The sequence below is a fragment of the Musa acuminata genome, chromosome BXJ1-3 (genome assembly GCF_036884655.1).
Source record: "Musa acuminata AAA Group cultivar baxijiao chromosome BXJ1-3, Cavendish_Baxijiao_AAA, whole genome shotgun sequence".
NCBI classification, from domain to species: Eukaryota; Viridiplantae; Streptophyta; class Magnoliopsida; order Zingiberales; family Musaceae; genus Musa; species Musa acuminata.
The window spans coordinates 10,543,453-10,682,100 of NC_088329.1; the positions used below are offsets into that span (position 1 = coordinate 10,543,453).

At 42.1% G+C, this 138,648-nt stretch overlaps 17 protein-coding genes across 41 annotated transcripts in view; 7 read left to right on the top strand and 10 right to left on the bottom strand.

Annotated features, from left to right (window-relative positions):
• The window catches only part of LOC103973112 (putative 4-coumarate--CoA ligase-like 8), a 3,861-nt gene extending 2,047 nt beyond the window's left edge, over window positions 1-1,814 (bottom strand). For 2 of the 4 annotated variants that reach the window (XM_018821309.2, XM_018821308.2), the window contains exon 1: window positions 612-1,814. In XM_018821309.2, coding sequence (XP_018676854.2) covers window positions 612-1,604 — 993 coding nt within the window. In that variant the 5' untranslated portion in view covers window positions 1,605-1,814. The remainder of the gene's footprint in view (window positions 1-611) is intronic. The other 2 variants (XM_009387590.3, XM_018821310.2) reach the window with 1 other exon arrangement.
• Window positions 1,815-2,923: 1,109 nt separating this feature from the next.
• LOC103973110 (uncharacterized) lies at window positions 2,924-6,635 on the bottom strand. The gene is made up of 4 exons (XM_009387588.3): window positions 6,448-6,635; window positions 6,185-6,364; window positions 3,905-4,092; window positions 2,924-3,336 (listed from the first exon to the last, which is right to left on the bottom strand). Exons 1-4 carry the CDS (start codon window positions 6,618-6,620, stop codon window positions 3,146-3,148), a joined length of 732 nt encoding a protein of 243 aa, XP_009385863.3. The 5' UTR covers window positions 6,621-6,635; the 3' UTR covers window positions 2,924-3,145.
• A 1,116-nt stretch (window positions 6,636-7,751) lies between these two features.
• LOC103973109 (uncharacterized) lies at window positions 7,752-13,041 on the top strand. Of its 4 annotated transcripts, none has more exons than XM_009387585.3 (4): window positions 7,752-7,784; window positions 8,256-8,293; window positions 10,743-11,883; window positions 12,751-13,041. In XM_009387585.3, the coding sequence occupies exon 3, from the start codon at window positions 10,753-10,755 to the stop codon at window positions 11,842-11,844; it is 1,092 nt and encodes a 363-aa protein (XP_009385860.2). In that variant the 5' UTR covers window positions 7,752-7,784; window positions 8,256-8,293; window positions 10,743-10,752; the 3' UTR covers window positions 11,845-11,883; window positions 12,751-13,041. The 4 variants fall into 4 exon arrangements, with proteins under 4 accessions (XP_009385860.2, XP_018676863.2, XP_018676862.2 ...); XM_018821318.2 differs by lacking the exon at window positions 7,752-7,784 and adding an exon at window positions 7,799-8,076; XM_018821317.2 differs by lacking the exon at window positions 7,752-7,784 and adding an exon at window positions 7,799-8,064.
• A 4,785-nt stretch (window positions 13,042-17,826) lies between these two features.
• On the top strand, window positions 17,827-20,210 carry LOC103973108 (probable indole-3-pyruvate monooxygenase YUCCA3). Its single transcript, XM_009387583.3, has 3 exons — window positions 17,827-19,173; window positions 19,238-19,609; window positions 19,858-20,210. Exons 1-3 carry the CDS (start codon window positions 18,502-18,504, stop codon window positions 20,080-20,082), a joined length of 1,269 nt encoding a protein of 422 aa, XP_009385858.3. The 5' UTR covers window positions 17,827-18,501; the 3' UTR covers window positions 20,083-20,210.
• Window positions 20,211-22,515: 2,305 nt separating this feature from the next.
• Window positions 22,516-27,670, top strand: LOC135622939 (uncharacterized). The gene is made up of 4 exons (XM_065125298.1): window positions 22,516-23,626; window positions 25,843-25,913; window positions 26,076-26,208; window positions 27,331-27,670. Exons 1-4 carry the CDS (start codon window positions 23,473-23,475, stop codon window positions 27,408-27,410), a joined length of 438 nt encoding a protein of 145 aa, XP_064981370.1. The 5' UTR covers window positions 22,516-23,472; the 3' UTR covers window positions 27,411-27,670.
• Window positions 27,671-28,290: 620 nt separating this feature from the next.
• On the top strand, window positions 28,291-42,535 carry LOC135622944 (beta-adaptin-like protein C). Its single transcript, XM_065125309.1, has 15 exons — window positions 28,291-28,600; window positions 29,799-29,996; window positions 30,919-31,032; window positions 31,230-31,480; window positions 33,381-33,516; window positions 34,632-34,811; window positions 34,913-35,005; window positions 35,293-35,504; window positions 35,621-35,684; window positions 35,759-35,938; window positions 37,537-37,629; window positions 37,709-38,118; window positions 38,239-38,428; window positions 38,580-38,783; window positions 42,001-42,535. The coding sequence occupies exons 1-15, from the start codon at window positions 28,514-28,516 to the stop codon at window positions 42,295-42,297; spliced, it is 2,709 nt and encodes a 902-aa protein (XP_064981381.1). The 5' UTR covers window positions 28,291-28,513; the 3' UTR covers window positions 42,298-42,535.
• A 10,105-nt stretch (window positions 42,536-52,640) lies between these two features.
• On the bottom strand, window positions 52,641-53,564 carry LOC135636207 (uncharacterized). Its single transcript, XM_065147833.1, has one exon. It carries the CDS (start codon window positions 53,562-53,564, stop codon window positions 52,641-52,643), a length of 924 nt encoding a protein of 307 aa, XP_065003905.1.
• A 3,309-nt stretch (window positions 53,565-56,873) lies between these two features.
• LOC135622945 (F-box/kelch-repeat protein At3g24760-like) lies at window positions 56,874-58,435 on the top strand. Its single transcript, XM_065125318.1, has one exon. It carries the CDS (start codon window positions 56,923-56,925, stop codon window positions 58,225-58,227), a length of 1,305 nt encoding a protein of 434 aa, XP_064981390.1. The 5' UTR covers window positions 56,874-56,922; the 3' UTR covers window positions 58,228-58,435.
• A 2,666-nt stretch (window positions 58,436-61,101) lies between these two features.
• On the bottom strand, window positions 61,102-71,355 carry LOC135622950 (protein transport protein SEC16A homolog). Of its 3 annotated transcripts, none has more exons than XM_065125329.1 (14): window positions 71,166-71,355; window positions 69,055-71,069; window positions 68,625-68,948; window positions 66,656-66,784; window positions 66,451-66,573; window positions 66,151-66,294; window positions 65,121-65,246; window positions 64,883-65,017; window positions 63,320-63,447; window positions 63,138-63,249; window positions 62,735-63,046; window positions 62,418-62,537; window positions 61,970-62,298; window positions 61,102-61,881 (listed from the first exon to the last, which is right to left on the bottom strand). In XM_065125329.1, exons 2-14 carry the CDS (start codon window positions 70,762-70,764, stop codon window positions 61,368-61,370), a joined length of 4,206 nt encoding a protein of 1,401 aa, XP_064981401.1. In that variant the 5' UTR covers window positions 70,765-71,069; window positions 71,166-71,355; the 3' UTR covers window positions 61,102-61,367. The 3 variants fall into 3 exon arrangements, with proteins under 3 accessions (XP_064981401.1, XP_064981410.1, XP_064981395.1); XM_065125338.1 differs by having other exon boundaries at window positions 71,157-71,355; XM_065125323.1 differs by having other exon boundaries at window positions 69,055-71,355.
• A 2,150-nt stretch (window positions 71,356-73,505) lies between these two features.
• LOC103973102 (zinc finger protein ZAT1-like) lies at window positions 73,506-75,041 on the bottom strand. The gene has a single exon (XM_009387575.3). The coding sequence runs from the start codon at window positions 74,782-74,784 to the stop codon at window positions 73,786-73,788; it is 999 nt and encodes a 332-aa protein (XP_009385850.2). The 5' UTR covers window positions 74,785-75,041; the 3' UTR covers window positions 73,506-73,785.
• A 182-nt stretch (window positions 75,042-75,223) lies between these two features.
• LOC135622961 (RGS1-HXK1-interacting protein 1-like) lies at window positions 75,224-80,636 on the top strand. The gene is made up of 9 exons (XM_065125356.1): window positions 75,224-75,602; window positions 75,687-75,753; window positions 75,844-75,921; window positions 76,213-76,265; window positions 77,707-77,790; window positions 79,387-79,439; window positions 79,531-79,595; window positions 79,693-79,751; window positions 80,329-80,636. The coding sequence occupies exons 1-9, from the start codon at window positions 75,306-75,308 to the stop codon at window positions 80,416-80,418; spliced, it is 846 nt and encodes a 281-aa protein (XP_064981428.1). The 5' UTR covers window positions 75,224-75,305; the 3' UTR covers window positions 80,419-80,636.
• A 2,007-nt stretch (window positions 80,637-82,643) lies between these two features.
• Window positions 82,644-85,569, bottom strand: LOC135622965 (trihelix transcription factor DF1-like). The gene is made up of 2 exons (XM_065125361.1): window positions 84,720-85,569; window positions 82,644-84,387 (listed from the first exon to the last, which is right to left on the bottom strand). The coding sequence occupies exons 1-2, from the start codon at window positions 85,331-85,333 to the stop codon at window positions 82,809-82,811; spliced, it is 2,193 nt and encodes a 730-aa protein (XP_064981433.1). The 5' UTR covers window positions 85,334-85,569; the 3' UTR covers window positions 82,644-82,808.
• On the bottom strand, window positions 85,463-101,449 carry LOC135586641 (meiotic recombination protein SPO11-2-like). 16 transcript variants are annotated; one of them, XR_010491214.1, is made up of 17 exons: window positions 101,172-101,449; window positions 99,808-101,069; window positions 99,485-99,723; window positions 98,425-98,640; window positions 96,603-96,727; window positions 96,371-96,508; window positions 96,208-96,296; window positions 96,081-96,140; window positions 95,879-96,007; window positions 95,704-95,798; window positions 92,396-92,458; window positions 92,240-92,316; window positions 92,034-92,161; window positions 91,084-91,220; window positions 90,910-90,990; window positions 87,846-88,041; window positions 85,463-85,572 (listed from the first exon to the last, which is right to left on the bottom strand). XR_010491214.1 is itself a non-coding variant. In XM_065125378.1 (13 exons), exons 1-12 carry the CDS (start codon window positions 97,253-97,255, stop codon window positions 91,086-91,088), a joined length of 1,209 nt encoding a protein of 402 aa, XP_064981450.1. In that variant the 5' UTR covers window positions 97,256-97,565; the 3' UTR covers window positions 90,693-90,990; window positions 91,084-91,085. The 16 variants fall into 16 exon arrangements, 4 of the variants coding, with proteins under 4 accessions (XP_064981450.1, XP_064981443.1, XP_064981470.1 ...); XR_010491222.1 differs by having other exon boundaries at window positions 96,603-96,732; XR_010491206.1 differs by lacking the exons at window positions 98,425-98,640; window positions 99,485-99,723; window positions 99,808-101,069; window positions 101,172-101,449 and adding exons at window positions 97,003-97,086; window positions 97,175-97,565 and having other exon boundaries at window positions 96,603-96,732.
• A 105-nt stretch (window positions 101,450-101,554) lies between these two features.
• On the bottom strand, window positions 101,555-105,260 carry LOC135622992 (mitochondrial import inner membrane translocase subunit Tim13-like). The gene is made up of 2 exons (XM_065125429.1): window positions 105,055-105,260; window positions 101,555-101,927 (listed from the first exon to the last, which is right to left on the bottom strand). Exons 1-2 carry the CDS (start codon window positions 105,172-105,174, stop codon window positions 101,778-101,780), a joined length of 270 nt encoding a protein of 89 aa, XP_064981501.1. The 5' UTR covers window positions 105,175-105,260; the 3' UTR covers window positions 101,555-101,777.
• Window positions 105,261-107,264: 2,004 nt separating this feature from the next.
• LOC103973094 (B3 domain-containing transcription factor NGA1-like) lies at window positions 107,265-111,344 on the top strand. The gene is made up of 2 exons (XM_009387565.3): window positions 107,265-108,957; window positions 111,004-111,344. Exon 1 carries the CDS (start codon window positions 107,735-107,737, stop codon window positions 108,563-108,565), a length of 831 nt encoding a protein of 276 aa, XP_009385840.2. The 5' UTR covers window positions 107,265-107,734; the 3' UTR covers window positions 108,566-108,957; window positions 111,004-111,344.
• Window positions 111,345-112,513: 1,169 nt separating this feature from the next.
• LOC135622999 (protein NTM1-like 9) lies at window positions 112,514-115,930 on the bottom strand. Of its 2 annotated transcripts, none has more exons than XM_065125453.1 (7): window positions 115,494-115,930; window positions 115,089-115,375; window positions 114,337-114,690; window positions 113,898-114,254; window positions 113,158-113,814; window positions 112,986-113,076; window positions 112,514-112,874 (listed from the first exon to the last, which is right to left on the bottom strand). In XM_065125453.1, exons 1-7 carry the CDS (start codon window positions 115,660-115,662, stop codon window positions 112,642-112,644), a joined length of 2,148 nt encoding a protein of 715 aa, XP_064981525.1. In that variant the 5' UTR covers window positions 115,663-115,930; the 3' UTR covers window positions 112,514-112,641. The 2 variants fall into 2 exon arrangements, with proteins under 2 accessions (XP_064981525.1, XP_064981519.1); XM_065125447.1 differs by having other exon boundaries at window positions 112,514-112,880.
• Window positions 115,931-117,032: 1,102 nt separating this feature from the next.
• Window positions 117,033-118,537, bottom strand: LOC135637053 (peroxidase 60-like). Its single transcript, XM_065149405.1, has 4 exons — window positions 118,286-118,537; window positions 118,030-118,209; window positions 117,787-117,958; window positions 117,033-117,705 (listed from the first exon to the last, which is right to left on the bottom strand). Exons 1-4 carry the CDS (start codon window positions 118,502-118,504, stop codon window positions 117,296-117,298), a joined length of 981 nt encoding a protein of 326 aa, XP_065005477.1. The 5' UTR covers window positions 118,505-118,537; the 3' UTR covers window positions 117,033-117,295.
• Window positions 118,538-138,648: the final 20,111 nt, after the last annotated feature.

The window sequence follows — 138,648 nt, forward strand, 5'->3', positions numbered from 1 at the left end:
CTAAGAAGAACCTCCTCCCCATGCGCATGCCAAGCAAATGTGCATAGCAGTAGTAATGTAGCTGATTTGAGCAAATGACTGTTAAAAGAAAAGGGGTACTCGATAAGCTTAATAATCTATCTACATGTGTTCATGGCAAAACCATTAACATCTGAAGCACAATAATAATAATAATAATAATAATAATAATAATGATCCCACGATTGAGGACTCGGCTTTGCAAATGTTGACTTCTTGGCTTTCGATTTGGACTATGGAGCAGAGACAGGCATTTAAATCACAAAGCGAAGTAGAGAAAGTGGTCAAATTAATTCTTGCCAGCTTCTGGTCATTAAGTTTGGGCCTGACACACCAAATAAGATCCGTCGGATCTTATTTGAACGGCCACCGTTCACCAAAACCCGATTGTAAGAGCACACGCAGTGGAGCGGCTCGTATTGCGTTCCATGTGAGAATTTAATTCCTTTTTCGGATGGGTGACGTCGGATGTAATCCCAGTCGTCCATCTCGAGAACACGCCGTTTTTTAGTTGTTGTAATTTGAGGAGACCATTCGATCGTGATCCGACGGTCAGCATAGGAGCAATGCGTAAGGAAGGACGTGTGACTCACCTGAGAGACAGTGGTGCCGGGGAAGCACTCGACGAAGCGCTCCAACTGCTCCCTGGCGATGGGCGCGCCGGAGCAGATGACCTCCTTCAGCGACCGCAGACCACGTCCGCCGGCCAAACCCGCGCGGCACGACCGCGCCATCTGCACCACCACAGGGGGCACCGCGGGGAGCCGCGTCACTCGGTGTTGCTCCACCGCCGTCAGCAGCTCCCCCACCGAGTACCGCCGGAGCACCACCGTGGTGGCCCCCGACGCCAGTGTCCCGCACACCAGCACCGAGAACCCGAACATGTGCGACAGCGGCACCACGCACGCGTACACATCATCGCGCCGCGCTTCGCCCCCCCACACGTGCCGCAGCAGGCTCGCCGTGGCAGTCAGGTTCCCGTGGGTGCTCACCACCCCCTTGCTCTTCCCCGTCGTCCCCGACGAGTACATCACCGTCGCCGGGTGGCCGAGGCCCACGTCCACTTCGGGCAAGGGCGGGTCAACTTCGCGGGGCAGGGAGGCGAGGAAGGGCTCGATCGGGATCAGGGGGCGACCGGGGAGGATGCCGTCGAGCTTGGGGAGTAGCTCGACGGCGGCGATGATGAGGACGGGCTCGGAGTCGCGGACCTGCGTCTGGAGCTCTAAGTGGGTGAGGAGGGGGTTGGCGGTGGAGAGGACGGCGCCGAGGGAGAGGACGGCGAGGGCGAGGACGGGGTAGTGGATGGAGTTAGGGGAGACGAGGAGGGCGAGGTCCCAGCGGCGTAGGCCAGCGGAGGAGAGTGCGGAGGCGGCGGCGGCGGTGAGTGAGTGGAGCTCGGCGTAGGAGAGGGAGTCGCCGGAGACGGCGTCGACGAAGGCCGGCTTGGTGGGGGGAGCCGGGGTGGAGAGGAGGAGGAAGTGGGGGAGGGAAACGCATGGGAGATGAAGAGGAGGAGGGGGAACCAAAGGACTGCGATAGATGCCGGTGGTAGAGCAGTAGCCGCTCTCACCTGAAACGGAGTCCATCTCCTTCCTTGGTCTTTATCTCAATACGTGAGAGAGAGAGAGAGAGAGAGAGAGAGAGAGAGAGGTCTGAGCTAATTGTGCACAGGGATATTGAAGAGGAGGGAAGGGTGACAATTAATAGCCGGTGCTGCTTCTGCCGCCCGTGACGCACTCGCGACCTCCCCGCGGAGGTCGCAACACCGAGTCGGCCGCTACTTACCCGAAGAAAACACTTGCAATGCATGAATGCATGCATGAATGGTGTGTAAATTAATGGTCGACCATGTGATGATACATGTATTTGATCTTTCTGGTCTCTCATAAACACGAATAAGAAGAAAGCTTCCGTTCCCAATTGAGCAACCGTAAAAGAAACATATATTTCCCGTTTCGGTTCCAACAGCTCACATTGGTGTCAAATGGTCGGATGGGATCCAAAATTTCTGGGCATCAATTGGGAAGACGCACAAGCATGCATCTCTAAACATTGACCGACCCAATTAAGCACCGCCTTTGGCATCAATCAATTATTTCTTTATTATGTCCCCAATAAACTTTGTATCGCCATCATAATAAACTTGTAATTTTCCCTCGGAAGGGAAAACACATATATTTCCCATTCATCTCCCTCTGTTAGCAGTGAGTGGTGCATATTCTTGAATGCATGATTAAATGTTAATAATGTATTACTTACTACCTGTCGGCCCTCTGAAGTGGAAAGTAGATAGCTGCAGTAAGGTGATGGCGCCATTACTGATGACAGAGGCGAAACCGGTGAAGCTCCCTCCCTCCCTCCGTTTACCACCCAGCAGAGCATTAATAACGAAGCCTGGCCTTCACGATACGATAAACAATGACCACAGTGAGATTATTTGGGATGACCGACTAGAACAAAGTCTACGTACCAAATAACAACTGATGCCAACGTGCACAACAATGCAAAATATACAGAGCACTGAACTCGAGTCCTTATAAAAAGGGGGGGAAAAAAGAACACACAATTTAGCATCTATACCTGGCAAAGAGGCCCTCACTGGCACCTGATATACATTCTACAGAATAGCCATCCATCAATAATTAAACAGCATTTCTTATAGATCATGACAATCGAGCATTGACCTCTATTTATCCTCAATTGCCGATATTCTTATGGCAAACAAGAATTCCGGCATGCTCTTATTCCACATTCTACGAGTTTCCAAAATTTAGTAAAAGGAAAGAAACTAATTGCTCCTCAAAAAAGGATTTTGTAGTTGTTCTTGCCTGCACACACTATTCATCCCTTTGACCATAGCGAAGGGGTGACATAATGCAATCTTGTTTTTCAAATACATGTAAGATTAAATAAGAAAAAAAATTAACTAAATTAATTGTGTAGAGTTACAATTAAAGCTCCATCCGCATCTTATGACACTAACTAACACATAGGATGATATTGACAAATGTTTTTCATAAAAAAAAATGGCATCATACCAGCACTTTTATTAGCTAAGTAGGTGTCAAAATATTCTCTACAGGATTGGTGTATCATTTGCAGGCAGAACCCACACAAAATAGACATCTCATTTTTCAGGCATTGCGGATTCTGAAAGTCTGCACTCCTTGCACTCCGTGGATGGCAACGGGGAATTATTCTCGGAAAGACTTATTCGTACAGTCTGGTGCTTCTCATCATTGGAGGGAACATGAAGGAGAGCATCCATTATCAGTATATCCCAGTCATGATGCCTTAAAAACGAAAAGTTTGTCTCGTCTGCAGTGCGCAAAGAGATGATGATCAAAATCCAGTATCTTAATAAGGAATTTTATCAGACTAAAATTACACATATCAAACTTTATTTGAGTTGGAGACATCAATCACTAGTTTCCGTAGATGCTATGTTTTCATTATCTATTCGGGTTGTGTTTTCACAAGTTCTATTTATGGATTCTTGACCCTGATAACCCCAAGCGCAACACATGTAGCAGTTGTGGAATAAAATTGAAAAGGAGTGTCGATAAGGTAATGAAGCATAGCAAACTAAAATTACGGTTAAAGAATAAATATTTCATATTAAGGTAATGTTGGGTTTATCCAGATCAAGCCGCATAAACAAGACTTGGAATGATAGCTTCAATGGAAACAAATTTCTAATATGGTAAAATTTAACAAATTCTATAACAGAACACCAGAAACAAAAATTGTATTTCTGATATGCAGTATAAACTCTTAATCGTCGATACTATTTCCCAAATGTAAAGATATAAACAAAGTGAACAGCAGAAACATATAATGACAAGACAAAACCAACGAATCTATATCAGAAATGCATAGACAAAACCTCCTTGGCGAATAGCCTTCAACTGAAATATGCCAGATCCTTGTGGTCCAGAAACAGGAAATGTGCAGGATACAGAATGCCTCTTGTGACCAACGGCAAGAGATGCATCATACCATGGGCCCCTTACTATTGGCAGGCCAAGAGACTCTACTATTTGCTGATTCTGGCTAGCCTTTTCGATGGCTTTACTGAAACAGGTCAAAGTAAGATGGTAAGCATGAGATTCTCATTGTGTGACCATAACACGACTTATCAAAATCTTTTTTCTAGATGAAATACAATAACGCATATGAATTATACAACATTTAGCACAAAAAAAAATTGACCAAGCAGCAAGACCCAGCCATGAAATAAGAAGTTACAATTTCGTAACCCGTAATCTCCACCATTTACAAAATCCAAAAGCTATAAAACCTGATACCGCAAGTTAAACTTGTGCAGAGGCCCCATAAAAGCATTGTATCACACAGAATGAATGCTAAACGCTAAGGTTACATATAGCAATGAAATACTAATTGATTTCCTAAACTGATTTAGCCAAATGGAACGGATCTGCATGTAAGCAAGAAAACTATAAATCTGGGAAGGATTAAGTATCTTAAATGATTGCAAGAAAAAAAAAATCTGACAGAAGTCAATTATTTTATGTGATCAGATGAACTATAAGGATCCTCTGATTAATTTATTATGATGCCTATGGTCATTTAGAAGGGGATATGACAGTGAACTAAAAAGTCTAAAACACCTTAGATTCACATAGTCAAACCACATTATAGTCAGCAAGTTTGCATGCTTCTAAAACTCCTCTAATCATGGAGAAGAAGAAGAAGAAGAAATATCTTATTGGAAGAATACCAAATACTTGGCACACTATGTAAATAACTCTTACGATTCATATGAATGGCAACTAAATAATTGCACCTAAAAATTTCAAAGAATAAGAAAAATCAACTTGAATACCTACACCACACAAACTAGATCTGATTGTAATTTAAGCCTGGCTGCATTATTCCACTGTAGCCACTTTGTAATATGCCGTTGCTAGAGACAGGGTCAAGATCTTTAGCCACAGGGCACTATGCCTATAGTTTGTGATTCATAACTTGGACCTCAGCTATATAAGCTATAAAGTTACATTTGATTCTTTGGACCAAAATTCTACAATGCAATTTAATTCATGTGACATGCTTCTGTCACAATAAAAGCTAACACAACTACGATTTATTAGAATCAAAATTAACCTCTCACATTATTAAAACGCCAAACAACTTAGGAAAATGAACAAAAATTCATTTTAGCAAAATAGATAGCAAGCATCTTATCTTCTTTCCAAAAAGTTCTTGAAAATCATTATTTAAAGGGTCTAAGAGCAGCATAAATCACAAATAAAAACAGCAATTCAGATCATATCCAAAATATGAAAGGAAAGCACATAGAAGACATGGGATTGTGATAAACTATTAGTTTAGTTGTCAAAGGGGTTCCTCTCCACTTGAGCTGGTTGTTTTTGTTTTTCTTGATAACACTATGTCGATATAACCTTTCTGTGCAAAAAGGGGGCTTCATTGTAACTCATTCTACAGCTCATCAAATGAAGTATACTTTGCTGTATGAAACTTTCCTACACAACATAATAGAATAGAACAAGGACAGAGACAAGAGAAGAAGGATGGACTAGAACCTACAACCGAGAATCTACCATAACTAAGATAAGTTAACCGAACACCATTCCTGATCTAGTCGGCACTCATGGTCACTCAAGAGGGAAAACGACTAAAAATCACTTTCAAGTTTCCTTAATCTGTTCCTTCTCTAGCCATAATTTTGAATCTTATTGTGACACTATTGATCCTAAACAAGGAGCTGATGAACAAAGACCTCAGATTTCTACCTCACTAATACAGACTAGTTATAACTGTCCTGAAAACTGCTACTAAGATAGCAAGTACCCATCCTAGGAGTGCAAACCATCTACTTGGACCATATGATTCAACCCCACGCCCAAACTTGAAATAGAACAAAACCTGAACCCTATATAGACCTCGGGAATTGGGGCTCAGGTGACAGAACAAAAGCAGATCAAGTTAGCAATCGACAGGGAAAAAGAACCTTAGAGATTAATTAACGCTTTCTTTCACAACTTGATGTGATCCAAGGGCGAAAAAGGCAGCAATCCCGCTAATTTGTCATGCAATTGCAGTAATTGGCATTGGTAAACCCAAGTTCAAGTAACAGAAATCGACAGGAAAGAACAATAACCACCAGGACAGGAACCCGCACCTGCTACAGCCATGGAAGATAGCGAGATCGTTGAGCCCACTGAGAAAAACCCCTCCCGTAAGGCTAATCAAGCCGATCTGGAAGAGCTTCCGGCCAAAGGACCTCTTCCCCCTCTTACCCGTGTCACTACCGGTGCTCGCGGCCGGTTCCGCGGAGGAGGAAGCAGCAGCAAAGAAGGAACTGCACCAAGAATGTGCATCATCTAACCACAACGAACCAACAAACAACAACAAGATCGAGATGGCGGAAATCGAATGGATTACAGGCAGGAACGGGGATGGCGAGACGGAGAGATCCTCGAACTCGGGGTGGAATTGATGAGGCTGGAAGCGAGGGAAGCCAGAGAAGTCACACGCCGCCGGAACATCTCTTGCCCTGTGTTCGTGCGTCGGTCCGCCGAAGGAACCGATTCGACTCGCCAAGAATATAGACGCATCTGGGACAGGCGATTCCACTGGGTCGACTCGGTTCGAAGAGAAGATGGGCCCGGTGTACCGCATATGACTCGCTCGGGTCCTGAGTTGGACTGGATTGAACGAGTCAGACCAGTGATGGGATGTGATGATGATGAGGATGTAAAAATGGAGTTCAGATATTACGTGCAAAAATTATTATTATTATTATTATTATTATGAATAAAATGTAATCTTTAATGTTCGAAAGGAAAAAATATAACTAATAAGAAGACTGTTTTACATGTGATCATTTTTTGTAACTATCAATTTAATAAAAATATATATATTTTAAATACTTTACTAACAACAAGTAATCTTTTAAGAAATTATTCATTTTGGACAAACCCCCCACCATATTATCGTTTAGAGATATATCCCAAAAGATAAATTGAGGATGATTTGATGATAGTAAGATATTGATTCATCCTCCTTAATAGATATTGACCATAAGTACATTTAATCTCATATTCTACTCTTTAAATAAATATTTTAGCAAATATCTTGAAAGGATAAAATCATATTTATCCATCCAAAATGAATATTTTCTTATATTGAATAGATTTTAAATATCTAATTCTATTGATCGAAAATAATAATAATAATCGTATCGTATTATTAGAGGGAGAATGGACCCTCTTTGTGTTTGATCTTACAAATTTGCCGAGAATCGAACCGGTTTAAAGCGAAAAGATCGAACCGTCTCACACAATTGTCGGTCGACTCAGATTCAACACGCCGTTCGTGCGATCGAGGTTTCCGACACCTACCCTCGTCACCGCGTGCAGACCCATAGGAAAGAGCAGCACTGTGGGACCCGCCACTGGCCACGGCATCCACCACACCGAAAGCCGGGTCGGTAAGTTGTTGATTCCGAAACGGGTGGAAAAAGATCGTGCACGGTCCAAATGGGTACAGAATTTTCCCGTGTTCCTCATGTAACAGGGAACAACCATGCCCCAGAACGCATAAAAGTGGGTCCCATGCCCGTCATGCATTTCTAAGAGAAAAAATGGTGTTTCGTGCTTGATCATTCACAGGAGATGCGAACCAAGGCTGACCCAAGCACCGCGAAGCCTCGGCCGCCGGCCTTTCGTGGGTTCGGTCTGGGGCGCCGATGGGTTGCGGCGGTTCGCTGAATAGAGTCGGTGAGCGACGTCCTCCGCCTTCCTTCTCTTCGCCCACGCTACTCCTGTCAATAAAACCCTTGGTCTCGTTCTTGTCTCTTCAGCGATAAAGATCACGAGAGCAAGACGAAGTAGAAGAGTTCAATCTCTCTCGTTTTTTAGATTTTTATGACGGTAAAAGAAGAAGTCGAAAGAATAATCGAAGAAGAGATAAAAAATCTTTCTTTTTTGGGATAAAAAGACGATAAAGAAGAAGAAGAAGAAGAAGAAGAAGAAGAAGAAGAAGAAGAGGAACTATTCGGTGGAGCTTCTTGTACAATTTTTGCGTTCTTTTCTACCAAGAACAGTTTTTTTCTTGTGTGCTCTTCCTTTTCCCTTTTTTTTGGGTTTAGATCCGGTCGTTGGCCAGCGATCTGTTCCAATTTTGGGCTGATTATGAACTTAGGTTAGCTGTATTATTTACTCCAGCTTCTGTGGATCTTTGTTTTACAGGTCGCGGCGTAGGACTTGCGTGCTTTTCGGTAACTAAGGTTAGATTCTTCTTCTTTTGGGTTTGGAAAATCTTCGATTCGTTCGACCTGCCTATTGCCCGATTCGTGGACAAAGTTCTTTTTTTTTTTTTTTTTTCCTTTTTTCTGTTAATTATGAACATATTAAACAATCTACATATTGATGTCAAAGGACCGGCTTTTGACTTCGGATCGTGATAGGGAACTGACAGAAGAAACTTATTATTTTGTTCTCTTCTATGTCTATCTTTATTATTTTTGTTGTTATCGTGACCTTTTTCTGTGTGCATGTTAGGAGTTGTTAGATCTGAAGGCAATAGTTTTTCTCTTACTAAAAAGAGAGAAGATGCTTCTTTATGGTGGTGAATGTCTTTTTGGTTAAATTTAATCTCGGTCAAATATTTAATTTGTCTATCATCAAATTTCTGTGATACTAAGGTGTTCTTTCCAGCAATATTTTATGTGGTTATTTTAACTTGGAGACGTCTGCTTCTGCATCCGGGCTTCAATTGATGTTAAAAGGGCTATTGTGATCCTCCCTGTTTGAGTTGACTAAAGGCTGCATTTCTAGGGCAAAGTTTGGATAGATTCAAACCTATAAGCAGGAGAAAAGAATAAGGTTGTTTCTTTTTTCCCCTTGATGAGTTTGGTGACCTCCAAATATATAAATTACAACTTTGGAGGTCATAAGTTTCTTAAACCCTCCCCCCAAGGTGCAGAACTGGGAGTGTATTGCAACTCTATTACTGTAATACACCTGTTCATTTTTGTAGAAGAAAAATAATTGCCAACTAAGACTATCTCAAATGCCAATGGAGTAAAACGAGTTCATGCTTTTGTATGAAATTGATTCTATACAAATCTGATGTTTGAGGTGCTTATGTTAGGACCAGATGCGCATGTTAAATGGTGAATTTGTAAAAGCTGGAGATACCTATTTGTAGAGTTGTAGGATTAATAGAATGAGAATCGTCAGAGAGGTATCTCCAGCATGGAGAGGGAGAGGCAGGCGTTGGAGGATGGTAAACGTTGCACGCATGGAGAGTGAGAAGTCACAAGCAGAGAGGGAGAAGTCGCAAGCCTTAAATCATTTATGTGATTGCTATTTTGTCTTGCTTATGTTTTACTTGTTAAACTTATGTATTATATTTCTATGAATGTTTCAAATTGTTTGCTCAAGGCATAATAGCAGCAACCAAATGATGTGTTTCTCTAGGAAATGAACTTCGAGGTTAATACAGTAGATCATAAAGATATTGGGAGTTGATTATTAACTATTCTTTGTTCAAAAATGTCTCTTGACCCTGAACTTCATCCAACTTGCTAATACTGTTACCTAAGTCTGGAGGCACCTCACCTGTGGCATAAAACTGCTGGAAGATTTACTTGAGATTGTGTTGGTAGCAGAAGAAAAAGAGAAGGAAAATTTGGTATTGGAAAGGGCAAAAGGAAAGGATAGTTTGGACAATACATATCCCAAATATAAAGGGATTCGGTATATATTTTCTTTGCCTCAGTTATGGGTGTGATGTTGCTTATTCCTACACTTTGACCTGAACAGTTTTAGATGTTCAAAGCTACAAAGTCAATATCGTTTGCGTCATTTGAGTTTTCGATATGAGGTGGTTCTAGAACTTAATGTTACTATTTAAATTCACATTTAAAGTTTCAAGAATGATATGTTGTGCCTCTTAAATAAATTTGAGAGTGAAATCCATGTTTTCTTAATTATTTCAACTTGATTGTAGCAGGTGACTACAATATAAGCTTAATCATTCTAGTAGCAGCAATCTTCACAAACGTTAGCGTGTTGTATGTCATTTAATATAATAGATTTTTTTTTATTTTTCTATTAAAAAATCACTGTAGCAGTAATTTTTTAAAAGAAATTTCTTCTAATATCTTCTGCCAGTAGTGAACGAGGGATAAGATGGTGTAGCGAAGAAACTAATCTTGTATAAAAGAAACTACTGCAGAATACCCAAACCTCATTCTTCACCGTAGCTGTGTATCCATGAAACCATTAAATAAATCTCATTATCCAACGATGTTGACCTCATTTTATGGTCCAAATTTTGGCATTACAAATTTCCTTGCCTTTTGATACTTCAGTGAACTTAAATGTATGATAAGAAATGATCATCTGCATTTGTATAAGATGCTTCCTAGGTCGAAGTTGTGTTGTTTGATTCATCGATTGCATTTGTTCGTGCAACCATTTTGCCCACTATCATCTTTTATCAAGTATACATGTCCACCATCATTCTTTATCAAGTGTAGATGTACTAGATGTTTTTTTCAGTTCGAAGTTCATGATATGTTTTATACTTTTATTTGGTCTTGCTTTTTTCTTAAAATTGTTAGAGAACTTATTGCTTTTACAAATTTGGTAGCTCTTAAATGTAGTTGGTGATGATTAATCCATGTATGCATTTGTCATCAATATAATACTCCAAACAACTTGTGGCAGTGTGATCAAGATGACAGATAAAAAAGAAAGCACCTCCAATGATGCAGATATATATGCTTTACAAAAGCAATGGGATGAAGTTCTTTGCCCTATCTGCATGGATCATCCTCACAACGCTGTGGTTCTTTTATGCACTTCATATGAAAAAGGTTGCAGATCTTACATTTGTGATACGAGTTATAGGCATTCAAATTGCCTTGATAGATTCAGAAATTTGAGAATGAACTCTAGCGACAACCCCTCTGGTTCCAGCTCTACCATCTTTGAGAGTGTTGATGCAGAGAGACCTCGCTTGAGCTCTTCTTATCCGTCAGAAACTGCTTCCTTTCCGGGTGCACCAAGGACAGGAACAAACTTGGAACCCCAGGACAGTTACGGTACTAATGGTAGAATTTCTGCTGGTTTAGCTGAATATTTAGGCAACAATGCAGATAGACAAGCACAAGATAGACATTTAGCATCTCAGGCAGAAGCAAATTCTAGTTTTGATGGATCCGGTGGTGGTAATGCACCAGAGGACAACTCCTTGAAGTGCCCTCTCTGCCGGGGTACTATACTAGGTTGGATGATTGTTAAGGAAGCCAGAGAATATATGGACCAGAAGCTAAGAAGCTGCTCTAGGGAATCATGCTCTTTTTCTGGCAACTATAAGGAGCTTCGTAAGCATGCCAGGAGGGTCCATCCCATGACAAGGCCAGCTGAGGTTGATCCATCAAGGCAACGTGCTTGGCGTCGGCTAGAAAACCAGCAGGAGCATAGTGATATCCTCAGTGCCATCAGATCAGCGATGCCAGGTGCAATAGTCTTTGGGGATTATGTCGTTGATGATGCAGATAGCCTGTCAGGTGATGGGAGTGGGCCATGGTGGCCTACGCTCTTTCTGCTTCATATGATCGGCAGTCCGATAGGTTCACTTGATGAACAGAGGAGATCGTCAAGGGCTTGGAGGACCCGTCGGCGCTCATCCACACACCGCCATCTATGGGGTGAGAACCTATTAGGCCTGCAAGATGATGATGACTGGAACTCAGACAATGACATTCAGGCACCAAGGAGGCGCAGGAGGCTAATGAGATCGAGACGAGATGAGGAGCAGCCATGAGCTTAGGAAAATAATTTCCCTTCATTGCTTCATCTCCAGGTGAGAATTGACTTTGCAATACTGATCCAGATCTTTACACTGCATTGAGCTGGCACTGATGCTACTCAGAGCATGGTACATTGGAGGTCTTTGGTTGCAGTCTCGCAAAAGCATATGATGTGGTCAAGGTGGCCTTTGTCCTTGAACATTATGATCAAACTTAAAGATGTCAATAATTTTGATGCCTTCATAGCATGTAGAAATTGGTCGGAAGTTGAAATTGTTTCTTGGGTCAGAAATGCTTTTCTTAGCATTATTGTCATGTGTAGCGAAACTTGGTTTTGTAATGCATAACTAATGCAATTCCAAACTTGCAGCAATGTAGGTTCTTCTTGACACTTATGATCTGCACACCGACAATATTTTCCTTAACCTTCAATTTTTAAAACATTGTTATTTCTTCATCAAGACAACCCGGAATATCTAAAGAACAAATAATTGCTTTACAAGTCACTTGGATTAGATGTGGAGCTAACCGATGACTGATGTGTTAGGTGGCTCCATACTGCTCAGAAATAGATCAACTTTGTTTTCTTTTGACATGATCTACGTGCTGATGTGAAGTTATTACCATTACAGCCACAGATTGGTGTAGGCAAATACTTGATAGCCTCTGGATTCCAGTCATGCTTTTGATAGGAGTTTGCAATGCCATTGAATGCTATGCTAAGATTAATTGTTTCTCAATGTTGATGTTCTTTTGTATGTCGCTGATCAAACACTAATGAACACGATATGGATGTCTAAACCAACTGTTCTTTCTCAGATGTAAATATGTTCTATATGTTCTTTGAGATGTTCTCATTCAATCCATTTGTTGGAGAAGTGGTTGGGATTTTGGAATAACTCCGTTCTTTTTTGTGGCAGCGATGATTCCTTTCGACTGCAGAGAGGAGACTATGCTTGCCTATTACTCAGGCAAAGGATGATGGCTTCTTGACCTGTTGATATTAAGATTTTTCAACTTGCTCTGATGGATTCCTGACTGTGTCCTTGTTGGAGTATCAAATGAATTTAGTGGATGAATAGTTTGTATTCAAATGCATTATTGGTTGTACTGTCCAGCCTCTGAAATCTAAAACCTGTTCAGTGGGGCTGCTGATGCTGGTGACATTATCCATTGCTTCAATTTCTTGGCCAAATTTGTTTTTTTCTCAATCTTCTTTTTTCACTCTCTGGTGGATAATATCAGTCAGCTACCTAAAAGCAACACTATCAACATTTGGCAACTAGAGAACTAACTAACAGGTCCTTGATTGCGAATTTTGGCATCTGATGGATGTTCTTTTCTCTCTGAGATTGGAAGATGGTTCATTGACAGAGTTCATAGAGATCTATATGTGAAACTGTAGATTGACACAAAAAATGACATATAGGATGAAACTTGGTGAACTCAGTAAGAGAAATGGAGATTTGAGGCTTCATGTAGCCACATGCTCTGCCTGAATCCCAGGGTTTATTATATTTATGTACCATCATGTCTAGACACCTTCACTTGAACTTATTTGTGGATTTAAGTTAATCATTCAAGCATCCATTGGAAACCTTAGCACATCTCAGGATGAAGAAGTTCTTGTAGTTTCCACAAACATTAAATATGATCTCACAGGTTAGGATGGTTCTGTGACTAGTTTGGTACTTATTCACTAATCTCTTTCTTTTTTTTCTTGCTTAATCTTGTATAAATCTGAGCATGGATTAGTGTTCACCTACTCAAGCCTGACCAGAAGTGATTAACAAAAGAATTGAACTTTCTCCATGGAAGTCATCAATCATAATACTGTTATGCTGCTTCTGATGTTTGTGAGCTAAAACAAATCCCCCAACTAATGACATACTCAAAATTTCCTCCCTCAAATGCAATCTTCTGTTTTGTTATGTTCATGTTCTTGTGATGTACTCATGCCATTTGGCTGCTACCTGTTTCTCATGTTCATGGTGAGGCAGCATGCTCTTTAATGATTGATGATGATTAGTTCATGTGAAGTGGATCATCTGAATTTGGACTTGGCAGCCAATGGACAAATAAGAAAGTGTTTCCAGAGGGGCCTGCATTTGCCAATCAAAGCACCAAATCACCTGCAAACAACCAAATGGGATCAAAGCCATGTATGGACTGGTCAATCATTACAAAGAACAATTATCTTGTCAAAGATCATTGTCTAGACTGTTCTCATCACATGTGAGCCCTCAAAGTGATAGATTGGGCTTTCCATGTGACAGTCATGTGTGACACTGTTCCAATGTTGCAGGTGACACAGGAGAGAAAGGAAAAGGCTCTTAATCCTATACAGGATTGCATGGACTAGTGATGTGAATTCCTAGTGCTATACTCCTGCATTTTATTATTATTATTATTTGTTGGATAATTGGCATGAATATGGTATCTAACACATTGCTAATGATTTATGGAACTTCATTTCACTAGCAGCATTGCTTTTCTAATGGACATGTTTAGGGGTTTTTTTGTCTATCTGACAAGGTTGTAGGAAACCATGAACCTGAGAATTATAGTTTGAAGCATGCAGGTGCTTTTGTGTAGTAACATGCATGAGGGGACATCCACAATAAGATAATATGATGCTTATTTGCATGCCACATAAATGCATGTTCCCCAGAATTATCTGACAATGTCTCATCTCAGTGCATGAATTGTGCCTTCTATTACAATACAACCATCACATCTTTCAAAAGAAATAATAATAACAATAACAGGTTTCATTAGTTTATGCATTGGATCCTAATTTGACAAAACCTTCACCCTTAACAATCAGAACCAATTTGATATGTTGTTATTACAATGATCTACAAGTATATATATATACATATATATATATAGTGACCTAATTAGATCTATCTTCTTGTTATTATTATTGGATGCAGATGCTAATTCTCTCCATTATTGTTGCTAATCGATCATGAGCTACTTAAACAAGGGTTCGTACTGGTTATAATCCACTTGCCAATTGCCATCATGTGATGTATCTGATCAAGATGACTCGAGTGTTGACCACATCTGCGGCACACGTCCCGAGAACCTTCAAAGAATCCAGTGGAGGTGCATGGACTGCGCCGCCACCTCCTGCGTGCGGAGCATACGATGGACTAAAGAAAGGCTCCATGCCACGGCCACATGAGAGCCTGTCAACCCAACGAACCTTGTCCTCGGGAGGTGGCCAAGTTAACGCTGGGGATGGATTCAGAGGAGGAGGAAGAAGAAGAGGAGGGCCTCTCCCCCACACCCACTGTGCTGCTGTGCTTGTTCGTTTCCGTGGGTGGGAGACGAGCGTGGTGGCCCAAAGTGATCTCCGAGAAGGTGTGCCATCAACATGATTACTCTCATCATGCACTGTGTTGTCCCATGTGACTCCTCATTAGATTCTGATTTGACCAACATCATATGAAAACCAGCTAACATTTTCCTGTTTATTTATTTAGATGAGAACCATCCAAAAGCAATAAGATTCTTTCTCTTCTCTCTCTCTCTCTCTCTCTCTCTCTCTCTGAGTTTAATCGACTGCTTAATAGTTCAAAGCCATTAGTTAACGGGATATCAGTCGGTCAAAACTGTTGACTTTGACGCTTGAGTTCGTTGCGAAGGTAGTTTGCTTCTGTGTTGACTAAACTAATAGGGTGCAATTAGCAAAAGACTATTTTAATCTGAAGTCACATGCCTTTCTCAATAAACTATGTTTCCAAGCTAGCGATGAATGTGCATGGATTCTTGCACCACAATTGGATTTGGAAGCCATAACACAAACCTTGCAATTGCAATGATATGCAAAGCGTATACAGTTTGTATTTTGACCAAATTACAGTTGGTCAGAGCTCGCGCCATGAGTCCTTCCAGAGGCAGACACTGGCCACCACGAGAGGTGTTGGGATGCAGTGAAAGACTCAAGGCAACGAAGGTGGCGATGTGATGCGACATCCCTATCCACCACCACCGAGCCTTCGTGCGCCCATCATTTCTATCACCTGTGTATGTTGCTTTTGGAGGGATCTTGTTGTTTTAGGTTTCTGCTCAGCAGGTGGCCATGGATCCGAGGTGGCAGCACGCACTCCCATGATCCTCGAACCGAGGGTGATCCATGTCAATCACGTTCTTTCATCTCCCAACACATTCTAACCCTAACCCTAGACACCAACACCAGCATAAGTTGGTATGTTCTTTGTCGTTCAGGCCCCACCGTTTGCAACCAAGCCGTCGGATTCGACTCCATCACCTGCTGCATGCTTCAGAGTTCTGAACTGTGTGCATGTCTTCTTCTTCTCTGATCATAAGATGGATGTATTCCCTCAAAAAGACATAAATACAAGAAACATCTACTTCAAATCGAGGCTGTAGTTCCTGGGATAGTGATAGTTGAGACAGTGGAAGTCTCACCTGTGTGTGACATGCGGTGTTGTAGCTGCAGCATGTATCATCTTGGGATTCACATACTAGGTAAAATGTTAGAATTCCCAGATGAGATGAGATGATCACATTGCACTGTAATGCAGCTAAACCACCCAAGTCCCAAAAAGTTGTGATGATTTCTGGATCATGAAGTCAACTTTTCTCCTGAGCATGATTTTGACGTCTTTATGGGCACATCTTTTTGTTTTTTCTTACTTTTTCTTTGCTACTAATTCATGATCAGGAAAAGACATGGAGAACTCATGTTTGATATCTGATTATAAAGATGGAAAGACAATAAGAAAAAGTGAGGTAGTAAGGCCATGGATGATTGACTTTCTCTGACATTCTCTTTGGGACAGGTATGATTACAAATCCCTTCTCCCTTCTCCCTTGTCACCATCTCTTCTCCTATTGACTTTCGTTTTCCTATTAGCCCCCCAATCATTTTGACCTCAGGACTCATCATACATCGCTCTCAAACTATTCGTTCATGTGGCTTAGAAGATTCCTCCAATCTCTCATGATTTATGGAGGAGGAGAAAATGCATGGGGAACAACATGGCGTTTTCCAACTATCTATAGGAGACTTTCCAGCCATTTTTTACTGGTGCAGACTTTGAGATGCTTAATGCATTAACATGAATGCAACTTGTTGCTCATGCATGCACATCAATTTGGCAACCAACTCATTGTCTCCTCATTTCAAGGACAAATTTAATGTCTTCAAGCTCGAAGATATCCTTGTAATACTTCATGTTGTCGAAATTGCTACAAATGCTAGGAAAGTGCAGTTTCTTCCAAGAAAAGATCCTGACTCGGTCCCTATTAGAGAACTTGACAGAAGAAGAAAACTCAAACATGGGTTTGGTGATCCATTTTTCATGATTTCGGCTGTGAAAATGTGGTATGCTGTCAGCTGATCATGGTGTCACATTATGTAACACAATATTTCTTGGTAATTTAGCACCTTGACAAGAGGTCAATCGAAACATCCATTTAATCTTGCAAAAAGTCAGACATGAACTTGCTGCCATAGAGTGAAGTAATGTGACAAAAGTCATCGGCCAAAGCAGGAACATCAGAAACATAAATCAGAACATGTATTACCACCAACAGATAAGCTCAAACATAAAGCACATCATTGTGATGTCGCCAATACTCCAGCGAGCACTGAGGTGGCCTCATCAAATCTGCAGTGGAACAAACGATATCATGTTATCATAAATGTGGACTTAGTGCACTAAAACTGCAGTCTATGAACCGAGTAACAGCAAGTAATAGTGGGATCAAATAGTTTCAGACCAGATTTAGTGTGTCAGGCTTTGACTTTGCTGAATGAGAAGATGGAGGGAGGAAAGTTAAGATGCTGTTTGATGCCAGCTAAAAGTTTGGAGAAACCTTTTAATCTGAAGACAATGACCCATTCCTGGTTGTAGGATATTGGTTCTGGAATTCTTTCTCTTGCAACTGTGGAGGATGTACAAATACAGAGTATATACAGAGTAGATACAAACTGAACTGCATAAATCTTTGTTGTTCTCGACTCAGTAAAAGTGAAACTTCTAAGTCTGCCTTTCTCTTCTCCCTACCACCTCTTTCTATTCTGGAACATGTCATTTCAATTCAGCCCTACTCGTTTCGTATCTCATGAAGTGAATGTGTGGACTCTTTCCATCCTTTTGATGAATTGCATCAGTTCTCTGATCATCTCAGTGCTCAGAGTGGCTGAATAGCCACCAAGATTAATCTGCTCAGCAGGTGGAATATCCACATTGAGAACCAAAATGCTTCAACGTTTCAGCAAGTAATGCGCCATAGGCTTGTGACTATGATGAACATGGGAACATGCTTCCACGGTTCTACCACAGTAAGGAAATGGAGGAGACTGTGAAAGAGTATCATTAAGGGAACCCAACATGCCATCCTCCACTATAGCTCTTGCTGCGAACCCCAACTATTTATAGACCCCCCAAGGCTCTCGATCTTGCACGCTTCAACCACGACAAGCTCCATCGCCTCTTCCTTCTCACTCGCTCGATCTTGTTCTTCCTTCTCCTTCCCGATATCCTTAACCACGCAGCTCCATAGACTGTCCTTTTCGCTTGTGGCTCAGCTCAAGACTCGAGCACAAGATAACACTCTCTTAGAAGAGTCTTCTAATAGATTCTTTAGGAAGCTTTACCAGGTAGCATCGAGCTCCCTCAACCTTTTTGGTCATGGCCCAGATGTCTGGCCATCGTGAGATCCTCAAGAGAAGGTGCAGGTTGGTGAACGGACCTCTCATCGTAGGAGCTGGTCCTTCAGGTCTGGCTGTGGGTGCGTGCCTCAAGGAGCTCGGCGTCCCCTTCGTGATCCTCGAGAGATCCAACAGCATTGCTTCCCTCTGGCGAAACCGCACCTATGATCGCTTAAAGCTCCATCTCCCCAAGCAGTTCTGCCAGCTTCCCAAGCTCCCTTTCCCTGACGACTTCCCCGAGTACCCCACCAGGAACCAGTTCATAGGCTACTTAGAGTCCTACGCTGCGCACTTCGAGCTGAGCCCACGATTCAATGAGACGGTACAGTCGGCGAAGTACGATGACACATGCGGTATGTGGCGCGTGAGGACCACCGCGTCAGGCCCTGAGACCGCGAACAGGAGCGCCGAGGTGGAGTACATTTGCCAGTGGCTGGCGGTGTCCACGGGGGAGAATGCGGAGCCTGTGATCCCGGAGATGGAAGGACTGCGGAAGTTCGGGGGGCAGGTCATACATGCGAGCGACTACAGATCCGGTGAGACGTACCAGGGGAAGCAGGTGCTCGTGGTGGGCTGCGGCAACTCCGGCATGGAAGTCTGTCTCGATCTCTGCCACCACAAATCCTTCCCTGTCATGGTTGTTCGCGACTCGGTAAGCCGTAAGCGAGCTTATTCTCCGTTTGCTCTGCGAACTCATCGCTGTATTTGCTCCTCAGGTCCATGTTTTACCGAGAGAGATTTTTCGGAAATCCACATTCGAGCTGGCTGTCTTCTTGATGAAATGGTTTCCGGTGAAGGTGGTCGATAAGATCCTGTTGGCCCTGTCCAGGATGATACTCGGGAACACCGAGAGGTATGGCCTGAAACGACCTTCTCTTGGTCCCTTGGAGCTCAAGCACATGCAGGGGAAGACCCCTGTTCTCGACATAGGTGCGCTCAGAAAGATCAAATCTGGCGACATAAAGGTAGTTCCTGGCGTAAAGGGGTTCTTGCATGGCTCTGTAGAGTTGGTCGACGGTCGGGTCATCGATGTGGATTCGGTCATTTTGGCGACTGGCTACTGCAGCAATGTTCCTTCATGGCTGCAGGTAAAACCTGCGTCTTCTTCTCTTCCATAGCAGCAAAATGTCCTTTGCTTTCTGCATGCAGTTCCCATGTTAGTTTTGTAGTTGAGGCAGTTGGTGTCAGACACACACTGATCATTGGATTTCAGATGCATCGAACACTAATATGTCACATGCACTGTTAAGAAGGCAGAATAAAATAAGGCTTCTGTAATGATATAGATCTTTTGACTGCATCAGAAGTTAAAAGATTCATGGTGGAATATTTGCAGGACACTGACTTGTTCAACAAAGATGGGTTTCCAAAGCAGCCATTCCCTAGCGGGTGGAAAGGGAAGTCAGGGCTTTATGCTGTTGGGTTCACGAGGAGAGGGCTCTCTGGTGCATCCCATGATGCTGTGCAGGTGGCAGAGGATATCAGCAGGGTGTGGAAGGAGGAGACCAGGCAGGCAAAGCATATTGTTGCCTGCCACAGAAGATGCATCTCACAGATCTGATCAAGAACTTTGTAGCTCCTGCTAATCTGCTGTCGCAGTGACAGCACAATTGTATAAGAATCAGAACAGGAGAGCCTCTCTGAATGCAGTCCAAGTTTTTCGGATTCATGCACCTTTCTCTAATTCATCTCTGCTTTGCTTTTCTATGTTACAACCAATATATCAATCTGGGATTCTAACCTTCCTTGTTATAGCTAGATGACAAGCACCTATTTTTATGTGGTTTGGCCACTACTACCCTGGAAGATACTGCAATCAGTCTGCATATTTCTCAGAGATTAGAAACCTGCCACTTTTGCAGGCTGTGAAACAAATCGAACACTGTGTGTGTCCCCAGGTCACATGCTAAAGGCTCATCCAAGCAGGTGAAACAAATAATTCACAGCTGGATGTACTTATTTTCCTTAGTGTTTAAGTAAGAAAGAGCTGAGCCTCGGGGAGCCGCTCGTAGTGTCTACCAGCTGGTAACAGCTGGATGCATTTTACTTTCCTTAGAGATTAAGCAAAACGAGCTGAGCCTCGGGGAGCCGCTCAGTTCGAAAGCTGGCAACAGCTGGACAAAGGAATATAAAAGGAATGGATGTAAGTGCGATGGGGCCCAATGAGCACCCGACTTTATCCTTCCTTTCTATATAAACCCTCGCCCAGACTCTTGCAAGGCATCGGTCGAAAAAAACCAGAGAATTATTTCCTGTGGAATAATTATTTGTTTCATATCATGCGTTTCTTTCCGAAGAGAGCTTGGCTTCATATCATGCGTTTCTTTCTTCTGTGAATTATTTGTTTCACCTCTTCATTGTCTCGATTTTGGCTCACTTAACATCTTCAACTAAATCTCCAAGGAAGATACAGTGGAAAGCTTGCTTTCTGTGAAGTTGCATGACCATCACATAGCAGTGGCAGCTGATGCTTCCATTTTGATCTTGCTGTGGTAGTGTGATTTCTGTGCCAGGACCATAAGACTAATTCTTCCAAGGACTTCAAGTCATCCATCCCTCTCCCTTGGGGCTTTCTGATATTGCTTGCTAAGAGGATTCAGAAGATCCATTTCTAGCTGTGTTCATCAAACCTGCAACTCCTCACAAGTTGATATCACTTCAGCTGAAGATCCAGGTGGCTATAGAAGGAACTCAGCACATGAACAACTCTCTCATGAAACTTCAGTAACTAAAGCCTCAGTATAAGCCGTGCTGGATCACCGCATTGTCTCTTCTTTCGGAACGGAAGGCTGCGAACGCACTGGATGACCAACTTTCTCTCTCTCTCTCTCTCTCTCTCTCTCTCTCTCTGTGCATGCCCTTCGTGATGGCACATGTTACTCTGTTCAGCCGTGATTTAATGTGGCATATACTTGTACCTGTGCAGCCGAACCTATGCACAGGAAGCACGAACGGGTCATCAATTAATACCCCCATCGCCCATGTCCAGACTTGATCGTTGCCAACCTCGTCAGGTGCGTGATGTCGAGCACAGTTGCATCGGGAGTTGCAAGTGTTCAAACCCCTCTCAAACTGCAATAGCGCTCGAGTAAGTGAACTGCCAGTGAAACAGCCATTGCCATCATTTCATCAAGCACCAAAAGGGCAGCAAACTGTGCATTGCTTGGAAAGTTGCTGGTGGTGATTGATTGCCCTGGAGCTTTAGCACCTCATTCATTCCTTGTCCAAAGAATCAATCTTGGAGCAAGCTCTCTGGAAACTCTGGCGACCTTGATGCTCGCTGTGATCTTTGAGGAGCACACCTAGTGGCATTACCAGTAACTGTAGTGATACCGAACAGGATCTGCATTCTGCGGGCTCCGAGCTCTTGTAGCTTGATGCTTTCGTCTTCGTCGGATGATATTTTGATCCAGAGATTTGCTTCCCAACAATTTGTCAGATGCCTGTCAGCCTACGGAGTCCATAGGCAGCAGAAAGATAACAGTCATCACGGTGGTACGACGATGGTGATGATGATCAGAACAATAGTAAGTACGGATTTAAGAAAACCAGGAAAAATAATTTTTTTTTACATATATCAAAGCTTATAGAAATCTTTAATATTAAAAGACTTTTCAAGAAAATACTTTTTTTTATTTTTTTATTTTCTCATGTGAACATAGAAAATTTCTATGAGATATCTATAATCCACCAAATAACCTTCTTTTTTTGGAAAATAACTTTTCTCTTTTTGTTTCTATTATCCACCACCTCATCAAATTTGAATTGCTAAATTATACCTTCTTGCTTTACTAAATCATCACTTGCTTTACTAAATTGATTCCAATCGAATCAAATCAATTTTAATTTAAAAGATATTAATTCGATTGATTTCATTGTCGTAAACCTTTAATCGGTTCAAATCGATCAAAAAGACTTTAATTTATTTAAATATATAATTTAAAATTATAAAATCAATTAATCAGTTAATTGAATCAGATTAAATGATTTTGAGTCAATTCGATAATATATATTACCATCATTTTATTTTATTTTTTATCATGACTCTCTAAAATTACTATATGCAACATTCATCTTTTTCTTTATTTTTTGATGCAAAATTAAATATACAGATGAGTAGCTTTTTTTGTTTCTACGTTGGTTGAGAAATAAACTTGTTATGCCTCACAACACTATCATAGGCTATAAGCAGCCCATTAGATCTAATTCATCTATCCTAGACAGAGGAGCCCATGAAGGAGAATTATCCATCACAACAAAAGAAATTACCCATTGCAAATGAAGAAAAATATTCAGCTTAATCATATGATAGACCTTTTATATTTTAAATATATGTTATTCTTTTTTTGTTATAACCTATTCACATCTAGACGGATTGAAGAACATTTTTTTGAAAATTTATATTATATTTCTTTCACTTTTTGACGTCATATATAATAACAATTAATTCCTATAAATGGTTAATAAAGAAATATAAATATATTTTTTTATTTTCCCACATGGCATCCCGGTCGATACGTAGATCCATGTGGCATATCATATAGCATCTTCCTTTATCTGCGCTCAATCTCAACCGTTGATCTTGCTATGTCATCGCATATGATGCTACGTGGACGGTCAGTTTTTAACATCAAGAAATTAAGACGTATCTAACGTTAAAGCATGATTAGTATACATAAAGCACAAACAAGAGACTAATTCGTCAGCTCAAAAGCCTCAGCGGAAGCCGCTTCTCTCCCTATCCTTGACCAACCATCGGAATCACCTACCACATTGCGTCGGACGGAGGAGAAGCCGCCGGCGATCTCTCGTAGCTTCTCTCCGGAAGCATCCTCCGCCTGCTAGCTTATCGCCTGCGGGCATCTGCTTCTCACAGGTCGACTCGCTTGGCTTAGGGTTAGGGGTTTGGTCAACCGAGTCGGTCCCCTATTCATCGCCCCTTCCTCTGACGATGGAGAGCCAGCAGGGCTGGAAGATGAGATTCTCCTTCAAGAACGCCACTATCCTCGTCTGCTTCCTTAATCTCGTCGCCGTACTACTGCTTCTCCACGGATTTTTCGCTGCCCCCAAGCGGAGAGCCACCGCCGGCCACCAAACTGATCCGAGTGAGCGTTCTGCATCCCTCCCTCCTCGTCCTTGTTGTCTTTTCTAATTCGTTTACAATTGGGAATTTGGAGTTCCGATCCAGAAGTTGTTGAATATGCCAACGAATTCTTGTAAGAAAGATCCAGTTGGGGATAAAAAGAATTTGATTAACACTTCCCGCCTACACAGTAACCTAGGCCATATCCACAACAAATTAAATACGAGAGAAAGAATATAATTTGATCTTACGAGGGGATCGAACCATGTAATTAATATTTTTCTGCTTTTCAAGAGATGTTTATAGGCTTCGATTAGATACGATTGTTGTAGAGTTTGGGTGTCTGAAATATGCGGTACCATGCTTCTGAATCTAGGAGTGATTAAACTTTGAGGTATTAAATCTCCTGGACATCTGTCTACCCTCTGAAAAGTAATCAAATATCGAACATGATGTCAAGATTAAAATTTGAAACCTATCGATCTGGAAAAATGGGTAAGTGATGATGCTATTTGGATTTAGTAATATTAGAATGCCAACTGACAGAAGACTCTTGTGCTTGCATGAAAATTTTATTTAATTTTAGGCTATTATGGGACATTATAGTCAAGGAGTCTCGGTGCAAACTTCAAATTGATTTACTATTTATGGATATCATGGCATGTTCCATAGCCTTTTTCTATTGTCTTTGCTTTATACTTGTAGTATATGGTAAGCTCTATGATCTTGTAGAATTAATGGTTGATTGGTTAACAAGAGTTGCACATTTGATGTAATTTTAGCTTGTGCAAGATGATCAAAACACAGATTTTGTGAGATTAAGAGATTGGTCATGTCAAATTAATGATACATAAGCATTTGATGCAGCAAACCTTCCGTTTAGGCATTTGAATGGTAACTGGTTTCATGTCACATATCTACTTGACTTTTGTATTGTAACTCTTGGCTGGGATATTAATTGATAAGATTATAAGGTCTGCTTTTGGCGATCATGATATTCTTTGTAGCTTGTTATGAACACAACTAAGTGTCACAATCACATGATTATCGTATATGTGGTCCAAATTATTTAGCACAAAGAATCAACGAATTATATATTGGAAAAAAGGTATGGGATATGAAGAAGAAAATAGCTAGCCTATGCATTAGAATAGAAGTGCCTGAATGATGAAATGAATAATCTTTGGATCCTTTGTGGAGAATCTGCACCATATTCACTATTTGGTTTTGTAGATATTATAATAGATCGTAGGAATTTTTCTCCATGGTTGGTTTGTTGGATTCATTAGTGTTGATGTTCAAAGTTGAAGAATGCAGAACTGTCTTCTTGCCTTTGACTAAAAGAAGTATTGAACCTCATGTCAAACTTGGACCCAAAAATATCATGTTGAAGTTTGTTCTACATGAAGTATTATTTTCGTGAAGTTGGTGCTTTAAAACACTTCCATGTTAATGTGGTCAAATGTCAGTTAGAGCGTCGCCTAACAAATGATGATTTTGTAAAGTAACTGATATAAAAAGTGAAAAATTGTGAATTGGAGTGGTGCAGAGTCTGCAGATGCAAGAAGAGATTAAGAGTGCCTCATAGTAGCACCTACAGATCTAAGGACCTGCTGGATGACTGCCAAACGTGAAACTTAAGCATCAGCGAGAATCAAGAGCCCATCAATTGCTTATGATCTCTCTTGTCACTCATAGCCTAATGTTTCTTCAAACATGTGATTCTTTTTACATATTATGAGGCTGAGCCTTGGCGCCTGCTCAGAAGTTAGTCCTTTACTACATGTTAGACAATATACGAGTCACAAAAAGAGCCTTTATGCTTGCATGGGTATGGCTGCAAGCATTGGCCTTCCTTAGATCCTGCACTGGTGGTAGTTATTGTGAATCCGCTGAGCACAACAGAGTGAAGAAGAATTTATTTCACTTTAAAGACTTCTTATTAATAATGGAATGAGAAAAAACAAAATTCTAAGTTTCAAGCCCATAATTTATATGTAATTTGAAACATTAGTGTTTGTGCAATATTTTCTTTTGGTTGGATCTAGCCTACAATGGAAAATTTTATATGTAGCACCATAGGAGCTTGGTGATGCTGTCCCTATCAGAGATCTTTGTCTTTGTCTTTTCTACCAAAATTAAAGTCTTTTTTCTTACATATTCAATTATTCATGTCCTTTATTTTTGTTTGGATACTGAAATTTGCAAACGAAGACATGAAAACACTTTCTATTGCAGCACAACTAAGGTACATTTTGGAGTCTGAAGAGATTCGCCATGCTATGGAGCCATTGGAATTAATCAAGAGGGTATGCGAATGTGTAATAGCAACTTGGTTTTTCAATTGTGAACTGTTTATCAGGCAGACTGTTATTCAGTATGGTAGCAAACTTTTCGTGATTAATTAACTTTTATAAATGTTCATTGCTTGTTATACCAAGCTGAGACACTGTTTTTGGCAAATGACTTAGATTAAGGAAATCGAGCAAGAAGCATACACTGAACCAGAGAGAGAGATACAGCAAGTTCCAAAGCAGACTGCAGCAGTTGATTTGTCGAAAAGGTTAAAAGATAGGGCTATGAATGATGTCAACAGCCAGAAAGGTAATAAATCTAAGTTCTAATCTCTTACATCCTTGATTCATTTTTACCTCAGCTGCTTTCTTAGCTACTCTCTGTACATTTTATTTTTTCCTAAACTTGTTTATGCTGATTGTTATGTATAAAATCATCACACAAGCTTTTTCAGGATTTAGGGGGATATGCATGTCAGTCAGTCGTGCAAAATACAAATAAGATTTCTGTAAATTTTCTGTGGATCAAGTAAAGAGCCACAAGCTTAAAGGCAGTTTGATATCTAAGATAATTTGTAATAAGCTTTGTCGGTCTTATGAGAATCTTTTTTTTATTTTATTTTTACAAAGACACAAATCCAGATGCTATCCATGTAAATAAACCTGTTGGTAGATTTATTTAGTTACAGATCCACAATTTCATGGGATGAGGTAATCAAATTTGCAGAAAGACATCCATAGTGCTGTTCATGAATAGAGCTGACAATTTATTAATAGTGTTTAATCCAACTGTTGTTCAACACATAAGGCCTGGGCAAAACATCATATAACATGGATTACAATTATGACATGTTATGCATCATATATGGACAAGTATCAAGCCAGAAAGCATTCAGCCCTGACCAGATATGAGAATAAAAATATGCTAGAAAATGTTCCATGTCCAAACATATTCAAATTGCAGTTTACTCGGTCTAGATTTTGTCTGTAATAAGCATATCCTACTTTTTCACGTTTACTATACAAGTGAATCATGAATACTAGTGCAAATAATGATTTGTCTGTTCCATCAGTGATCTCACAAATTTAGTCTAACGGATCTGTTGATATGAAGATAAACTGTTTCATAAAATAAAATTTCTGGGGTTTCATCCCACAGTAGCTGTTTCTCAAAGTCTACATTATCGTGAACATGGTAGTTTAGTATTGGCCTTGTTATCACCATAGCTTTGCTGTCTGCATACAGAACAATGAAATGCTTTCAATTATGAGACGAAACGACCCTGTGCCTTGGGTCTATAGAAACCACATGATCATTGGTTGGTTGGTCATTCTCTTGATTGGATTATTCCTTTAGTAGTTGGTACGACCTCATGATTTTTTTCTAATTCGATTTGGGCAAGAAGACTATACTACTTTTGTGTACTTTCAGCTCTGGAAGAGTGGCGGATGCGGAAGATGGAACGAGCAAGACAACGGGAAATTGAGAAAAATGGAACATTGACATCTTAGTTTGGTGGTTGCATTTGAGATCTAAGAAGAATGCTGCTAAAATGTATACGTATGTGCATCAAAGCAGCGGCAGCTCTTTGAAGTTTATTTATATTTACTGTCGGTCTGTCTGTATTGGTAATTTGAGTGAACACAAATCAAGCTGTTATTGTAAATCTAAAGATAAGGGACTTTATATGTAGTATATGTTCAACAGGACTTTATATAATTGTGCTGTAATTTCTTTTGACTGCTAAAAATTATAAATAATTGTTTTTATAGTTTTGATTAGATTAAGGATATCGTTTTGTACAGAACTCTAAGTATTGTTTATTTTCTCTGTAATTTTTCTTTCTTTATCTTATCGCATGTAATGGTGAAATAAAATAAAATAAAATCAATCTCCAAAGCATGGTTATCATTACCCAATCGGGAAGTGATATGGTCAAGTCTTGGGTTATTTATCGATATAATTTTTTAAAATATATTATATAATTTTAAAAAAATTATGTTTAAGAATATAAAAATATTTAAACTAATGATGAAATAGTATACAAATGATTAAAAAAAGATGATATCAACCAATGTTATAAACATAAACACATGTGATATGGTAATCACACCAAACTAGATCGATATAATTTCTTTCCTAATAATTTCATGATTGATTGGTGCAAATATCTTCTTAAATAAATAATAAAAATATTTAATTTATGAAAAAATAAATAATCTTTCATTATAGTATAAAACCGGATTAGTTCTATGTAACCCGATTGATTATTATGTGGGTTATCCAAAAACTGATTGGATCAATCGATTCATTCTCGTTTTCCAACACATTCAACGATAACAAGTTTTGTCATATCATCTAATAATTGTCGTACTTGCGATCCTCTTCTACGCTGAAGGATCGACAATCCGAGATGAACTCGTCGGCTCAGAGTTGAACCCCGTTCACGGTCTGCTCTGTCGACCTGACCCACGACCGCTCACGCGAAGGCCAACTCCTCTCCCACGCAGACCAAAAGCCAGCCGTTCGCCTCTCTCTCCTCTCTTCTATTTCCTCCGCCTTCCCTCCCTGTCGAGAAGAGAAAGAAAGGAAGGCAGGCAGCGGGGCGGAAGCGATGAGCGGCCACGATTCGAAGTACTTCTCAACCACCAAGAAGGGAGAAATCCCCGAGCTCAAGGAGGAGCTCAATTCCCAGTACAAGGTATGCTCCTTCCCTCGATCTGATCCACTTCGGGTTTGAATGACCACGGATCAAGCCAGATGCCTTTAGATCTCCGTTCCCTTCTTTGCATCTGATGGATTTTCTTGCTGGATTTCGCGACCCTGAAGAGCTTTGGTCCATTTCTTTGATTGATGAGCTGAAAAGAACCTATTTGATCGTGAAATTATTCGTTCCTCCCTCTCTGATCTGCCGCTTGATTTAGAAAGATCGTGAGATGAGAAAAGTGTTTTAATGCTTCACTCCTAGATTTGTCTCTGCAATGTACTTTATGTTAGGGAAAAGATGCAAACATGTCACATGGGAACAAGATCTTTGCTTCTTTCTTTGTTTCATCAAAACACTGGCGTAGATGCTCGCAAGAAAATGGAGGCGTTAAGAAGAATTGACCCTTTTTATATAGATTTCTCTAGGTACACAAGGACAGAGGAGAAGAATTGAATGTTTGGCTCCAGATAAGATTCTGAGGACGTTATAGTTGAATTCGCTATGTATTCATTATGATATGGTTGCTTTTCTTTTTCTGGTTTCTCAAGGCTCTAGTATACACAGAATGGGATTGCCAATTTGTTTGTACTGAAGTCACCTGCGACGGTAACGTGATATTGTACTCACATATTTTGGTTGCTTTAGCGCATCTTAAAGAAATTATTAACTTTCCAGTTTTATCATGGTTCCTTACTGATAGAGAGTTGTCATTCGCTAACTTCAGTTTTTAAAATGGATGAGTTTAAAAGGCTAAATTTGAGGAGACTTCATAAGCAACAATTTTAGTTATGTGACAAAAACTAAAGTGCACTTGGTGGATAGGCAAATGCCTATGTCCTTTTTCTCCTTTCTTGCAAGCCCCTCTGGATAGACGAATGCACTATGGTGGGCATGGTGAACAAGCTATAAGTAAATTACTTAATCGGAACACCATGATCCTATGAGGAGTTCTTTTCTTTTTCTAGCAGTAATTTACGAATTTTCATGATCGACTACTTCACTACGAAAAAGTTAGTATGGATCTGTTGTTTCCAGTTGTTCTTCGCTATTAGATATGGCATGTTAACATGATTCCATGATATACAAAGAGGACATTATCTGTTCATTCAGGAACTTTTCTTTTATAAATCTTTTGTTTGTTTATTTGGTTTTATTCGGTTGAAATAATGATTTGTGCTAACCTATTCTGTAGGATAAGAGGAAAGATGCTGTGAAGAAGGTTATAGCTGCAATGACTGTTGGAAAAGATGTTTCATCATTGTTCACAGATGTGGTAAACTGCATGCAAACGGAAAATTTGGAGCTGAAAAAACTCGTCTATTTGTATCTCATAAACTATGCCAAAAGTCAACCAGATCTTGCCATACTTGCTGTGAATACATTTGTGAAGGTAGGAAATTGTGCACTTCCTATTTCTATATTCACGAGTCGGGTGAAGTTGTCTCATCTGGCAATTGATCGAAGTTGATCTTTTGGTTTTAAAGGATGGTTGTTTTTTAACTTTTAAATACTGAATTTTGTACTTTATGTATTCACTGTTTCTTTATGCAATTTCCAACTTCTGTTTAAATGGTTTATTAACCAAGTAATTGTAACATTGAAGCACATTAATGGTTTACAAATGAAGGTGGAAAATGGAATCTTGGAATAATTTATAGAATCTGGACTAGGTCTGATATTAATAACAATTTGGATCTGCCATATGTTTGAACGAATCATTAGTGATGCATATGTATAAATCTCACTGTTTAACTTGTTGTACTTTCATGTGACAAACAAGCAGTCATTGCTTCAGAAAATTTACAGGATTTGTTCAGTATATCATAGAGAAGATTTTAGTCAAAATTTATTTCTTTATTTTAATTTTTAATCTAGATTATCTCCAAATTTAGGGAAAGGAGCTTATGATGATTGACTTCAATATTTTAGCTTCATTTAGCAATATGTGTTAAGGACTGGCTAAAATATCAAACTATGGGCAGCTACATAGATTACAAACCTGATAAACATTACAATGGAACTAATTTATTTGGACCTAGTTCTCTTTTTTACAGTAAAAATATATGTTGTCTAAATTGCAAGATGATTATCTTGGACGAAGGAAGAACCATTTTGCGTCCATGATGTTTTGAAAGGTTTCAGAAGTTTGGATTGTTCATCAATAGCCAAACTTTTGACTAACTGTTCCAGATAGACTTGCATGGCGGCTTATTGTTGATTTGTTGGTGTTTTTAATGCATTTCTGTACTAGTCATCGGATAAAAATTATAAATATTGTAGTTGTTGGTTGTGAATTTCATTGACTTTTGCAGGATTCTCAAGATCCTAATCCGCTAATTCGAGCTTTAGCTGTGAGGACAATGGGTTGCATTCGTGTTGACAAAATAACAGAGTATCTGTGTGATCCCCTTCAGAGATGCCTCAAGGTCCTCATCTATTTCTCCATTTTATAACCTTTCCAGTGTCTGTCTCTACTCCCTTTGTATCTTTGGTTTTGTGTTGTACCTACATATTTGTTTCTCTACAACTTCTATAACTTTTCAGCACATTCCATCATTTTTTTAGTCACAACATCTAAATTTTTCATTATGAGATGTAAGTCCTTGCAAATCCATTTGTACAGGATGACGATCCTTATGTCCGAAAGACAGCAGCTATTTGTGTATCTAAACTATATGATATAAATGCTGAGCTGGTGGAAGATAGGGGTTTCTTGGAGACTCTCAAGGATTTGATATCTGACAATAATCCAATGGTAGTGGCAAACGCAGTTGCTGCACTTGCAGAGATCCATGAAAATAGTAGTCGACCAATTTTTGAGATTACTAGTCATACACTTTCGAAGCTTCTGACTGCCTTGAACGAATGCACTGAGTAAGTCCGTCACCAGAATAGTTTTTGATTCTCTTTTACTAGTTCCAAGATATTCATGGAGCATATTTTGGCCAATATGCCTGTTTGCTACATGCTTCTTACGATTTTTTCCATCATACGCGTGAATCTTGGGTATAGTCTAGATGACACGTATGAATCCATTGATCCTGGATATTCACCACCTTTAAACCAAACTGAATTCAACTGACTGGACAAATACACCTATATATTCAATACTTCTGAATGAACTGATATTAGTAAGCATCAATATGTTGGCATTATAGCACAAAGTGTCTATGCCATTAAGTTTATAATTAATGGTATCACATGAATTAGTATGTTGACTAATCTGGTTGTATGGTTCCCTTTGTTGAAACTGATGTTGCTATATGGAAGTACCACCACTATATTCAATTAACATAGTTTTTACTATAGATGCTTCTCTGTCTGCCCTTCACCGTCTGTAATGTGCAAACTTTGGATTTATACTAAAAAAAGTTGTGTGCATTTGTGCTAGTTCTTGATTTGTGATTGCGCCTGTTATCTACTCTGACTTTATAAATTCCTTCCGGGTTATCAGGGGAGATTGGTTTGATGTGTCACATTGGAATAAGATATGTAGACTATGATTCGATCTGCCTGGTCACTGAAGCACACCAGTTGTTAACGAATGCCTGCATGCTTCCTAGGGTTTATAAATAAATCCTGAAGTTGTACATTTGTCCTTTGCGATTACTCAGATTTGGCAAGTAGATGCTCATGTCTGCTTTGTTCTGAGTTAATGCTCTGGGCACCTATGGTCTTTAATGTATTCGGAATGTTGTGATCTGCTATCACGGGAAGACCGAGAACGATTCATTCTCTTTCTGTACATATATTGTATATTGGGACTGTTTGAACTAAAAAATCTTAGTTTATACTTTATATAGACTTCGTAGCGAAAAAAGTTATATTGATCAAAATGTGTTAGAGGTAACTGTAAGATGTTCCTGTTTCGAGGCAAGTTGCCTCCCTGGATGGTTTTTGCTGCCTATGCAAAGCAATGGCAGCAACGGAGGGGCATAACAACAGCAGAGGAGCAAAAATAGTAGAGGTGCAATGGAGGTCCAGACTGGGTCTACTCCTGTACATAATTGGATTGTCCAGTCTTATTTGATGTAGAAAAATGATGCCTACCTTTTCAAAACAAATTCCTAATAAATAAATATGACTAGATATAGCATCTTCTTGGAGTTTTAATATTGATACGCTTATATATATATATATATATATATATATATATATATATATATATATATGGAATTTAACATTATGTAAAATATTTTGTGCTAGCACTAAAAATATTCACATGACAGTTGTCAAGTCTGGTGAAATATCCGACAAAGTGGAGCAGCATTTCAAACACAAACATTTAGGTTCAAATTTGAGCACGTGATAGCTCCTCTTGTTAAATCACGACATTACTTTCTCTGTCAAATAGTATGTACATCCCTTCTATGTATGATCTCCATCATATTAAAGTTTAGCTCTTTGGTTGTATGGATTTTACATATTGAGACAATCTTCGCTTAGATAAGTTCTATTGAAAATGGTGGTTTCTCCTAGCACTGTGGCTTTTTTTTTTTGCTAATTTAGTAATTATAAGCACTAACTATTCCTAAATGGTATTCCATGTATAATAATTCAGCAATTGTAAGCACCAACTGTTCATAAATTGTAAGCACTAACTACATAAATCGTTCTTTTTTGTTTATTATCTATAATAGTTCAGTAATTGTAAGCACTAACTACATAAATGGTCTTTCATGTATCCATGGGATTAACATGTTATATGGAGGCCTAATTATTCTTTTTAGCAACACATTTTCAGTTCTAATATCTGAATCTAATTGTGGTGCAGATGGGGTCAAGTTTTCATTTTGGATGCTTTATCAAGGTATAAAGCAACTGATGCCCGTGAAGCCGAAAACATAGTAGAGCGAGTAACACCACGCCTCCAACATGCTAATTGTGCAGTTGTGCTTTCTGCTGTAAAGGTAGGTATATGTCTATCCTAATGAAATTATCATTATCATTATCATTCGAACATACAAGCCTTTAGAAATATTATCATTCTAGTCTATTAACCATATTTCTTTTGTAAAATAGGAGTGGTACGCTTATAGCATGAAATTCATTATACTGACTTTTACAATGAAAACATTTGTGTAACAAAGAGATAGTTCCCTAAATTAAATCATTCTATGGTTTTATGGGTCTTGAATAACAATAATGATCCTTATAGCCTTACAATTTGAAATTATACCCACTTCCACCTGAAAGTTCATTGCTAATACCAATTAGGTCAGATAGGATAACAAATTACTGTTATGAGGATTTTGGATATTGTTGTTATGGCATGTCCAGCAAGGGATCAGGGAAATAGATTGTAGTTATATTATCCCTGTGATAAGTTGCCTATGGGAAAATCTATATGTTACCAGATATGGACATGGATATGCAAATTAACTACATCTGCTCTAATTTAGAAGAAAGGGATAAGAAAACTATGCATATTTTTATGATTACATTAGGTTGAGGGGAGCTGGAAATAATCAAAGCTATCACACAATCACAAGAAAAATCATATTTCTCTACTTGTTAGTTGGCTTCACTGGTAAATGATAGGAAGACTGAGAGCAGTTGTATTTGGATGAATATTTAATGGACTCAATGTTTGTCAATTTCTTGGATGTTAAGACAGACTGAATGCTGGATTCCAATTTAAGTTCACATTAAAATGTTTATCCACATTCTCTGCGAGTTAATATGTGTCTTCGAGCAAAATTTTTTTGCTGATCCTCTTGTTTAGTTCTGATAGAAATTGAAATCTGAAAGTAGTGATTGATTTTTTTAAGATAAAAAACTCTCTTTCATATCAAAGTTCTAGCTTTCACCTATAATACACAATGAGAGAATCCAGAAAATCAATTAATTCTTCAAGTACATAATTACATCTGTATTGAAGCTATCTTGACGATGAACTTTGAAATATGAAAAAGGATATGATGGTGAATTTTTCTCCAATATATAAAGACTATGAATGGTTTTAGAGTGTGATGGAGGTATATTTGTTGGCTGGTTTCAATCATAGGCTTAAAATTCTGTGCAGATGATCCTTCAACAGATGGAACTCATCACTAGTACTGATGTAATCCGAAATCTTTGCAAGAAAATGGCGCCACCTCTGGTAACTCTTCTTTCTGCAGAACCTGAAATCCAGTATGTAGCCCTGCGCAACATCAATCTTATTGTACAGAAACGGCCTACGATACTTGCACATGAGATTAAGGTTAGTTCAGATGGGCATTACTTACTGAAGTTTCAGTTATTACATTTACACCTTCATTTTCTCTTGAAGTTATGGATTATTTTCTTACACCTCTTTTATAGGTTTTCTTTTGCAAATATAATGATCCAATATATGTTAAGATGGAGAAATTAGAAATCATGATAAAGCTTGCCTCAGATCGGAACATAGACCAGGTACCGAGTTCATCATATGGTGATGAAGTTCTTTATTTTATATAATTTAGTTGTTATTTTGTCACCCTTTCTAGGTAAAGGCATATAAACTTGGATATTTAGGATGTTGTTGTACAAGTTTTTTGTTATTGTTCTGATTTTGTCTTTTATTTTTTCATTTAAGATAATTTAGTATGGATTTTTTCTATATTCTTTTAGCTTTATCTTTTTTAATATTTTGTTTGGACTCCAAGGAATGAAAATTGAGTGTGATGAACCTCTTTGCAAACTTATGTACTTCACTTCAGGTTCTGTTGGAGTTTAAAGAATATGCTACTGAAGTAGACGTAGACTTTGTTAGAAAGGCTGTGCGTGCAATTGGTCGTTGTGCTATTAAGTTAGACAGAGCTGCTGAGCGGTGCATCAGTGTATTGCTTGAGCTGATAAAGATTAAAGTAAATTATGTTGTGCAAGAAGCTATCATTGTCATAAAGGATATCTTCAGACGTTATCCTAACACGTAAGTTTGATTAGCTTGATGCAAGTTGTTTGCCTTGTGCACTGCCTTCTTAATTTGCAGTACCAGTCTGCACCATCTGCTTGATGCAATCTATATAATTCTATATTATATTGCAGCTATGAGTCTATTATTGCAACACTGTGTGAAAGCTTGGACACTTTAGATGAACCAGAAGCTAAGGTATTTGTTTAACTTGGGAGGTTAGTTTCCAGTTTGTTCTTCCTTGCTATCTCAAAAATGTCCTGCTGCTGCAGGCATCAATGATATGGATAATTGGTGAATATGCTGAAAGAATTGACAATGCTGATGAGCTCCTTGAGAGCTTTCTTGAGACTTTCCCAGAAGAACCTGCACTGGTACAGCTGCAGCTGCTCACTGCAACTGTTAAATTGTTCCTCAAGAAGCCAACTGAAGGCCCACAGCAGATGATTCAGGTTTGTTTTATTTCAGTTTTACCAGTTTCCAATATGAAGGTCTGTCATACCGAATCGTACCGCCCGGTACGGGCGGTACGTACCGGTCCGACAGGTCAGCGGTACGTGAACCATCCGGTACCGATCCGCACTGTAGCACTGCAGCAGTGCACCGTTACAGTGCACTGTAGCAGTACAGTGCACTGTTACAGTAGCAGTACACTGTAGCAGTGCTACAGTGCTAGGTGCACATGGGTGTATCGCTCGGTACATCGTACCGTACCGGTACCGAGCCCAGGTCGAAATACCGGTATGATACGGTATTGCGAACCTTGACCAATATTATTGATATAGATATTACTCAATTCTAACGTCAAAATACATGGATCATTCATTTGGCTATTATTAATCATATGATACTTCCGTAGAATTTCATACTCTTCTTAGATGCTACTGATTGTAACATACAACTGCACATAGGTAAATTGACAATTGCAACTTCGTTTGCTACTAATTTGGAAGGAGACATTCAGTGAAGTCTTTCTTTCCTTTTTATTTGTGAGAATGCTTGGGCTTCATTGATTTGATACATTCAGTTAGTTTGGCAGAGTTGGGGGCAAGCCCAATGCAAAAGCCCCCACCAATATAGGATCTGGGAAGGGTGTAGGCTTACTCTTACATATGGATTAGCTAATTTCATGTCTCAAACCCCTGGTTGCCTGAGATGCAAAGGAGCAATGTGCTAATGTCATCATACCAGTAAGTGTTACCCTCAAGTTTGGCACACTTACTCTTGTTTCTACAATGCAATGTTTCCTTCCTTTTCTATTGGCTGGTGAGAGGGAGGAATGTTGATTGTTGCCTCATTCTTTTTGAAGGAAAAAAAAAAAACTTGTTTAAGTTTTTATGCCATTGCAGTTTCTCACTAAATGTCCAGCATAAGGGGAAATCGCGTTTTATAAATAGAGCATTCTTAAGAAAAGATCTACTCATTGTCTACATGACCATTCATTAGTGGCTGGGACTAGAGTTGAAAGTGATCATTGAAGGATTTAGACAATATTTAAACAAATTGTACATTTGGCATTAGTTTTTATGATTCTCAATTCCTGATATTTGTCTTGTAAAAGAGTATACTACAGAAGTAATAGATTTTGCATGCTTATATGGGAACCTATCCTAATGACCTTAGTTTAAATTTATTCAATCAAGCAATTTAACTATTAGGCTCATCTTGCATGTTGTAAGATGACAAGGATAAGTAACTTTGTTGATACTCTTGCTATGGTGGTTTGATGCTAATGTAATATTTTATTTCATTTATCCAGGAGCTTCCTTTCTTCTACCAAGTTCTCTTATAAAAAAAACACAATCTTTTTTTTTTATAAATTTTTGAATTGGCTAAAACTGAAATCTTTAACTATCTGCCATATATTTATCTTATTTTATTCTGAGTGCTTTTTTATTAAAAAGATGCCCGTTGGTATCTTGTTGTGTTAAATTCGTTTTTTTTTGCATGACACGTGAGAGTGGGGGACTTTGTGACTTCATTATGTAACTTTCAGATGTTATTGTTAGTCTCATTTATGACTCTAATTTAGATCCACTGTATGTGATAGGCTGTTCTTAATAATGCTACGATGGAAACAGACAATCCTGATTTGCGAGATCGTGCATACATCTATTGGCGTCTTCTTTCTACGGATCCTGAGGTATTAGAAACAAATTTAAGATATTCAGTTCATAAGATGCCATATGGTTTGGTAATCATGATCAATTTCTTTCTTTCAGGCTGCTAAGGATGTTGTTCTAGCTGAAAAACCAGTAATAAGTGATGATTCAAACCAACTTGATCCTTCACTTCTTGATGAACTTCTTGCAAACATTGCTACCCTTTCTTCTGTTTATCATAAGATACCTGATGCTTTTGTAAGCCGTGCAAAGTCAGCTACACCTAGACCAGATGATGATGATTATGCTGATGGAGGTGAAACAGGGTATTCTGAGTCACCCTCTCATGCAGTTGATGGTGCAGCTGCTCCTTCTGGTGCAGCTGCTGTTTCACCTGCTCAATCAAGGCAGCAGCCACCGGCAACAACAGCAATCTCTGCACCTGCTCCACCTGTGCCAGATTTGCTTGGAGATTTGATTGGTCTTGACAATGCTATAGTTCCTGTAGACCAGCCAATGACGCCTTCAGAGTAAGGATGTACAGATTTAGAATTCTAAGTTCAGCCCATTCTTTTGGTATATACATAATATTTAGTATCTTGGATACCTTGATGTGCTTATTTTTGGAAATGTTCTGATTGTCTCTGCAGAGCCCCCTTACCTGTATTACTACCTTCATCTACTGGGCAAGGTCTACAGATTAGTGCACAGCTTATATGTCATGATGGCCAGATATTTTACTCTTTGCTGTTTGAGAACAATACGCAACTTGTGTTAGATGGATTCATGATACAGTTCAACAAAAATACATTTGGTCTTGCAGCTGCGGGACCTTTGCAGGTGATTGTTTTGTAAAGCTATAGAAGTAGCGATATTAATGGGCTAACTAGCCACGCTGATACTATTTCAGCCTCTTGACATCCATTTCCTATGCTCTAAAGGAGCTTATTGCTCAAAATATCTTCTTGCATTTTATTTTGTTGATGATTAGGTCCCGCCTTTGCAACCTGAAGCTTCAGCAAGGACACTTCTTCCTATGGTTTTATTCCAGAATGTTTCACCTGGACCTCCAAGCACGCTATTGCAGGTCGCAATTAAAAATAATCAGCAGCCAGTCTGGTACTTCAATGACAAGATATCGTTGCATGTTTTCTTTGGTGAGGATGGTAGAATGGAGCGTGCAAATTTTCTGGAAGTAAGTTATTCTTGTTGAAATTATTCAAGTTTCCTTTAATTATCAAGGAAAGATGCTAAGTGAAAACATGATCTCGACCTGGTTCATTAATTGTAGTTCTGCATCATTCTGGGCCTTGATTCTGCAAGCAGGTCACTTTGTTTGATTTTTCCCCTTTTTTTCTTAGTTCATAATTGATTGATCGACATTTAATGTTAGCTTCCCCTTTCTAATAACCCTTGATCTTTCTTATGTGGTTGGTTTTGTTTATCCTCTGGTTCAACATAAATAAAATAAGATGTTATATGGAGAATCTGTCAATGCAAACATCATTAGAGCATGATACTACTGCTTTATATATCTTTTCTAAGGTGGATTTTGTTGCCCAGATTTGTTTGTTTCAGTATACCAAGCATCTCTACTACGGAATGAGTACGAGCAAATCCACATCATAGAATTTATATACTATACAACACTTGTGGCTTATGCTGATGGTTCACTCTGTCTGCAGAAACTTTGGTTTCTTCAGAATCAAGCCTCGTAGCTCGAAAGTATTGTTCCATGTCGAACAGGAAATTCTCGAGCTCTTTGGCATCTCGGGCACCTCCATAACAATGCGGCTCGGGTGCTCTCAAGTTTTGTGCCGGTGCAACGCGGGTGTTGCTTCCTCCCGCATTCAGTGCCCTCGTGAGCATGGTCACCCTAGAAGTGAGTTCCGCCGCGACTTCCTGCAGGTGTTGCATGGAGTCTTTGGTGTCATCTGATAATCGGTCGACTAGAGCCTCAACCTTGTTGATCCGGGACTCAGCTTTTTCTTGCGAGCTCTCTACCCCAACAAACCTTCGTTGGCCATAGTAGAGTTCCTCCAAGCTCGCTTCAAGAACATCCAAGCGAGTTTCCGCCGTTGTGAGTCTCTCCTTATGGCTCTTCTTCCCGGTTGGCGCTCCAGATTGCGCCTCCTCTACTCGCGGAGAGTAGCCAACTTCTCGCTCATCATGTTCGCTGTCGCGCTCCTCTTGAGCGGCTCCAACAATATGAGAGCGAGTATGCACTTGCAGCCCACCTGCGGCTGCTTGGGGCAAGGGTCCGGCTTTCCCCGTCTTGCTTGATTCGCAATGATGCTTTGCCATGGCGAAAATGCGAAGTTCCTTCGTTGCTTGCTCGAATTGCTTGCCCGCTCTAATACTACAATGTCACAGACTTAGCTGGAATTGCCTAAGTCGTGAGGCACCCTTGCGGCAAAGACGCGAACTTAGCTTGCGTTGCCTAAGTCACGCCTCGCCCTTGCGATATGTGTCCGCAAAGATCAGCCCACTTGCAACCTCTTGCAGGTCCCGAAGGACCTGTAAAAGAGAAAGTTGATTAGTTCGAAGAATGAGCGACGGACAAGTCCCGACGTCTCGTGAAAAGGGGAAGCTTTACAAGCAATTCAGCAAGCACCTTGTGTGCACAAGAGAAAAGAGGGAGGAGGAAAACAAGGACTTTAGAAGGTTGAATGAACAGCTGCAAATCCATAAACAACTGCTCACCGGGTGCCGGGCATGACAACAAGTTCCCGTCAAGGTAACGTGCGAACTTGCGAAAGATTGTTCAGCGCCCGACACTATACCGAAGCCCCATCCCCCATGGTGCCACCCTGGTGGTTCCAGGGTGCTGAGATGGCTGACGTTTCGCGTGCAGCAGCGGGCTGCAAAAAACAGCCCGTGGCACGCAAAAACGAAGCTGTTTTGTGCTGTTTTGCTTGGTTCGGTGAGCGGTCGCATTGTAGCGCTGTAACTTGTTTGAACTTACATTTTTACAAGCAAAAGGACATAAAATCAAGCCAAAACATGCTGTCACGCAGCTGTACATGTAAACACAAACGACGAACGGTTCATTGAACAGAGTCGTTGCGGGCGCGCGATGATTGTTCGTGACAAAATGGAGGGAGATTCAACATCTATACATCGAGGAAGAATACATTTAGTTCTTTAAGGGACTAAATCAATCAGTAGTTGTTGTTGAGTTTGAAAAAATGGCGACAAAATATTGCTATTAAATTTATATTGTGAGAAAACTGATTAATATGAGAAGTTCTTATGCTCCTCTGTGAAGACCAGATTATCAGATCAAATGAGAACATTTGGAAATTTAGATAGATTATTTAAGGTCTTTTAAAGAGTCCTACGGGGAGGAATATGAAGAATCTAAAGGGATGTGTGAAGACCATGGACATGGAGGAAAGATGATAAGGGAGGTATGGTGTTAAACGTTTTTTCATATTATATGATCTTGTAACAGTTGATATATGATTTTATGAAACTAGATGAGTATATGATTACTATAGAAGTCAATGCAATTATAGCTAAACAAAATTGTCCAATTGTGGAGGATAGATAGAGTTCCAAGCAAGACCCGGAATTGCACCTGGAAAAGCTTAATTATCCTTCATCGATTGATGATTTTGGTTGTGTTATGAAACAGATGACAAAAAGGTTAGTGGTTTTGTTAGAATCAAGGATGCAATTTAAAAAATGTTTCAACATGTTGATGGAAGACCTATAAATGTGTTGGTTAAAGCTTAAGTTATTACAATTTGTGGTGTCAAAAGAGGTGGAGAATCGCATCCCTATAGACTGCTAGAAACAATAAAGAAGCATTGACAGGTTCATGATTCAACTACTGATATTGCCTTTTCATTGGCAAGAAAAAACCATGCAGCGAGCCCAAAATAGCCTGGGAACTAACAGTTCCATTGACATGTGGCGCGCCCACAGTTGTGAATGGTTTGCTAGCAACAGTAACTCAAACAGATGAGTGGTAGTTTGCTGGGAATGGGTGTCACTTTTGCGATTTGTTGTACTTTAATGGAACTTGTTTCTTGGTTAACCAATGTAGAATAGTGAGCTGGAGAATTTCAACACTCCTCCCAATTTGTTTTTGTTTTCTCCTTATGCTAGTTGCCTCTGTAGGTTTCAACTTATTTTGAAATCTTGGGAGTTTTTAAACATGTTAAGCAGATTCTCTATCTACTTCTTTTAGATATGTCCACCTGAATGAGATTCCAAGGACTTCATAAATTTACACTTCTGACATCTTCCTGGTCGATGTTGCATTTGGAGGAACAGTAAAAGTGGATAGCCTCTGTATTATTACCTTTTTAATCTATTTCGGTTTGTACTATGGTTCTGTTTCAAGAGTCATGTTATTAGCTTTTGTAAAGTTGCTAGTCATGATTCTCTCACCCGTCCAAATGCAGACTTGGAAATCCCTGCCAGAGTCGAACGAAGTCGGGACGGACTTGTCAAACTCCATTATCCATAGCGTTGATGCTACCATTGAACATTTGACTGCATCCAACGTATTCTTTGTAGCAAAACGAAGGAATGCAGACAAAGAGCTTCTGTATTTGTCGGCCAAGATCCCACGAGGTATTCCATTCCTGATAGAGCTGACGGCTGTTCTTGGTGTCCCAGGCGTGAAATGTGCAGTTAAGGCACAGAGTCCCGAGATGGCACCACTCCTCTTTGAAGCCATGGAGACTTTGCTGAAGTGAGGTCTGTTCGTATGTTACCTTTGTAAAATTTTCATCGTCTGTCTTCTCTGTGGTAGGGTATTCTTTGGTGTTCCTGTGAGACGGCAGCATGGTTTTGACTGAATTCTATAGTACATTTGTAGTGGACGATTCATCCTGCTGCTTTTGTTAGAAACTTTCAATCCAAAACCTCTTGGGCGCATTTTGTTATCAAACATATAAAGAGTAATCGACCATGTCAAGTCTGTTTCTTTTATTATTTGAAATTTCATGTCCCTTCTCAGAACCAAACCAGTAAAAGAGCAGAGAAAGAGGAAACAACTCGAGCATATCCTTTTTTGTGGTTTATTTAAACTAGTCTGTCCTGTTTATAAATTCTGAAAGCTGATGTCCGCAGATGTGTTGCTTGGGTTACTTAACAAGTCGAGCATCAGTTCTCCGTATGGCGCGGCGCCGCGTCACATCGGTGAAGCCCTCACCATATCTGCATAACGCCATATCGATTCAAGTTGTTCTTGCAGAAACAAACATGCAGTCAAGGACCAAGAGCAAGTGCATTGTTCTGTTCCCGGGAGAAGAAGAGACCTGAGGAGCTTCCTTCCATACTATGGCAGTACATCATGAACGCAGGTAATGATGAGTTTTGACGCCACATAAATTGTTTAGCTTATGTATTGCTAGCGATCATGATCTGCTTCGTGTTTTCCTTTGCATCTTTTTTTTACTTCATCATCTCTCCTTGCCACCCAATGAGCATTCTCTCAGGGAGAAAACGATGCGTGCCTTGCATCTCCCATGCGAGGATCAGACAAAAAGCTATTGAAATTTTTAGTGCAAGTTGATGGCCAGCTTATACGCAGTCTAATCGACTTGCCAGTGGCTGGGATCACCGTGAGGTGTAAAGAAAGCCACAGCTTCGAATTCGAAAGATAAAGAGGTAGAACATTTGACCCATAGGATACCGACTGCTTGAATCCGCCGATGATCAGAGGTAAGAAAAGAATGAAGAATATGACTGGACAATGAATGACATAATTATTTTCTTTTGTGTAGCCTTTATTCGCAAGTGGACAGATGATAGTGCCGATGACTGAGTGATGGGTGGGTGTGTCAACCAAAAGATGGACTGATTCCTGTGCTCGTCACACTTTGTAACCTGAGCACCACCAGGTTTCAGTATTTGTGGATCATAGCAGAGTTCTTTTAAGGTAGCTGTTAACCATATGAGATTATTCTACTTAATCAAGATGAACATAGGAGTCCCCAGGATGAGAGATGAGGCTTAGAGAAAAAAAGATGAGGGATTATTAGTAACATATTTTTCGAGTTATTCTTGATTTGGTAAAATATTTTGGCATCACCATCAGATAAGATTTTTTGTCATCGCCCGTTAGGTGAATTTTCATGTGTCCAGGTTTCGATGCCCCCATAGAAATGGACTAAATTTTGCAAGGATATGATGAATGAATACATTCTTATTAATTTGGATTTAAATATTTTAATTTTAAATTTAATAAGACTAACCGATCGGTTATCCTATCAGATTGATAGAGTCGTCGTCGACCTTATTTCTCAACACACGAGGAGAGAAACCTCGGCCGAAGAAGAACATGGCAAAGAGAGAGATATGAATTTTCTTTTTCTTTTCTTCTTTCATGTCTTGTTCGAAGGCTACCAAACGTTTTGAGGTGGGGCAAGTGAGTGACTCAGACATCCACCACCACCCTTCGCCTCTCCTCTCTTTTAATTGATGCATGCTTCCATTAGTCGTAGCTCTTCGAACCAGTTCTGTCTCGTCCTGGGGACAAAGAAAGCATGGCCGTTCGCCTTTCCTACTCCTAATATCTTTTGTCCCAGCGACGGAAGAAGAATCCACAAAAGAAAGATTAAAGAAAACTAGCACACAAGATGGGCTGCAGGAGTTAGTTGTGCCCGTCGGAGGGGAAACGCCACTCCTGATGGAGTTGCACTGCTGCGACCGCCACCCTCCACCACTCACCCTCTCTGGAAGCCAAGCCATGTGCGAAGCTGAGAACCGAGGAATAAAGACGGACAGGCGTCCGTCTCCCGTGCGTCGGACATATTCCTCTTTTCCCCATCGCTCCCCCGTCAACTCCTTACTTCTCTTTTTGAAAGGGCAAAAGGGGGTGGTTCGGTAATTTTATCACACTATATATCTCTTTTTTTTATTATATATATATATATATATATATATATATAATATTATATATTATAATATAAAATTTTCGTATCTGCCACTTGTTAGTGAACAAAAGTACTGTGACTGATGAGTCAGCACGGTTAGGTTCGCGGGTCGAGAGCTTCTTACGGGGTGAGTAGGATGATGAGGTGGCTGCACCCTCAAGAAGGAATGTTGGCTGACGTTGATCGAGATCTGGGCCGGCTCCCTGCTCTCTTTTGTGCGATGGAAGGAGCCTCCTGGGCCGAGACGTTCACCGGTCAGGAGTGGTCGTTTCGGAGTAACTCGGACAAGAGTCGGGCTGGCGAGGTTGACTGGGCCCTTGTGAGAGGATGTTGATCCGAGTTTCTCGGTTTGCCGACTCGGGCGCTGTTTGTGGTGGAATGCATCTCTCCGACTCTGGGATGAATGGCAGCGCGTCCTTGTATACTAGATGGCAATTCCCGGATTGATGCGTTTGCCGCTCGGGGTGTCCGCCTTCCTGCAAAATGGCCTTCGTCGGGTGCTTCCCGACTTTGGCCCCTCCGATGAGCAAGTCAATGGAGTATTTGATATTGAGTTTTTTTCTCTCCCCCTGGCTGGGCGTCAGCCAAGGGTTTATATACTATTATGTGAGGATTGGTTGCGCCTAGGTTCGGTGTGGTCGTTGACCCTTGCGGGATGGAATGGCTTTTCTGACGAGTTGGCGTCTTGGGGGATACTTGAGCGGTGTCAAACGGTACCGCCCCGAGCCCTCGGGACAGTCGTGTGGCATAGTGTCTTGGTACGGAACTTGGCTTGACGTGCGTCATGGGGTTTTGATGGCGTGAGACGTTGGATTCTGATATTGGTTGGGACGTGACGTGTGACGTCGGTGATGACTCATCTAGGGGCCAATATATTCCATATCACTTCTCCCCCCCCTCCAAGGCGTGCCTCTAGGTCCCTAATGGGCCGGGAGGCATGCCTAGGGGTGAAGGACACGATTGTGCTGGTTGCCTACGTGGGGAAGTCGAATTGACTCATCGGGGAGCGATTTTTAGAGGGGCGGTGCCCTGTGATTTGGACAGGATTAATCCTGTCGATCGAACGGTGGGGGCCTGATGAGGCGATACCTAAACGTCGAAATCGGCCAGATAAGACCTGCGGAGCGAACCCAACGTGTCTCAGTTCAGATGATGGGTTTCGCCTGGCTCGGAGCTACGGCTATCGAGTTTGCAAGTTGGCCAGCCAATCAAGGCGGCTCGATTTAAAGACTTGTCGGGGGCAATCTAGAGCGACCCGGGCAGGAATCGAACCTGGGGGCTGAGTGATTAAGCTCGGCTCCGGTTTGAACTTGGGGACCGAGCGAGTGAGCTCGGCTCTGGATTGAATCTGGGGACCGAGCGAGTAAGCTCGGCTCCAAATTGAACCTAGGGATCGAGTGAGTAAGCTCGGCTTCAGATTTGAATCTGGGGACCAAGTGAGTAAGCTCGGTTCTGGTTTTGGTGTCGGCGGGTCGCTAGCCGGGGGCGTTCTGGATTGACTCGGGCAGGAATTGAACATGGGGGTCGAGTGATTAAGCTCGGCTCCGGTTTGAACTTGGGGACTGAGCGAGTGAGCTCGGCTCCGGATTGAATCTGGGGACCGAGAGAGTAAGCTCGGCTCTGGATTTGAATATTGGGACCGAGTGAGTAAGCTCAGCTCTAGATTTGAATCTGGGGATCGAGTGAGTAAGTTCGGCTTCGGATTTGAATCTAGGGATCGAGTGAGTAAGCTCAGTTCCGGTTTTGGTGCCGACGAGTCGCCAGTCGGGGGCGATCTGGAGTGACCCAGGCAGGAATCAAACCTGGGGGCCGAGTGATTAAGCCCGGCTCCGGTTTGAACTTGGGGACCGAGTGAGTGAGCTCAGCTCTGGATTAAATCTGGGGATCGAGCGAGTAAGCTCGGCTCCGAATTGAACCTAGGGATCGAGCGAGTAGGCTCGGCTTTGAATTTGAATCTGGGGACCGAGTGAGTAAGCTCGGCTCCAGATTTGAATTTGGGGACCGAATGAATACGCTCGGCTCCAGTTTTGGTGCCGGCGGGTCGCCAGTTGGGGGCGATCTGGAGCAACCCGGGCAGGAATCGAACCTGGGGGCCGATTCATACCTGAGTGTTGAATGTCATCGCACCAAGTGGCGAGTCGGGCGGAGCGTCGTAGGGCCTAGAGGGAAACTTCATTTTGAGCGGCCTTTCGGCGGGAGGTCTCGGGTGATGGGATGCCTCTGGTAGGAGCTCCGAGGTGGGCGAATCTGGCGGATCCGAGGGGACGCGATGGGTCTTCAATTCTGCGACTGTTCCTCTCCTCGGGAAGCTCTAATCGCCGCCTTGCCGCGGGTTACTTGCCTTTTATAATCCCCATTCAGGGCGGTTGCCAACACCTTCGCCATCAGTCTTTCATCCTGCACTTCGGCTCTTTCTTGTAACTCTGCCGTCCTCCTTGCTTCAATCCCTCGCCCCGGACCCCGGGCTTCTTCCTCGCAACTCTGAGGTCGGGATGTCACCGTCTTCATCTTCATCCTTATCTTCGTTTTCGTCCCCTTCTCCCTCTCCTCCTTCCCCTTTTGCAAATTCTCGGGATGAGCTAGTGAGCGTGTCTTCGAGTAGCGCTTCCTCGGAGGCTTCAAAGGGTTTAGTCGCGCTTGAGGCGCTCAAGTCATGGCATGATGTGGACTCGGTGGTGACCGAGGATCTTTTGAAAGTGCTCCGAGATCGCTACCACATCCCGAAATGTTATGGTCGACATGCCCCTCGGCCTGGGTAGCAACCGTATGACCGGTTTCCCAGTGGGTTTGGGTTAACCGTAGGGTCACTCAAGGCGGGGCTGCGGTTCCCAGTGCACCTTGTTATTGGGGACTATCTTCACGTTTGGGGGATCTCCCCTTCCCAGGTGTCGCCAAACTCCTGACGCTACTTGGTGGCTTTCATCTTGGAGTGTCGGGGGGCTGGGATCGAACTGTCTCGACCCCTCTTTCTTGCTTGTTTCTACCTTAGCAAGGGACTAGGCGGGTACTACCTGACCGCCCGTAGCAGTTTTAAGATCAATGGTGTGCCCTCCAACAACAAAGGTTGGAAGAGGCGTTTCTTCTACATTAGTTGTGATCAAGAGTGGGGCTTCAGCACCGGGTGGGTTTTTTGTACCATTGATAACGCCCCCCGTCGCCTTCTGCTGGAGACGCAGCAACCGTGGATCGTCTAAGGGGTATCCTGTCCTCTTCTCGGGCAATTAAGGAAATGACCGAGGAGTGGATGGTCGAAGCGGAGCTGAGCCCCGCCACCGGGGGTATGGCCATTCATATATAATGGATTGTTCGCTTGTCCCAAACCATCTAACCGTTGCCTATTTTGCAAAAATGGTGGATCTGAGATCGGTGAAGAAGACGGCTAGCATCAAGGTCGTCGAGCCCCCATCTCGGGATGGGGAGGGCTTTGGAGGCGGGGTTGTCCTACTGAAGGGCACGCCGAAGAGGGCGCCGACATCACCGGCATCGAAGCGCCCTCTTAAGAAGACGAAGACGGTGGCTCGGAAGATGCCCGCGAGCCAGGCCACCCGTTCGAGCGCCTCCCTGGAATCGCTCGGGGCTACTGCCCAAGGGGAGGGCTCGGGAAGTGTGAAGGGGAAAGGGTCGGTCGGGTCGTCCGGCAGCGACCCTTCCAAGAGGGCGGCGACGTGCCCTTTGTCGATACAGGAACTGTGTCGCATCTACTCCTGGGCCAAGGGTGGGCAATACCAAGCCCAGCGTATGATCGATCTTCTAGCCGGGGAGCCCGGGGCCCCCTACGCCGCTCGGTGGCCGACTCTCAAGGTCGACAGTCGTCTCTAGGGCGATGGGCTAACCGCTCAGGAGTTCATCCGAGGGGTGTTGCACCCAGGGCTGGCCAAGGACCTCTACAGCTCCACTTCTAAAGTGTTGGTAGAGCGGGCGACCAAGTCGCTCGTCTAGGTAAGTGATGGCTTCCTTCCCCTACCCGATCCCCTCTTTCTTGGGTGTCGACATCGATCCTCATACAAAGCCAGCACTATGGTATGGCATTGATCGATCGGGTCCACGACACCGAGTGGGTGATCGGGCGGCAGTTGGAGATCGACGCCACCCTTCGGTTGGAGAACTTGGAGCCGCAGGCCAAGGGGGGTCCAGAGGTCGTTGCCGCGACTGAGGAGCGCGCCACGGCAGTGGGTGAGGAGGTGGCTCGTTTGAAGACCGAGCTGGAAGAAAGCCGGTCACACATCCGTTTACTGGATGACAAGCTGCTGACCCTCTCCCAAGACGTCGAGTCCGCTAGGGTGACGACCTGGGCCGCCGAGGAGGCCTTGAAGGAGCAGCTGGGGTTGCCCAAAAGGGTTGAGGAGGCCTTGAAGGAGCAGCTGGGGTTGCCCAAAAGGGTTGAGGAGGCGATCACCGGGTATAAAGCGTCCCTCGGGTTCGAGCGTGGCCTGGTGAGGTCGAGCCGGGTCACGTACGAGTATGGGTACCAGGTGGCTTGCGCTCGCTTCCGGGTGAAGTACCCGGACTTGAAGCTGGAGTCGGACCCGTTTGTCGACAACCCGACGGATCATGATGTCAACATGCCGGCAAACGTCCACTTCAATGATGGGCCCGCGACTCCTCCCTTGAGCTAGGGGCTGCACCCCCTCCCTTTTTGTCTTTTGCTCCGGTTGGGCTCGGGGCCGTGCCGCCCGACCGCCATGTGTATCTCCTTTGTCATTAAGAAGCACTTTTTATTTTGTAATTCTGACTTGCTACTTTCCCCAACCGTGGGTGTGTGGGCCCCGTATATCTTTTCTGCATCCCGACCAGCCTCCTTTATGGGTAGAATTTCTTCAGGTTTGCCGTATTCCACGTTCTCGGCAAGGGCCTTCCCTCCATAGTCTTGAATCGGTAGATTCCCTCTCGAACCATGTCATAGACTCGATAGGGGCCTTCCCAGTTAGGCGCGAGCTTTCCCCTTGCCCGGGTCGGGTCGCTCACTTCTGCTCTTCGGAGGACGAGGTCCCTGATCTTGATCGGGCGCGGGCGGACCCGTCGGTTGTAAATTCAAGCTGCTGCCTTCTTATATGATAAGATACGTAGATGTGCCTTGGCTCTCCCTTCCTCAAGGAGATCCAGGTTTGCTCGAAGCCCTCCTCGGAGTCTCCTTGCTGGTAGTTAGAGGTGCGCAGGGTCGGGAATAACATTTCGGGCCGTAGGACTGCCTCAGTCCTGAATGCCAGGTTAAACAGAGACTCCCCCGATGCGGTTTTGGGAGTCGTTCGCATTGCCCACAGGATGCTGGGAAGCTGGTCCACCCAGGCACCTCGGTTCATCACCTCTTGAGGCCTTCCAGGATCGCCCGATTCATCACCTCGGTTTGGCCATTGGTTTGGGGGTGCGCGACCGAGCTAAACTTCAACTAGATCCCATATGACTGGCAATAGACCTTGAACTTAGTGTTGTTGAATTGAGTTCCGTTGTCGGCGATGATAGCCTTTGAGATCCCGAACCGGGTGATGATATTCTTCCACGTAAAGCTCTGGACTTGTTTCTCGGTAATGGAGGCCAAGGGTTCGGCTTCCACCCACTTTGTGAAGTAGTCGACCCCGACTATGAGAAAGCGTCGTTGACCCGATGCTGGAGGGAAGGGTCCAAGGAGGTCGAGCCCCCATTAGGCAAAGGGCTAGGCCATGTCCATCGGAGCAAGGGGAACGATTGGTTGGTGCGGCAGTCGGGCGTGCCGCTGGCATTGTGGGCACTGCTGCACGTATGACATGGCGTCTTGACGCATGGTTGGCCAGTAGTATCCTTGCCGGAGGGTTTTGAAAGCCAAGGTTTGTCCCCCGGTGTCCTCACTACAAATCCCCTCAAGAAACTCGGCGAGGACCACCTCAGCTTCTGACGGTGCGAGGCAACGCAGGAGGGGTTGAGAGAAGGCCCTTCGGTATAACTTTCTGTCGATGATACAATTCCAGGCTTGAGTTCGCCTTAGCCGTCTGGCAGTCACCGGGTCGTCGGGCTCCTTTCCACCCACTTTATATCGGAGGATCTCCTCCATCCAACTCTGTGATGAACTTATTTCGGTGACCTCGTGAGTCGCTATTGTCGGTGCTGCTACGGACTCGGTGGTTGGGGCCGACCTAGGGCCACGGGCGGAGGCTGATCTAGCCAACGCATTGGCCCACGTGTTCTGCGCCCGAGGTATTCTGGTGACTGAAAGGCGACAGAATCGATGGGCGAGTCGTTTTGCCTCCATTAGATATAACACCATCGTTGGGTCTCAGGTTTCGTAGCTTCTATTGACGTGTCCCATTACCAGCTAGGAGTCGCTGAAGACTTCAAGGTTGTCTACATGCATCTATAGAGTGAAGCGCAGGCCATGGAGCAGCGCTTCGTACTTGACCTCGTTGTTAGTGGCTCAGAATTGCAAGTGGAGTGACCTCTCGTAGGCTTCTCTCGACGGGTCTTTGAGGATATGCTCGACCCGGCCGCTTCGGAAGTGGACGAGCCATCCACGTGCAGGGTCCACGTGTTCTATTTGTTCTCTCCCCCCACAGCATAGACCTAAGGGGCTAGCTCAGAAATAAAATCAGCCAGTGCTTGAGCTTTGATGGTGGTCCTGGGGGAGTACTGAATGTCGAATTCGTTGAGCTTGACCGACCATCGCAGCATGCGACCTGATGCGTCAAAGTTGGAGAGGATCTATCGTAGTGGTTGGTCGTTGATCACTTTGATCATATGGGCTTGAAAGTAGGGCCGCAACTTTCGGTCCGTCTTGATAAGAGCAAGAGCTAGCTTCTCGATCGGGGAGTATCGCACCTCGGGCCCCCCGAGGATATGACTGATGTAATGTATGGGTAGCTACGCTGGTGGTACCTCCTGAACTAGCACCGAGCTGACGGCTTGTGCCGAGGTCGCCAAGTAGAGACCGAGGGTTTCACCCGGCTCGGGCGAGGCGAGTTGGGGCAAGCGGGCGAGGCACGCCTTCAACTTTTCAAAGGCTTCCTCGCACTCCGAGGTCCAGGTAAAGTTGTCGACCTGTCGCAGATCCCAGAAAAAGGGGAGGCATTTGTCACCTGAACGTGACACGAACTTGTTGAGCGCTGCTAGCCTCCCGGCAAGTCGCTGCACCTCTTTGGCCGAGCGGGGGGAGTGCATCTTGGTAACAGCCTGTACCTTTTTCGGGTTGGCGTATATCCCTCGCTGGTGAATGACAAAGCCGAGGAACCTCCCTGAGCTGACCCCGAAGACGCACTTCGCAGGGTTCATACGCATGTTGAACCGCCTGAGTGTTTGGAATGTTTTCGCCAAGTCCGCCAGGTCGGCTAGGTGTGTTCTTGCAACCTTGCTCTTCACAATCATGTCATCTACATACACCTCCATATTCCTCCCGAGCTGGTGTTTGAAAAGTTTGTCGACCATCCTTTAGTAAGTCGCCCCAGCATTCTTTAGGTCGAAGGGCATCACCTTGTAACAATATGCCCCTCGATTGGTGACGAAGGTAGTGTCTTCTTGGTTTGGGGTCGCCATCCGGATTTGGTTGTAGCCCGAGAATGCATCCATGAACGTAAGGCGTTCATGACCCGCGGTGGCGTCGACTAACTGGTCTATCTTGGGGAGCATATAGCAGTCCTTGGGGCATACCCGGTTGAGATCGGTGTAATCAACACACATCCTCCAGCTTCCATTAGGTTTTTTAACGAGGACTACATTCGACAGCCACTGGGGGTATTTAACCTCAGTAATGAATCCAGCCTTTATAAGGCGATCGACCTCGTCCCCGATCGCCTTTTGTCGGTCGAGGGCGAACCTCCTTAGTCTTTGTTTTATCGGCCGTTCCTCGGGGTCGATGTTGAGCCACTTCTGGGTTGATCCCGGGCATCTCCTCAGGGGACCACGCGAATATGTCGGCGTTCTTCCTCAGGAAGTCAATGAGGTGGAGCTGATCCGCTTCGTAGAGCGTGGCTCCGACCTTAACGGTCTGGTCGAGGCGGGTCCTCTTCAGAGGTACCTCAATGAGTGGCTCGGGAGGCTCCAGCGACATTTGTGGTACGGGTTCTTCCTGGGGATCGGGAACTGGAGTTGGGTGCGGCTTTCTTGGGAGAGTAACCGCGGCAAGGTAGCATCGCCTTGACTCCCCTGTGTCACTTTGGGCCTCCCCGATTCCTGCCGAGGTCGGAAACTTGATAGTCCTATGATAGGTGGAGACCCACCGCCTTTATCTTGTTGAGCGTTGGGCGGCCGAGGATGACGTTGTAGGCCAAGGGCAGGTCGACTACCATGAAGGTGGTTATTATCGTCTTCGCCCTCGCCTCCTCCCCAATGCTAATGGAGAGGACCATGGTCTCGAGGGGGGAAACAGAGTCCCCTGTGAATCCTGTGAGGGTTGACGTCATAGGGGTAAGGTCTCCCTCGGTCAAGCCAAGCTTCTCGAAGGCGTCGAAGTAAAGAAGAACGTCGATGGAGCTCCCGGTGTCAACCATCACCCTCTTAACTCGGGCGTTGGCGATCTGGATGGAGATCACCAGAGCGTCGTCATGGTGGGAGCGCTCGGCCTCCCCGGCCCCGAAGGTGATTTCGGGATCAAGCTCGGGCCAGGGACGTTTCTCGACAGTGCTGCGGGCGTAGGCCTTTCTCGCTGTAGAGTTGCTGCCATCGGCCGCTGGTTCCTCAGAGATGATGTCAATTTGTCTCTCGACGGGTCCCTTCGGGCGTGGAGTCGCCTCCGAGGAATTGAGGTAACGTCCGAGGTGATCTCTCTGGATTAGTGCCTCTATTTGATTCTGGAGGTCACGGTAGTCCTCCATGTCATGACCGTAGTCCCGATGGAACCTGCAATATTTAGATCGATCTTTATGAGTGGCCTTCATAGGACGAGGTTGTTGCAAGAGACCTTTCTCCTTGATTTGGAGGAAGATCTCGGTGTGGGATGTATTTAGGGGGAGAGGCGGGGGCCTCGGGAGCGATAGCTCTTGTCGACTGAGCCCGCGGTGGGGTGTCGCCGAGGCTGCTGAGGTCGTTCCCCGGGACAATTCTGCCCATGGCCTCTTGCCTTCCACGCACCTCCTCGCCACCAGTGCCTCGATGGCGACGTACTGGTTGGCGCGTTGCAGCATTTTAGAGATGGTCGTTGGCGGCTTCTCGATCAGCGACTAGAAGAACCTCGAAGGCTTCAAACCCATCAGAAAGGCCCGCAAGATTAGAGAGGGGTGAACGTCCGGAAACCCCCTAATCTCGATGGCAAAACGTGCCACGAATTGAGAGAGCGGCTCATCCTCGCGCTGGGATAGCGCGAGTAGGGTGGTCATGGAAAGCCTGGGTCGCGCACTAGCGAGGAAGTTTTGCTCGAACTCCTCGGCAAGTTGGTCGAAGGATGAGACTGAGGATTGATGTAGCCGGCTGAACCACGTTCGTGCTGGCCCCCTCAAAGTGGTTGGAAATTCCCAGCACATCAGTGCATCAAAGGTGTCGTAGAGGGCCATCTGGGCCCGGAATGCGGAGACGTGCTCCATGGGATCGGAGCTGCCGTCATATGTCTCTAATGTTGGTAGCCTGAAGTTGAGGGGTACTGGCTTGTCCTGTACTTCCTGAGTGAAAGGGGACCCACCCGAGCTGCCTTCGCTGGACTCATTCTGCGATTTTCGAAACTCATGCTGGAACGTGTCCAGGCGTTGGTTGACACGAGACAGTTGGGCCCTAAGTGAGCTGCTCGTCGAGTCGGGCGATATGGTGTCAGGATCAAGATGAGGTTGCGCGGCACAGCAAGGTGTGGGTATGTTCTGCCCAGGAGGACCTCTCGGGTCCATCGCTTGCTCACGGGCTTCTCCGATCTTGACCTGCTCCCCGCTCGGGAGCTGCCGGGTCGGGTCAGTCGGGGGCATCGCTAGTCACACGATTTGGGGAATAATTGGAGCGAGTGTCTGCATCATGCTTGCCATGGCCTGCACTTGCTTGGTCAGGCTAAGGAATGCCTCGGGTGTCACGACTGAGGGCCTTGTGGTGAGCCCTGGGGGCGACAATCCCGGGTTGTTGAACAGATGCCAATAGCGATCTGGCATCGAAGCCGGGATTCCCCCGTCTCCGGGGGCGGGGAGGGCCTGACTTTCTGGCTCGACGGAAGAGAGGTCGGTCGGTAGCCCCCTCCCGGGGAGAACTCCTGTCGGCTGCTCCTGCGACATGTTCCTCCTTCTAGCGCCAAAATGTTAGTGAACAAAAGTACCGTGGCTGATGAGGTGGCCGCGCCCTCGGGAAGGAATGTTGGCTGACGTTGATCGGGATCCGGGCCGGCTCACTACTCTCCTTTGTGCGATGGAAGGAGCCTCCTGGGTCGAGACGATCATCGGTCGGGAGTGACCGTTTTGGAGTAACTCGGACAAGAGTCGGGCTAGCGGGGTCGACTGGGCCCTTGTGAGAGGATGTTGATCCGAGTTTCTCGGTTTGCCGACTCAGGCACTGTTTGTGGTGGAATGCGTCTCTCCGACTCCGGGATGAATGGCAGCGCGTCCTTATATATTGGATGGCAATTCCCAGATTGAGGCATTCGTTGCTCGGGGTGTTCGCCTTCCTGCAAAATGGCCTTCGTCGGGTGCATCCTGACTTTGGCTCCTCCGACGAATAAGTCAGTGGAGTATTTGATATTAAGTTTTTTCTCTCCCCCTGGTCGGGCGTCGGCCAGGGGTTTATGTACTATTGTGTGAAGATTGGTTGTGCCTAAGTTCGGTGTGGTCGTTGACCCTTGTGGGATGGGATGGCTTTTCTGATGAGCTAACGTCTTGGGGGATGCCTGAGCGGCGTCAGACGGTATCGCCCCGAGCCCTCGGGACAATCATGTCGCATAGTATTTTGGTACGGAACCTGGCTTGACGTGTGTCACGGGATTCCGATGGCGTGCGGCATTGGATTCTGATAGTGATTTGGACGTGACGTGTGACGTTCATGATGACTCATATGGGGCCAAAATTGCCATATCACATGTATCCATTTGATAAACTCAAGTCAACTACCGTTTGAACGAGACATAATTATCGATTTAAGTTTCAACATATTAATTTTCGAGTTTGCCAAGAATACATGTTGTACATCATTAACTTTGTAGGTATGTATGTATACACATATGTATACTTACAACATGTAATATATAAAATTTTATAATGACTAATTGAAGTCATTCTAGTTAGGGTGAACATACTACATTACATACACACTAAAAAATAAATTTAAACTATGTCAAGATACCAATGCAACCTAAAAACTTACACTTGTAGGTTACAAGTTAAACCTATTATATATAACCTAACTCTTTTAATGATATTCATTTTCATCTCAGCGTACATGAATATTTTTAATTCTTAATTAATAAATTTATTTTTTAATAAATGATAAATGACAAATGTAAGATTTTTTGTTTAGGACCACGTGATGAACTGTCAAAATCCTTTATTAGCTACCCTTCTTAAAAATGAGATTTTAAGCTAGTTAGTTAATCTATCATCCAAGACTAATATTTAAGATGCAAAACAAAATATATTAGATAAGATTTAGAATCCTTTTATTTTATTCCTATGTATGTATGTATGTATGTATGTATGTATGTATGTATGTATGTTATGGTAATTAAATTTTTGATAATTTTTATTAATAAAAAAAAAGAAGAAACTATACATTAGTTACAAACACCGAATCCAAGTAGTCCTCGTAACGCGTACAACATCCAAAATCTCTGTTGACGAAACATCATCGTATGCATGCATCAATGGATCTAATAAAATTCATTTATCGCTCTGTTTCCTTCGTATGCATCATCGTATAGTATGATTACTGCTGAAGTGGGTGGCCGAAACTGATGTCACACTTTATTCCCTCTCACTATCTAAAGAAGACATTCGCATTACAGAAAACTTAACGTCCCATGAGGTCAGTCAGATTCTAAAACATAAAAAGGAAATTACCGTTGACTAAGTTCAGAATAAACCTAAAGATTTAAAACGTCCCACGAGGTCGGAATTCCGCAGCGCCCCTCCGGTACGGTATGGCTACTGCATCGGGAGCAGATCAATTCCTTAGGGTACCTGCAACCAAACGTACGGCCAAAATAATTTACATCGATTGTTTGTTTGGTGATCATCCACTACCAGTTAGTTCGTTAGTTAATTTTGATCCACCCATGCCAACAATAATTGACCTCAGCAAACAGATTCCCATATTCCACCTTTTTCAATAAAGGCAAATAAAAACCTTCCCTTGGATGGATGTCAAACAAACCGTCATTTCCGGCCTGCCATTCCAATGACGATACCGCTCTTAGATTATTGATTTATTTATTTATATTATTATTATTATTATTATTATTATTATATGTATGTATATATATATATATATATATAGAGGAGTCCCCAAGTCATATCTTCCGTCAGGGTTCTTCGGCACCCGGCGCACGACTTGTAAAGTACGCGTGTCGTTCACAGTTTGTACCCAATGGCAGAAGCTGACGCCACCCCTCCCACCCAAAGCCTTGAACCTCTCTCGGCCTCTGCTGCCGCTGCGACAGAAGCTCTGGACCCTGTGATGGAGGGGGAGATCAAGACAGCGGCGGGGGCGCGGGCGACGCCGTGGTCGCGGCTGAGCTGCGACCTCGTCGAGCTCATCTTTTCCAACCTGCCACTACGGTCGGTCGTCGTTGCCGGAGCCGTCTGTAGGCAGTGGCGCGCCTTGGTCTCGGACCCCGCCTTCGCCGCTGGCGCCGCAGCGTACCGTCGGAGGAGGCCCTGGTTCTTCCTCTACGGCCAGAACAACGTCGTCCTCAGCAAGAACCAGGCGTTCGGCTTCGACCCGGACGACGGTGAGTGGATCGCCCTCCCGTCGTCGCCCTCCGCCCTCCACGTGGACTGCTTCGCTGGCGCCGGCGGGTTCTTCTTCGCCACCACCTCCTCCACCCGCTTCTGCTACGCGCCGCTCCTCCGCGGGCCCTGGCGCGAGACCTCCCCGCTCTTCTTCTCCCGCTGCAACCCCCTCGTCGGCGTCTTCTTCGCCGCCGGAGGCCACCGGCGGTTCGTCGTCGTCGGGGGAGCGCGATTCATTGGTGGGCTTGTCGACATCGAGGACCCCCTCGCCGTGGAGATCTACGACCCGGCGACCGACTCGTGGGAGCTCTGCCCCCCTCTCCCGCCGGAGTTCCGCATCGGAAACTCGTCGCAGTGGCTCTCCGCGGCGCTCCTGGGTGGCCGCTTCTTCTTCGTGTTCGGGATCTACTCCTGCTCCATCGCGGCCTTCGATCTAAGTCGCCACGCCTGGACGGGAGTCCGGGTCCTGCGGCCGCCGGGGGTGCTCTTCTCCTTCCTCCTCGCTTGCGGCGACAGGCTCATCCTCGCCGGGCTCTGCAACACCCCCGTGGGGCCCCCCTGTTTCGCCCTGTGGGCCGTCGACCACTGCTCCATGGACTTCGCGGAGATCGGCGTGATGCCAAGGGACCTCCTTTCGTGCCTCTTCGACACCGACGACGACGACAACAAGTTCGCCAGCCTCAAGTGCGTCGGCCTCGACGGCCTCGTCTATGTATTCAACGAAGACCACCACAAGGCCTACCCGGCCTGCGTCTGCGAGATCTCCGACGGCTCCGCCGCGAAGCGTGCCGACTCCACCTCGGGGCAGAACCTGAGCTGTTCTTGGAGAAAGGTGCCACCTTTACCTGGTCCTGTGGATCGATTCCACAAGGTGATAGCTTTCAGCTCCCCTGTTCCGGCAGACTCTGTGCTCGGCGGCGGTGTGGATAGAGAGCCGTGACGCTTCATACGCAGGTTGTTTGGGATAGTTCTCTGTTGTCGTCTCTCTCAAAGCAGCAGGATTGTTCTGTGTCGATGGATAATCTTGCTGTAGTCTCGAGCAATTCCAGTTGTTGATTGGAAGTGTGATTTCTGCGGTCGTCTGCTCCGACAGGATTGTAACCGATCGATAGTTCCTTTTGGAACAGATAAGATGTCTATTTCACATACATACCGATGTTGCTACTGAGTAGTTCAAAGAATGGGGTGGCAGAGACTTACGTCTTCCTTGCACGAATCTTGTCATCTTCCATGGCATCTACTATTCCTCTTCTCCTCCTTTGCTCGAGTCCATCAGACTCCGCCGCGATTTCTTTTTTTATCGCTTGTCTATGGAGAAAGCTTAAAGCTTTGCAACCGCTCATAAACTTCAATCCAAAAAATGTATCCGTCTGAAATCCTCCATATGTCTGATTCTGACATGTTCCATTGGGAATGCATCCATCCCCTGAGCAAAAAGCATTCGAGCAGCCGCAGAAGGTAAATCAATGGCCGTGTACATCGATCACCAGAGTCGGCATCCTTCTTCCATGCCGGTACGGGCAGCAGTCGAGATGCAGGGTAAAGATGAGTTGACCTGCCTTGCCATTCTTCCAGATAAATCCATCCTCATCGTGTCACTTCCCATCGTCCGTATGATCTTTGGAGATGGAAAGTAACTTCTACCCTCTCGCATTTAAACTCGGATATGTTCTCACGTCAGATGGTGGATTACTGCCAACCATGTGATTCAGCATCCAACTGTACGCTTTGACTGCAAATTCTACCATCGAATGGTCCAAGAAACATTACTCTGTAGATGGAAACTGGCAACCGGCCATGTCGCTGGCATATAAAGCACAACCTTCTTGACTGCTGGCAACCACCAGCAAAGAGCTGCAAGAGCAAATATCAAGAAGATGCAGCTTGATAGTGGCGAAAATGGAGAAACCTGCGAGTCCCAATGCCTCCTTCAAACTAACAAGTCAACTGAGAACCCGCAGCAGATGGTGATCCCATGTACGTATGTAATACCTGAGGAGATGAATCCGTGCATAACATTCTTACTTGATGAAAGCCGTGGAACTGTAGCACATCATGCAGCGCAAATGTCTTCTATCAGTTATGGGCTTGCAGTGGTCCTCGGTTCTTTGTGAACCATACACAAAGAACAAGATAAGGCTGTGGCTCTGATACGAGAGAGACGTCGATCATGTGCATCCACAAGGAATCTGGGCCCTTCGCCACCTCCGTTCCCAGCTCATCTCCTGCCGAGCCAATCTGTAACAGAGCAGCAATGAGAACAATTGTGACAGCACAACCTCTCGCTGTAGTCTTCTGCATCGTGGCAACTCCATCCTGTGCAGGTATCAGAAATCAGCGGCACGAGATGCTGCAACAATGGTACCATTGCTTTGTGCCAGTGGCTAGGCAGATTCCACGGCAAATCTCAGACTCATAACTCGTAAGAGCCGTCCACGTCCTGCTTAATGATATTTTCAGAAATGAATGGTTTAGAAAGCAGCATCAGCTATTTATTATGGAAGTAACAGTTCTGAATCAGCAATTAATATATATATATATATATATATATATATATATATATATATAAAGTTGAATTCTAGAAGAAATAGTGTTCATGGCTGCCTAGTTTTGTTCTAGACATTTGAAGTGGAGCCAAGAAAACATTATTAGAACCTAATTCAAACAATGTAGCTGAGATTTATTTACACATGATTGCATGACACTCGCTTCCAGCTTCTGTCCAATATACAATTATTTGAAGTAGAAAGAGAAACAGTTGCATGCAATCATGTCTCTGATCTTTTCCTGGAACTTGGGTCAACTTGTGGAAGTTCTTATCAAGCATAGATGGCTTGAACTCTTAGGAACATCTTGAAGAACAGCAACACAGCTAGTTCGGTAAGAGAGAGAAGAGGAAGAGAGACGATTGAAAATAAAGCAAACACAAGACTTCAACACAGCCAAGAAGCTGCAAAGAAATGAGAACTACACAAGAATGGTGTTGCCCACCATCTCGAGTACTCTGGGGTTTGAGTGAAAACAAGAAACAGCAAGTATAGATTCCAAGGATTAAATCATCTGCAAAGAGAATAAACTCCACAACTAAGTGATAATAGGAAGTTCAAAGTTTCTAATTTTATGTCTAGGCATGGGCATGGGCATGAACCATATATAATGACTCCTGTAGCACAAGAATGAGCTAAATGCAATAAAGAACTATATCCTTTCCTATTTCCAGAACTATACTTGGGAACAAATAACAATACATGAAAATATAAAGAAAACATAAATTTTAGACATCCTAGTGGTTAATTCATTTTTGCAAATATGACAGATGTCATGTTTAAGTATCTTTGTATGTCGTTCAATTAAGAGTAGAAAAAACAAACCTAAATTTTAGCCTCTGGGCTACCAATGCTTTTGACTTCCCAGTTTTTTTTTTTTTTTTATCCTCAATGATGAATTCATCTCTTTCACTGTTGAAATTTCTTGTAATCCACCTGCAAGATTGACCCACCAATAATTGGCAAGGGCATTATCATCCTCGAGACACAGACCTTTCTGCATATTTCATAGATATCATAAATATAAGAACAGGTAAAGGTAGAGAGCTTTACTTTGGAATTTGCGCATGCCGAGGAGGGGAATGATGCACCGTCCAAGCGCCACGCTGCTGCTTCTGAAGTGTGACGGTAACAATGAGGACGAGGAGATTAGGATAAAATGGCAGTGGAATAATAATGACCATTTTAATCTTCAGATCATCCCTTACAATAAATAGAAACATTTAAATCACTCCGTATCACCAGGTGGTAGAGCCAGAAAAGAACAATAGAGACAATAATACTATGCCGAATTTGATCTTTTTCTCGTATGACAAACGGCATGGGGATCAATAAATCAACAAATTATCTGTACACGTAAAAAGGACACCATGACATGACCTCAGGCACCCATAATCACAACAGTTACAGGGGGGGGAAACACTTGTCGCCCGTGCTTCCAACACGGCCACAGATTTCTCGGAATTCCTACCCAATCTGGTTTTCCGGTGGAGTTGAAGACCAGGTGGAACCCGTCTACTAACATGGCGATGCATCAGAGTTCAACCTCGTGCAGGTCGTCGTCCCCCAGGGAACTACCATTCCGCTGCAGGGATGAGCTGCTGAATGCACCAGCTTGTGTGGTGGTGGTGCTGCCCATGGGATTCATCCCAGTCATCTTTTGATTGACTGATTCTGGGTAACCACCACTCCAAGATGCTGCTCTCGTTCTGGACAAGGGACCATTGCCAGTCCATGATGCTGCTGCAGACCCTTTGTTTCCAACAGGGGCTGCTATGTGATCCATGCTTGGGAACCGTTGCATGGATGATGAAGATGGTGATGGCGATGAAAAGGATGCTCCTCTGATCACTGATTTAGGTGGTTCTTCACCAGTGGAGACATCTTGGTTGTTCTTCCCTGCTGCATCAGTTTCCCGTTCGTCCACTGTTGCAGGTGTGTTGGGCACAAAAAATTTTGCTCCAACCAGTGGCTTCACAGATGGAACTGCAGGTGACTGGAAAGTGTTTGTCAAAGAGCCACCGCCCTTGTTGAATGTATCAACATATCTGAAAGGTGACAATGGAATATTAACATCCCTGCAAACCAGATTTATATTGAGAAGAAAGACCAATGGTAAATGATGAGAAGGTCTACCTTGAACGAACTCCCATTCTACCACGAGCAGAAAACTGGTTTTGACTGGGTGGAATGGGTGGAATTCCAGAATTATGTTCCAATGGAACTGAAGGTGTTGTCACTGGCCCCAACTTATCTGTGTGGCTTTCACGCTGGAAAGCATCTTTGATGTTGTTCTCGCTCTTAAAAGCATTACTTGCATTGTAATCAGGCATACCATTCTGAAATGGTATTGTTGTTGGAGGTGGTGGTATGGCAGGTTCCTCAGCAGGAGGATCAGCACCTTCCTCCACCCATCTCTTAAGTTTTTCATCATAATAGAACTTGTTGCTTTCACCCAGTTTTGCCTTCGCATTACCAGGAACATGATATATATATATATATATATATATATGTAAGTAAAATAGGGAGGATGTAGGGGTTGAGAAACCTAAAAGTTGCACAAACCAATTATGTCAGACAGTACCTGGCGATGCGACCTTGACACCCACCCCATGGTCTTCTGAAGAAGTTGTGAGCCAATACGTCCAAAGCGTGACCCACCAGATACTGTTGCTTTGCTTTGTGCACCATCTGAGCTTGAATCCTTCCATAATATTTTGTTGAAGTCAGTAAACAACCATAAAGGTTTTCTTTTTCTCATAAACTCAAAATTCACTGAATCTATATAGCTCATCGTGGTCGATGGAAAAAGCAAAATGAAAAAAGATAAAAGAGAACCAAAATATGGTAAACAAGTTGAACTGGATGAATTCAAATTTTATCTAAAAGAGAAAAATCCACCTGCTTTGGGCTTCGACCAAAATCAGGCTCTGAAACGCTTCTGTTGTGCCTACTCTTTCTACTATTATCACCAGTCCACTCAGAAATGGTTTCTCCTGATGTTGATGGAACTAAAGAGGACATGGCCATTGTAGATTGACTATTTGCCACTCTTGGGAAAATAGTGTGGGTTTCTTTATCAGTAACACTCCTCTGAGGCATCGGCGGCAGAGGTGCTGGTGGTGCACCAATCATGCGATGAATGGATCTGTCAAAGGAGGTGAACAATTTTCCAACTAGATTTGCAGGAGCCAAGCTTGTACCATAGCCACCCTGGATAAATACAGTCGAAAAAGATCAGAACACTTCAAGAGTCTATGCAGCGATGATACAAGACAATCATAGGCACCTCCTACTGAATTACCTGCTGGTGGGCACGCAGTCTCTCCTCAAGGGATGATAACATTGATCTCCACATTTCAACCTCAGAAGTACGACCAGAGTTCTTCAGCAACTTTGAAGATGCTTGACAGTACCTATATTAGATCTGATATATAAGTCAAGAGACAGGGCAAAAACAATTAGAAAGAAAACTCTACTGCTCACTTCAGCGAATCTGAGATCTTCCCCACTTCAGCCAGCATGTGGGCATAAATTAGCTTGTATGGCTGGAAAGGCAGTAGGATGAACTGAGAATTTCCAAGCACCTTTGAATATTCATATAGCTCTGTTCGCTGTACAGAGTTTGCACAAAATCAGCTTTGGTTGGCTTTTCAACATATATAGGCCTTGAGCACCAAGATTTTCCAAAACAAAGAACAAATAATGTTGACATTTAAGTCAACAAAAATGTCTTTCATCAAAAGGTTATAAAAGAAATTGATGACAACTATCTACAGGTGAATCTATTTTCCCATTCTTCAACTATATGCTTTCTTTTTAGCTTCAAATGATTTGAAGATTCATCATCACTACAAAATCAAAAGTCGATTCCACCACATCAAAAGTGCAATATTCACTAGTAAAAGACACAAAGCGGACACTCCTTTGATTAACAAAGGCAAAAACATTAAAAGATTGATCCCAATTCCTTTAAAACCACTGTAAGTGATCTTTAAATGAAAGTGAGCAACATCCTAGCAAGGCTTGCAGCCAAAACAATAAGAACCAGAATATAACAGAGGGAACCACAATATAATAAACAAGAAGATGGGCATTTGAAAGCATCTAATGTGTTTTCCCTATGTACATGTCACGTGGTGATATTTTATGCAGCACCACTTCCAAAATATAAACTAAAACAACAGCAAACAGTGAAAACACATGAAATTTTTTATACAATCGTATAATTTTGTATCAAGAGTTTGAAAGATCATATACTTGTTCCCTTGATGATTTCACCACAAGTGGAAAAAATATAAACAAACTACTGTGGGATCTTTGAATATGTCTCTAGTAGGCAGGGCAATAGGTAGGCATCCATATGCAGAAGTACGCAAGTATACAAACAAATGCAACTGGACAAGGTTGGACAATCATCACACAGAAACACAAATGTGTCAGCCAACATGTTTCAACAGAATAAGCACACATCCATGCTTGAGTATATGCATGTTGTTGACTCGTAGGATTATCTACATGGGAAAAAAACATGACAACTATTCAATGGACGCCACAGTAAGGTTGCTTCATGATTGAGTTCAGATGGCCAAAATATTCTTTCCGCAAGCATGGGCCTTCCGCTGGACTGCCCTCTTTTAGAGGGTGGGCCTTGGCACAACTTTATGATGGCTTCAATTTGACCTAAGCATCAAGCACATATTATGGGACAATCTTGGCACTTTCTAAATTGTACAGTGATAAAAGCCCCGTACATGGGGCTGTCTTTATGATAACTAATCAACATATTAGAACAACTTAACAGACAAAAGCCTGTAATATTTTTTTAGCACAGCAGTTGGAAGGAGCATTCTCAAAATGTGACCCTATTCATATTTCAGAACAAACAGATACAAAATCAAAACCAGCAAGCAACTAAAATGACAACTAACTTTTTTATCAATATCTTTCTGAATTTGTAAAGCAACTCTAACCAACAAAACAAGATCAATAATTAGCGTAAAAATTCTGTTATGTTAACATAAAAGGTGTCAAATTAAAGGACAAAACCTGAATAGAATCAGGTGTGGCATATGTTCTGGGATATTTCCAGTGGTCCGCACCAATAAGACAGAGTCTTGCACTGTCAGAATATGGCTCAATATTGGCTTCAGCAATCAAGTAGCATGTGTGTGCAGCACTTATCTGCAGAATATGACATAGAGACAATGTAGCATAAAGTATAACAAGGAAAACAACATAAATGATAAGGTAAAAGGATGAATACAACACAAAGTGTCAAAAAAACCTCTTCTCTCTCTTTCCATAGGCAATCTCCAAGATGAGTCATTACAAGTTCATCATCCTTTGTTCTGTTTGCAGTTATAATGGCCAAATTCTCTTCCCACTCATCCAACATCCCACTGGCGTGGATCTGCCAGTCATTAGAAAAGGCAAATAAGCCTATAAGTATGAGGCACATACTAAAGATTAGATTCCAGAAGAACCATGAACTGAGTTTCTAGAACTAGTCAGTTAATGATGTCAGACGAGCATGATGGGATTCTGGCAGTATTTTTTTTCTAGAATTAGTAATATGGTGAGGAAAGAGAAAATAATATTGGGACCCAGTTTGATTTCTAGATGTCATGCTTTGGTGTTTGATCTCACATTTATCGAATGCATTGATGATTGAAACACACCATTGGATGATGACTACCGAACTCACTCTATAATAAATCACTCATAGGGATGAAAGCCTTAAACCTCACACAATGTTAAAAAGAGAAATTCCATTCGTCTTGTGATTTTCTAAACTTTGACCATTACATTTCTTATAGACCCTGAAATATGACAATTTATTATATTTGCAGAAGAACATCTTTCATATAGATTTATCAAGCCCGCGGCCTAAATTAGTAAAATTATATCGAGACAGACAAATGAAAATGTTTCCACAACTCGAACTCTGGTCATATAATGCACAGAGCAAACTTATCAAATACACCAAAGCCCACCCTCTACTCCACAAGTAACTATCAATTGTTTTGTAACTTAAAATAGAAAATAACAAATGTACTATTCCAAAGCGGCAGAATTAACAGGTGCCCTTTCCTACATCAACAGTACCAATTTGATTCAACAGACATTAGCCTTCAGAAAGACTAATAGAAATATAAATGAAAAAGACAACCTCATACATTGAGCACAAGGGATGAGTAACTGAGAACATCCAACTGAAAGTCTAACTAACAAGTGATTATATAGAAGCAACTAGCACGTGTTTAAATCACCTCTGCAGAAATTGATTATCTAGAAGTAGCGAGTGTTTAAATCACCTCTGCAGGCTGTTTAGATGAAGCTATGTTGTCCATAGAGAATATATCTGCAGGTTGCCCAGCAATAAGTAGGCACAGTGTTCGTAAAGGTGATCCAAATCTAAACTGATGGCGTGCCATCTTCTTCACCGTGTCAACATAAAACTGTACTCAAAGTAATGAAAGACATATCAGAGCTAGTGAAGAATCAACCAGTTCTAATCAATCAAATGAATTGTCGATCCTGTAATAGTCTATGACCACATCAAAATCATCCAAATGTTTTTGTAACTGCATAAATAAGCAAAAAGTTGCACGAACCTTGTCGCCGAGCTGTGCAGCAAGAACAAGTGCAGGACCCCACAACTGACCTTCCTGTGCACATTGGAGAGCCTCTTTCCTTCTACCAGAAACAAGAAGGCTTTGTACCTTGGCAGCAATAGCCTGAAATAACCGCCACACAGTATAGACATCTAAAGGCCATTCATCAGTCTATTTGTGTTAAGCTTAGATGAATTGAAAATACCTGTAGTTGTCCTTCTGATGGAATATTATTCAAACAATGAGTATACCAACCATATTCTCCTAAAGGAGCATTGATCTCTTTAGATGAAGCGAACAGCTTAGTTACTGCCATTTCTGGGCCATTTACATCCTGCCAAGAGAAAAATACTATCAAAATCAAAAGGACACATGCTAAAAATTAAGCAGTCCAAGAGCAAAGTTAATGTATGTTTGACCCTAAAGATCAAGTATTCTTTTTCTGAAGCTACTATTTACTTTTTAAACACCAAGATGAACAATGGCAAGGTTAGCAGCTGTGTTTGCTAGTTTCAATGTGTTAACATACTTTTTGATCATAAGCTTGATTAGAAGTGACTCCTGTGGTGGAAATAAAGACCTCAAAACAGTTAACCTTGGAAGTTAGCCATCAGGGGATAACTCACTCAAAAAATTAGGCAAGCAGTACCAAAGAATCTGGAGATACTGACTTAAACCACTAAGAACATAACTACCCAAGGCTGTATCCATTAGCCCACTCCAAGGAATATGCATATTATGAGACAAGAATCTCATAATTTTTTTCAAGCATCATATAACTTGTGGAAAGCTTTCTATTTTTTTTCATATTAGAAATATTAAGAGGAATGGTGTATTTACCTGACCAGGGTTATCCAATTTCGCCTGAGCTTATAGAAACAAATGGGCCATCGAATATTTATTCAAGATAGAACTAGACTTGCAAAGATCAGCAATAGTACCCACTATTATAGCACCATAAAGACTGCAATTGTATGCCAGTAGAGCCTTAATCTGCAAATGCTACCCCTCACACATGACAGGTTTCCTGAATAAATTTTTCATATATTTAATACATCTTACAAGAAGACAACAAAGAAACCTAAGTCGGTGACCAAAGATGGTCTTGCTTCAAATTGACTCACAAGAAGACAACAAAGAAAATTAAAATCTCCTCAAAAATCTCCTCCAGAAATCTTTATTATGGATATAAATGCTTATCCATCCTAAATATAAATGCTCCCATTATTTGATTTCCTCCAATTATTTGATTTCTGGTCATATTTTCTTTCAAGTCTCTTGATCCAAAAAATTTCATTGGTAATTTAGCTAGTCTTCAAATATATATTGGTAACATGTCATCCATATCAACATTCAAACAATTCTGATCTTTAACTACTGACAACTTATTAAAAGCCATATATAATTGCAAGATTCACCATATCCAAATTCAATGAGTTCAAACAGAATATAGTTAGTGCCTACGGAGAAAAATAATAATAATAAGGTTTATAGTTGAATAAATAAATGGAGTCTAGTAAGTTATCACAAGTCAAGTTCCCTCGAATATAAGATGTTCAAAACAAACCATCAAAGAATCAAAATGGTAAGACCTACAGGTATATATGCAAGTTCCATAAGAGGTTCCGAATCTTATAAACTTAAACTTTATTTATAACCTAAAGAGAATGATCCCTTTGAAAAGCAATTCAATGCTCCTTTATGTTATAGCCACCATCACCACCATCACACCACCATGATTATAACCCTCAAACCAACACCGCCTTCAGATATGGTTATCATTTGCCACAATCTCATCCTATTTAGTGAACAGATACATGCTATAGTAAATGTCGCACAAGATTTGCAATACTTTGAGATTGTGACTCAACAAGACAATGGGGAAAAAAAAATCTAAGGATGTGGGAACAGCCTGTGAACCAAGATTACTAAGGTATGAAAAAAGAGTAGTTGCATTATTTGAGAATAGCAAGTCCAATAACAGCCAGATACAGTAATATGAAATCCCAAGGTTAAGAGACTTCAGCACATGTTCATAACATTAAACAGGAAAGTAAAGTGTTAGCAGGTAAAATATTTCAGACAAGGACTGTAAAGAATTAAAAGTTAGAAAACTGCAACAAGCAAAAAGAACATAGAAATAGTTAGTTACTATGAAACAAATGTTATAAAACCTCTAATGATGGGTCAGATCCAAAAGGAGATCGGAGTTTTCCATAATGTTGCAATGATATTTTGAGCAATGAAAGAAGCAGCTTCAAAAGTTTTCCTTTCTGAAACTCCATGACAGGAGACTCGTAGCTCAAGATTCTCTCATCTATCCATTTGTTTATTTCCTTTGTAGCAGCACTCCCACCAACAAGTGGACCAGGAAAACTTTGACGACACAGGGAACAGAAGTAATCCAAGACACTGCCAGAAACAGTGCTAGATGCATCAACTTTGTTCATCACAACTTCCGATAAGCTAAGGATTGAGATTGCACCATCAACAGTTCCCTTTCAGATGAAAGCCAATTTTAGTCGCAAAACAATTGAAATACAACCAAAACAAGATGTCAAGTACTCTCTTTGTTAAAATAAAGTTAGAAAATTTTGAACCCACCTGGCTTCCATAGTCCAAAATTGTTCCAGAAGAGCTGGAATTTTTCATGACTATGAGTTTTCCACCAAATCCAAAACTAACCAAAGCATGTACAGGACGCCCAGCTGATGATCTTCCTTCATGAGAAACGTAAGAGAACTGAGTATAAGAAGCATTTGTATCTTGATACAAATGCTGAGAGTAGTCAACTGAGTTCTGAATCTGATTGCCTGTGTAGCTGCTGGATAAATTATCGTGTGCATTTGGGGCCATCTTTTGATGATTCATCTGATACATGCTTTCCCCCTGGATAGAGTTCTGAGGCCTAATGGTGTCATTATTGCTCCCAAAATTATGCTTCACAACAGGTTGAAATGTCCTGAAACCTACATTTTGATCTGCATAACTTCCACCGGGGATGGTTGAACTGTAAAAGCTCCCTATCTGCTGGTTTCCAGATAAAACTCCAGACTGCCTACTTTCGTCCATTTGTTCAACCTGGAGCATGTTCTTCTGAGCATAGCTATTTGTTGTATGATTCCAACACTCTCCAGACACTTGGCCGGCTAGGACACCATCAGTGCTTTGTTCAGATTGGCCAACATCATCACATATGTGGTAGTTCCCTTTGGAGTAGTCAGCCAAAGCACCCACCTCATTCTGAGCTACAGTTGGCACCATCTCTTTAGTCTGAGTGTATGACTCAACAGTGTACCACTGTTGGGTGTTTGTGTCATAGTACCATCCTGGATATTGAGGATCAAATATCATATTAGGTGGGTAATCCATGCTACCCTGATAACCAAGATTCCAACTAGAAGTAGTATTTAATGTACTTTCCTCTGCTATGGTCTCCAAGACTGATGGTGAAGTCTGCTGCAAAAATAACACATCTGAACTCCCCAAATTGGAATCCAAATCAGCATCTTGAGCACTGTCCATGAAATCCCCCTGTGAATTCACAATAGTCGTTTCATAGCTATTTAACTGTGTATTTGTGGTTGCATCATAACCACCCAGTTGATACCACTGCCCAGTGGTTGCATCATACTTCCAACCAGGGTAGAGACTTTCCCAGTATTGTGCATCAACTCCATCCCAATTCTGCTCAGTGGCTGAACCAACAAGTTGCACACCCTGGTCATTTGAGGAATCTGTATATGGTTCGATATTTGCATTTTGGTTTTCTAGAGGAACAAAATTAAGGTCAGCATCAGATTTCAGTTTATCAGCCAATGAATCAGCATTCTGAGCAAAGAAATCAGAAGAGGTTTCCAACCCAGCATTGTCAAACTGCTGTGAGCCAACACTGAATGCACTCCACTGGACCTCCTTTACACTTGTTCCCTTTGATCCATCGTTCTTACCAGTTGACAAACCTTGTGGTTCAATCCCAACAGTGCGCATAGATGAACTTTCTAATGGGACTACCTGATCCACAGAAGATATAGAAGGCATGCTGTGCTTTGAGACCAAAACACCCCTATCTGAAAACTCAGACGACTCTAATGACCCACTTTGCTGCTGACCATTTGATTCAGAAATCAATCCAGCATTGACGGGATCCTCCAGTGAGGTACCAACATCATCAAGGCTGAGGTTAGATAAATCTCTAGCAATTTTTTCGGAATGAGGAGTGGATCCCTCCACTCCAAAATCATCATCCACGAGCTTATCAAAGAAATCCTCATCGGTTTGGTCTTCCACCTGGAGAGGAGACGGAGATCCCATTCGATCACCAACAAAGCGACTCTATCGATACAAAATTCGCCTTCTTTCCCCAAAGGCAAGAACTGCAAAATTTTCTTAATCCACCAGGTGACCTACCTAATAATGGCCAAACCCTCCTTGCGAGATCAAAATTACAAAAGATCCAGCGGCCCAAGCTCGTAATCTCAGCTTAAACTCGACCAAGATTATCCAAAACCCTAGCAGATCTCTAACCTTATCCACAGATTATGGGTCCTCGCTGGGAAAACAGAGTCGCGGGAAGCCGCAGATAGCAGGATCCGGGGATTCTTCCGATATATGCCTATCTGAAACCAAACAAAGATGCAAACGAAGGCAAGCTCGCGGGGATTCCGACAGGGAAGATGAATCGATCTCTAGAAATTAGGACTTACGGAACGGACCACTAGACCCGAAGAGCAGACGAGGATCGGAGCGATCAGAGAGGAGGGGGAACCTTCGCTTGCGATCCAGCTAACATGTCACCACCTTCCTTGAAACCTTCGCGTTTTCTTCCCTCTTTTTTTTTCCCCTTATTTTTCTTCCTCTTTTTCACCCTAATTTTCGGTTTTTCCCCCTCGTTTTAAGTTGGATCACTTGAAACGGGAACCGAAAAATGGGAAACGGGAACTGAAGCGCCAGACGGGGGTCTTATCTCTGAATTGTCAGTCACAGCCAGGAGAAACGCTAAGCGCACTCGTGCGCCCGTGCAGAACTACTACACGCTTTCTGAACCACTCGTCAGGTGGGCCCTGCAATTCTAAGAAACTTGACGACGCGGGCTAATTTGTCCGGCGTCCGCACGCCAGCCGTCGGGTGGGGCGGGACCGAAGTTACGTTATCGTACACTCAATCAGGCGGACTCTCTAGCTGTGTTGGCGGTGGAGGATTGCATTTCCGGGTTTCTTTCTTCATGAGATCAGGTGACTCACATCCCATCTCTTTCCCTTTTGTCTTCTCCGACAGCTCAACATTTTCGATTGGGAATGGTCTTGATCACGTGTCCTCGCCCGAGTGATGTGTCCTCCCTCACTCCTCACTGACATCTCACTCTTGTGATCGATTCGTTTGATCGCTGATGGTGCGCTGTATTGCACGTTCGCATGTGCCATTTACGTCACGAAATTAAGCACGCCGTGTCACGGAGAACAAAAGAGTCATGCATCCATGTGCCATGCAAGTCACGGAAGCCTGACGTGTCATAGACAAGTCACGAGTTAAGACAGAGTTGGTGTGATGCATCCCTGCACGCCAACGATTCAAGTGGCGCATCCACCATGCATGACCGTTTCGTCTAAGAAAAGGGGCACCTGCATGTGCGTGCTTACTACCAAGTAATAGTACGCGACCACAGTGAATCTTACTTGTCTCGCACACAAAGCTTGCATACAAGCGATTTAGCTAAACGTTACGTAACATTTGCTGAGCTCGCGTTGCAGTCGGGCCTCACATGACGCAACAGGTGTCGTTGGAATGTTCTCTGTTCTTAGCGGCACGGCCACCATCCTCGTGTTACTCCGCCAGTCGGCCCTTGTTGGCTGCATGCATGCATGCATGCCTTCCGTCTGTTTCGTGTGCCCCCACGTTACACTCTTACTATTGTGTCGGATATTTATCCTTTTTATATGTCCTCTGGCGTTGACATGTCGAAATATTGGAGGAAGCTTGTCATGCATTGTGTCGCAGAGACAAACTAATCGGAGACCAGCAGATTTTATATACCGCGGCGCGTGCGACCAGCTTGTCGACCAATGGGAAACTCTCGTTCCCTGGCCGGTGGCTCAGCCGACACGGCGTGAGACGGACGCTTGAACCGGTGAAGCCACTGATATCACGATCGCGACCGTCGGATGCCCGCAGAAGATCACGGCCGTCGATCTCGGATCTGACGTACGTCTGGGGACCACCACTGAGAACGAGGCGGGTGGCCCTCCGTTCCGGGAGGTCCAGTTGGCGTGCGACCAGTTCCCGGTGCGGAGAACGTGGACGAGTCCGGTCACCGCGCACCAGCGTACTAACTTATCGCCGCCCTTGCCTGCGAAAGATTCTCGGTTGCTGCAGTGAACGAACGGCCTTAACAAGCCAATCGAACGATCCGCAGATTAAAGTGATTTGTTCTTTTAATTCCATGCTAAATATCACGAAGCTTAGTAGAGCATCGCGAGACAAATAGTAGAGCATTTATTGCAGAATTACCAGACAATCTAGCTTTATTTTATCTGGATGACCTTTTCTGGTTCGGTAAGGCGAAAATGTATTCACTAAACTCCACGAAGCGGTGAGCAGAACCCCGCTGCATGTTTATCTCACATCAGAGCATCTCGCCGGAGAAAAACAGCTCATCCCTGCGGCACTCGCCTCGAACACCCGAGTGGCGGTTTCCGAGGAGGCCTGGGGTCCACACCTGTTCCTCAGGTAGATGAGCGGGTACGAAGAATGCCGTTACAAGCATAGCCGAAACCGACTCGTTTGGCGGAAATGATAGCGCTGTGAGAATGGAGGTCGCGCGAGTCCAAAACAGAGGCGCAAATGGAAGGGAGATTATAAGGGAAGAAACAAAAGTGTCATAATGAGGGACAACAGATGCAGCAAGTGGAGGAAAGAAGAGGAAAGAAGACTAGATAGCTAACAACAGCTGGAAGCATCGCTCTTCCTCTTCCTTCAGCCTCGCACGCTGCTGATCCCACTTCCGGTTCTTCTGTTCTTCTTCGTCAGTGACAGAGAAACCAGCTTTTCTTCAAAGATTGGCCTTTAACTCACATAATTACAGTACAAAGAAGTAGAACAAAGAAGCAAGTTCTTTTTACATTCTTTTCCTCACTCTATGATTCATATCATTCGACTCTAACTGATGACCCAAATCCGACTCGCACAGAACACAATGAAAAATCGATAAGGATGAGGCTCGGATTGCGTTTTCTTCCAGTCTAACCACTGAAAGATTAGATTTTTCGTTATTTATAGCGTCTCCTCTGGATAATTTACCTCGAATTGCCTCCAAAATGGCGTCTTTGAGAAAGGGGATCACTTTGACGCGAACTCCGTTGCGACGGAGAGCGCCGAGAGTTCCGCCTCCTCCTCCAACTGAGCTGGCAGGTTGAGATCTATGAAACCGTCGTTGACCGCGAAGGGATAGTGCGGCGGTGGCGGCGGCGGCGGCAGCGGCGCAGGGCGAGCAGGGGTGGTGGTGGAAAAATGGGATCTTTTGTGCCCGCCGAGAGCCTGGCCGGAGGAGAAGACCCTGTAGCAGTATGGGCACTCGAATACCTTGGGATCGCGATCGGCGGCATTGGCATCAGAGGGATCCTTGCCGCGGTTTCGGATCCCGGCGATCGGAAAGCATTCTACCCCCACCCTCTTGTGGCTCGCGCGGTGGCCGCCGAGAGCTTGATACGATCGGAAGTATTTCTTGCACGTACCGCACTGGTACCTCGTCCTCTTCCGCCACGATCTAGCGGTGGCCTGCGGCTGCGTCTCCTCCTCCTCCTCCTCGTAATAGAGTTCGTCCTCGTTGGCGTTGTCACAGCCGTTGGATTGGCGTGCTTCTGCTTCGCACCTGGACCAGGCGTCGCGGGAGAGCAGCATGAGGCAGCGGGCGACGTCCTCGTCGGGGGATGCGTCAGAGACGGAGCTGAGTGGCTCGGCGTCGGCGGACGGATCCTCTAGGCGGCGAGGGCGGGTGAGCCGCCGTCGGAAGGACGTCTCCGTGTCGCTCTCTCCGTCCTGGACGACAGGAAAAGCTCCGCTGCCGGCTCCCTTCGCTGTGGCGATGGAAGAGGAGAACTCCGGATCGACAAGGCCGGATCTTCTCCTGGATTTCTCGCGGAGGCCGTACGTCGTCGCCGGCGCCACACTGTCCTCATCCGCCGCCGGGAAGGAGGACGAGGATGCGCACGGAGAAGGGAGGTGCTGCTGGGCCTTCATGGGACGAGGGGCAGGGGCGACGTGGGAGCGCATGTGGCCGCCGAGGGCGCGGCCATTGGAGAAGCGGCGGTGGCAGAGCTTGCATCTGTGCCTCTCCATGGCTTCAGAACTGGGATCTTTGGTTCTCCAAGCCTCGGAGCTTGCACTCTCTGCTACTGTTCCATCACTTCTCGTCTTCTCCTCTCCAGCTTTAATTCGGTTTCAGGAACTAAAGAAAGAAAGAGGGCAGTGACAGTCGTCATTCCTCTCACTCTAATTCCAACAAGAGAGAGAGAGAGCGAGAGCGAGAGAGGAGGTACAGATGGAGATCACAAGGTTAATAGTCCAAAAGGAAGGCAATTAACCGAAGCCATAAAGGAGCAGATACTGTATCGACTAATGACATTAGTACTCAGTCCGAGGCTCCATTTAATTTTGGACCGGGCCAAAAAATTAAGATGCCGGTCCGTTTTCGATCTTTCGACCTCTCTCTCAGGACTTTTGTTTTAGACCGGCCCAACAAGTAAGAATCCGGTCCGGTTCGCGTTCTTTTGGCATCTGTCGCTCGCTCGATCGCGCCGCGCCCGGGTTCGGTGACACTTCTGGTCGCTTTGTTTCCCCTCGTTTCCTGCGAAATAGGCATGGCGGCGATCGCCGACTCTGGCAGCGGCTCCGACACCGCGATTGCGAGATCGCCAGCGAAGGGAGCGGGTGGCCTAGCCGGGGAGACGCGGTGGGTCGAGGACGCCCTCCGTGGAGCTGAGGATCTCAAGCAAACGGTCACCGCCGCCGCTGAATCCGCCTTCCAGGCCGCTGGATCCTCCGCTGAGGATCTCAAGAGATCCGTCACCGCTGCCGCAGACTCGGCTTTCCAGTCCGTCGGCTCCGTCCTGTCGCGGATCGTCTCGGACTCGTCGGAAAGCCTCGAGGAAGCCAAAGTACGTCTAGGTTATCCACCATTTGTGCCTCCTTTTCCTTCCGGTCTGCTTCTTCTTCATTGATGTTGAATCCGCGAATTTTAGGTTAAGATAGCATGGGCAAAGGATCACTATGCGGCTGCCGAAGAAGTGGCACTGGCAAAGATGAAAGGCGTGATTTTATCCCGTCCTACTGCTTATCTTTTTACGTTTCTACTATGAGTTGTGATGTTTGTATAGGTTCCCCTGTTATTGTTTACAGACGGGATTGTCGATGCGGCACTACATCCAGCCTTGTCTTGTGGAATTGCTGCTGGCTTGGGACTTGTCCTTTTAAAAGGTAGGTTTTGATCTTTTCGATCTAGATTTTATGTCCCTTTTATGATAGTGCTATTGATTTATGGACAATGGCAGTATTAGAATATATGGTGTTGCTTGACCATGAATAAGTGAAATGGAGAAAATTTATCGCCATTTCCTTCATAAATTATCTTTCTCCATTTTTTTTTGCAATAATTGAGAAATACTTGAGGACTAGATATGTTTTGGAATCACGCTAGCACATGGTGATTTTTTTTTAATGCTGATTTGAATCAAGACTAACACGTCTTCTCGTCGTTCCAATTTCTAGGACCTAGACGTTTTCTGATCCGCAATACTAGGCGTATTTTTGTGAGCGAAGAGGTTGGTTGCTCTGTTATGTTTATTTCAGACTTAATAGCTGCATTTACCCTTTTGCATTACATTCTATTAAAATCATTCATAAGCTTTGTTAGAAAAGTTTCTTTTGCTTGGCCTTAAATTTTGTGTTCTTTGCAAATGTTATAAAAGCGGCAGTTGATTGCTTGACAATTTCCATTATGACGGAACAAATTCAAATAATTGATTAAACGTTTGGCTCATGGAACTACAAGAGTTACTCAAAGTCAATTGCTAAGCTGTATTTTTTACACTGGCATTCAAGTGCATATGAAGGGCATATCACTCATGATGGTTTATTCATGCATTATTGATAACCTGCTAGTTCAAGCACAAACTAAGGGCCATCCTAGGGCATCGGACTTCTGTTGATATGTTGTTTAAGGAGGATAAAGTGTGTTTCATGAATTGAACATGTGATGAATGAAATTGGGGCAAACTTACTGTGATAGCAAGGTTCACCAATTTAATTACTTAAATGGCTGTCTTAGGAATCTTTATCATTCAACTCTTCTTGGTTGTTTGCCAAGATATTTTCTATGCAGGAGCTTTTACTGCATTGAGATTTCTGTAGACACAAACATCAGTTGGTGCTTTTTGAGGAGTCCTTAAGGCGAGCTATTTATTGTTCATTTTCTAAAGAAAAAAACTCCTTGATATAGTTGGATTCTTTTGTGCCACTCTCTGAACAGATGCTTAGCTGCTTGAAATAAGATGGAAGAAAATTAATTGATGAAGTATGTCTGCTTCACGCCCCTATTGTCTCCTCTATGATTTTCTTATTGTCTCATTCTTTCTGTATCTTTTTTGTTGTATTTATACTATTTATTTCTTTGCAAAAGTATACCTTTGCTGTTCCTTATTAATGTTCAATTTCCCCTAAACTAACTGGAGGAGGCAACCCTTTGGTCACATGTAATCCTTTCAGCAATTAGGTTGTACCAACATGGTATTTTTACTGGGTGGGATAATAGATAAGAATTTGAAGGAAATAGAATTCTGAAGTGCATTATCCTTCTAGGAAATTAATGAAAACCAATTATATATGTAGTTTGCGATGTGTTGCATTAAAGTAACATTAACACTTGTCATATTATAAAGATTCAACATTCTTTCATCTTGGAGCTCCTTGGAAAAGCACCAGATAAATTTTTGTTTTCAACAAAACATCTGATCAAGTTATGTCCAGCTGCATTTAACATTTGATAGTGCTAGTGACTTCATGATTGCAAAATTGTTGTACAGGCTTAGCATAAAAAAGATGTGTACAACTTACTTTTAAAGCATGTTTTGTACTTCCATTTCTATAATTTAGTTTGATGTATTCTATAAATGGATGAAAGTATGATATAATTCCCCAAAAAGTAGGTTTTTATATAGTCTTTGCTCTCAAATGTTTAAGTCAAAGTTGTTTGGTTTTTTTTAGTCTATGCTCTCCAGTGCTCAAGTCAAAGTTAAGGAGCTGCAGCAATCAGTAAATCTTGTGACGAACGAAAGCAAGAAGTTGGAGGTGATTTCTCTTGCACAGCTTGTTGTGACAGGCTCTCTATTTAGCCAATTGGAGCCTCAAAGCCTGCCTTTTTTATTTTCATAAGCATACAAGTAATGAGAATTGATGTTTCAGAAATTTGTTCCTATTTAGGATCGGTTCTTCTGGTAGACTTCTGCACTGTTCGATCATAATTTTGCTTTAAATCTTATAGTGGATATATAAATGCTTTCAGATGAAATGCCTGTTTCCAATCAGTTTTGTTGGATACATTTGCACTGATTCACTGAGCATTTCGAGTTAATAGTTGGGATGTTTCTTCAAAATCATTTTTTAGTGTACATCAAAATGTTTGTTGTCACTGTCATTGTTATTATATAATTTGGTTTAATTGTGTGTTAAATTGTATTAAATAGATTTTAAGGGTTCAAATTGTAGAAGTCCATGTTTTTTATTCCTCACTTTGCAAATGTTAGGTTTGGCTCTGATGAACCCACCTTAACACATTTGGAAATGGCCATATGTCTCCACCTTGCACTAGGATTAGTGCAACCGGTTATAGCATGGAAGAGGTACAGACATGTGAGTGCTTAAGAGGAAGTACGTCCTCCTGTCTCCTGCTGATGTCCGCCCGCATCCTCTGTGTTGCTTAAACTCCTTCAAGAGCAGATTCTTCATTTGGTGGGCTATATAGACTATATAGGAAGACTCTCTTCAGCTAAAAGAACTAGCTTGGCATTTCCATTTTTATCCCTTAAGATAATTATGCATACATTATTCTCATTCTTGGCTTGCCTCTTCTCCACTCTCAATGTGCCCCATCTACCTCCTAAGGTTCTTTTTTGTTGGTTCTTATTGATATGCAAATAATGACCCTTTGAAAAATCTCAGTGGGGCTTACTTTTCATGGCATTGTGTTGGAATATTTAGAAAGAAGGAACAAAAACTTTCTTCCTAGTGCTCTTGTGTTTTCCTCTGCCGGCCCCCCTTCTTTCCTTTTCACTCTTCCTTGCCAACTTTTCTTAAAAATGGTTCTATAATTTGGTTGATTTCATCCCATAATGAAATAGAGTAGGCAGGCACAACGTAAAAGGCACACACATATCATTGGTATATACCTCCAGAAACTACATATTTGAACTTTCATTTATTTTCTTGTAGTTGCATTCTTAGCAATTATGCTTGTTGTCAAAATTGCAAAAAGTTGCATCATATCTGATAGTGATATGCCGTGGTTCTCTGTACCAGTAGGTTCTTGGCACTTTATCCTGAACTGATTATTATTTCATGTTATTGACTGGGTGATAAACACTATTTACAACAAATTGTTGTTTATGTACACATAATCTGAATGACTGGTACTTTTATGCTTTGAAATGAGTCAGTCATGAAGATATACTTAGCATTCAATAAACGGACTGGACAATTTTTTCTGCTGCTACTTTGGGTTGGCCCGATAACACCTGTAATTAATATAAATTTTTGAGCTAACATGAAATGCTAGTGATTTCAGTCTGGAGTGGTTTCCCAATGTGATTCTCATATATATTTTTTTTGAAATAATTTGAAATTGGAACATTTGAGATTCATAAACTGAACATTCTGTTCCTCATTCAGGATAGGGCTACACGAGCGGTAGAGGATATGAAGAGAGGGCAGAAGAGACTTATGTAAGGCATACAGTTTCTGCCAAGGTTGCTGATTTTCAATTGCATCACTTCTTTTTTCTTTTTGGTTTAATTTATGGTTATTCTTTGGCAGAGAGGAAGGACATCAAATTCAAAACCAATTAAACTTTGCTGCTGGTATCGAAAGACAAATCATGTGTAAGTGATTCTTATCTTTGCCTCGAGTGGTCAGTCGATTGAACCAACATAACTCTTTACCTATGTACTGATACAAGTTGGCTTCTTGTTTCATCAGCCCTGAAAGGTCGCCTTAATGAACTTCCCAAGGCAGATGCTTCTCGGTACCAGTCACAGGTTTGTACTAACGATATAACCTTGTGGTTCTTCAAGTAGTTATTGAATTGTTTTAGAAAACTTCAACTTGCATTCTACACCGAGTTCTATCACTCGTCAAGTTTGAGAAGTTTACATGAGAGAGGTGATTCATGCAGCCAACTTTGGTCGGTCCAATTAAGTGTTTTCTAATACACTGTTGTAAGATCATGGTGTCAGTCATAGGGAGTCATTCTTATGGGAGTGGCAATCTAAGGTTACATAACTGGGTTAAAGGTTTTCTGGAATAATAAATACCACACCAAGTGCCAGGTGAGATGAACATAGAGATTTCGGCATAAAACACAATTTCACATGCTAGTATAAATTTAATGAAGCAAAATTGGACTTTGACATGTACACTCTGGATCTAGAGAATGGAAGTGCACTGCACACTTACAGACTATTAATAAGCTAAATTTATACATTGACATAAATCGGATTTCTGCAACGGTAACACCGAACACCTTATGACCAACCTTTATTTGAACACCAAAACAGTTGTGCTCGAGTTCCTGTTGAATGTTTCTGATGAGAACTACTTGTATTCTGCATGTAGGTTTCCACCATTTCTTCTCAGATCAAGCAAGAAAAGAAGGCTCTTAATGGTGCCCTATCGAGGATCATCAATCATGGAATACCCATGTGACGTTCCTCTCTCTCCATTTCAATTTTGTTTTTTTAATGTATACGAGTGATTTCTTGCACTTCTATTACTACAAGCTGTAGGGGAAAATAATGCTAACTTGTTTCCTTGGAATATGCCATGGCTTACATGCAGCATGATTTGATTTAATTTTTTTTTTCCTTTTGAATATTGGTAAAACCATATTTGAATATGTGTTAAATAAGATTAGTCTTCATCGAGGGCATAGCGAAGCCTATCATGAGTTATTTTGTCACCATGACTGCATTATAGACATCTTAGAGATGACCTAAACAGGTGGTGATGATGATGATCGAGGGAAAATGCAACAGTTAGCCAAAATAAAATTAATCATATAATACGAGAATGCTGACTTGATGTTTGTATCCTCTGAGATATTATGACAGAACATATTGATGTTAGTCCACTAACTCTCTTTTATAGTCTATTTCGTTCCTAATTGCTTCTCGTTAGAAAAATATTTTGTGTAATAAGAAAAATATTCGAAGAATATTTTTCAGGTTTTGCTGACACGATGGAATCGTTGATTAAGACTCTTTTTTTTTTATCATCTTCTGATAATGTAATTATCAATATTCTCATATCACATATCAAACTAATTTTTATTGTAGAATATGCTCTTTACCAATGATAATTTTTATTGATAAACATTTTTGTTTTGCTATTTACAAACTAATTTTTTAATATGTCTAACATATTTCTTTATAAAATGAATGGAAATGTCCTCAACTTTCTTCCTATTCTTCTTCTCATGTAAAATGATAGAAAAAAAAGGTGAAATATGTTTTGAATGTTTATGTAACAGTTTGAAAGATATCATTTTATAGTTCAATCCGTACTAACCTCTAAATGAAATATGAAATATGAAAGTATTATTTAGTAAAATCATATTTTATAAAAAAAAGAAAGAAAGAAAAGGTTGTCAATAGCAATCTCCTAACCTAATAATAGATTAGATTCTAAATCTTGAGAAAAAAAGTGCATTTATCCCTCCCTATACATCCTTCGATGTGCATAAAATAAATTCACTTGAGCAACAATCGGATATAATTGGATACAGATGATCGATCGAGGAGGATTCGAAGGGAATGGTAGAATAAGATGATATGCAGCACCTAAATGACATTTATTTGATGAGATTTCAAACCCATAATGTTTGGTAAGCGGATCTTATATATCATCACCATCATCAAATGAATATTCTAATTATAAAAATAATACCCAATAATGACTAAATTTGATGTACCTACTTACTACAAAGGATTACAATAATGGCTTTGGATCAATGTTCTAAACCAACAAACTTGTCCATGTCAAAACCCTCCCTAATCTTCAGCCTGGCTGGACATGTGGTGGGATCGAGTCATATAAATTATGTTGGCATCACCTCGATCTGGTTAGTTTTATGTCAAATATGAACTAGCATTAGCATATCTGTCGGAATCTAAGCTTAATAATACTACCAATGAGCTAATAATAATTGCAGAAGAAACAAGCTTTTGGTCCCCAACCTACTTAACTGCAGATATCCCAAAACATGGGTGACCATACGAACCACTCACGCTGCTCTGCTTCTACCAACACACACACAGGAAGAATCTACCCTCAGATTTCCGCGACCAAGATTAATATGCAGTCACTGACAGAATACGATTAGTTTCCCTACCGAAAAGAATTAAGAGAGAGAGAGAGAGAGAGAGAGAGAGAGAGAGAGAGAGCTGTGGATGCGTGTTTGGATTCCCTTCCACCCAACCAAGCAGCACAGCAACCTTTGTTGCACTGCACGTCAATGGCAACTCTGGGATGTGTACAGGATAACGAATCCATTACCCACCACACAGAATCGAGAGAAGAGGGCGTCCCATTTCCGTCCAACTTTCCGACAACTGCATACGGACGTGTGTATATCCATCTCGCTTACTCCACCACAAGAAAACCCTTTCTCCATCACATGCTACAGTCTGCAACACCTACCAAGCCATCAGCCCAATACAAAACCGTGCATGCCTGGAGCAGCAGCAGCAGCAGCTGTCCGCACTAGCTATACTGCGTGTTTTGGATCCACATTGCAGGTGAGGCCCACGTCCATCTCATGGCACCGATGACAGGCTTCAATCATCCCTGATATAGGACAAAGAGTCGCCAGACATGATCCAGTGAACGCGTTTGTTCTTGTTCCACACGATAGAGGAAATCAAAGAAGGAAATGACACAGTACACCTATAATTTCCGCTTGATAGGTCGAATATACAAGCATGGTTTATTGGATTCAGTTACTAGAACTAATCTATACGACCTGATTGGATGTGAGCCCAGAGGGAGGATGTGGAGGAGAGAGGAGGAGGAGGAGAGCGCATTACGTGTCTGCAACTTTAGGATTGGAGGCGTTGGAAGAAGACGCTGGAATCATGCAGCTCGTCCTCGTCTTGATCGAGCGGAAGCCTTGGTCTGCAGAGGTTTTCTTGGCCTTGGCCTTGGCCTTCCCCCCCTTCTTCTTCTTCTTCTTCATCTTCTTCTTCTTCTTCGTACTGTTCCCCACCGCCACCGCCACCGCCACCCCCACCCTGGTCGTCGTCATCTTCTTCTTCTCCATCATCGTGCTCCGGATGAGACACGAGAGAGCCCTTCGCAGCAGTAGCCTGATCGCTCTCGTCGCCTTTGCTGCTGAAATCGAATCCTAAAGTGGCCATATCAGAGAACTTGAAGCTGTGGCCATCGTTAGGTGCCATGATCGCGTCGAGTAGATCGGAGTTGTCTTTCCGTCGGTCATCACTGCCTCGAGAAGCAATGGCGGTGGCTACATCTGCATTAGGGGAAGAGGTGGAAGGATTAGGCGTGTGGTTGTGAGACTTGGAGTAGAGTTGGTCCAGCTGGTGGAAGTAAGGGCAGGTCTTGGAGTGCTGCGGCCGCTTCTTCCCTCTTTCTTTCGTCTTCCGGAAGTACTTGTTGATGTTCTCCCACTTCTCCTTGCACCGCTTGGCGCTCCGGTGGTAGCCCATCGTCGCCATCGCCGCGCTAACCTCCTCCCACAGTGGCCCCTTCAGCCCTGGCTCCTGGAACCTCGACTCGAGCCCGCTTCGGACGCGGATCAGTGCCTGGACCTCCGGTTTCGGCCATCGACGTGTACTCGGAAACACCTTGTTGCTATCTGGATCGCCATTGTTGAAGGTGTCGGAGCACGGCTCAATTTGGCGGTTGTCGGTGTCGGTGGTGTTGTCCTCCTTGTTGGCGTCGTCGGCGTCGGGTGTGAGAGATGGGAATTGGGGCTTGGAAGGGAGATTCAGGCTCTCACCGGTGATCTTCTCGATGAAGGAGATGATCGCGGCCTCGCGGGAGGAGGCGAGAGCCCGCTCTTGCGCTCTCGCTGCAGCCTCACGGCTGGACTTCGCCGCCTCCTGCTTCCTCCGCGCGTCCTCGCGGCTGGTCCTCTCCTTCTCTCTCCTCTCCATCACCTCCAAGAACTTCCCGTGGAGGCCCTCCTGGTGGTCCATGAGCTGCTTCACGAGGCTCTCGAAGAAGGTGGCCACCGAGCTCAGCTGTCGCTGCCACCGCTTCCTCCTCCGCCTCCCGTTTCCCTTCGAGAACTCCTGGGCCGTTGCCTCTTCTCCTGCCGACGTCTCCGATCCGCCGACGCGATCGGCCGCAGGCAGTCCCAGGGGAGCCGTTGGGGTGACATGCAAGAGAGGGGTCTCATCGCCGGTGAGAGCAGAGCCTGAGCCAGTCCTATTGGTACCACCACCGCGGTTCGTGCTGCTGCCTCCGGGCTTGCAGATAGCTTCGAGTTCGCTGAAAATCTTGTAGTTGCTGCTGCCACCGCCGCCGGCGACTTGCACATGATCGGATCCGGCTACCTCTTTGCTCTTCTTGGTGTAGCGGCCATTTGAGGCGGCGGGCTCCTCGTCCTTGCATCTCTTGTTGTTCCTGCTGATGTAGTCTATATCCAGTGGCCTCCTGCAGTGGTTCAAACACGAGTCGAGTTAGAGCAGCAGAACATCCGAGAACTGTAAAGAGACTCGAATCCAAATGATATGATGAAGACTTTTTAGTTGCTCTTTTAGTCTTCTTTTCTGGAAAGATCAAGACTCATGAGCATTAGCACATGAAACATATTTGAAGATAGATTGCATGCATTAGTGGGAATACTAGACGAAGATCTATTTCGGATCTTGTTGCAGACACACATGAAACAAAATCGAAGCTAAGATTGCATGGATTAGTGGGAATACTTGACAAAAATCTACTTCAGATCTCGTTGCAGATTCTAGGTGCATGTCAATGATTACCATGACAGCTCTTTGATGGCAGACTCATCATCTTCTCTCTGCCAGTGGTGGAGGCGACTCTCCGACGCATCATCTCCTTGCAAAATGCCGTCATCGTCATTCATCCCCTGTGGGCTGCCGCCACCGCTGCTCTCGTTCACCGCCAGCTTAAAGCTCATGGAGGCCGACAAGAACGACGGCCCTCCGCCGCCGCTGCTACCGGGGATGATTCGTGTCGGCGAGGGGGAGGTCTCGGGAGCCGACTCCTGGTCGAGGCCGAGGTGGTGCTGCGGAATGAACCTCCTGGGTTCAAGATAGTGTTGCTGAGGGTGGAAGAGCTGGAACGGGTGGGTGGTCTGATGGAAGAGCTGCTGGGTGATGGGGATGGAGTGGAAGTGGGAGAAGTGGGGAGGCAGCGGCGGCGGCGGCAGGGGTTGCGGGTGGTGAGGTTGAGGGAGGGGATGGTACTTGAGGGGGTGAAGGGCCGCGGAGTGGATGTTGGTGGGGGTGGCCGCGGCCGCCCCAGCTGCTGCTGCAGGGTTTGGGTTCGCCGTAGACATGGAGAAGAGGGAAGAGCCGCAGCTATCCACCATGAATTGTTGGATCTCAGACACTCCTCCATATCCCGACTGCATCTTCTCTCTCTTCTTGTCGGTCCTCTGTCTCCAAGTCTTGCTTTGCTTCTGTGAGTCAATAGGGAACGCTTCTCCTTTTGTCTCTGCGATAGAAGTGGAAGGAGACCTTCAAGATCCGCTCCCCCTTCTCTACCTCTCTCAATTGAACGCTTCTCCTTTTGTCGCTGCGATAGTAGCGGAAGGAAACCTTCAAGATCCGCTTCCCCTTCTCTACCTCTCTTTTAATTCCGCTGCCGAGTCTACGAGACCGAGAAGGTCACAGATGGGAAGGTTAAACAAATGGTACAGGGGTGACGCCAGCTAGGAGAAAAACGATGAGCATCTCGTTCCAGGCGGCATGAATCCCACACGCGCCATACACGTGCGAAAGGACACTGCCGTGAATTATGTGCTTTGCTTTCCGGGGCATCCACGTGTATATATATATATATATATATATATATATATATATACCTTCATTTTTGTCATCTAGGCGGAGAAGACATGTGCTACTTTGCATGGAATGGAGATGTACAGTATGTGCATGGGAACATATCGTCATCATCACATGTGGATAATAATAAAGAGAAAGCTGGATGTCAGATCAAAGGCGGTATCGATGGGTGGCCAACACAAGCAAGACTAACTTGTTACGTCAATCGTGATCTATTTCCCTATTTGACAGACAGAATTCATGTACCAGAGTTTGATCACAATATAACTGGAATTTGAAGTCTTTCGAGCTCGTCCCCGTCGATGTTAGAAGAAACATTTCGGGAATGGATCGGTGAGAGGACAAGTCACGGAAACAAATGGGACCAGGTATAATACACGGGGGGATGATGACCTGCGTGGCTATTGGTTGACGATGATACATACGGTAGACGGAGGAGCCTACGAAAAGACGAGAATTGGGGAGACCAAATGATGACCAGATATATATTAAGAAGCCGTGGCGCAGGGGATGAGCCACGCGTTAGCAAGCCATGCGGGCCACGATGAAGCGGTGAGGACTGCGGAAACAGGAGAAAAATAGAATATTCTACCTACACGCTGAAAGGAGTGATCGGGGAAGAAAATGATGTGATGTGAGATGTAGGTGAAAAATAATTGAGATATTTTTGGAAGAAAGAAATTGTTTTCGAGAGCGATTTGATATTTAACGTGATGATCGATAATTTGATATTCTTCGCAGAAGGAACAAAACATACTTATCACATCAGGAAGGACCTTCTTGAACTAAAGCCACCTATCTTATCCTCCACTAAAGACCATGCATCATTTAGGTTTTAAATGTTTTGAGTTTAAACATATCAAATAGAAAAAGGAGGCAACTTTTTGATTCAACAAACACAACACTGATGAAGCCTCTACACAAGACCATCGCCTAAAGGAATCCAAGGAAAGCATCATATCTTTTTGTCATGTTGAGTCAGGCAACCAGCCCCTAATCAAATCATGTCTTTGTGTCAGAAGCATTTTGCATGCATGCCATGCACGTGCACGGATTCATCGAGTAGAGTAGCCCACGGAAGAACAAGGTTGGTGGGGTGTCTGTCTAGGGTTTCGCAAGGTCTTGTGTACAGGGCAGTTGTGAACTAGCAACATGCAAAAGAAAAAGTTAACCAAGGGAAATGACACCATCAAACTGCAACTTGGTGTTGCATTTGTTCCTTGGACAGTGATGCCACGTAATACTAGGTCATTTGTCTTGTAGGGATACCCTTTTCGATAACCTTAAGTATTAATACATGTAGTCCTTGCAGGTGTCTTGGTAGCAAACTTCCTAAGCCATAGGAGTCATACAGAAGCAAACAAGAGACATGACTATCGAGCTAATTAATCTGCAGGTACAGTCCTCGGAGTTTGCTCGTCTCCTATGTACTGCACGAGGCACAGGCAGAGAGGACGGGAGGTACTACTAATTTTGCCCTCTAAACGTGCAAAGTCCCACTTGGCCAGTGAAGATAGGCTACCAAGAACTATGTGCTTCAACTCTTCAATGTTCTTTGAACTCTGAGTTGCAGTTCTTCAAACATTACAGGTGGGGAAGTGTTGGCAAACACTTGCAAATCTATCATCAGGTGGTGATCAAGATTACTGCATATGCCAGGCAATTAAATCGTAGTTGCAGAAACCAAAGCATGTTGGTGTGCAAGAATCTCATGCACGACAAGGCCCCAGCTGCGACAGCAGCAAGAGTTCGTGTCCATGTTTTGCACTCCCTCCATCCCTCTGTCCATCCATGGGCACGTCACGGGCCAGCAAAACAAAAGAACAAAACCTACAAGGAGAGAGAGAGAGAGCGAGAGAGAGAGAGGGTTGCAATGACGGTGAGGGAGAGGGAGGTGGGGAGAAGAAGCCAACGATGGCCCCCCATCGAGAGAGAGAGAGAGAGAGAGAGAGAGAGGGTTGCAATGACGGTGGGGGAGAGGGAGATGGGGAGAAGAAGCCAACGATGGCCCCCCATCTCGTCCTCTCTCTCTGACTCGCACATGAGGAGGACGGGCACAGAAAAGGAATGGGGACACACCTGTCAAGTCCTGCGTGCTCCTGTCGTCTGATCTCGAATGTGGTTAGATCCCAACCACGAGCATCTCCTCGCGCACCACCGTAACTGTCGGCTGTGGCGTTACTTCCTTTTGCAGCAATTGGCGCTCGTCTCCCTCCGCGTCCGCGCGTGTGCGCGCACGAGCCTGCGCATTAATCTCTTCGCTGAAACTGCGTTCCTGTCGAGGCAATGTTATCATTTATCCTCGAGTTGATCAATTTAGAGAGAGAGAGAGAGAGAGAGAGAGAGAGAAAATATTGTTGTTGTTAATGATCTGATGAATGCTAACGAAGCACATACGGTCGAATATTCCGTGCCGGAGTCTCGTCATCACTGACCTTCTATGAGCCAAAGTAAGATAAAAAAAGACCAGTTTCTTGGGACCAAAATTGCAGAGGATTGCAGCATTTGTCACTTCAAACAAAACAGGTCTTATGATTCTCATCAAAAGGATATCCTTCAGATCTGGCAGTCCAAATAATTTCCCGACATCCAACATTATTAGTTATTATCCAATCTGTCATTTTAATTTTTTTTCCAAAAAACAAAAAGGTTTATATTACTTAACAGTATATTAGAACGTTCGTCACGCTCCTAGCAGTACAAAATAGAATTTAATTCAGAGACTAATCACACATCCACGATGGACGAGTTCTGTTGTTTTTGGTATATATTGTAGGCCAGTGATCACTTCTGTTTATAGGAAAATTATACAAGACACAAAAAAGAGACCTGATATTTCTCACTTAATTAACTTCTTGAATAATGCAAGACAAAGTTGATCTATAATCGTATTTGTACCCAAGTCTTTTCAATCGGTGAAAAAGATTTACCTCTAATAAAGAAAGATAACAGGGTTTAAGGTGTAATGGTCTTATCAAGAATGTTCACTCGATGCATGTAACTTGAAGAGGATACTAGTCCTGCTTCCACATTAACCTTGATGAAGGGCTTGCAACAAGTCTTCCGGCTAGTCAACAACAGAAAAGCAGGACACCGGTTGGAACGTTCAGCTTCTGCTCTAAAATTTGTTTCTCTTAATAACAGGGTTGTGCAACATGGATGACAAAGCAGAAAAGCTCTGCCAAGATGATCATAAGGTTGACTATCCATGCGGTAGCTACATAAAATCCACCAAAAGAAAAGGAACAGTTCCGCGATCTAATGTCTATGAGATCTCTTTTCTTTGGCAGATAAAACCTTCTTCGGCAACAGAGAATTGGAGGTTGATTCATGTGCATTACTTAAAAGCTAATGGGGCCAACAGCAACGATCATTGTGTGAGGTCTGAGTTAATTGTAGCAGTGGAGAGGATCCGAAACAGGCCGGTGACACTGAATGTCAGGAAGAAAACGAGGAACACGACAGGTAAGGAATACAACACAACATGGGGCTGCTGCGTTTTCTTCCAACCCCCACATGTCCTCTAATGTGTTTCCCATGGGTCGCATGGAGGGAGGATTGTACCAGTATATTATGATGATGATGATGACGATGACGACCATGGCTAGGGTTGACATGCAGACGACACAGCGACGGGTGGACCGATGGGCAACGCGCAAGACGACAGTCACCAGGACCGCCCGCGGTCGACCCGTTGCTGTCAACACCCAATGGGGAGCCGTACGACGCGCCATGGCCAACAGCCGCATTGATTTCTCCATTAAGAGCCAAAAACCACTGCTGCAGCGGCTGCTGCACCTGCTCCCTTCTCTAGCTATTGTCCAGATACATGCATACTTGATCCTTTCTTGGAGTTATCTTCTGGGGATGGGGTGAAGGACTGGAGAGGTCTCGGCTCGGCCCTTGCGTCGTTGCCACTATCAATTCTCCTTGCCGTAGCATTCATTGCGTGGCCCATCAGCACATTCATGTGGGACGATGACCGGGACAGCATATCGTGCTGTTGGCGGGGGAGGCATATGGCTGGTTTCCTGCCACCTCCCATACGCAGACCAGCCTTCGGTGACAAATATTTGATTATGAGAAAATGGATGTCTTAGTGTGAAGTGATATCGGATGATCTCATAATCATCCATCTGGCAGTGTAGGACCAGCATGTGTGGCTTAACAGTCTACCGATAAATTGAATTAAATAAAAAAGACTTCTGATTAACGGGTGCAAAGTTTCTGTCCCTATATAGAACTTTGTTCGTAGCTTTCAGGATTTCTTTTTCTTGTTTCTTCTCAAAGAAGATTTGGACCCAACTCTACCGACCAAAAATGGATTCAGTCGCTAATCACTTACGATGCCGCTCTTATAGCTTCAATCACGCATCTTATGGCATGGCTTTTTCTCTCTCAACTACTTATGACTAGACTTTTCACCAATCAACCAATCTTCACTCCTGAGGCAAACTCTTAAAAGGCTGGTTCATGACTTCTAATAAAGAAACATGTCATAGACTACAATCTTATACTTGACTTCATATTCATAAGCCTAGCAACTTATAGTTTTATGTGTGTTGCTGATTGGGTTCATCTAGAATCCGGATCGGACATGAAGAATTATAGGATCCAAATGGGGATGGATCCCAGTAAGAAAGTTTTGGGTTAGGTATCATTTCAGACAGATATCGGATTTACACGTCATCCGATTTATGCTCTAACCCGATAGTTTACTGGATCCAAATAATAGTAAATTTGATGACATCCATACTAGCCATGTTTTCAGATTCTTGGGCTCAATCGGCACCCCTAAAAGTGTGGCATGTGGCAGACCAAGGATTCTTAATGTTGTGCAAGCTTACTGTTGATTGATTATATTCCGCAACTATATTCAAGGATGAATATGATAAGCACAAAAAAAAAAAAAGGATAAATATGATATTATGACAGATAATAGATCATTTATTTAGGATGAAGAAATGCTAATAACAAGAACTCATGCAGATGACTTCCTGACAACAAAATCATGCTGCAAGTAAGAGAACGTTATTTTGCTTAGAATGAGAAAACAGTATGAGAGACAGGGTAAAAAGCACCTACTCAGAAGCATTAGATCTGTGAAAGTTATGAGACTGCTGAGTTGTAGAGTCGCACTTACATGAAGGTCCAATGTGGCTTACATTTGCCTCTCCAATGAACCTTGCTGCTCTTCTCTGTCTTACTTCGTGGAGTAGTATCACTGCATTCAGTCAGATGCCAATCAAAGGTGAAAAGATTGCTCAAGAAGTAGCATGAAGATCTACAAGGAGACTTTAGTTGAAAATGAAGGTACCATTAAATGTAATCAGCCTGTACAATCTTCTTTGCTATATATTTTCCCAAGAAATCAAATCCATGACAGTACAGAGCTTCAATTTCTGCACGATGGCCCCTCTCAACCATCAATGACAACTCAGCCTGGTACCTCTCCTGCAAATGTAAAATACTTATGTCAATCTTTCCCACAACACTATAAAAATTTGGTAGCTAGTAAACCTTATTTCTTACTAGATCAATTGGCTATTATCCTCTTTTTCTGGAGGCAATACACGAGAGCATGTTTATGGAAAGTAGTTGAAGTAGCAGCATAAAACCTCAATAGTCTAATATCAATGGAAAAAAAATAGTTTCCACAATCCTAAGAGCTGAGAATCAAGGATGGAGCTCAATACTATCTCAACTAAAATTCACTAAACCGGACTCCTACGCTGTTGACTGCCCACACTCCTTAACTACCAAAATATCTCTCTGGAGATAATATCCTTCATGTTACATGTTGAGATTACATGAAAATTTTGCCGTATGACTTGAATAGCTCTTTGAGATAATCTTATCAAGTTGGTACTATGCGATTCATAAATAATTACATGATGTACTTGCAAAAGTAAATAATATCTGCTATCAAGGAGATTTCCAGTGGATAGGTAAATGTCAGAGGTATTTCAGTAAAATAGCTCCCCAATTGGCGAAGTCAAAAAATTTAAGGCTAATCTATAATGTTGATCCATAGCCAAATGTCTTTTGGGGTTTAAAGTTTTCGATCTATCTACTTCAGTTTTTCACCAATTTCTTTATGCATGGCAAAATTAACCATGAACAATGCATTTCTTTTACCTCCCGTCTCCAAGTTATGAATCATTTTTCTGTATTTAGGCATTTTTACATTGCATATGGCCATCTAATACAAATTATTATACAGAACATGACCAAATTTCATAAAACTGGCAAATTAATCTTGCATACCTGCAACAACTTGGAAGACATTAGGCTTTTAGCTGTTTTTATCTCATGTGGCTTCAACTGCATCATCACTTGTTGAGGTATAATCTGCAGATCATCTGCTCGCAGTCCAAGCCATTTAACATTGCAAGCTGTAATTGTAATCAGATAGACACATTTTATTAACTAATGTCTGCATACTCTCCAGCATGAGTTGTTAAAAGAAGTACCATATCTGTATGACTCTAAACCAGTAGTTATGCTTCCAAACTTGTAGGTACATAGTATTGCCAATCCAGCTGGGTTCCTGCAAAAACTTTGCAATTAAATACACATGAGTAAATAATCTAAAGAATGACATAATAAGAGGACTTAGAAGGATCCACCAATCCATTAAAGCCAAGATTGTCATGTCTGGAAAAGTCTGGCTTATCCGATGCAGTAAAAACCTGTTTAGAGATAAAATTAGTCATAAAGAATCAACCAGATTATTAGTGTCAACATTGTGATGGCAACAAAAGACTTACAAGACACTAGAAACAAAATGTCTGACATTCTGCATGGACCTTGATTTTGCATTTAGTTCCAGTATAAAGAAGGTCAACTAGCAAGGTACAAATAAAGGTATCTAATAGGAACTTCTATAAGGCTGCTTTCACTCTTATGATGTCCCTCTCTGTTTTCCAGAGATGATTAAAAGCTTCTGCTCCCAAGGTCAGCAATAGTCAGGATGGCTTAGGCAGACTTGTTTTGTAACTTGTATATAGTGTGTCCACCACTGTTAAACATGGGTTAAACTTCCTGTTTGTAACACTGATCTAGCAAAAATTCAACTGTATGAGACAAGAAAGGGTAAAAAAGAAAGAAAAAATAATAGCTAATTTAATATGTGCATAATACAATAGACTAAGTGGTCACAAGGACTAATTATTAATTAGAAACAATATGTCATAATGCGGCCTGATAGGATAACTAACCTGTTAACTTCAATGAGACTAAACCATTGGTCCAAAATGCTTAACAAAAGTTAATAGTAATACGCCCATCGAACCCTTATAACTCAATCTTAGTTTTCGTCCACTTCCGATCAGTGATTTAAAAAACTTAGGCGCCAAAATGACACAAAGGTCCGAAAATGCCTGAGGCACTAGGTGCCTGCTCAAGCAAAGCGAGGTGCTCTGAAATATTAACATATAAAAATATAAAAAAATAATTAATATAGAGATTAGCAATGTAAATTTAAATAGGGATTATTATATGATAATAATATTTAACAATCTACGGTCAACAATAGTTAGAGGAGAGAAAAGAGTCATTGATGGTGGAAAGTAGGGAAGGAGAGGGCAACAAGAACTTTCAGATGACGGTGGTAGCGACGGAGGAAGTTGCGGATGGTAACAACAGTGACGATGAAGGAAGCTACGAACGACAACAATAGGGATGAAGAAAGCTTCAAACGATGATAGCAACGATGGTGGAAGTTGTGGATGGTGACATCGTGGGCGGAGGAAGCTTTAGATGTATCGGTCAGTAGTAGTGGAAGCTGCGGTCCTCTCCCTCGACAATGGAAGGAGCTGCACACGAAAGCAGCAAAGGTGGAGGGAACTACAGATGAAAGCTAGACCTTCAGGCTCGTCCGTTAGCGACATAGGAAGCATTGATCTTATGCGTTGACGGTGAATGTAGCGGTAGAGGAAGCGATGACGACGAAGGCAGTAGCTACGCATGAAGTAGGGTTTGTGGCTTAAGGTCACACTGGGGGTGGGTTTTGCATGCACAGATTTAGTAACATTATATAATTTAGCTGGTTCAATCGAACCACCAAAGCTACTGTTCAACCAACCAAACTTAATAGTCTGGTTCGATTGATTTGTTTTAATCGGACGCTTGCCCGAGGCACCTAGTGCCTGGGTTCAGGCAAGCGCCCAGGTGCGTGCCGCCTGGTTGAGGCTTGAGGCACTTGGGCCTCACCTCGCCTCGCCCGAGCACCTAGGTGAGTGCCTGAGCACCTATTTAAACCCCTGCTTCCGATGTGGGACTAAATCGGGTGTTACAAATCTCCAATTTAAGGGACTGATGTCTTCGTCAAGGCCCAACATAACTCAGAATAAGATGTTAGTATAATGCATATAAGACATAGTCCAATGCTGGTTCGACATCAATGTGCTCTTAAGCCCTGTTCATAGGTAGTCATTTCCTACTCGAGTCTCTTACCATGGCCTATATTGGATCAACTCTTATGCCAATTGTTACGATCCGACCTGACATGATAACTAGCTTGTTAACTTTGCTAAGCCTGAACCACAGGTCCAAAATATTTAAATGTAGATTAATAGTAGAATGTCCATTAGACCAAATTAATCTTAGTCTTAGCCAACTTCAAATGTGGGACTAAATCGGGACGTTACATAATAAATATAGTTTAAATAAATCGATGGTATTTTATCAAGAAATCATAAAAAGGAACAGCTAGTTTATGGGCTCCTAAAGGTGTGGGGTATGGGAAGGCCACTATAACCCATCTTACCTTAGAATTGGTGAGGTTATCTCCATGACCCATATCATGATCCAATCATAAAAAAAATTAAGAAGTGAAACCGACCAAGCTATGATGAAAGGTTCATGACGGGGCAAAAGCTAAACAAAATTGCTAGAGCATGTAATAGCATGTGATAACAAGGTCTGTCATACTGAAACGTACCGCCCGTACCGGGCAGTACGTACCGGTCCGACAGGTTACCGATACGCGAACCGCCCGGTACCGCTACAGCACTACAGTATTATACTATAGCACTGCTACAGTATGAAAAAGTATAAAATTGTTCGATACACCAGGGTGTACCGCTCGGTACGCCCTGATGTACCGCCCGGTACATCGGTACCATATCGTACCAAGCCCGAGTCGAAACGCTGGTACGGTACGGTACGACGAACCTTGTGTGGTAACATCCAAAAATACAGTTTTCACTACATATATAGATACAAAGCATTTGTCTTTCCATGTCTATGAATCATCACACTAAAATCAAGAAGCAACCAAATTAACAATATGGCTCTAAACAGCAAAAAAGAAAACACATGCATATACTTGTTTCTTCTATTCACTAAATTCGTAATTCTCTTTGATCAATATGGCTCTGAATCAATAATCCTTTAAAAGAAAGAAAGAAACTATCGGTTTTTCACCAAAACAATAATCCCAACCCAGGTTTATCTAATATCTGATAAATGACATAAATTTGTTCCTAAACTTTGATAATAACTTTCACCTCATAAAAGGCTTTCTCAACTGTCTTCTAAAACATTTATATCCAAGATTCCATGCATCTGTTCTTGATATACAATATTCCATAAAAGGCTTTCATCTTTGATATACAATATACATGGGCATGTGAAACAGAGATAGCTATCTATTGGTACTCTCTACCAGAATGCAAGACGCCCTCCACACTCAAGCATCCACACACTTGTATGAGCTCAACCAAATAGCACAGAAAGGCTTGCACAACAACACCAGCCAAATGAAAAGTTATGATTATGTGATGTTCCAAAAATGCATTTCCACATTTCTATCCTTAGCAAGACCTTTTGTACCTGATCCTACACACTATTTTCAACCTCAACATTTCCCATGTAGGTGTCCCCATATATAAGAAAGAACAAACTGATGTACTAGAATAACACTTGCTTCTACCTTGTGGCAATATCAGGATATCCTTTGGAAGTGATTAATATGCATGGTATTTGATTGAAGAAGTGATCTTCTGCCAACCGCTGAAATATAGCATCCTACTCGAATTATAAAAATAAATTAATCAGACTGAAAAGAAATTGTCAACATAAGTAATTCACGGGAGACCTGAATGTACCTTCTCTATTATAATGATATATCGAGCATCAGAATGTAGAACAAGTTTGCTCAACGTACAAAGGTCCCCAGTTATAGCATAGCCAGCATGTCCAATCATGGAACAATCAACAATCTGTTCACCAGGCTCCTAAGATCAGGTAACACTTTAAATCAACCATCAAATATCTAATGTAATTCTAAGAAAGGGGAAATAACATTACAGTTGATATGTTTTCAAAATCTTTGGTTGTTCTGTAGGTTGACTCCCATGGCAGTAATATCTACAAACATGAATCCTACATGTCACATCTGCAAAATACAACCTTAACATAAGTTAGGAGAGTGCACCTCTAACACCATGCGTCCAATAACTGCACCTCTGCTGGATGCCATGATGCCTAGACTATGCCGAGTGCAACGGAGCAATGCCACAACATCTGCAATGGATATACAGCAAACTTAAGCAATAAGACATAAACGACACTATTTTGAGTAGAAAGGGAAAAATGACCTTGTACTGTTCTGTTGACCTGACGCTGTGACCTGAAATATTCAGGTGCGTCACAAAGCAGCTTATAGAAAAGCTCCCTCTGGGTAGCAAGCTTCCCTTGGACAAGAATCCGAAAGCACATTGCCATAACCATCCACACTACAATAGCAACCCAACAAACATAAGAACAACATGAACTTGCAAGATGCGAACATAGCAAACGAGGAACATGTCCTGGCTTCAGATTTCTCACCTCTAACAAACGCCTTCGCATCATTTGCTCTCATGAGAGACCTTGTGCAGACAGAGTGAGAGAGAAAGACCGAAGAAACATCACTCAAAAGCCCATGACGTAACCCACTGTTATCGTACTTCCTACTGATCTACCACATCAAAATGGTGCTATCAGAAATGGCAATAAGATGACTACATCGGCAAACACCATGGAAACCCTAAATCATGTTATGAAGCGTACAATCGAAACAAATCAGGAAGAGAGTTAATGTCCACGATTCCAGTACAACTATTTCTAACCGATCGTCCAACTATAGGCACGAAGAGCCCAAAAGGCAACTCGCCTTACCAACCCATTTGTAGCACAGATTAGAAGCAAAGCCACTACAAGGAGAGAAACAGAGAGGAGAGAGACAGACCAAGGGGAGATCGGATATGGCGGGGTTGGAAGCAGTTAGGTTCTTAAGGAAATTGAGGACGGCGACTTCGATTCTTGCCCGCACCTGGAGACCATTGCAAGAGAAACTTCGAGCCAACAAAGCATATAACGATGAAGAAGACGAGGAGGAGAGAAGATCGTGATCTGCAAACCTGCGAAGGAGGAAGGATTTCGGCGGAGCAGAGCCGCTGATCGGCGTGGAAAAGCGATGATTTGAGGAGATCCGGCTCCATTTCCACGCGAACGGTGGTAGTATCCGAACAGATGCCGATTTTATAGTGGCTCGGGCGACGCAAACACCCACTCGCTCGAATCCACACGGATCCGGATCTTCCATCCTCCAACCCGAATAATAGAACCCGAGCCCGAACCCGAACCCGATTTAGGCATTACCAGGATCCATTTTGTCATTATAAAGAACGTTACAATTTGATAGATATTACTTAATAATCAGCACATTATTTTCATTAAACTTAATTGTTAGCTCCAATAAAGACTCCAAAGATATAATCCAGGCTTCTACACATTCTGTACCATTTGAATTCTAAGAAGATCTTCACATAAACTCGACTGCCATTACCAACTGCTGTTTCTCTGCCCTTCCCCTCGGCAGCAGCTGAGTTCTGCACAGCGGACAGGTGACCCGACCCATGTCGACCCACTTATCTATGCACAGGCGATGGAATGCATGACAACAGTTTCCGAGCTCCCTCACCTCATCTCCTTCCTCCAGCGTCCCCAAGCAAACCGCGCAAACGGCTTCGTCGCCTTCGAGCGGCACCGGACTCCTCCTCGGGGTCGAGAATTCAACGATGGGGAGGCTCCTCTTGATCACAGAAGGGTGGACTGCAGTCGCCGGCGAAGGATAAGCGGAGTCTTCTTGCGGTGGGCACAGCCCAAGGCAGGAGATGGTGAAGGAGACGACGAGGTCGACGAGCTGGACAACGAGCAGTAGAGGCTTGGGGAGGATGACGCAGTAGCAAACAGAAGGAAAGCCCATGATGCAGTTGGAGGTGGGTGAGTCAGGGAATGTGGAAGAAGAAGAACGGAGGATTGGTATGGGTAGTGTAACGAAGTTGATATGAGGGACGAATAAATAGGAGAGGAGTAGATAGATCACAGGTGAAGGTGGTTGTGAGACACCATGTGCTGTCTCTGCCGTCCGTTCTCACAAATTGAGAATCTCGGGTAGTATTGCCATGGGCCAAAGTGAACACTAGAGAATGTCATAACAATTGAGTATAAACATCGCAAATCTATTGCATATGTTTCATGAGCTTGTATCAATGGAAAATATGAAAATGCAAAGTGTACGAGGGCAATAAAGAGCAAGCCAAACCAAAGCAGGAGAAGCTTCCTTTGACACCCCCCTTTAGGACGTATTAAGTGAAAGAAAGAGTACCTGTTGTTGCCTGTACACTCGGAAGAAGAGATGGTCCAGAGACGGTGCTCCGCGGATGTCAAACCACTAGCAGCCATGTTCTTCTTGCACTTGTGCCGACAATGGATGGTGGAAACTGGAGAGAAATCTCAAGTCAGTCTCGAATCCAGAATGGCGATCTGTGTGCTACGTACTGAGAAATAGGAATTCAAAAAGAGTCATGAGTGCTGCTCCTCCCTGCAATTACAATATTTTGTAGGATTAGCTACGTGACCACCGTCCGACACATTAATCATAAAGCATTAAAAGAATTACAACCAAGAAAGCTAATTGAATGATCATCCACCACATGATGGCCTTCTTTATTCTATTAATCCATTAATTATTGAGTATTGAGATGACTCTGATACATGCTTTTGACTTCACACGGTTGTCAGGTCAGCAAACCAGAGTGTTAGCTCAACTACGTTACTCCAAACAATAGACTAGTAAAGATGTAGCTATAGCATTGAACAGCTGAACTGATATGATTCTTCAGCAGAAGTAATTGCATTTATCTTGGCAGAGTTTACAATGTCAAGAAATTTAAATATTTTTGATAGATGTACCTTTCACCAAAAATGTTGTCCCACTCAACAACATATACCTTAAATTCATCGGGACGATAAATTACTAATTGTAATTCACCAAAATCCAGAAGAGATATGCATGAGATATGAAAACTAAATACAAATGATGTACAAACAAGTAAAATAAATATCTTCATGCTGTAAATGAATAAAGAAAATTCAACTAAGAGATAGGGAACATATGAAATACTGAATTATCTTTACAACAGAAGCTTCAAGAGTAGACAACATTGAAAAGAAAAATGTTTCCTAATGTGGGATCAAAAAAAGCATAGAGGTACAAGAAAGCTAGTATTCAAGTGCATTCAACAAGATCTAGAATGCTTCCTTGAAGACAAAATGTTGAGGTGTGCTTGGCCTTAATTATGAACACCTCAAACCTGAATTGAGGTTCTCTGAACTTATTACTTACATCCCTAAAGATACAGATCACTGCAGCTTAGAGGACAAACCTTTAATCAATCTTGACCGACGAGAAAAGGTAGTGAACAAAATAAAAAGACATCAAAAAGCCAATGGCACCGGTAGATAACATGATTGCAAGAGTCATGATCAGTAAATAGCCAAGATAAAGGATATAAGCCCACTCAAGCTCCTAACTTAAAATCCAAGTAGTTCATGAAGTAGAGGAATAGATAAAGGGCAGCTGATTCAGAAGAAAAGAAAGATTTCCACCGCCACCGCCAGTCCTCTACACAGAGATGCATATAAGTTAGGACAATTACCAACAATGGAATAACAATCAAGAGGAATCTAAAAACACTGTAGTACCTACCAAGCCAAACACTGGAAAGGATAAAGAAGAGCTCAATAAAGAGGGTCCCAAATGGTAGAGTTCTGGCAGCAAGGACAAGGAGCCATGAAGGGTTCTGGCAGGAATTTCTATTGAGCTCTGATTTATTAGAACATGATACCATATAGGTTCCGCTTGAGTGCCCAAGCAATAACCCAAAGGGTTAGAGGAACCAAGATGCAGAACCACAAAGGCTCTGCTCGTGTGCTTTTCTTCCCCAGCTACAAGAAGTTCATAATGCTGAGGAACGATGACTACGATCCCTGGGAAGAGAAACACAATCGACCAGGAAAGAGATCTCGATCCCTGTGAACCACCTTCTATTGTCCTCCAGGGCCTTACTCCAACATACCCAGCAGCATCCCAGGAAAAGATATAGAACGATCATTCCTGTCAAGAGCATGCCTCTTGAAGCAGGAGAGATCAATCCAAGAGCAGCAAACACAATTGTTCCAACCACCATGGTTGCAATCTGTATGCCATCTCCAACCATGACGCAGAGCAGCTTCGAGCAAGTTGGCTACCCGAAGACGTCATTCACGACAAGTTTCCATCCAGACAGCTCCTCTTTCAGCTGAGTTTGGGCCTTTTTGTCCAACCCCTCATATCTTCTCAGGTCTCTTCGCACAGTCCACTGGATGGTGATGCCATTCCGTTTGGTGAACCTCCTCACAGGCAAATTGTCGAGTATCATGTTGACCTGATAGAGATCGGGTGTTCTCTGCTTCAGGAGCTTCACCTTGTCCTCATTTAATGGGTTTGTGGTGCACAAGTAAAAAGGATTCATCGACGTTGACATGGAAGATCTCAAATGAGAAGCTCTACCAAATTCTCGGCGCTCTTCTTGATCCCACCCTGTGGTTGACAGTCGGGAAGACTTGGTAGCTGAAAGGGAGCTCCGTCTCAATCGACGCGAGGGAATTCACCTTAAACGATATGCTTTCACAGACAAAAGCCATCAATTGGGCACACAATTTGAGGCAAAACCAAGAGAGCGATTAACATGAGGCAAACACAGACCGTGGCGCCATGGACGTGCAGATATCTTGTCAAAACCTAATTGTTCCAACGTGTCACCGACTATCAATCTTTGTTTCGACAGATCTATCACAACACTGACAATTACTGCTGCTAAGCATCTAAGAACAGACAATGTAGCTCAATTCGCCCCCAGACGATGAGAAAGAAATTTGATCAAACGTTTTCCCTAAACCGATCAAGAAAAGAGGAAGAAGAACAGATTGCTGCAAGAATTATTACCATCAAAACGTTAGACTCCATGGACTGCCACGAACGCAAACGAAAATTAATCGGAAGTGATTCGGCGTTGTGAAGACTCATCTTACCCAAGGAAAGAAGGTGAGAGCGATTGGTTCGGATCTCCTCGGTCTCTCTGTGAAGCCCCAAAAAGGAAGACTGTTTTGCGTGGGAACGAGCCGATCCAAAAGAGAACGGTGGATTCCGCGATGGCGATTCGTGGCTTTATTCCACGTCGCTTCGATGCCTTACCAATCAAATGTACCCACCTCATGACCGGAGAGAAACCCATGTCGGTCCCACGCGGTCGTTAACAGCGCCCTCCGGTATCCATCCGCTTCCCATAATCAGAGTGAACAAGTAGTTAAAGATGGGGCCCATTTTTTCCACCCAGGACCAACAAGAACAGGTTCACTATCAGTTTACGTCACAACCAAGATATCCATTTCACAGAATAAAATTCCCATCCAGATAAGAAAAGGCACTATTCGATGCAATTTCAGCTCCTGAAAAAGAATGTTGAAGAATACATTCTTTTGGATATGTGTCATTGGCTGAATCTAATGCAAGAAATGTTCAAGAATTATAGTCCAAACTGGCATATCAAAGTAGATAAAATCTGTTTATAATTATCAAGGCATCTCTTCATCATTTTCATCATCTCTTCTAGTAACTCAGAGCTTGAGTCCCGGAAACTAGTGGGGGGAGCTGAACAGAGATCGGCTTATTATTCCAGTAGCTTCAATGTATCGATCGATGCACCTAGAGATGCAACTGCTTTCACTCCCGCTTATGCTCGTACCCGGTTTTGTTATGCACTTTGCAAAACACTTGCTTCCCACAGTCTGCATAACCGAAAAGAGTGGAACATGTAAGCAGCAACAAGGTAACCAAGAACCATCAGTAACAATGACCAATAACATAGGTATCAAACATTGACCCTATCACATGAATAAGTGCAAAAAGAATGGAGAACCATGAATGAAAATTTTAAACCATTGCCACTGTCATCTATTTCATTTTCCATTAATATGATACTGCATATGGCACAATTCTCTAAATTGAGGAAGTTCCTGAAGTCAAGATGGAGTTTACATCAGTAAAAATATACCACAGGCATAATCAAGAAGGCCACCAATTGAGTCATAAACATGCAACAGCAACGAAAAAAAATCCAAAGTTCCATCAACAGGTCAACCACATTTCCACCTATCCTGTGAAGTGGTTTTAATTATTGCACCGAAGACAGCAGCTTAGATCTGCTAACAAGCATGTGTTCAGCATACAGAGATGAAAAGATGCCAAGACGTGTGCAGAATATGACTTCATTTATGAACAAAAAATACATGGGACAGGATGACATTTTCTCCCTTTTTTTTAAGAGAGAGGTGTGCATATCTAAAAAAAGACAAGGCCAATGTGTTTAGCGGAGAGGTTCAAAGAAGTGCCATTGCTAATTAATTAGCAAACCAGTCAGCTAATTCTTAATTCATTTCTCCTAGTTCCATTAAAATACCTGAAAATCATAATTAAAACTCTGAACTCCGGAAGTGGATAAATTATTTCAACAGGATCTATCAGATGGTGCTACTTGTAGTAGCCACCATAATGCGGTTAACAACAAGTTAAACAGTCTTACAAAACATAACATTTCTGTATCAAATCATGCTAAATTCAGCAGAGTGACCAAAAAATTCAGCAGGTTCATTCCACATCTTCAACATCCGATATTACATATCTACAACCTGACTGCTATTTTCTGCTCACTTATATATAAGACATTACCAGTACAGAATTTCGCAGCAAATAAAATTTGAAATGATAGCAATCAGTACTTAAGTCATGACATAAATAAGCAAGAAACTTGCAAATTTGCAATGCCCAAGAAGAAGAAGAAAATCTTAACAAAATATAATAGTTATTGGTTCAAGGAAGAAGATGCAACTTAATTCTTGCAAGCTGGATCTAACAAATTTGAAGCTCTACCTAATTGTTTCTAGGGATTTATAGTGAATTCTGGTGATGGTTCTTTAACCTGCACCACAATTGGGCAACTAAACCATTCTTTGGAAAATCAGACTGAAATTCTTTAAATATGTTGCAACAAACAACTTCATTTGGGATCAGCATATCCAATCCAAGCAATTCTGACTAATTCAGTTGATCTCAGTCAATATGTTTGATCCTGGGCTAATTAATAGATACTATGCAGTTATAATCGATTTTAGTAATCTCCGAAGGATATTGATTGATTCAGCCACATTCTTAACCAAGCCCAACAACTCCTAATCAATCCAGTAGACTGAGGCAACCTTACCCATTATCATAAATTGTCACTAATTCTCATCTGCTGATCCACTAAAACCAACCCTCCAAATTCTGTATCACTCACGTATCTGTCATAATCTTTTTGAACCTTGATCCAGAAACATCAAGCAGGTTCTATCATTTCCATCACAAAAGCAAGGTAATTAATCTATCAACCATTCCCTATTCTGTTTGTAATGCTTTCATTACCAGTATATGTGACTTATGCCAACCCTTTGTTAATTATGATTGTCAAAAATTGTGTTGGGGTTCTCAAATTGTTCTTATGCTAGCGGATGATTCATGCCGCACACAAGTTGTTTTATATTTTAAATAAATTTCTTTTATTATGTGTTCTTGTGCAACTTACTAAAACATTGTTATTAAAATGTCACAGCTTAAAAATACAGAATTATTGCCTGTTTAATTCAAACGACATATGACAATTGACAACATCAAAACATAGTAGTTGAAGAACATGTGGCAACTTTGCAATAAAACGACCAAAGGATGTATAGAAACTACGCAATATAGTAAAAATGCATACTGACCTCTGAAAGTGCTCTACATCAAGTTCATGTCAAAGCATGTCAACTTTGCAATAAATTTATCTTGCACGTTTTCACATAGTTTAATTCAATCTAGAAGCAAAAAAGTAAAAGTTTTGTCTGGCCCTGATCGAAAGAGGCATAAAGCCTTGTTTTTCTGAACATAGGCATCCCTCTTAACAAATAATGCCATTATTTCTAATTCATTCTTGAGCTTTCTTGGGCATTCAAGTAATATTGAGACCTTAGACACAGAAGGCATATGTGACATCAATCTGTATGCAGCAAAATTTGTTTTGAGTCGTTATCAAGCAATTGAGGAACTGTTAATTAACCATATTCTTTCAGTAATCCCTTTGGAATCATGTATCTCCAAGTTAAATCTTGGTCCATCAGATGATTATAGTCCAAGGAATGTCTTGACACTACCAGTACCAAACTAAATTTGATTCCATTGGATTAAATGATTTACGATAAAAAATTTGAACACATTGTTTAGTTGTATATCCATTTGCTTTTCTGCAACCCCAAGGAGCAGAATCATCCTCAATTCCTAATAATTTTTGGTGCTTGAAGAAAAACAATATGTCTATCTCCTGATTGACTCAAATTAACAATACATGTGCATTATATTCAAGAGGTCAACTATTCCAGCACTTGACATCTAAATAACTTTCTAAAAATCCCGCTGAGATCGGATTGAAACATATTAATATCAAAGATTATTACAAGAGTCAAGAAACATTAACAATCAGATCACACAAAAATGCGATATCAACACTTTCACATGGATCACACAAAAATGTGATATCAACACTTTCACAGCCACTACAGAACAGAACAGTTAACTCCACACACTGGAGAAGGCACCCCACTTCAATTCCAGAATGCTATTTTTTCCCTCATGTATGCAATTGTTTATAAGCAAACTAAAGTCACATTCATGATTCTTTGCTGATCCCACCAAATACATCATAAACTCAACCCCTCCACAAAAATCATCGTCCAACAAGATTTTTGGTACAGTAATTTCTACCGATTAATAGTTCACATAACAATTTCACAAGAAACGATGCATCCAAACATTCAAGAAAAGCAGGAGACAAAGAATAGGGACCTCGAGGAACTCCTTGGCGTAGGCCTGAGCAAGCTGGGTCTTGATCTGCTCCATCATGGCCTCAGCAGACGGACCCGACGACGCCCCGCTCGACGGTGCGGAGGACCCAAAAGGATCCATTCCTATACAATCCTTCCTCCACCTGGTAATGGCCGAAGCAGAGGAGGGTAAGAGGAGTAGAACAATCGAAATGGAAACCCTAACCCCCCAAATAAAGACCGCGTCATCGGCACTTTACGGTACGTATTCTTGCGGAATACGTATACGGCTATCTCACGAGACTACGAGCCATAGGGTGAGACGGGCCATATAGACCCAACATGTAGGCCCAACTCATCAGCTCAAGTCCCATATCGGCCCAAAATACAAGCCCAATTTATGAGGCTGAAGCCCAATATCTTATTATAATTCACGAGGAAAACTTTGAGTATATGTCTCATAATATTTTGAAACCGAAAATCAAAAGGAATAATATAGAAAATAGATAAGACTAATATTGATTTATAAGAGTTTGATAAATATATTATTATTAATTTTAGATTAAATATTTTGAATAATAATTTATGTCAAACGAAGTTAATATGTTAATTAATCCATCAGCTCAGGCATTTGGTATCGATGGAATCAAATGACTCGTCACGATGCATTAAGATTTGACCTAAGCTATACTTATCTTCAAAAGATAAGATCAAGGACTCAAACACATCGCAGTGCTTGAGTCAAAAGTATTAGTTGAGGAAAGAAAACAAGACAGAAATATATGATATGGAAATCCAAAGTGTAATACAGTGACAGGCTATCTTATACACATTCTTTACTCATTACCCTAATGATTACTCCAACTCGTACAAAAGTAGTTCAGGTCTCTCATTCACTGATGAACAGCCAACAGTAGTACATTTCTACGCCTTTCACATCGGTAAAGATCACAACGCCTTCTTGTCTGAGCCCTTGCATTGAATTGCCTCCGAGAGCAGTCACTGTAGGTTGTGAAGCTTAACATGGCTTGGTTTCTGTCGTTCGTTCTAATGTGTAAGAAGGGAAGAAACGAGCGGTGCAGCAAACTGGAACAAGCCAAGGGAGGGGGACTACAGTGGTCCAAGGTCTAATATCGTCCAAAGATAAGTGATGACAGAGATCAAGACAAGTGAGAGAGGGTAGGCAAGGTCTCTCTCTCTCTCTCTCTCTCTCTTCAAGCTTCAAGGCCATCCCCTACCTGGTTCATAGGGTTCACAAGTCTTGGCACTACAATGATCTTTCTCTTTCATGGCAGAAACGAGGAGGTGTATGAGATGGAAGGGACAAACTATGAGCTTTGTCTTGGACATGCCTATCAGCTGGGGAGACTGAGATAACAAAGAGGTGTTTGTTTAATGGGGACATGTGGATTATTGATCATTGTACAGATTGTATGAACATGTGGATTACACCAAGAACTCGACATGCAGAAGTTTGAGCAGCATCTTCCAAGTGAAGTTTCAAGAAGAAGTTGGGGTTGGGGAAAAAGGAATGGACATTAAATGAGAGGTTTATGGGTTTTGTGCTGCAACTGTGGAGAAGCCTTAAACGATGGAGAAAGAAACGATAAATATTCGTAATATCTGCAATTAAGATTTGTGGTCTATCACATTTCTTCCATTATTTTTTCATTTGCGCTTTTTATTTTTATTTTTTACTCTTTGAATAATCTAAGAAAGTATATTAGAATTATTATACAAGTTGATAAGCATCAACTTATGACATCATTACGTACATGATTTCTTTTTCTCTTTTCTTTCGATTACATAATGCCTGTAAGAATTGCATGTCCTATTATTGCGTGTTCTTCTCCACTCCACTTCTTATCTTGGATAGAGGGTCACAGTACCAAACCCCATGCGCCGAAAAAGTCAAAAGGCACCCCCGAAAAACCACAGCAAAGCTACAAGAGACCACTGCTGCTGCTCCGTATCTATTCCTGCCTGCTCCGGATCTATTCCTGCCACCATAACTAATCTCTCTCTCTCTCTCTGTTCTATCTTATCATCTGCTGATCAGACTCTGCTGTTCTCTCTGCTGAGCGTCCTATGAGTTTACATGTGATGGTAGATAAGACATCCTTGTAGACACCATATAAACAAGACCATATGGTCATGTCCTGCTACTTAAACTAGTTTTGCGTGGCCTCCCCATTTGTCTTGCTTTGCCGGATGAACCCCGAGCTGATGCTGTCACCATCCATAGAGACCTGCATATGGTGATGAGTATGCCCTCGGATGATGAGACTATGCAGGGTTGTTCATGGTCCCCTTTTCTTCTCTCTCCCTCTCTCTCTTTCTTATCATCTCAGATGCTCTTGGCCTTCTTCTTTTCTCACCGTTTTCCTCTTCTTTCTTTTTCCTCAGCCTCTTTCCATCTTGACCAGGCTGATGCTGCTAAATTCACCCACCTTCTTTAGGCAGGCTGCTAGGGTAGCATGTTAGGCAGATCGAGGAAGCCTCTCTCTCTCGCTCTCTCTCTCTCTCTCTCTCTCTCTCTTTAGGGGTCAGTAGCACACAGATTCATCTCTGAGCCTCCGCTGATCTATCTTTTTTGGAGTCAGCCCTATCATATCAGGAAACAAAAGGAAAGAGAAGGCTCAGCATATAGGAGATCAGGCCTAGCTAGTTTTGTGGTTCTTTCAAGGAAGGTCAGCTAGCTAATGGAGGGATTTGGAGTAGAGACTCCCTCTTCTTCCTCTTTCTTGTGGATCCCATCGGTGGCGGAGCTTGTACGACGAGCGCCGGCCCGACTTCTGGACCGTGAGCACATGTTTGACAAGGTGGTAACGCCCAGCGACGTCGGCAAGCTGAACCGCCTTGTGATCCCGAAGCAGCACGCGGAGAGGTTCTTCCCCTTGGAGCCGGCTTTTGCGGACAAGGGCCTCGTGCTGTTCTTCGAGGACGGCGCCGGCAAGCAATGGTGCTTCCGCTACTCCTACTGGAGCAGCAGCCAGAGCTACGTCATAACCAAGGGGTGGTGCCGCTTCGTCAAGGAGAAGCAGCTCGATGCCGGCGACACCGTGTCGTTCTTCCGCGCTCGCTCCGGAGAGGCCGGCCAGCGTCGACGCCTCTTCATTGACCTGCAGCGCCGCAGGCACCGCCCTCGGCCAGTAGGACATCAGGGCGTCCTCATAGCTTCCACGGCGCCGCCCCTGCGCGGGAGCTGGCTGCCGCACTTCTACTACGGATCGGTGGTGCCCCCGCAGCATGTTGGAGCGCAAGCTGCCGCAGGTAGAGCCGACATGGGGTCCATGCCCGCGGTTTTGGACTCGGTGCCGGTGGTCCTCGCCGCTGCTGAGCCAAAGCGGATCAGGCTGTTCGGAGTAAACCTAGAGTGCCCAGAGACGGAGGACAGAAAGAACTCTCCATTGCTGCCTCCTTGTCAGTGGAGGACTGAAAGTGATGAGTCCACCGACATCTCCACAGAGAGGAGGCAGACCTCCATGCACTCCCACTTCGGGTGCAGTGACAGGGAAGAAGGAAGAAGATGAAGAGACCCTGATCATATCCTTTCTACTTCTCATCTGCCACCATCACATCTTCCTCAGTAGAAATAAGCCTCAGTATTTGGCCAGTCTTTTGATTTCCTGAAACATGGCTACTAAATTGAAGACCTCGTGATGTGTTAGATGAGAGAGAGAGAAGAAGGGAGGGATGTCATTTCTGTATTTGATTTGTTCATCTGAAACTTTTTGATTCAATTGTACATGATGATGCATCTTCTGCTTCACTCTCCAACTTACCACCTTCCTCTATAATTCTTCCTCCCTAAACCTCAATTCTTGTGTGATTCTGAGATCTGTTTTCTTGTTCTTGGCAGGTTTCTTGCAGCCTGATTGCCTTACAGACCATTACCCAAGGAGTACTATCAGTGGCATGCCAGGTTAGATCTCTCATAGAGAAATCCTCAGGCCTTGTGAAAATTTGGATCCATTGGGAAGCCTTAATTGTTATAAACATGTTGCATTATTTATGCACCAACATGCATGGTCAAATATCTTGATTTCTTTTTACTATGTTAGATATGGATTGTAAAGATAATGGATATATATACAGTACAATTTTTCTCGTTTCCTTTTTTTTTTTTTGTTTATATTGCTGCAATTGGCGACTCTTAAAGATTTCTTGTAGAATATTAGACTCTTTCCTTTATCTGTGTAGTGCCTTCTTGCAAAAGAGACTAGCATTTAATGTTTAATGCATTTCAAACAATAACTGGTTTGCTGTTGTGAGATATGAATTAAACATACATAATACACTTAATACTGCATATGAATGTAATCTTACATAGGCTCACATGCACATGTTTGAATATCTCAATTGTGTATTCTTACCAATTGCTACCATGTTTGAGTATACATTTAAGCATGTCAGAGGCTCATTCATTATTATCCTCCAATTTTTTATGAGAGCATAATTTGATTCCCTATCTTTTCCATATAATGTCATTGGCATATTTATCAGCAAATAAGTTTCTTTGATCTATAACTAGTAATACTTTTCAATTATCATGAACTAACTCAAGCAAATGAACATATATATATACACACACACACACACACAAATATACATGTATATATACTTGGAAGAATTACATTACAAAGAATAATTTGCACTAATTTAGAGCCATCTATCATGGGAAAAATAGCCCCAAGCACTTTCACTTGTTATTTTGGTAGCAGGAAAAACTGTAATAGTACTTTTAGTGAGGCTTACTAATATGTTTTATTGAGTATCAGACAAGACTCTTTCTTTGGACAACTGGAAAGAACCTTATATATCCCTTTTGTGATTATTCAGTTCATTTTCTATATTTGATTATTCAGGTAATTATTTGCAATTGGATCAACCCCTATGAATTATAACAGGTTTAGGAGCTTTTGCAAGCAAGTGTAAGCTACTTTGCTTTTGTTTGCCTTAAAGCTACTTAATTATCTGATTATTATTTGTATGTAGCTTCTACTAACCTATATGCTTAATGCAATTATAAACATATTATATCTAAGGCCTATGGAAACTATGATATCATGCAAAATCATAGTCTTAAATACTGCAACTTTCTTAGATCTAATAAGCATTGCTAGGTATTCCATCAATCCAACTCTACTTAAATGAGAGAAAACACCAAATTTATTGAACCATATAGGATAGATACAATATCTCTATGTGATTTCTTGAGATGATAACTGAAACTTCTTGAGATGTGAGGCAAAGTCTGCATTTTTTGGACAGTTGATTAGGCCACAAAGAATGTGAATGTGCCACTGAATGTTCTTTCATGTTGTTGGAGAAAATGGAGCCATTAGCATGTATAGGGTGGAAGAATGAACTACAATATTCATCAAAGCATGATCCTCCTAATCCATGGAGATCCACTATGCATCTTGAAGCTTGTTCTTTGCTTATCTAGCAGTATCAAAAGTCCATATGTTGATCAACATCTCAAACTCTCAAACTAATGTCAAGGTTTAGGCCATACAAATTTAGGAGGTCAAAGAGCACTAACTGTAGATTTAATCTTACAGATCCTCAGCTCTTTGCTTGCTATGTGGTGCATCAGATCATAGCAACAATCGTCATATCATGTTAATACTTGCATCCATGTCAACTATGACCACTACTGCTGGTCTCATCATGTTATACTTACTAATCCCCAGTCATGCCATCTGAGAAAGTTCTGGTGCTGCATACTCTTGTCATCTGAATTGTCTTTGATGCATATGAGGATGGAGAAAATGGAAGATTGGAATTGGTTTCTGTAGAGAGAGAGAAAGAGAGAGAGAGAGAGAGAGAGAGAGAGAGAGAGAGAGAGAGAGAGAGAGACATTGGCTTTGATGCTCATCACTAACTCTGTGGTGCAATGGCTACAACGCACAAGTGAAATTGACATGCATGGTCATTGATTATTTTCTGCATATGTTTTCTGCAGGAGGACGAAGAAGATGCAAGGTTGGCTTTCATCCTTGTCACTGTGCAGTGGCCAAAAAGAAGGTTGGCAGAGAGTTAGGCATCTCAGGAACAAAGGAAAAGACTGTTTCTGTGCAGTGAGTCCGCCTTTATATCGCATGCTTGCATGAGCTCCATGAACGTGGCTATAGCAGCTGTAGCTCTCCTTGAATCTAAATTGTCATCATATATCTTCTCATAATATCGTACGAAGATTAGTCGACCAGCATAGTATGCACAGAAAGAACAATAACATCCGTGATGAGTTAGGCCTGAAAGTTCTTTTACTGAATCATAAAGCTTGAAGAATGTTGGAGAACATTCTGTGTTTACTGTGGTTTGTTGTGATGGCTTAATGTTTAGGATTTGATGAGGACACTTATTGGTTCAGATTTAACCAAATTATTAGGTTATAATTATTTCATCAAGTAAGGTGGATACTAAATTAGTATTGGGGGACACATAAATCATTATTGAAATATGTCTCAATATTTCAAGTTAACAATAATATACACATCAAACCCTTATAAATCAATCTAAATCTTTGTCCATCTTTAATGTGAGATTGATTAGGGTTTTTGGTGCTAGAGGATGCAAATGAAGATTTAATAATACTTTATCAAAAAATAAAAAAAAAGAATATTTGAATGTTTTTTGTGTACCTAATGATATTGCATTATACAAAATACTTACTCTAAATAATCGAAGAACATTCATGGATTCAAAACACAAAACAAAACAAAAACAAAAACAAAGCATTGTTTCTTATCACGGGCTGGAAATACTACTTATGTGTGCATGCATTTGCGCTATTGGCTTCTGGAGGAGTTGTTGCATGTCAGCAGCAAGTCTGCTGCTGAAGGGCGAGCCATCGGCAGTGGAAAGCATATGACGGAGAAAGAGTTGCTCGCGCCACCTCAGAGTCTCCAACAACGTGATTCCTTTCTTTCTTTCTTTCTTTTCCTGCATGCGACCTCCTTCTTTCTTTCTTTCTTTCTTTTCCTGCATGCGACCTCCGTCGAGAGGAGAAGAGAGACACCGGACATTCTTGCACTGAATCATCCGGTGGCGTGGCTATCTGCTCCACCGGTAACTAATAAAAGTGTGTTAGGAATCAGTCGCCATCTATTACGACCTCCCATTTAACCCCACGTTGGAAATAAAAGATGACTTGATATGGATGCTTCAGGATCCTCGATGAACCTAATAATCTCTAGGAAGGGAAATAGGAAATTTCGGTGAGAATGAGATGCCGTATGTGGGAAGGACCATCAGGTAGGTCGGGATAACATATGCACCTCGAAGCAACAAGAGGCATCAGTTTCAGAGAGCTGCTACGCTCGCTGCCCAAGTCTTGCTAGGGGCACTCGCAAGTGGTAGGAGGCATTTTGAAGCCATTCATAATAGACGGATCCATTTAACTTGGATCTACTCGAGCAATACTATCTCCAACCGTGTAGCATTTGATTAGCCAGCGAGGGAATACAACACTGTGATGAACAAGCTGGAAAAAGGTTAGCATAAACAAACTAGGATGATACAAACTGAACACCACAAGGGTGCAATTTTACATGACCAGACCAAGCAAAACCTATGTAATAACAACTATGCAGCTGCTGCCTTATAGCTGAACGCTAAGAGGGCTCATGCACCTCCGTATTCCAAAACACAGCAGCAAAAGTACCACTGAGAGAACCAAATACATCATATAAACTATGACCGAATGGCCTCTAGATGCTTTTGGACATGAGGGCGAGTGTTTATGCATATTCTCACTGTCGCTTGTCGATTTTGTTCTCAACCTGAGCATGGAGTCCGGCATTTGGTACTCACTTGAACCACTTGGTTTTTCATCTGTATCTAATACCAAAAAAAAGAAAAAAAAAATATATATATAGTTAGCAGGAGTCTATCAACTGAACCGGAATGCAATAAGAAGAAAGCATCAATTCTGATCTTCTTTACCAAGTATGGATGATTGGTCCAGCTTGTCTGGTAAGGCAGGCACAGCACTCTCCTCTCCTTCAGAAATGTTGTCACCCACGTGTTCTTCCACCTGCAGATAATAGTGTTTGGATTGTAATTAAAGACGGATAAGCCAGCCATTTCCTTATGCATAATGACAAAGATTCCTCACCTCTGTTCTGCCTGATCTGATCCCATAGTCACTACTGATACTTGGTTCATGATCAAAACCTGATTGAAGTTCATAACACCAAGTGACATTTATTGATGTTTCGCCCTGCTGTGCGAATAACTCATTTGGAGATTGCTGATCCCTGATCTCAAGTCCAGTCTCCACAGGACCATCTCTGTTTCTCATGGTATTCTTGGAAGTTGCTTCCTCCATGCTACCCAAGATATCTCCTTTTGCTTTTGTCGTTGATGCTTCGTCTTCATCATTACTCCTACTGAGAGGTTCAGCAAACGGCACCTTCAAAATTGAGGATTGCAAACGAATCCTTCTCGCTGCAGTGCCCTGAACAAAGAAATTGTCTGAATTTGGCTGAACAGGCTGCATTTGATGACTCACGATCTTGATTCCAGTCCCCTCAGAATCATCCTTACTATCTGATACTGTTTTCTGGTTATTCAATTCCCACATTCCATTAAACAAATCTTGCAACGAGTCTGCACCAGAATCAATGGAATACATATCTGTTCCAGTAATGTCATAAGGTAGCAGAGTTGCATTTTCGTACAGAGTGCTCAATTGGGTTGGCAGAAGAGATGAATCGGTTGGCAGAAGAGATGATCCGCAGAACCACTCGGAAGCTTCCAAACCTGCACCACCCTGATTTACAAAAGGAAATGACAAAAAAGGGATTATACTGGTTATTTGACACAGGTCACAGATTATGATGCAAGCATCCCTACCTGCGGTAAACCTGGTTCAGTTTCTATATCACTGCTTGTGCCGCTATCCTTGCATGATGCTGAGTCCCACAAACTGGGTTTTAGCAAATTTCCAGCAACTGAATCTTTTGAAAAGATTGATGCACCAGAAGGAAGATCGTCAGGATTGAGTGCTGAAATTAAGAATTCGTTCAGAAGGTCTTCATCACCATTATCAACCGGAAGGGATCCTATCTGAAATTCCTGGTTTTCATTGCCCATGCAAGTATAGTTTGTGTCCGGTAGTTCTATGGAACTGATGTTGGGAAAAACATCACAATCTATTTGCTCATTCCCTGGGTCAAAAAACTTGGCTAAGGCATCCTGCAGAGGATCAGCCTGCAATTTTGTGTATTACCTTGAGCGACGAGAAAATAAGACAAGAAAAAGAAAAACTTACAAATAGTCATTTCAACCGCACCTTTTCTCCCACTTCAATCTCTTCATCAGGTGAATCCAATTTGCAATAACTCCTCCCAGGTTTTACGGATACATTAGTTGAACAGTCAACTTTATCAACCATTTGTCTCTTGATACCAGCGGGCTGCTTATGAACAGAATCAGACGAGGATTTTGGCTCTTCCTTCAAGTCTGACTTTGGAGAGTCATTCAACAGAGTCTCAGTGTCATCCATCACATCTGCTTCATGCTGTGTATCACCAGGAGAGGACTTAATTGGGCTCGGAGAGAAACCATTTGTCTCCATTTCATCGGCCTTCGAGGTTGAAATCCTCTCTTCTGGCTTTCTGAATAAGCGATAAATAACATAACCACCCTGCACAAATGAAAATACTGTAAATACACAGAAAAAAAAGGCACTAATGATAGATCAGGAACAACCTAATAAATTCGAACTTGAGCTAATGTCCAAATGGACTATTAAGTCCAACATATCACTCGCAATAAACTTCCCAACATTTTTTGTCGATAGCACCTTCTCGCTGCCACTGATGAACCCGTATACCGTAGATCCCTCAAAAAGGAACTACGTTACAGCTGCAGCAATTTGCCTAATAGAAATCAAGCATATTTACATAGCACCTCAATGGCAGCTCAAGAAAAAGACTCTTTTTCTCGACATAAGAATCAATCTTGCTCTATCTCATAGCGTAAAAAAGAAGGCAATGACTCTCTGATCAGGGACGGTCTATGTAGGAGCAAGGGAATCCCTACCTGATCGCCAGACTCGAACTCGGGCTCAGTAGTTCGGTACTCGTGCATAATCCAGTGGGTTCGGACGCCCTTGGGAGCTCGCCCGCGATGAAAAACCAGCGTCTTCTTCATGCCGATAATGGTACTCTTCCCCGCGGAAGACTTGGACCGTATGATCCGGTCCTTCCCCGTGGCCTTCCAGTAACCAGCCTCAGTAGCTCGGTTGGACCGATGGCCGTTCGGGTACTTGCGATCCTTGGGCGCAAAGAAGAACCACTCAGGATCGTCCGACTTAATAACGGATTTATCTGCATCGGAACGCCCACCAAACTCGATCATAAACCACACCAAGATCTCCACTTGTACCACAAATGTTCCCACCACAAACAAACGAACGAACAAGAACCGGGAGAAAGAGGGTAGTACCAGGAAGATCCCACGGTTCACACTTGCAGACATCGATCTCGGGGATGACCTCCATCTGGGACCTGATCCGGCCAGTGATCTTGGGCTTGAGGTAGTAATTAACCAGCTCCTCATCCGTGGGCTGGAATCGGAACCCCAAGGGGAGCGAATCCAGGGCAATTAACGTCATCGCGTCAATCTCTTTTTTTGTTTCCCTCGGTACCTACCCAAAGATTACCACCGTTGTAGATGGAATTAAGATCTCTTTGGCGTCAAATCTCGCATGAGTGAAGGAGGAATCGATGGATCTCCAAGAACCCTACACGAATTAGGGCGATTGATCACTCCAATCCCTCTAGGGTTGGGGGTTTGGCCAAAAAGAAGCTTCTTTGGTGGAGCGGCCGAGAGCGAGATAGAGATACGGTCAGAGGTGTAGAGAGAGAAAGACACAGAGAGCAGCCGTTGGTCTCACGTTCCACTTAAATCCTCAGGATATACCTGTCCCCGATATCTTGAGAAAATTACGATATATGCCAGTATATCCTCTCTTTCACGAAAATACCCTTTCCTCCTCGTGCAAATAACCCCGGCAGCGAAGAATCGTGGTGGGCGTTCTGGTAAATTCAATCGGAAAAAGGCTCTGTGAGGACGCGGTGTCCTCTTACGACCAACCGAGTCGCGACACGTAAGATGGTCGGCGCCGCGGGCCCACAGCTTGCAGGACCAGTATTCGATTGAGGGGCTACGCGGGACGCACGACCGTCCGATGAAGAGCCGACGATCGATAAGGTGTCCACGATTCGAAACACCATATATGTATTTACTTTCCCTGCTCGATATCGCTCATCCAATCGCGTGCCTTCCTCGTGAGGTTGGTTGGCAACTGGAGGTGTTCCGGGCAGCTGTTCGAAGGCACCAAAGGTTCCTCCAGTTGGCGAAGCCAATTAGGTCCTTCCTTCCTTAAAGCTCATCACAGTGCAGTGCTCGGAAACAGAGAGAATAATGAGGGGGGCTGGGAAAAAGAAGGCAGTGTGGTGGGGAGGGGTTACGTGAATGGAAAAGATGGCAGAGACGCCACCAATCTCTCACGATGGGGAGAAAAAGAAAGCTTCGGTTGGCTCGAGGCTGCTTTTCACTCCACCATTTGCAGATCTGAGGCTGCAAACACAAAGGGTAAAAGGAAGCATTTCGGTGCACCTCTTCGATTTTGCTTGCAACTCCAATTTCGGGTAAATCGACATATGTATTGTTTATTAAAGGACCTATTTCTGGTGATTTATCGTGTGGTTATGAACAACTGAGATGCCCTGAGGGGAAGAACAGATGTTTCTGGTTGGTGTGTTTGCCGTGCTAAGGAGTTGGAGTTAATGACTTAAAGACCGGCTTTTGGTAAAGCATTCTGCTGCCATGGGATTCTGTCCTCGTCTGTGTCGGAAGACACACACCACCTTGAGCATCCATTGCAGCAAGAAAATATGCCACCATGTTTCCTTCGTTTTCCATCATGGAAATGCATATAGCTTCCAGTTTTCAAAACATACAAGACACAAGACAATGGAGTGATCAATAATTCCAAAAACTTAATCTTAAAGAAAAACATTTAATATATTTGTAAACTTTAACAGTGAATATAACAACGACAAATTCCTCATCAAAGAAATAATGAGACGGCACGCATCACAAAACACGCATGTTGTCAATCAACACAACCTCATCTCCCTCCTAAGAAGCGGATCGTTGCAGACATCGTTTATTATCACCGACAAAGAGCAATTCCGAAACCCAACGAGAGGAAACACCGAGCTACAGAGGAGTTGTAGCTTTCATTTCTTGACGACGCGGCAAGACTTCCGGATCTGTCCCTGCGTCCCGGTGAGCACCTGGATGGCGCCCATCTTCACCATGGCCCTGCCGAAGAGGCTGGGGAAGCTGGATCCGCCGTTGGCCAGCGACCTGACGGTGGCGTTGGTGGCACCGTCCATGGCTATGTTCTGGTCGACCTTGAGAACCCCCCGCTTCGCTAGGATCTGCTTGTAGTAGCCGTTGTCCACCGTGCTGGGCGTAGAGTGGTCGAGGAAGACCGTGTTGTCCACCGTCGAACTCTGCGGGCACCTCGACCGAAGCAAGTTGACGAGAGCGGGATCCATGGTCGGATCAGGTTTGCCGGACCCGTTGTAGTTGTACAGACGATTTCGGATGAAGGAGCAATGCGTGACGCCAACAGTGTGACCTCCTGCGGATCACAAAAGGAGTTGCTAACGATCCACTACAGTTGATCTAGATGTGGTCGAGCATCTGTGGAAGAGTAGGTTACCAAGCAGCAAAACCATGTCGGAAGCGTTAAGCCCCTTCGCCCCGAACGCGGCGATAGCTTGCGACGCGGAGAAGGAAGCGCCGGGGAGATTCCTAATCGCCTCGGAAGCCAGCGAGACGACGCCATCCCTCCTCCCCGTTTGAACCGCGTACGTGTATTGACTCCCACCACCCTGCGATGACCGAAGAGAGAAAATAAGATCGTTGAAACTGTGAAGAACAGCTTGTGCAGTCGGACGCTTACCAGCACGACAGCATCTCTTGTGGCCACGGCAATGATATCGGCGCAGGAGACAACGCCCGGGCATCGACTCTCCAGTGCAGTCTTCGCCTGATCGATGAGGTCGTAGCCTCTCACGCTCAAGTTGGGGGGTGCTGTCTTCTCGGTTCCACTCCCATCCAACAGTATCGAAGCGTCGCATCCCTTTGACACAGAAGCAGTCGATTACTACGACATCAAACGCGGAAGATTATATGGTAAGTCGAGAACTCGAGATTACCCTGACGAAGCAATCATGGAAGTGCAAGCGGAGGAGGGCGGGGACGATGCTGCTGTCCCGACCAAAGCGCGCAGCGACGACACTTCTGATGGCCGCCTCCACATCGGTGCCGTTGCATTTCCCACTGTAGAACCCAACCTGCAGCGCCCCGTGGCTGGGGACGAAGGCAATGCACAGCAGAGCAAGGAGGAGCACGGAGGCACCGAGGACCACAGCCATCTTGTGTTGGGTGATGGTGGAGGGTGGTGAAGACCGGAGCCGCGGCGCTGCCTATTATATAGGAAGGAACTCGCGATTGCACTGCCTAGTTTAAGACGGACGTGCTGCCCAGTAATCTTGCATGTAGAGGGTTGCTTCCTTTGTTTTCTGCAAGTTGTATGTCATTGTGTCGAACACTTGGGATCCGTCGTGGTTTCACTTCCGGAGACTGATTCAAACAAATCATAAGCTCAGATTAAAAAAGAATGAAGTCAGATTTATAAAGCCTTCAAAACTAGCAGAAATGTGGACAAAGTTGTGGAAAAAGCAATTAAATAAGGAAAGTCAACTTATGAAAACACAAGGATACTTTTTGCAACTCTTAAGTTCTAATCACACATTATGATGCCAAAGCACACCCAAAATTACATCAACAAATGATAAATGTTAATAAGGGAAATTGGGCATTAGTTAAAATAAAAAAATTGGTGGAACTAATCATTTGACGACTCGTATAAAAAGATATTTTTAGTATCCTTATCAGTTTAATATGGTTCTAACCCATATGTGCTAGAATATTTAAGGTATCTTCAAGATGAAAATGATAAGTTCCTAAGATGCCACCTATACGAAGACTAAGGTCGAGAGAGGTTTTTCGATCTGATTCTTCTAATTCCTAAGTTAGTAATATGATAAAGGTGAATGTAGTGATTAATAGTAAAAGGTAAACCTTGCTTGGTAATTACACTAAAAATAAACTTTTATATCCAATCTTAAGAGGCAAAATATTTTATGAAACATTGAACGGGGAGACAACCCTTAATCGCCTCCAACAACTTTTATTTGGCATTTTCTCTATGTGAGTTACAGGAGTAAAAATAGTTTGCAACTGCTAACCTTAGACCCTTATTCACATAGACAAACCAATGAGAGACATCATATGTCTTCTTCTTCTTCCAACCTAGATGCCATGCAAAAGCCTAGATGATGATCGATAAAAAATATTCTTTGCATCATTTGTCCTATTCAAAGGTGTGCCTTGGGAACTCTTCTAGAGAGGTCTCGAAGTATAATTGTCATCTTATTCGACACCTGCATCATATAGAGGTGGGGGGAAGGAGCCATTGAGATCCTAAAGTATTGCTCAATTTGTTGAGAGACCAACTTCAAGCAAAGGATGCTTGCTCTCGGTCAACTTTTGTTAGGAGCCAAAGCATGCCCCTCCATTGCCTGCGGGCTATGGTGGGCTCCTTTTTTTACTTATTGTTGGGGTGAGTTCCTCTCCCACTTGTTGCTAAGGCTAATCATGGGAGGAGTTGAGGTGGGCTCCTCTTTTGCTCATCATTGAGGTGAGCTGTGGGAGGGACCTATGCTTCAACCTTGGCATGGCTGTGACAAGCTGAGGTGGATTGTTGTTTCTTGACCTTGGCACCTTAGTAGCAAGAGGGGATCAAGTTTCCCTACCTCCACATCTTGATGATAAGGGAGGTTAGGGAGGTTAGGGTACTTGACTTTTGTGCCTTGGTAGGTGGGACGGGCTTTCTTAACTAATATGTCTTGAGCACTTCTTGTTAGGATCAAGAGCACTACGAGAAGGCGAGGGGGGGGTGGGTGGGGTGGGGGGGGGGGTGGTGAATTAGTGCAGTGAAAAACTTTCGACGATTAAAACTGCGTTTGTACGTTGAAATCCGATTCCGACGTAAAAGTCGTTTCATGTAGATAATAACTTTGAATGCTTACGGAAATGTATTTGAAGTAAAGTAAGGCAGGAAGTTTGCAGTTAAGATAGAAATCGAAATGTAAGCGTAAACTGAAATATGATATTCGTATGATAAAATCGATTTTTGACGTAAATCCATTTTCGGAAACTTAACTTGAAAGTGAGTTCGTAAAAGAGCAGAAGGTAGTAAACTATTGAGGAGGTTTGTAGTAAAGATAAAATGCTCAAAGTAAATGCAAACCGAGATTTAGAGTGGTTCGGTTAATCTTGACCTACATCCACTTTTGGCTTCCTCCACTAACGAGGTCACCGACGTCTACTAGAGACCTTCCTTCAATAGGCGAAGGCCAACCACCCTTTTACAGTTTCACTCCTTTTGATGGGCTTAGGAGACAACTCTTACAAACTTTTCTCTCCTCTCTTGAAAGATCAAAACTTGGAAAAAGAGGGAGGAGAACTTCTAGCCTTTACAACACTTTTGATCTCTAAAAATCACAGAGTAAGATTGGATTTTCGGTGCCCTTTCATGCAGGAAAGGGTGGGGTATATATAGGCCCCAAACTAGTTTGAATTTGGAGTTCAAAAATGTCTTTTCCCGGATTTTCGGGGTCCTGGCGGTACCACCTCCTGATTGGGGCGGTACAACCGCCTGGCAGCTCGGAGACTAAGCTTCTGGGCGGTGCCACCGCCTGACAGGGGCAGTTGCACCGCCCAATCTCGCTCGGAGACTGAGCCCTAGCAGTGCCACCGCTTGTCAGGGGCGGTTGCACCGCCTAGTCTCGCTCGGAGACTGAGCCCAGGCAGTGCCACCGCCTGCCTGGGGTGGTTGCACCACCCAGCTTTCCTGGGAGACCCTCTCCTAGGCGGTGCCATAGCCGACCCTGGTGGTGCCACCGCCTAGTAGGAATTTTGGTCCGAATGGGTTGATCCATTCGGCCCAATTTGGGTCTGTCAAGGGTCCAGTTGCCCCCAGATCAACTTAATGGGATCACCTCCCATTCCTAACTTAATCTATATGCTAACTACGACAATTCTTAAGACATTTACTATAGCTTGCTCCGGTGCGTCAATCGCTTCTTCCGGCGAACATCCGATGAAACTCCGGTGATGCTCCGACGGACTTCCGACAAACTCCTGGACTTGCGATGATCCACTTGGCGAATTCCGATGAGCTTCTTTTGACAAGCTCCTGGACTTCTCGGATTTGTTCCCGTAGAACCTCCGACGACCGTCCGGACTTCCGTCGAGCTTTCAAACTCCCAACGTGATCATAGTCTTTGACTCCGGCTCAACTCCTACTGCATGTCTTACTTTCATCGTAGTTAATCCTGTACACTTATCTCAACATATGGATTAGATAACAAATGACAATTGACTTCATCATCAAAATCCAAGATATAATAATCTCCCCCTTTTTGATGATGATAATCAATTAATAACGGAGTTAACCTTAACTCCCCCTATCTATATGCCATACTTGAGATAAGTCATTCTTGAATTCAAGGCCTTTGAAATCAATAGACTTATTGATAAGTTAAGAACTCTTAACCTTATCAATTACTCCCATCATGATTCCTATCATGATGTATCTTACTAAAAATGATGTCAAGACTTGACATCCATTCTCAAGTTTTACATTTTAAATATGAATGATTGTAGCAGTTCAATATAAGATATCAACATGTAAAATTACGATGCAAGTTCTTGATATCTTAATATGATGCAAACATGGCATAATGCAAATATGGCAATCATAGTTATCATCGATTCATATATTTTCGATGATGCAAGCATGGTATAATCATACCATCAATTCATATATCTCTCCCTCTTTGTCATCAACAAAAAGAAAAATGATATAAATAATTTTTAAGCATAAGTGTGGTTTTATTCATGCCATAACTAGGTTCATGTCATTTTCCAAAAGTGAGTGATAGGATACCAATTATGCAAACATCTCAAGGAAAACATGATATGGAGATAGCTTTTAATACTTCTTCCTTTTAATTTGTTATTATCTTTTTGCATGAAGGAGGAAGGCTATTTATGATACCAGCTATTTGTGAGTTTACTTTGAATAAAGTTAAAATCGATGAGAGATTAAATCATATTCGATTTTTACAAGGATCAAGATATGTATGTGAAATAAATCCTTGCAAGTAAAAACACTATCATCCATATTTCAAAAAGGAATTTACACGCAGGAATTATTTTATCAAATTTATTTCTCAAAAAATATTTTTCACATGATAAGTGTATGAGAGATGTTTTTGCTAGTTGATTCCATATGTCAAAAATCAATGATGAGAATCAAACTCGATATACATATGCTTATTAAGTTCGGAAAAGGATAATGTATCAAGAAAATCCGATTGTTAGGATACCACTAGTTAAGAGAATCCAAAAATGAAATTAACACTTTCATGTATTCGAACAAGACTATACTATAGATTTTCAAATACAATCATGAAGACAAAACATGCTCATTGTTATGAAAATTTTTGTATCTAAAAAACATAATTTCCAACATATAATTTTAGGCATGTAATGACAATTAAGTGATTTGATCATTCAATCAATAAAGTCCGAAAATGATTTTAACATGTTTATGCATTCGGACACATTAACATTCCTAATTCTCTTCTAATGAAATCAAATTGTTCTTCCTTAGAGTTTTTGTAAAAATATCAGCTAGTTGATGTTTAGTATTATGGCAATACATCAACATCATGGCAATATTATGTCACATTAACATCATGGAAATGACACATCAATTTCATGGCTATATTATTTTCTCAAATCACATTTATCATGGAAACCAAGACACAAGTTTTTCAAAGTAAGCATTATAGAAACATTTAATTTCAACATGAAATCCGACAATGAGTAACGAGATTACCAACGTAACCCTGCATATTCTCACCAATTAATACATCAAGTAACCATATCAAAGATTAGTAGTCATCAAGGCATTGTGATCAAGGTGAGTAATATAAAGAGTTTACAACAACGTAATTGTTACAACAAGAGGTGATTATGTCCACATATACAAGCTTATTCAGGAGGTGGAAAATTAAAGTGCCTAAATAAAGAGTCAAATTGTCGATGAATTTGTTGCAGTTCAGATAGGATTTGATCTTGTCGATGTTCAAGCCAATCTTGTCTTTATTCAAATCGATCCATCCGAATTCCAATGTCTTCGATAGATGATGCAGGAGCTTGCTCAAATGGATGTGTTTTCTCAAAGGGACAGATCAGAGGAGATTGGGTACCCCTAAAGACTAGTGTTTCGAGTTCTGGTTCAGGTTCAGGGGGATCGGTCCTTCTAGGCATTCTAACCTAATTACCGTTTCTACAAAAATATCTCAATCGGTGAAGTAGATTTTTATTTATTATGCTAAACCTGTCTACTTTCATCACTTTTTCGTCGGGTGGTATTGGAATATCGTAGGCTTTAAGTATTCTAGTGACTATACCACCATATGGAAGCATCATGTTTTTCTTAGATAGTTCTATCATGTTTTGTTGGATAAGGTAACCAAAACAGATGTTATGTCCTTTCATGATCCAATACATGTTCCTAATTCCATTTGACTTACTTTATCATGATGGTATTGTTTAGGGAGAATGATGCTAGTTATGATATGATGAAGTACCTTAGTGTTTAGTGGTAGTAGATGTTCACAGCTTTTAGGAACTATCATTAAGTTGGGATTACCGAAACTTGTTTCTAAGGCTTCAACATATGTTGTCCCAAGTGTTTCATTATCCCACGATCCTCTAAAATAAAGACCTCTATTTTTTACGGGAATACCTATCATGTCGCAAATGAATCTATTCGTAATGGAGATGTGTTGTCCTAGGAGATAGGTAGACATTCTTTCTTCTTCATCTACTTGTAGATTGTTGTAAAACAATCTAACAAGTCTTGGATAGATGGGTTCACTAATTTATAAAATTGGGAGTAGATCTAAGTTTGCAAACCATTGGATTGTCTCTAAGTCTCTTAGTTCATCTAGATCTACATGTTTTCCCTTATTGACACTTCTAAATTCGAAGGAAGAAAATTTTTCAACATGATATTTTGAATCGAAAAGGGTAAGATCAAAGTCTTCTTCTAATCTCCTCTTCCCTTTGTCCCTAGAGGATCTTCTAGAGCCCATAACTACTGCTATTTAAGAAGATAGTAATGAGCAAGAGTAAATAACTCAAAAATAGAATTTAAAGGGTTCTTAGAGAACACCTTAAGTGAGATCCTTAAGAGAAAAAGAGATTATTGATATTTTGCTTTGAAATGAGGAGTATTTGGGAGAAATGAAGGTGGAGAAGCTTTGGTGGTGTAAAGAGGGGAAGGGAGTAAGTTGGGGTCGGTTCCACCGCCGGCCCTAGCTCGGTTTAAAAGGGGCAAGATTGCGGGCGGTTGCACCACTGGCTGGGGTGGTGCAACCGCTTGCAACCCGTGACAGCCGACGGTGCTACCACCAGCTGGGCGGTGCCACTGCCTACAGGTGGCGAGCACTTATTTGGGAGCTGTATGGACTGATTTGGATGTTTTCAACTTGAGGAGAGGTTTCATTTGTGGAGCAATCAACTTTACTTTCGTAATTACGTAAGAGTTTCCATTTCAAGATGAGAAATTTTGTATGTTCAAAATAGATCTTGTGACGCGCATATTCTACTTTAAATGTCGTACACAATTTTAGACATGTTCATGACTTATTATCCAAGTTGGTAAGCTTTGCAAGTTTATGACAAACTTTGCTTGTAAGACGTAAGTTAATGATATAGTTGGATCCGAAGAAGAAATCAATTCGATGAGTTTAGAAATCCGGAGGGTATGTGAAGGGAGAATTATGAGTTTCAAAATCTGAGGGATTAAACAGGATTATATTAGTATCACTCTGCAATATTAATTTTCTAATCCTCTTTTTACTATTTAGGCTAGAGAGCATTACGTGTTCTTTTAGATCTCGAGTCATGAATATCGAGTACCCAAAAAGCAAGATATTATTTCTTGCTCCTAGCTTTTGATGGTGTATATTTCTACAAGAAGGGGTGATTTTTAGGTACCCATTTACTTTTGGGTGCCTCAAAAACTGATCTACATTGTTTATTATGTTGCATAGAGTTTATCATGGTTCCTTTAGGAACCCAAATCAGTTTGTTCGGACTAATTTTCTTGAATGGACAATGATACATTTTATGTCCATGTTTGCAACAAAAGTTGCATTTGCTTTAGTGTTGAACATGTAAGATAAGGCCTTTTATGAAGGTGGTTGGATTTTGGCGAGGACTTCTCACAAGTCCGATTCCACTTCTTTTGGGAATGTGACCCTTGTTTGCAAGGATCATGTTTAAAGACTTGCTACCAACCTCGAATTTCTTCAAGGTATCCTTAAGTAGCAAGTTTTCCTTTTGGAGAGTTTCTAGATCATGACATTTTTCACATTGAGCTAAACTATCGTGATATTCAGTTTTTAATTTATCAAAATTGCTAACAAGACTATCATGCTTATTTTTCAACAATTTATATTTTCTATTAATTATTTTGCATTCATCAAATAAGTCATGGAAGGCATTTAATAACTCATCAAATGATAAATCTGCATCAATTAAATTTGTTACCTCTTCTCCGATGGCCATTAAGGCGTAATGAGCAACTTGCTCGGTGTTGGACTCCTCTTCTTCGGATGCGCTCGAGTCATCTCACGTTGCTTTGAGCGCTTTCTTCTTTGATGTTCTCTTCTTGGCTTGGGGACAATCACTTTTGTAGTGTCTCGGCTTTTTGCATTTGTAACAAATAACTTGGTCCTTTTTGGGTTCAAGTTTATTTTTTGTGTTACTTTCAAATTTGTCTCTTTTAATGAGTTTTTTGAATTTTCTTGTTAGAAGTGTCAAGTCATCGTCACAGTTCTCATCACTTGAGTTTTCTCTCAAGTGGTTATCTAAAGTTCTAAGTGTCATATCCTTCCTGTTCTTTGGAAGGATGTCTTCTTACTCTTCATGAGCCTTGCAAGTCATTTCATAGGTCATTAATAACCCGATTAGTTCTTCAAGAGGGAAGTTGTTTAAATCTTTAGTCTCTTGAATAGCAGTGACTTCAAACGCGGTTTCACAAACTGAAATACGATTGAACTCATTTTTATCAAGCGCACAAAATAAGGCATTCATAGCCTTTGCATTAAGAGCGAAAGTCTTCTTCTCCAATTCATTCCAATTGATCATTGGAAGAGAAGACTTCAAAAATCCATTTTCGATAAGATTCCAAAGTTCAAAAATCCATTGAAATAAGGAAGATCCTCATTCGGGTCTTCCAATAGGTGTAGTCCGTCCCATTGAACATAGGTGGATGTGTAATAGAGTGACCCCCTTGGTTTCCGGCATATGCCATCTCTCTTGGGTTTTAATCCGTTTGAGAGTTAACCCCGCTCAGATACCAATTGTTAGAATCAAGAGCACTAAGAGGGGGGGGGGGGGGGGGGGGTTGAATTAGTGCAGCAGAAAACTTTCGATGATTAAAACTATGTTTGTACATTGAAATCCGATTCCGACGTAAAAGTCGTTTCGTGCAGATAATAACTTTGAAAGCTTACAAAAATGTATTTGAAGTAAAGTAAGGCAGGAAGTTTGCAGTTAAGATAGAAATCGGAATGTAAGCACAAACTGAAATATAATGTTCGTACGATAAAATCGATTTCCGACGTAAAACCGTTTTCGGAAACTTAACTTAAAAGTGAGTTCATAAAAGAGCAGAAGGCAGTAAGCTATTGAGGAGGTTTGCAGTAAAGATAAAATGCTCAAAGTAAATATAAACTGAGATTTACAGTGGTTCAGTCAATCTTGACCTACATCCACTTTTGGCTTCCTCCACCAACGAGGTCACTGACGTCCACTAGAGGCCTTCCTTCAATAGGCGAAGGCCAACCACCCTTTTACAGTTTCACTCCTTTTGACGGGCTTAGGAGACAACCCTTACAAACTTTTCTCTCCTTTCTTAAAAGGTAAAAACTTGGAAAAAGAGGGAGGAGAACTTCTAGCCTTTACAACACTTTTGAGCTCTAAAAATCACAAAGTAAGATTGGATTTTCGGTGCCCTTTCATGCAGGAAACGGTGGGGTATATATAGGCCCCAAACTAGTTTGAATTTGGAGCTCAAAAATATCTTTTCCTAGATTTCCGGGGTCCTAACGGTACCACCTCCTGACTGGGGTGGTACAACCGCTTGGCAGCTCGGAGACTGAGCTTCTGGGCGGTGCCACTGCCTGATAGGGGCAGTTGCACCACCTAGTCTAGCTCGAAGACTGAGCCCTAGCGGTGCCACCACTTGTCAGGTGAGGTTGCACCGCCCAGTCTCGCTCGGAGATTGAGCCCAAGCGGTGCCACCGCTTGCTTGGGGTGGTTGCACCGCCCAGCTTTCCTGGGAGACCCTCTCCTGGGCGGTGCCACCGCCGACCCTGGAGGTGCCACCGCCTAGTAGGAATTCTGGTCCGAATGGGTTGATCCATTCGGCCCAATTTGGGTCTGTCAAGGGCCCAGTTGCCCCCAGATTAAGTTAATGGGAGGTGATTCTTAACTTAATCTACATTCTAACTACGATAATTCTTAAGACATTTACTACAGCTTACTCCGGTGTGTCAATCGCTTCTTCCGGCGAGCTTTCAGCGAACTTCCGGCGAACATCCGATGAACCTCCGGTGATGCTCCGACGGACTTCCGGAAAACTCCTAGACTTGCGATGATCCACCTGGCGAGTTCCGACGAGCTTCTTTTGGCAAGCTCCTGGACTCCTCAGATTTATTCCCGTAGAACCTTCGACGACCGTCCGGACTTCCGTTGAGCTCTCGAACTCCCAACGTGATCATAGTCTTTACTCCAGCTCAACTCTTGCTGCATGTCTTACTTTCATCGTAGTTAATCCTGCACACTTATCTCAACATATGGATTAGATAACAAATGACAATTGACTTCATCATCAAAATCCGAGATACAATACTTCTCCCTTTACATCACTCACCGTGGCCAACTTCATCTTACGCGAGTCAGGTTTTCCTAACTAATACGTCTCGGGCACATTTGTCTTATGCCTCTCACCATGGTAGACTTCTTCTCATATAGATTGATTTTCCTGACTCACGTGCCTTAGACATATTTTCCTTTATGCTTCCTACCATGACAAATTTCTTCCTATGTAATTCAGGTTTTTTTTTTTTTATTCTCGTGCCTCAAACACATTTTATCTTGTGCCTCCCCGACCGTGATCGATTTCTTCTCATGCGATTGGGTTTTCTTGACATAGAGCATCATATATATAGTAAAAAATAAAAACAAAAATTGGTTTCCTAAAAATAGATTTATGAAATTATCATGCAAAGATCGGGAGCGAAAAACTCGAAAGCGATAAAAATCGCATAACTGCATATAGTAGTTGAGACGTTCTCACATAGGGGAGATCGTATATCTCTAAATATGTAGATCCCAATCTATGAATGAAGGTGATCTTGTAAACTCCTCTCTAGCGGTGATCCATATAGTTGATGTGGTGATGACGCACCTCCTTGTATAGCACGTTCTTTCCTCACGTTCGTGCATCACCACACCACATCAACCAAGGAGGGATCGATCCCTCTTGCTATCCTCTCACATTAGAGAGGGGGCAGTCGGTTGGAAGAAGGGGTATGGAGGAGATATAGGAGGTGACGACAGCAGGGGTCTAGCCTATGATCCGTTTTAGTCCCAACTCCTTTAACGAACTCTAATGTATCATTTTTTTTGGGTATTGGATATCATGAATATTAGATTTTCATCCAATAACCATCTTAAGCTCTATTTGGTCTCTTCTAAGGATCTATTAAAATAGGGGCTTATCGGATATACCATATCTAATCATCTATTCATCATGTTGTCTACCATATGTGTGTGATATTGGGAAATCTTGGAGAGACATCACATGCATAGCGGACATAAAACAAAAGTAGTTTTCCAAAGAACAATATCTGGTCGTCGTGTGATGGTTGGTGCGTGAAAAACCGTAAAACCAAAAAATCATGTTGCACATGTAAAATGTATTACCTAGGGGAGATCGTATATCCTCGAAGACACATATCTAAATGTGTAGATAAAGGAGGTCAGATGTCATCCTCTATAGTGGTGATTCACATGGTAGATGAAGTAGCAACACTCTTTTTGTAGCACAAATCCTTGTAGTCTTCACGCACCACCTTATAGTAGTGATCAAGAAGGGTAGTCGCCTTCTTGTTATCCTCTTGCACCACCAAGAGGGCTTTCGGCCGAGGAGGAGAGGGAGGGAAGAGAATATGAGGTGGCAGCTAATTAGATCTAGCCTATGACCCCTTTAGTCCCCTCTTATTTAGAGAGGTTCCTATCAACTTAACCCTAATGAATCATACTCTATTAAGTATTGGATCTCTATATAACTACCATAGCCTCTTGGATTAATGGATCTCTATCCAATAATCACTATTTGGTCTTATTAGGTCTCACCCAAAAGATCCAATAATACAAGGGCTTATTGGATATTCAATAAAATGAGGGCTCAATGGATATCTCATATCCAAACCTCTACTCGTCATAATATTGACCATATGTGTGTGACCCTTTAGGCCCAATACCGAGCTGACCGTGAGTCACACCTATTAGAATTCCTTCTAAGTCAGTAAATTATTATCTCTATAATAATTCACTCGACTCATCGACTATGGATGTAATTAGCCACTACGCCATAGTCCCTAGATGATACGAGGGAATCCAATCCATTAGACATGTCTGCGCTCAATTACTATGTATCTATAGTTTTTCATCCATATAATATCCCAAAGACCATATATCGGGTTATCAGGCCTATATAGAATCTACTCGAGTCTCATTCTAATCGGATTCTTTTGGAGAACTTCTTATCTATTAATCCAAATGACTCTAGCTAGGGATTTGCTTGAGTGAGAATATATAAGATATTCCTTTTATGACACCGAGAGTGGATGATCCTCTATCGATACTCAATCACCCTTATAAGGTTGGCTACCACTCTTGACAACCAGTTATGCTAGATCCAGAACTTCCAAACTTATAAGTTTGGTATCAAAGAGTGGAGTACTCATACGGGGTATCCTTGGTATCTTAAGTTTAAGGACTAGACACATAATTGAGACCATGAAACCATTGTCTAATGATGAGGTATCATTGACCATCCAACATTCCATTAGCGAATCATTTAATGAACTTGTTCTCTAATGAGCACTGCACTATATCCCTAGTGTCCCCATACAAGCAGCTACGAGACCAATTGCCTCGATCATATGGACGGGTATATATTACACTAGTCTATCTAGTTATCTCAATATCCTCCTTGAATAACTTATGACCGGGAACCTTTAGGATCTGTGTTTAAAGGTGAATTGGTCTCATTATCATAATCTCATCATGATCAAATTCTTATTGCACAAATCTAAATATATCATAATATATGCAACAGACAACATAAAGTGAGAAAATACCAATAATAATAAGCAAAAAAATTATATAATATGTCACCTGTGCCATCACTAATGTGATTGGCTTGTAAGGCACATATAACTAGCATGTGACCCTCTATGCTCAATACCGAGCTGACCGTGAGTTATACCTATCAAAACTCCTTCTAACTCAGCGAAGTATTATCCTTATAATAATTCACTCAACTCATCGACTACAAATGTACTAGGCCACTATGCCATAGTCCCTAGATGATATAGGGGGGATCAAATCCATTGGACCTGTCTGCCCTCAGTTACCATGTATCTATAGTCCATAATCCATCTAATATCCTAAAGATTATATACCGAGTATGGCGCTATCAAGCCTATATGAAATCTATATGAATCTTATTTTAATCAGATTCTCCTTAAGAGCTCATTCTCTCTTAATCTGAATTTTATGCTTATTAGATTCATTACAATTTGATTGACCCTAGCTAGTGATTTGCTTGAGCGAGAGTATATGGGATATTCCTCTCATGATACCAAGAGTGGATGATCCTCTATTGATACCTAATTACCTTTGTAAGGTTGACTACCATTCATGATGACCAATTGTCTTAAATCTGAAACTTCCAGACCTATAAGTCTAGTATCAAAGAATATAGAACTCATACGAGACATCCTTGGTGTCTTAAGTCTAAGGACCAGATACACAACTAGAACCACGAAATCGCTGTTCAATGATGAGGTATGATTAACCATCCAACATTATGTAAGCAGATTATTCAATTAACTCATTCTCCAATGAGCATCTGCACCATATCCTTAGTGTGTCCCTACACAAGCAGTTATGAGACCAATTGCCTCTAGCATATGGACAGGTATTTAGCACATTGGTTTGTCCAGCTATCTCGATGTCCCTCTTAAGTAACCTATGACCGAAAACATTTAGTGATATGTGTTTATAGGTGAATTGGTCTCACTATTATAATCTTATCATAATCCAATTCTCATTGCACATATCCAAGGACATCAAAATATATATTATACATCATCCAATATAAAGTAATAAAATACCATAATAATAATAATAAAAAAGATTACGCAACATATCACATATGTTATCATCTACGTGATTGGCTTGCAAGACATATATAACCAGTAATCTCCCACTTGACCTAAAGCCAATCACCTATATGCCTAATCCCTATCAGACCCCTATGATGCTAAAAAATATTATGAGACAATGACTTGGTTAGTCAATATGCAATGTTATCTTTGGATGGAATTCTTTGTATTACAATATCAACTATAATCTCTCTAATAAAGTGGAACATCCTCAAAATATGCTTAGACTACTAATGAGACTTGAGTTTCTTCGCTTAAGCAATCACCCCATTATTGTTACAATATAAGGGAATCGACTCTTTGCTGCTCAGTACAACTCCCAATTTACGATGAACTTCTTTATCAAACTCCCTCCTTTGCTGCTTCTACCATAGTAATATACTCCGCCTCAATGGTCGAGTCAATAATAGTATCTTACTTGGAATTCTTCCGGTTTACTGCTCCTCTATTCAGGGTGAACATATACCCTGAGTTTGACTTGCTATCATTGACATTGGATTAAAAACTTGAATTTGTGTAGTTCTCAATCTTGAGGCTACCTCCTTCGTATGCCAATAAAAGATCCTTAGTTCTTCTCAAATACGTAAGGATATACTTTATTGTTATATAATGTTCCAAACCTAGATATGCTTGATATCTTCTTGTAACACTTAGAGCATGCGCTATATCGGGCCAAGTACATAGCATAAAATACATGATAGATTCTATCGTAGAGGTATAGGGTATCCTATCAATGTTTAACCTTTCTATAGGAGTCTTTGAGGATATATTCCTAGAAAGTGATATTCCATGTCTAATCGGTATGAGATGTCTATTGGTATTTTACATATCAAATCTTTTGACAATAGTGTCTATGTACCTAGATTGGGACAACCAAGCATCCTCTTGGATATATCTTTATATATCCGAATCTCCAAAATGTAGGATTCTTCCCTTAAGTCCTTCATAGAGAAATGTCTGGATAACTAAGCCTTAACATTGGAGAGCATTCCTAAATTATTCCCAATAATTAATATATCATCCACATATAGCACCAAGAAGGTGATATCACTCATACTTGTTTTTCTATACGTACAAGGCTCATCTTCATTCTTAACGAAGTCATAAGTGTTGAATCTTAGATTTTGATGATGGCATCAATTGGTGAATTAATGATCTAATCTATATGTTAAGATAAGTGATGTAGTACTAACTACGATTGTAAGAAAAGCAAAGTAATTAAAGAAGAATCGAAGTTGGGTCGGAGTCAACGATTAAGCATCGGGCTGGATGAATAGGGGGATACATCAAAGGATCGGACGATGCATCGACGGAAGATCAGGAGATTTTTGGAAGATCGACGGGGTTCGCTAGAAGATTACCGGAAGTTCACTGAAAGTCTCATCGGGAGTTCAGATGAACAATTGACATGATAAACATTGAAGATTGCTTATGTTTTAATTGTATATGCCTTTAATTGTCATAGTTAGGAGTTCAATTTGAGTTAGGTTTATAAGAAATCTCACTAACTTAGTTAGGGGTCAATTTGGCCTGATTTAGAGCTAAATTGGGACGGATGGAAGGCCCACTCGGCCACTTGGATCCTTGCCAAGCGATGGCACTGCCTAGGGTGGGTGGTGGAACCGCTTAAGGCTTAGCCTCCCAGGTGGTCTATGCGGTGGTACCGCCCAAACTGGGCGGTGGTACCACCGATAATTAATGCTATCAAGCGGTGGTACTGTCTTGTCAAATGGTGGTATCGCCAGAGCCCAATCTCCGAGGCTCTGTCAGGCGATAGTACTGTCAGACTATGTGGTAGTACTGCTCAGTGTTAGAGTATCAGGCAGTGGTATCGCCTAATAATGGCGGTGGTACCACCAGTACCTCATAAATCTAGGAAGAGATACTTTTTAGCTCCAATTCTAAAACCTTTGGGGCCTATAAATGCCCCACTCCTTTCTGCATGAAAGGGTAACAAAAAGAGCAGAAAAGTATGAAAAAATCTTGAAGTGTTGGGTGTAAAAATGTTGTAAAAGTGCTAAGAGTCCCCCTCTTTCTTCAGCTTTGTAATCATTAGAGAAGAGGTGTGAGGCTTGTAAGGGTTGTCTCCTAAACCCATGAAAAGGTGAAAGCTTTGTAAGAAGGTGGTTGGCCTTCACTTATTGAAAGAAGACCAATAGTGGATGCCGATGACCTTGACGAGGAGGAATCGAAAGTGGACGTAGGTCACAACGACCGAACCACTATAAATCCAGTGTGTTCTTTCCTTACTACTTTCTTTTATTACTTAGCTGCACTTGTACATTTACTCTAAGTCATTACTTTCATTACTTTATGATATAGGTTTTAATGAAACGATTTTGTCGAATGAAACTTTCCAAATCAACGTAATTTTTATCGCTGTACTAATTCACCCCCCTCTCTTAGTGTCGTATTAATCATAACAATTGGTATTAGAGCAAGGTTAACTATCAATTTGGTTTAAAACCAAAGAGAGATGACTTTTGCCGTCAATCATAAGAGTCGTTCTATCACACGTCCTCTCATGTTCAATGGAACAAATTATACTTATTGAAAAACTAGAATGAGGATTTTCTTGATTTCTATGAATTTTGAGTTATGAAATATCGTCGAAATCAGATTTCAAAAGTGTTCTCTTCCAATGAATGATTGGAATGATTTGAAGAAGAAGACTTTCTCTTTGAACGCCAAAGCTATGAGTGTTTTATTTTGTGCTTTGGATAAAAATGAATTCAATCGAGTTTCTATTTGTGAAATGACTTATGACATTTGGCATACACTTAAAATCACACACGAAAGTACGAGTAGTGTTAATGAGTCAAAAATTAATCTTTTAGTTTATAATTATGAATTATTTTGCATGAAATCAAGAGATACCATTGTAGACATGTACACTCGGTTTATGGATGTCGTCAATGGTCTAAAAGCACTTAGTAAAAATTTTTCTAATTTTGAACTTGTTAACAAGATATTAAGATCCCTTCCAAAGAGTTAGGATCCTAAAACAACTACAATTCAAGAAGTCAATGACTTAAACAACTTTCCACTCGAAGAACTTATTGAGTCTTTGATGACATACGAAATGACATGCAATGCACATGAAGAACTTGAGAATAACCTTCCAAAGAATAAGAAGGATTTGACACTTAGAACTCAAGAAGACCACTTGAGAGAAAACTCAAGTGATGATGATGATGATGATGACTTGACAATGTTAACAAAAAAATTTAAAAAATTCATAAAAATGAACAAAACTAAATATGACATTAAATACAAAAATGAACCTAAAAAGGACCAAATGATTTGTTAGGAATGCAAGAAGCCGAGACAATTCAAAAGTGAACATCCCTAAGTGAAAGAAAAAGCTACCGAAGAAGAAGAAAGCGTTAAAAGCTATTTGGGACGAGTCGAATGCATTCGAAGATGAGGAGCCAACCAACAAAGAAGTCATGAATTATGCTCTAATGACACTCAATAACGAGGTAAGTGACCTAAGTGAATCTCATTTATCTTATGATAACTTACTTAATGCTTTTAATGATTTGTTTGATGATTTTAAATTAGTTGGCAAAAAAAATAAGTTATTAAAAAAGAATTATGCTTCTCTTTCTAGTGAACTTGAACAATTAAAAAGTTAGCATGATAAGTGTATATTAACTGTTTGTACTCAATGTGTAGAATTAAAGTCATTTAAAAAGGAAAATTTATTACTACAAGAAACATTAGAAAAATTTAAAATAGGAAGCAAATCCAAAAAAGGGATCATGTACATAGACAAGATTGAATAGACTTTATGAGTAACACTCACCAAAAACTAACCATTTTTGTTAAAGGCCCAACCTAATATGTTTCATCCTGAAACAAATATAATTTTTGTTTCAAATTTGGACATTATGTTCATAAATGTCCATTTAAGAGGTATAGTCTACATGAGTTAATTTGGGTCCCTAAAGGAACCTTAAATTACACAATGATATAGATCTATTTATAAGGAACCAAAGGTAAAATGGGTACCTAAAAGAAAACTTTTTTCTTGTAGATATGTTTACAATCACAAGCTAGGAGCAAGAGATGGTACCTTGATAGTAGATGCTCAAGAAATATGACCAGAAATCCAACATACTTCTCTAAGCTCACTAGCCAAGATGAAGGATTTATCACATTTGGAGACAATAACAAAGGAAAAATTATTGGAAAAGGAAATATATGTAACAAATCAAACCTTTTGATTAAAAATATTTTATTAATAGATGGTTTAAAGCATAACTTGTAAGCATTAGTCAATTATGTGATACAGGTTACAACATCAAGTTTGAATCTAATGCTTGCATTATATAAATACCATACATGAATAGATCTTTGATTGCCTTAAGGACCAATAATGTCTATACCATTAATCTTGATGAGTTTTGTAATGAAACATACTTTTCAGTTTTAAATGATGATGCTTGACTTTGGTATAAGAGGTTAGGTCATGCGAGCATGAAACTAATCCCCCAAATTTAATCTAGAGAACTTGTAAGAGGAATCCTTAGCATTAAATTTGTCAAAGACAAAGTGTATGATGCATGTCAACTAGGAAAACAAATAAAAGGTAGTTTTAAGTCAAAGAATCAAATAAGCATATCTGAACCATTGCAATTGATTCATATGGATTTATTTGGAACAATTAATACAACAAGCCTAGGAGGTAGCAAATACGCCTTTGTAATTATTGATGATTATAGCAGATACACTTGGACATATTTCTTGACACACAAAAGTTATTGTTTTAAGTATTTTTTAAAATTTTGTAAACTTAATCAAAATGAAAAAGGCTTTACGATTAGATTTATACGTAGTGATTACGGTGGTGAGTTTCAAAACCATGATTTCCAAAACTTTTGTGAATCAAATGGGTATAACCATAATTTCTCTACTCTAAGGAACCCACAACAAAATAGAGTAGTTAAAAGAAAAAAATATGAACTTATAAGAAATGGCAAGAATCATGTTAAACGAGCATAGCCTACCCAAATATTTTTGGGCCGAAACCGTTAACACAACATGTTATGTCATGAATAAGATTTTACCTTTCAAAACTCCTTACGAGTTATGGAATAATAAAAAACCTAATGTTTCATATTTTAAAGTTTTCGGTTATAAATATTTTGTTTTAAATGAAAAAGATACCTTAGGAAAATTTGATGCAAAATTAGATAAAGGCATTTTTCTTGGCTATTCTTCTACTTCTAAAGCATTTAATGTGTTTAATGAAAGAACTTTAGTTATAGAAGAATCTATTCATGTTGTTTTTAATGAGATTTCCGAATGTAAGAAAAATGATTTTGATGATGATTTTGATTTTGATAGTTTAAATTTGAATGAACCCTCTCCTCCCACTAGCAACTTAGATGCATCTTCTTCTAAAAAACCTTTACCTAAGGATTGGAAGTATGTACATGTTGGGAAATCTTAGGGGTGACATCACATGCGTAGTGAAAGAACATAAAAAAATAAAATCCCTAATTTCTCAAAGATATATTCATCGTAATGCGAATATTGGTGTGCAAAACACTACGAAACTTAAAACTATGTATAAGATAGATTGTATTACCAAGGGAGATCATATATCCCAGTATCCCTACAGATCTTTAGGAGAGGGTGAAGGAGGTCAAGTGCCCTCCTCTCTAACAGTGATCCACACAACAGGGCTACGACGACGCTCTTCAAAACTCTAGGCCTGTTATTTGAGGTAGAGAGGGGGAGGAGAATAGGAGAGGCAACCAAAAAGCTCTAGCCTATGAACCACTAGTTCTCTCTTATTTATAGAGGTCCCTTGTCAACTTAACCATAATGGATCCTACCATATTGGGTATTGGATCTCCATCTAACTACCCAAGCCTCTTAGATTAGCGGATCTATATCTAATAATATCTCATGTGGCTTTTATTGGATCTCATCCATAGGATTAAATAATTTAGGGGCTTATTAGAGATCCAAAAAGATAAGGGCTTTGGCAGATATCTCATATCCGAACCTCTACTCATCGTAAGGCCTACCATATATGTATGACCCTCAGGCCCAATATCAAGCTGGCTATAAGTCATACCTATCAGAACTCCTTCTGGCTCAATGAATTATTATCTCCATAATATCATCGACTATAGACGTACTATGTCACTACGCCATAGTCCCCAGACGATACAGGGGAATCCAATTCATTGGACATATTTATCCTAAGTCACCGTGTACCTATAATCCCTCATCCATATAATATTCCAAAGACCATATACTAAGTATGGTGCTATCAGACCCATACGTTTTCTACTCAAGTCTCGCTCTAATCGGATTCTCCCAGAGAACTCTTTCTCTCTCAATCCAAATGACCCTGACTAGGGATTTGTCTGAGTAAGAATATATGAGATATTCCTCTCATGACATCAAGAGTGGATGATCTTCTATTGACACTCAATAGTCCTCGTAAGGTTGGCTACCACTCCCAATGATCGATTGTGCTAGATCTGGAACCTCCAGCCCTATAAATCTAATATCAAAGAGTGAAGTACTCATATAGGACGTCCTTGGTGTCTCAAGTCTAAGGACCAGATATACCACTAGGACTATAGAATCGCTATCTGATAATAAAGCATCATCAACAATCCAGCATTCCATAAGCGGATCAATCAATGAACTCATTCTTTAATGAGCACCTATACTGTATCCCTAATATCTCCACACAAGTAGCTATGAGACCAACTACATCCATCATATGGATGGGTTTATCGTACACTAGCTTGTCCGTTTATCTCGATGTCCCTCTCGAGTAACCTATGATCGAGACTATTTAGGATTTGTGTTTAAAG

What these genes read in the sequence shown, in the direction of transcription:
- LOC103973102 (XM_009387575.3), bottom strand. Translation starts at nt 74,784, where the DNA reads ATGGAGAGGCACAGATGCAAGCTCTGCCACCGCCGCTTCTCCAATGGC.
- LOC103973094 (XM_009387565.3), top strand. Translation starts at nt 107,735, where the DNA reads ATGGAGGGATTTGGAGTAGAGACTCCCTCTTCTTCCTCTTTCTTGTGG.
- LOC135586641 (XM_065125371.1), bottom strand. Translation starts at nt 97,359, where the DNA reads ATGGAAGATCCGGATCCGTGTGGATTCGAGCGAGTGGGTGTTTGCGTC. An exon ending in ATTTTGAAAACATATCAACT is followed by an intron (nt 96,008 to 96,080) that starts GTAATGTTATTT and finishes ACCTGATCTTAG; the next exon opens with GAGCCTGGTGAACAGATTGT. An exon ending in TGTCTTCCAAGTTGTTGCAG is followed by an intron (nt 91,221 to 92,033) that starts GTATGCAAGATT and finishes TTACATTTGCAG; the next exon opens with GAGAGGTACCAGGCTGAGTT.
- LOC135622945 (XM_065125318.1), top strand. Translation starts at nt 56,923, where the DNA reads ATGGCAGAAGCTGACGCCACCCCTCCCACCCAAAGCCTTGAACCTCTC.
- LOC135622999 (XM_065125447.1), bottom strand. Translation starts at nt 115,662, where the DNA reads ATGACGTTAATTGCCCTGGATTCGCTCCCCTTGGGGTTCCGATTCCAG. An exon ending in AGATTGAAGTGGGAGAAAAG is followed by an intron (nt 114,255 to 114,336) that starts GTGCGGTTGAAA and finishes ACAAAATTGCAG; the next exon opens with GCTGATCCTCTGCAGGATGC. An exon ending in CTGAACCAGGTTTACCGCAG is followed by an intron (nt 113,815 to 113,897) that starts GTAGGGATGCTT and finishes TTTGTAAATCAG; the next exon opens with GGTGGTGCAGGTTTGGAAGC.
- LOC135622950 (XM_065125329.1), bottom strand. Translation starts at nt 70,764, where the DNA reads ATGGGATCTCCGTCTCCTCTCCAGGTGGAAGACCAAACCGATGAGGAT. An exon ending in CATCAGAAGGACAACTACAG is followed by an intron (nt 66,574 to 66,655) that starts GTATTTTCAATT and finishes CGGTTATTTCAG; the next exon opens with GCTATTGCTGCCAAGGTACA. An exon ending in CATCTAAACAGCCTGCAGAG is followed by an intron (nt 65,247 to 66,150) that starts GTGATTTAAACA and finishes AATGACTGGCAG; the next exon opens with ATCCACGCCAGTGGGATGTT.
- LOC135637053 (XM_065149405.1), bottom strand. Translation starts at nt 118,504, where the DNA reads ATGGCTGTGGTCCTCGGTGCCTCCGTGCTCCTCCTTGCTCTGCTGTGC. An exon ending in TCCATGATTGCTTCGTCAGG is followed by an intron (nt 118,210 to 118,285) that starts GTAATCTCGAGT and finishes TCTGTGTCAAAG; the next exon opens with GGATGCGACGCTTCGATACT. An exon ending in CGACATGGTTTTGCTGCTTG is followed by an intron (nt 117,706 to 117,786) that starts GTAACCTACTCT and finishes TGTGATCCGCAG; the next exon opens with GAGGTCACACTGTTGGCGTC.
- LOC135622965 (XM_065125361.1), bottom strand. Translation starts at nt 85,333, where the DNA reads ATGCAGTCGGGATATGGAGGAGTGTCTGAGATCCAACAATTCATGGTG. An exon ending in GCCATCAAAGAGCTGTCATG is followed by an intron (nt 84,388 to 84,719) that starts GTAATCATTGAC and finishes GAACCACTGCAG; the next exon opens with GAGGCCACTGGATATAGACT.
- LOC135622944 (XM_065125309.1), top strand. Translation starts at nt 28,514, where the DNA reads ATGAGCGGCCACGATTCGAAGTACTTCTCAACCACCAAGAAGGGAGAA. An exon ending in GCCTTGAACGAATGCACTGA is followed by an intron (nt 31,481 to 33,380) that starts GTAAGTCCGTCA and finishes ATTGTGGTGCAG; the next exon opens with ATGGGGTCAAGTTTTCATTT. An exon ending in GCCCACAGCAGATGATTCAG is followed by an intron (nt 35,939 to 37,536) that starts GTTTGTTTTATT and finishes TGTATGTGATAG; the next exon opens with GCTGTTCTTAATAATGCTAC.
- LOC103973110 (XM_009387588.3), bottom strand. Translation starts at nt 6,620, where the DNA reads ATGCGTCTATATTCTTGGCGAGTCGAATCGGTTCCTTCGGCGGACCGA. An exon ending in CGCCATCCCCGTTCCTGCCT is followed by an intron (nt 6,365 to 6,447) that starts GTAATCCATTCG and finishes TTCTTGGTGCAG; the next exon opens with TTCCTTCTTTGCTGCTGCTT. An exon ending in ATCTTCCATGGCTGTAGCAG is followed by an intron (nt 4,093 to 6,184) that starts GTGCGGGTTCCT and finishes GACCTGTTTCAG; the next exon opens with TAAAGCCATCGAAAAGGCTA.
- LOC103973108 (XM_009387583.3), top strand. Translation starts at nt 18,502, where the DNA reads ATGGCCCAGATGTCTGGCCATCGTGAGATCCTCAAGAGAAGGTGCAGG. An exon ending in TCATGGTTGTTCGCGACTCG is followed by an intron (nt 19,174 to 19,237) that starts GTAAGCCGTAAG and finishes TTTGCTCCTCAG; the next exon opens with GTCCATGTTTTACCGAGAGA. An exon ending in ATGTTCCTTCATGGCTGCAG is followed by an intron (nt 19,610 to 19,857) that starts GTAAAACCTGCG and finishes GAATATTTGCAG; the next exon opens with GACACTGACTTGTTCAACAA.
- LOC135622992 (XM_065125429.1), bottom strand. Translation starts at nt 105,174, where the DNA reads ATGGATCCTTTTGGGTCCTCCGCACCGTCGAGCGGGGCGTCGTCGGGT. An exon ending in ACGCCAAGGAGTTCCTCGAG is followed by an intron (nt 101,928 to 105,054) that starts GTCCCTATTCTT and finishes TCGGTTATGCAG; the next exon opens with ACTGTGGGAAGCAAGTGTTT.
- LOC103973109 (XM_009387585.3), top strand. Translation starts at nt 10,753, where the DNA reads ATGACAGATAAAAAAGAAAGCACCTCCAATGATGCAGATATATATGCT.
- LOC135636207 (XM_065147833.1), bottom strand. Translation starts at nt 53,564, where the DNA reads ATGCTGCAACGCGCCAACCAGTACGTCGCCATCGAGGCACTGGTGGCG.
- LOC135622961 (XM_065125356.1), top strand. Translation starts at nt 75,306, where the DNA reads ATGGCGGCGATCGCCGACTCTGGCAGCGGCTCCGACACCGCGATTGCG. An exon ending in GTATTTTTGTGAGCGAAGAG is followed by an intron (nt 76,266 to 77,706) that starts GTTGGTTGCTCT and finishes GGTTTTTTTTAG; the next exon opens with TCTATGCTCTCCAGTGCTCA. An exon ending in ACGAAAGCAAGAAGTTGGAG is followed by an intron (nt 77,791 to 79,386) that starts GTGATTTCTCTT and finishes TTCCTCATTCAG; the next exon opens with GATAGGGCTACACGAGCGGT.
- LOC135622939 (XM_065125298.1), top strand. Translation starts at nt 23,473, where the DNA reads ATGGAGAGCCAGCAGGGCTGGAAGATGAGATTCTCCTTCAAGAACGCC. An exon ending in CGGCCACCAAACTGATCCGA is followed by an intron (nt 23,627 to 25,842) that starts GTGAGCGTTCTG and finishes TTTCTATTGCAG; the next exon opens with CACAACTAAGGTACATTTTG. An exon ending in TGATGTCAACAGCCAGAAAG is followed by an intron (nt 26,209 to 27,330) that starts GTAATAAATCTA and finishes GTGTACTTTCAG; the next exon opens with CTCTGGAAGAGTGGCGGATG.